Below are 109,568 nucleotides of genomic sequence, written 5' to 3'. Positions count from 1 at the left end.
GAGTTTTTTGTTGTTGTTTTTTTGATTGGTGAGAATAAAATCTTATAGTTAAATGATGTTGAGTCATTCATTTGCTTGAGAAAGATCAGAGACTCATTTTGTATCAGCTGCATCAGAATGGCCTCATTTGAAATGAGTGGTGCAGCACCTTTGTGTGCTTGGAATATAAAGCAGAATATCTGTAACAAAACATAGTTCAAGTCAATGGAATCAGATACGTTTTTTCACACCTTTATTTAAATGTACACATTTATTGAAAGCAGCAATGAACAACGGAGGTCCATTGTCAACACAAGTTTCAGTCATCGTCTTCTCTGGAGTGTTCATTTCAGAACTTCTAGATTTAATGGTGTGAAACTACAATGATTTTGAGACAGTCATTCTGAAGAACAGGTGAGCAAGGTTAGATAGTAATTGTGAAGCCATTAAAAAGGTTTTAAAAAACGTTTTGTTTGTTGTCATGGGCTGATATTGAAATCTGTAGATATTTTATGTGAACTGTTTTATGTCCATGTTGGCCAACACATTTGCTTAGAATATCAAAACTAATCTTAAAAAGGTTAAAAGAATTCTCAAAAGCATAAAATGAGCTGCATGGTAACTTGCTCACGGTCTTATAAAGGTTTCAATCTTTAAAATATCTATTTTCACTACAACACTTCAGCCACAATCCTAGGCATGTTCTGCAACCAACAGCTGTTGCTTCTTGAGACTCTGCATGTAACATGTTTGCTCAAGTGCTGCAGAAGGACTTACATAAAACCACATATTAGTGTGAGAAACAAACTGCATATGAAAACCGCTCTCTTCACACATCTGAGGACGAACTCAACATTCGGTCTCACTTTGTGTCTTTAAGACAAATACTCTACGATGCACAGATACCACTTTTTCCAGAACAAACCCGATACCGATACTTTCATTTTTTTGTGATACTGAGTACCGATACCTTTTTAAAATCCTGGGCAGAGAAAGCAAAATATGAATCAAATTAGTTGGCTTAGCAAATATATATTTCCTTCAGTTATTTTCATGCAATTATGCCTGTTAAAATGTATATAAGAGCTATATTACTTTCACTGTTCATATTATTGCTCTCATATTTTATCTTTAATTTAAAGGTGCAGTGTGTGATTTTTTTGTGAATTGCATCCCCCACCCTTTCGGAGCACATGGAGAAGCTACGGGGGCTGACACAGGACAAAAATGTTTTCGTCGGAGAGAGCAAAGAGTGACTAGAGCTTTGTAGAAAAGTTTTTTTAAGTCATTCAGTGAAGAGCAGAGAGGGATTTTCTCTTTGTCTTTATGTTGTTAGATTCACATTGAGAAAAACAGCTGGTTTATTAGGCTGCTCTCACTTTAAGAGCTGCACATCCAACATTCTGTAACACACGCATTTTCTTTCTCAACTGATAAGTTCACTTCTGGCACAGAAATTGTTGAGAAAAAAAATATTTTTGTTTGTTTTTGCACACAAAAAGAATTCTCGTCGCTTCATTAAATTAAGGTTTAACCACTGGAGTCACATGGACTATTTTAACAACCTAGTGTTACTTAAATTGCTCTCTATTGAGTGGTCAGAGAGCTCTCGGATTTCATCAAAAAATATCTTAACTTGTATTCCGAAGATGAAAAAAGGTCTTACGGGTTTGGAATGCCATGAGGTTGAGTAATTAATGACAGAATTTTCAGTTTTGGGTGAACTATCCCTTTAAGACATAACCCACTATATGTTTCAAAAGTATACTTGCCTATACAGGCATTTTTACATAATTTAGTGTGAATTTGTCCGTTCAAGTGCAAAAAGACACGAAAGAGAACTCTATTTAATGGGCTATTTGTGCACTGTCTGAGAGGCAGCATTCTGGGCGCACACTTCGGATGTTTGCGCACAGAAAACTTATTGAAAACGTTGTGTGATTACTGTACCGCCTTTCTGTAATAATGTAGGGAACCACTTGTTGTACATAAATCATGTAACAGTTCATGTTTTTACTTGCACATTACATTTAGTTTTAATCCAAATGATGCACGTGTGCAGCGATGTCTGTGATATCTGTATCCGCTCCACTTTTTTAGTGTAGAATATAGCGTGAATATTTAATATGTGTTTCACATTTACAATCACATTTAACAATATAATTTTCTTTGATCAAGATCTGGCAGCAACAGCACATTTATCCGCTTGGGTGAGCGATTTGCGGACAGCTGTCCCTGCGCGTGAAATCACCCATGCCAGCAAACCAATGAGAACGCGGGACAATGATGACGATACATAACAAACAGAGCGTAGGCGCCAAAGCTGCTGTGGATCCACTTACCAGAATTCCATTTCATATTGTGTAGGTCTCTGGCTAACCGGCTAACTTACGTTATTACTGTCTTACTGAAATACTACTGTAAATCAGTTGTGGGCTGCAGTATTACCTAAAACTGTGTCTATTAATGCTTGTCTGTAATTCTTACTACTTTGAGTAAAGATAAAGGATGGAGCAAGATTGGCAAACTTTAATGTTACATCAGTCATTCACGTTAGTGCTGGACTAACGTATTCGCTGTTATTGATACAGTTCCCGCATGTGCACCGCAATAAATTAGAAAAACACACACACACACACACACACACACACACACACACACACACACACACACACACACACACACACACACACACACACACACACACACACACACACACACACACACACACACACACACACACACACACACACACACACACACACACACACACACACACACACACACACACACACACACACACACACACACACACAGGTTTGTTGATGGACGCACACTTAATGCTGATGGTGAGGAATTACAGTTGAAACATCTGATAATGTACCTCAAAAACTGAGTAGCTTTGAGAAACGTCCTGCTCAATGGTTGAATAACTAGTTTTTCCAATATTTCATCATCTGACTCACGCTGGGATTGATGTAAAATCGACATCATCATTACTGTCTCTACAGTGTGTACAATCATTAGTTATGGTAATGGGCGTTTAGCTTCCGAAATACGCGTTGTACGCGGTAGACCAATCACAACAGACTGGGCCATCTGACCAATCAGCAGATAGGCTCACAGAGAGAAGGGATTTAGAGAGACTGAATCATCAGACGAGTCGTTTGAGAATTAGTGAACATTGTGGTGATGTGCAATGTATATTATGAGAAAATTAAAGTGTTTTTTGACCTTTGATGCATGTAAACCTGTTGTTGGAGACCTCCAAAACGAAATTAGGAAACTTTAAAATAGCATAATAGGGGCACATTAAAAGTCCATATATGATGCCATCATAACACAAGATATTTTTGAGAAGCGGATGCAACCAGACCTGTTTTCCTGTTCATGTGATGTTATTAAACAGAGCAGTCCATGCACATCACACAAACCTCGAAACTCTTTACTTGTGGTATCCATGGCAACTTTTTCACAAGGAAAATCATTAAACCTCTTTGAATAATCGGCAGCATCATTGATTTTCAAGGTTGACCAATGAGAACTATTTACTAACACAGTCAAGACATTGATTGGCCGTCAAGGGAGCAGATGCTGACCTCTATATTGAAGAGGTCTCAGAGTGTCATTACATTCTCTCTCAATCAATACACAGCTCAGATATAAACACCCATCCTGTCTAAAGGCCAAAAGAGGTGAATAATGTGGAGGATGAGTGATGACAGTTCACTATTAAATATGCTTTCTTTAAATCAAATATATATTTGGTGTTTACTTTTATATGAGTTGGCAAGCTGTGCCAATTGAAATAATATTTCAGTCTGATAATAGTCACTTAGAGAGAGAAGAATAAAATAAAAAGGGTGTATGTGAGCTGCTTAATCTATAACAATTTGGATAGTAGATATATAATGAATTTGCTCATTGATTAATATTAAGATGAACAAGTTATACTAAATGGACGGATATGAAAATCATTTAGCACTTGCTTTAAGATAAAGAAACCAACAATGAAAATGTCAAGGACAAATGATGATTTATATAATAGTAGCTAAATATATTAAATATGGAGGATAAAAACTGCAAAACAATAAATAAGTAAATAAAAGTATGTTTAATGGTACAAGCTAACAGATAAAAGTATACATATTTTAAGATGGAAGCAAAAAGAAAAAGACAATTAATTAATAAACATTTTACATTTCAAATACAAATACATAAACATTTTGCGCTACAAGCATAAATAAATCAATCAATCAATCAATCAATCAATATTTTGCGCTATAAGCAAACAGATAATAAATAAATCCATATTTTGAGCAACAAGCAAACTGAAAAACAAACAAATAAATTATATTTTATGGTACAAGCAAACTAAGATAAAATTATACATATTTTAAGATAGATGCAAACAGAAAAAAAAATCATTAAAAAATAAACCGTTTACACTACAAATAGCTAAATAAATAAACATAAATAATTTGTTTTGGTCTACAATCAAATATAAATTATTTAATTATTTTAAAAGTACATAAATAAATATTTTACACTACAAGCAAACAGATAAAAGTAAATAAATCCATAAGTTGAGCTACAAGCAAACAGTACAATAAAATATAGGCTACAGCAAGTAAACATAAAAAAATGATGAATTAATTAACTTTTTACACTACAATAAATAAATAAATATGAAAATAAATATTATGCTCTACAAACAAACATACAAATAAATATGTACATGTAAATGCCAACAGGGAAATAAAAATAAATTAGTAAATAAATATACATATTTTGAGCTAAGCAATAATCAATAATAATTAATCATTCATTCATAGATTAGATAGATAGATAGATGAGATAAATAAATAAAAATAAATGCTGTGCTCTACAACTAGAGGGCGCTGGAGAGCAGTCATCAGCAGGGCAAGTCAGAGCATTTGCTGAGAGCAGAGCACACCGATCATTATCAAAAACTACTGCGGGAGTCTAACAAGAGTCACATCACACTCGCTGAACTCCGATCAAGCACGTCCAGAAACGGGAACGCCAGTGTCCGCATATCCCTGGATATTTGCCCTGCACGACCGCTCCGGTCCGGCGTGTCATCTAAAGCAGGACTTTGGATATTATTAAGGATCGTAAGAGCAGATTTGTTTTCTCCGCAGTGGGAAGGCTCGATCCACCCCCGAGTCTGATGATTTGAGAGGGAAGCAATGCAGCGCTGTGACTGTACACCATATTCCCGCTTCAATCCACACTTCATCTGAATCTGCAGACGCACTCCAGTGATCGAGCGCTCTTCACGTATGCTTGTCTTTTTCGAAAAAAATAAATAAATCTCACCCGAGATTGCGACTGACGCCATTTTAAAGCGATAAAAAGCCGTTTGCTTGAGTTTGAGGGATTGTAAAGTGCTTGTCATAATCTAGTGTATGGATTTACTCTCGTAGACTTCAGCAGCAGCAGCAGCAGCAGCAGCTTCAGAAATGGGTGAGTTTGCCTCTTCGCTCATTTAACCACATTTCAACGTGCAGTTTTTATTATAATGCCATTTATGCGTGTTCCTGAGGAATTACAGCTGCAATTGAACTGAAATGAGTAAAACCATTGGATTGTTTTGCGTTAGGTAAAGCACTTAAAAACTGCAGAGCTCCATTTTAACCAGAAGAAAAAAAGTGGACTATCGCCTGTCTGCCTTTACATGGCATACTCTAGTATAATTGTTTAATTTGACCTCGGGAAGCAACATATCCATCAGTACTTATGGAAATAATAACAGTTAGACTACAGAAGGTGAATGTTTTTCTAACTCACCCTAAAGGACAGCAGCGTTTGCGACAGCGGGAGAATAGCCTAACGTTACCCACTGCTGTAAAAGACCGAACCTCTCTATAGTGGTAACGTTATATATTCAGACGAAGAGGAGACATTATTCAGCGTAATTTACTGTAATCGTGGCCATGCATCAGTTTCCCGCTGATAGAGAGTAGGCGTGTGTTTGCACTGTCAAGCGCCTATAGTAATTTCCACTATAAGCCACCGTGTAGGCTTGCTTTCCATGTCACTTGTGTTCTTACTCATTAAAGACCGCATGTGTTTCAAAACCTAGCGAGCCTCCTACCTAGACAGCATTTGGACGTCCCGTGCTGCCTCAAAATGCTGTCAAGCAGGGGTCCCACTAGGTTTTGATACACAATCAGCGGTTTGTGTGTAATGGGTAGCAATGATGAAACTGTTGACCTAAGTGTTTGGTTTCCTATCTGATCTGTCATGAGGTTGCATGGTCGAATTAACCTTTGCTGACATTTACCAGGATCAGGTATTATTCAGAACCTGAGTTTAAGAGGATTGCCCTATTTATGGATGTTCTTCATACTTAGCCTATCTGATCTTTGATTAGTGTCATGCCCCTCATTTGATTGGCTGAAATCTTTGCCTAATTGCAGAAAGGGGAGGAGCTATGACAAGGAGATCTGGCTGGGTTATGACTTGAAACAGAGGCTGAATCTGAAATCTAGGGCTGTAATCTCCCAGTCGATTAGTCGATTATTGGTCGATACGTTCTGGCTCGACCAAAATTCTGATTGGTCGATTTTTTGCCGCGTTCATTTCGTCAGTTTTGCCGCGCCGCGTTCATTTCGTCAGGTGGAAAGCACTAATTGCTAATGGGGGTGTTTTGAGAGCACCCCTGTTTCACAGGTAACAGTCTGTCTTCTAGAATCTGAAATCGCCCCCTATACCATTAAATAGGGCATTATTTGAGGGGACAGCCATTTGTAGCGGTGTTCGAAACCATAGTGGACGTTATTGAGTGCACTAATTCTATCCCACATTGCACCGCAATAACGAGAGTACAGCCAATGTACACACAACGGCTGTCCGAATTCACTCACTCGTTTTCATTCACTCCTTCAAGTGAAGTGTATAAGTGGACTAACATAGGGAATAGTGTTTGAGGGTTTAGGGGGTGATTTCGGATTCAGCCAGAATTTTCTGTAGGGGAACTTAAAGTCACCATGATATCAAAATGGATTTATTTTTTATTTTTAATGGAATATCGCAGTGTTTATTATAAATGATTTATTTGTGCATATTATTTTATGGGACAAAAATCCATCCCCTCCATAATCCTGTCACTCACACGAGATCGCAGCTATAGAGTGGTGCAGGTATGACTTCACTTTATGGGCCAATTAGCATCACACTGGTTCCCTTGACAAAAACCCAATAGAATTTTTCCATTGGCTTTTGGAGTTTGCAAAAAAAAAAAAAAAAAATGCTCTTTGATCATTATAAAAAGATACTTTTTGACATGTTTTGTCCATCAAGCTAATTTTTACAGATGAACACAACTTTTTCGTAGTAAAAAGCTATAGCTAAATGAACTACACCACGGTCCCACGACTTCAACGTCACCACTACTAATCTTCCGTTTATATCTAAAAATACATTTCCCCAGAAAGTTTGAGTTAGACTAGTTTAATAAGAGCACAATTATAAGCATAACAAGGCTGTAAAAACGGGCTGAGTTTACCTGTTTGGCGCGATTATGTTTAATTTCCTTGACTGCCTCTGTAGTCCCATTTAGCCACTTCCACCTTTTTCAAGACACGTAACCGCTTCAAAAACACACGTGTGGGGTAATACTGATGTATTTAATGTCGTAGAATAAAACGTGAAAGTGTCTTGAGCTTGAGTTCAGTACAGACCTTATTTCAGCCATTTAATCAAAATTCCATTCAAAAAACCCATTGACTTCGGAATGGTGGAACTGCAAGTGCTAAAATGCTCATATCTGCACCACTCTATTAGCAATCAACAACGATGCAATCAATTCCCTATTCACAGTTTTTTCTTTTTTTTTTTATCGTTCAAACAGCGGTTTCACTCAGATATATTTCACAATAGGGAAGATTACATTTTCCGTTTCATGCTAACTTCTGGAGACTTTGAGGATGCAAGACAAATGAAATGTTTTGAATATCATACCTTAAAGGGATAGTCTACCCCACAATTAAAATTCTGTCATCATTTACAAAAGATAAACACAACTGCTTGGTTACCAGCATGCTTCAGAATGTCTCATTTTATTTTCCACAGCAGAAAGTCATACCGTTTTAGAACAAGTTAATGCATTTTCAATTGCAAAGGGACATGCTTTCAATACTTATGCTTGAATATTGAACTTCTAAAGAGGAAAATGCATGTGATTCTGGCATTTAGCCTAATTCAAGGGCTAAATCAATGCTTTGGTTGCATCAGAGTTTGGTCAGAAGCACTGGTTAAACCTTTATCCTCGCTGAGGTCTTATGAAATGGTTGAACTGAATTGAAAGTCTGTGGTCAGAAATGGAGGTTGTAGAGTTGTTGTGGATTTTTTGGACAATACAAAATCTTGATTTGAGTGCAGTAGTTTTGGCTATGAGTACATCACTTTATAGATGCATCAAAATGGAAGAGAAACTGTTCTACGTCTTCATCGTTTCATAGAAAGCCAATGGAAAAACCCAGGTCAAATGAGGAGACCGATCGCGTTTATCAAAACACAAACATATCTACTTATGGAGCTCTTGCCTACAAAAAGATTCCAGAAACCCTATTGTATATGATTACACAAAAGAACCACAGTATTTGAGCAAAGAATAAATCCAAAGTGATGTTTATGTGTGTGAATGGAGCTCCCTCTGTTCCTGGCTATGGCTAGTTGCATTGGAGGACAGCCAAGTCCTGACAGGAGACAAAGGAAAGAGGGAGATATCCAAGGACATATCTAATTTTTGGCAGGCGTTCCAACCCAAATATCAGAACAAGAACACCTTTTGGCAGTGAGATACAGGAGGAGGAGGCCGTTTCTTTTTTTTATTTTTTTTTCTACAGCCACTTTGTTTTCACTGCGGTCGAAATTCCGATCTCTCCTCAGTTTAAAATTGACATTTTGGCAGAAATCCATTTGCTTTTGTCATCGTAGAAAACAAGACAAGGGCGACTGGTTTTCTACGAATTCAAGTGGGATTGGCCGCACATTTGGAAACTTTTCTGAAGTAGGATGGTGTTCAGATGTGTTTCATTTACACTGTATGGCCGGCACCAGGGATTGTGATGACAGAGAATTTGCCTATATTCTCTGCAGTTTAATTCAGGGTATGTTTACTCGACAACAATGTACTATAAACAGATGACAACGCTGTCAAAACAATCTCCGTTCACATGGATTTGCGAAAATGACTAAAAAGGCTGTATTATGCATGACATGCCAGTAGGTGACGATGACGTTTTCAAAACCATGCGCTTTGAAACCCGTTTTCAAAAGATTGCATTTTCAGGCCCCCAAAACGGTGTTGTCTCGTAAATGAATGGGCAAAATGCATGCATTTTTCTGTTTTCAGTTGAAAACATTGTTGTGTAAACTTCAGTGTCATATAAACATACCCTCAGAGTGCTAATCTGTCAGTTTTGATCTGTGCTCAATCCTTAAAGGGTACATAAAACACAGTTTCTGCCAGTCTCATGTTAATCTTCATATTTCCGAAGAGTCTTTAGTTTGATCATATTTATAAAAGACAGATACGATTCTTTCAGAAAACAGCCAAACTTGTGGAGGCATGCAGTGGGCGGAGCTAAAGAGTCACGAGCACACACACACACACACACACACACACAATACATCATCGCATTATACCTGGATAACTTTCGATTCACTATATGTTCGTGTTGTTTACATTATATCCACTATTGCCAACAAAACACAGACATTTGATTTCACTCACCACCTGCGTTTTCGACTCGTGACCCAGAACAAACAAACACACTTGCAGAACTCCGTTGCTACTCCGGAAAAACAAACTGCATCCAAACAACTGCAACTGTTTACCAGTGATATGAAGCACACTGAGGTAAGCCTTTAGTTTGCTGCTGCTAAAGGCTGGCCAACACTAAAAGATTTTCATTTTTATGTAACCTTTATTTTACCAGGAAAAGAAGCACATTGAGATTAAGAATCTCTTTTACAAGAGCGTCCTGGCCATGACTGACAGCAACACAGCTCACGCGGGTTTAACAGATAACATCTATACATACATAAATACATACATACTAGTGATGCGCGGGTCGGCTTTTTTTCCAACCCGCGGGTCCTGCTTTTATGAAATTATTTGGCCCGCCCCAGCCCGCACCGCACCAGTGTATCAATTTTAAAACCCGCCCCGCCCCGCATCCGCGACCATTAATCATAAATCAGGTCATATTAATAACAAGATAATGATAAAGATTTTCAACCTTTAATTTTCACCAAAGTAGCGTTTGGATCTTGAAGGCTTAACCATTTTTTATTTCAGATTTGTATAGGCAGTTTATAGCCTACGCTACATAACCACTAAACTTTTGTTTTATTTAGCACACAGAAATGTTCATAGCGTGTTTACATTCGCTGTGCAAAAAAAGAATGGCGTCCACTGTACCAGGGTTTAATCTATTTCGGCTAGACTCCAGCACCTCGTCTTCCATCTTCACTTTTATCTCTCCGTTTTTGTTGTCGTGGCTGCCGGTGGTGGGAGCTGCTCGGCGCGCAGCTGTCATGACGTGCCGCGTGATGCCAAAGGCTTGGGGACATCATGCAAGTTACGTTGCTACAGCTTTCATATTGTAACCTTATCAAAAAAACCTAATAAAATATGAAAATAGATACTCCCAAATATTTTATATAGGCTATAGGGAATTGCAGGCAACATACATAGATTTTTTTATTTTGTTTTTAATGACCCGCCCCAACCCGCCCCGCAAATAAATGAAGATTTCTTAACCCGCCCCAACCCGACCCGCAGGTTACCCGCGGGGCCCGCGGGTTATGAGACGACCCGCGCATCACTAATACATACATCCATGAATGTGTACATATTCACAAAAAATGTCCAATGAAACCAGCTGCCTAAGTTTCAATGTAAATTGCAAATTATTCCAAGCAGAGGGAGCAGCAAATTGAAATGCTTTTTTCCCCTTATTCACTACGTACCACCTGAACAGAGAGTAGGAAAAATTCCGGGGACCAAAGGCTATAGCTACCTACCAACATGTTTTTTACAGATGTAGGTATGAAGATATGAAGGAAGTAGACCTAGGATATATTTATAAATAAAAACATGCCAGTGTTTTAGTCTACGGATGGACAAAGCAGACCTTCCAACCCGCGCTTACAACACACAATGATGAGTGAGGGATTTAAGATTTGTTATGAACCTCAGTGCACCATGATAAACAGTGTCTAAAGTATGTAAACACTGAGAAGATGTGAGAGACCACAAACATGACGATAAAAATCATTTGACAGATTTATTCCTATAATGTGTGGAGTGCGCGATGTGACCAAGACAGCAACATCACAAACTAACAGATTCCATTCACAAACAACCAGAGGAAATCTCACAAAATCTCTCGCGATCAAATGGGACAAGAAGAGAAAACAAACATGGCGGACAACGGGCATGAAGAAATGACGATACTAGTCTTTGGACTGCTATTTACAGGAAAAAAAGTTTGGATGAAGTTGTGTTATGCTTCCGTCTTCCGTAAGCTCGCTTTCTGATTGGGTATCGTTTTGTTCCACATGACAATCTACAGAGTGCGTGCGTTTGTCTTCAAGATTCCCCCCACACAGCAGGATTTCTGATAAATATTCAATATGGAGGATATTTGAGATCGTTGTGGCCCTGATGTTCTTCCGAGCAAATGTATCACTTTTAACACACCTCTCACCACAGGAAAATCTGATAAGATAATCTGTAGAACCATCAAGATAATTGGGACTTTACCTAGGATTGTTGGAAGGGGGGAATTGGGCTCAAAATTGGCCCGATTATCCTGTACTGTTGGGTGCCTTTTTAGTAGGTAAAATCACAAAAGGGCATAAGATCACATTTTAATAGCAGCCCTCATCTGTTGTAGGGTATCAAACACTGCAAACTAACAGCAACCAATAGAGCCCTGGAGTGATGAAGTATTTTTGTAGGCCAAAACCCAGAAATGATTTTGTTAAATGCCTCAAATAAGGTCTGTGTTTAACACAAGTACAATATATTTTCACTTTTTATCCTATGGTATAAAGTACATCAGTAATATACCCCCTTGTGATTTATTTTTTAAAAGCTTTTACTTGTCTTGAAAAAGGTAAACAGTGGCTAAATGGGACAACAAAGGTTGTCTGGGATATTAAACGCCATCACGCTAAACAGGTCAACTCTTTTAGTCACTAATCGGCTTGCCACTAATAGCACTCTTGCAAACTCTTATATCTCAAACTTTCTGGGAAAATATTTTTTCTAAATATAGACTAAAGGAGTTGTGGAAATGGTCTGAAGCGTAATGGTGGTGACGCTGAAGTCTTGGGTGATGCTAATTTCTGGGTTAGACTACAAATATACGTCATCACTGCAGCGCTCCATAACAAATACCTCCAAATTGACATTAAGCTCTGCCCACCTTCATTACTGTTGACACTCAGGCAAGCCATACACAGCATTCCATGGGAATAAACAGGACATTTCTGTGTGATTTTCAGTAAAATATGCTCATTAAGTAATTTGATATTATTCTTACACTGTAAAAAAAAAAAGAAATCAGGTCTCCAATTGAACATTTTCTAGTGACTGATCTAGGGCTGAAATGATTCATTGAGTTACTCGATTAACTCGATTACAAAAATTCCTTGAGGCAAAAATTCTGCCTCGAAGCCTCGTTAAATTCCTGTGACACGCTCACACGGACCGCTGTTCAATGTTCAGGAAGCACAACATAGCGCGTGATACATTTTGAATTTAGTTTAGATTCTAGATGCCCAGAATCACTATAGTAACTGCATGTTTTACACAGTTTATACAGGTAAGTTGATTACCTTTCTTATAGCTGCCACACACACGGCGCGCGCAAGCCCCGAAGCCAGACCGCTTTCACTTTCGTCCTCATAAAGTTTGTCAAGTAAATGCGTTTAATGCCTTGCCTGTTTGAACATTGAAGCGATTGTGCACTATTCAAAAACAAAAATACGGAAAACTTATCCGTTCAGTGCTCAGCTTTTCCCTGTGACACAGAGAGCCGAGCCGAGCCGTGTCGCGTCTCTGACAACGCGCGTGCGCCCTGAAGGCAGATCTCTTTTCACGTGAAGATCGTGGCAGAGAGCAGTGCAGAAACGCAGTGTCAACGCTGTCCTGTGACTAAAGTAAAGTCACAAAAGTAGCTTAGAAACTCAACTCAACCGTTATAGTCATATATTTGAATACCTTTGAAGTAAGTACAAACCACAGCTTCATAATGAATAGAGACGGTATGAGTAATTCTCACACACAATCTCTCTCTCATTAATGCATTCAAATAAATGTAATGTAGGCCTACTGTGTTAATTTATCTGTAGCCTATCTGATGTAAAACAAACATAAATCTGCCCCATAGACAATAACTAGTTTCCTTCAAGTATTTTAAAATCACAAAGAAATGCACTTTTTGCATTTGTTGGAAAAATTCTAACTTTAATAGTAGAAAATATTTACAGAAACACACACACACACACACACACGCATGCACCCTCCTCTCTCTCACGCCAGTCAGACCAATCGTGGCAATCACATATGCTCAAACTTTTATGTAGCCACGCAACAATAATTTCAGCATGCGCCATGCGTTCACTGTATACACCGGGACGTGATGTTGTGACGCGAACTTTCGAACGGATGCTTCACCTAAAATGCACCGCAATGCAAGTGATGCAAGCCATTCTATTGAAAATGAATGTATTTCTGCCGTACCAAACTGCAATGAAGCCTCATGCACGTGCAAGCACACACACACACACACACACACACACACACACACACACACACACACACACACACACACACACACACACACACACACACACACACACACACACACACACACACACACACACACACACACACACACACACACACACAGGTTGCTAGGTTACCATAGCAAATAGGCTCACCCCAGAAATTATATATTATTTGTTAGTAGCCTAATGGTAAATGCTGCAGGTGTAGAAATCTACATAAAATATATTTACTTTGATGTCAGGGCAAGATTACAGCATGAAACCTGTTGTGCATATTAATAAATTAAATTGCTTTCCCTCTTCATTTTCGTTATGCATTTTGTTTTGGTTGTTTAAAAACACGATCGATTAAGTGCTAGATTAATCGATTACAAAAAGAATCGATAGCTTCAGCTGGAATGACGTTAAGGTAGATAAATTGACAGTATTTTCAGTTTTGGGTGGACTTTAACTTTAAAACAAGTCTTGAGACCTCTGTTTCTGTCATGTTGTGTTTTTTTCTATAAATTGTTAAATTACGCAGACACTGCGAATCAGAATTTAGGCAGACACTTCTCACAGTCAACTGACTGTATTTTAAAGTCAACAGTTCTGTTTCTTACATTTACACATGAAATCATATGTAAAATCTATACTGTGAACTCTTTACCGCCTGTAAAAACCAGTAATATTTAGGGCTGCACAATATATTGTTTTAACATCAATCGATATCGTGATGAGTGCATATGTGATAGTCACATCAGAGCATGTGCGATGTCAAGTAGGGATCATAATTTATCTGTGATCTGTATGTACCAGGCCCCACGGTTTGAAACGCACATGATTAGTGAATTCATCTTAAAGTTGAACCATCATAGAGTGAAAGTTTATCATTTTCACGTTTTAGGTCCTGTCAGTTTAAACATTCAAGCACACAAGAGTCAAGACAGCACATGAACACCAAAGTCTGTTCTCTTTCACGTCTATTTGTACTTTAACGGACACATATACATGCAAAATTATGTTAAAATGCCAGTCTCTGTGAGTATCCTCCTTGTAAAGTATGTCTTAAGTGAACGTAATTACTATGTGTAAGTATATTGGATCTGTGCATTCGGTCTTAAAGAGTAACAATTACAGAAGAATAAAATCTAAGCATATTTTGTTCCTTTTGGAGCTTGGTAGGGTTCAGTTTGAGCAGATGTTTTATACCATCATTACTGTCCTCGTCAGAGCTCATTTCCAGTACATTCAGCATCTGGCTCATATTTGCCATCTCAAGCATATTCTCAAAAATATCATTTTCTACATCTTTAGACTCAATATTTTGATCGCTGACAGCTTCACCAGATCCACCATCAAGTGACAGTGACACTAATATTTGATTGCGTTCAGTACTTGCTCTGCAGGAAATCACTGAGCCATTTCAAGTTTTGCTGATGACTCGTTTATTTAATAACAAGCCATTTTTGATACTGACACTGAATGCGGTTGTGACTTCAGGGTTAGGGTTAATCAACGAAAACATTTTAAAACTCACATCTTGCTGTCAATCCCAAACAGTGACTATGAATGCAGTGATCATGGACATTTGTATTAACTGATTGATGCCTTTTAATTCTTGGCACTTTTTTTATGTTGGTATTTTTTTATTTGTATTCTATGAAAACATGTTTGAACGTTGAAAGATTAAAGGGGTCATGAACTGCGTTGTTTTATTGTTTTATGATGTTTCCTGGGGTGCACTTACAATGTTAGAATGCTTTTTACATTATTTATAAATAAAAGGCATTTTTCCTTCTCTGATTTTAGCCCCCTGGTTTGAATGCTCTGTTTTAAGGGGTGTGTCTGATGTGAGACTTCAATGTAAATGCCCACTGCTGTGATTTGCTAACATCTTTCCATTTGAAATGGCTAAGTATTACTCTCTCTTTTAGCGCGTTTTTACTATAACAGCTCTCATGTTTAACTAATCGTGAAAAGTGTTGCATTATATTTAGATCTATGGCATTATATTAAGATTGTGGCATGAAAGGTTGCAGTGATGATCATTGTAGCCGATCACACAGATGCTGAGCGCATGAAAGCAGCGATCTTGTCATTGCAACTCAGTTTCTGTAGCCTGACAAGCCAGACCCACATCAAGATGTTGGGTCTGGAAACTCACCATTGACAGTAGGGGTGTGCCATATCATACCGTTCACGATAATACCGGTATACATTTTTACATGATAAAAAAGTGTCATATCGCGATATCAATGATATAGTGACGCGATGACGTATAGCGCATTTACGTTCCCTAGCATGCACAACAACACCTGTCAGAGTATACAAGAGCAGCATGTCAGCATCTGATAAGGACTTGGTACCTAAAAAGGGAGCTACTTGGTTACTAGAGGTCAGCCCTCTTGACAACTGACTAAACATTGACAACTTAAAGGGTTAGTTCACCCAAAAATGAAAATTCTGTCATTAATTACTCACCCTCATGTCGTTGGACACCCGTAAGACCTCCGTTCATATTCGGAACACAAATGAAGATATTTTAGTTGAAAGCTGATGGCTGAGAAAGGCTTCACACAGGCCTCCATTGGCATTCAGTACATTGACACTTCCAAGATCCATGAAAGGCACTTAAAACGTCGTTACAAAGTCTATCTCACCACAGTGGCTCTACAATAATCATACAATGCGACGACAATAGTTTTTGTGCGCAAAAAAAAATCAAAATAACACCTTTATCCAACTTGTTCTCGACTTCCGTGTGTGCCTCCACGACGCATGCGCGAGAATATGACGCAGATCCGGCGTTCGGACATATGACCCAGAAGCGATTTGTTTACGAGCAGAGGAAGACGCGCGTGTCTAAGCTGTTGGATTCTACATTGATCGTGCTTTAGGTCTCGGCGTAGTGCTCAAAATGGGGCTTAAGTGTGTATTTCATCGATTCCCGAACACCGGCGCTACGTCATATTCTCGCGCATGCGTCGTGGAGGCACACACGGAAGTTGAGAACAAGTTGGATAAAGGTGTTATTTTGATTTTTTTTTTGCGCACAAAAACTATTGTCGTCGCATTGTATGATTATTGTAGAGCCACTGTGGTGAGATAGACTTTGTAACGACGTTTTAAGTGCCTTTCATGGATCTTGGAAGTGTCAATGTACTGAATGCCAATGGAGGCCTGTGTGAAGCCTTTCTCAGCCATCAGCTTTCAACTAAAATATCTTCATTTGTGTTCCGAATATGAACGGAGGTCTTACGGGTGTCCAACGACATGAGGGTGAGTAATTAATGACAGAATTTTCATTTTTGGGTGAACTAACCCTTTAAAGCTGTTATTGATGTTTGCAGCGCAATATTTTACCGGAAGGGTAACATTGACGGTTATTTTCGTCAGTTACGGCTCGTGAGATCTAACATTCTGCCTCCTTTGAATCTGACACAGAGATAAAGTAGTGCGTAAGATTACATTTATTTGAATGGATGGATTATAGCATTTATTTGGATTAATTATCGATCGAGAGAGAGAGATTCGTACCAGTGTGACTGCGTCTGTTCAGCGTCTCTCTTAACGAAGATGTGCGTTTATTACTGAAAAATAGCGATGTAACCCCATCGTCGCTGAGAAATGTAATGTAGTGATCCAGTAACTTAGCTATTTTATTGCTAAAAGTCGCGGGGCGGCGTTAATAACAAGTTTCTGTGCTCATGAATGCAATAGGATCCGCGTGTACATGCAGACTTTTATGTCATTCCGACTAAAATCATTCCGATTGAACGATTCTGTGGACAGTTTACACGAGACATTATCTAAACCGACCTGGTGTTGCTGTAAGAAAAACCTCAGAAAAATAAATTCTTCTGTCAGGCGCATTTGAAGTAGAAAGTGCTATGTCTGTTATTATTCCAACATTATCTTCATAACTTGTTACGAAATACAAAGTTTACCACTTCATAAAAATGTACTTTCCTCTTGTCAACATTATGACTTTTATTGGACTAACAAGGAAGTTTTCAGTTCTGAAACTTACAGAATATTCTTATAGTATGATGACCTCTTATGTCAAAAGCTCAAGGAAAATTTGATTTCTCAGTTCATGACCCCTTTAATGTCAGAAGTTATGGTTATTTATTGGTAGGTTAACTAAAGGATTAAACGACTGACCAGAAAATATATTAATCTTAAAAATCTGCAGATCAATCGGCTAATTGCAAAAATAATTGACAGATTAATCAATCATCAAAAATAATCATTAGTTTTGAGCTAAAGAACCTTTTGGACAAGGGTGTCAAACTCAGTTACTGTCCTGCAGAGTTCAGCTCCAACCGTAATTAAACACACCTAAACCAGATAATCAAGGTCTTTAGAGCTATATGTTCGAATTCGCCCTTATATCCTCATTCACTATTCCCTACATTACTCCACTAATATAGTTCACTTGAAGGGGTGAATGAAAACGAGTGAGTGAATTCAGACACTGAGTGCGCCGGAAGGGCTGCCGCTTTTGCATAGTTTCTGCTCGCTGTTTAATAATCAATTGAAATGTAGCAAACTGGCAGCTCCAGTAGTAATGAAAAGATGTATCTTTAACTCTGCCATGGAAATTAGCATGTATAAACCATAATTAAACTATTTAATAATAAATTACAAAGGAATTTATACCTGCATGATAAAACGCTGGACCAGCGCGGTTTGGAAAATGGATAGATGATTGATTCAGCTGCTGGCTCCATCTTCTGGTGAGATGCGGGAATTCATTCAGCATGCAAATCTCACAGTGCATTATGGGTTTTCTCTAGCCGTTGAGCGTGCATCAGTTGGACACTCGTTATTGTGGTGCATTGTGGGATTGAATGAGTGCACTCAATAACGTCCACTGTGGTGTCGGACACCACTACAAATGGCAGTCCCCTCAAATAGTGCCCTATTTAAGGGTATAGGCGGCGATTTTCGGACACAGCCTAGGATTACTAGAAACTTTCAGGCAGTTGTTCAAGAAAGCAGCTGGGAGTTAGTCCAAAGCACATGTCAAACTCCGCTCCTGGAGGACCACTGTTCTGCAGAGGGAAGCTCCAACCAGCTCCAAAGGTGACAACTTCAGTAATGAAACGTAGATTCTACTGTATACCTCGTTTAATGTTCTAGCAATTAAAGTAACAGAATAGTGGGAATTTGCACAGAGCATGTTTGTGGTGGGAGTCCGCAAGAGAGATGGTGTGTATGTGAGAGGATGTTGAGTGTGTGTGAGAGAGGCTACGTCTAAACTAATCTGGATGGATGCATTTGAAAACACATCTTTTTTCTTTTTGGCCTTCCTTCTTCCACACTGAGATGTGATTTTGTCCTGAGAAAATGTAGCTTTTTGAAAATGCTCTTACAAGTGAATAAATTTGAAACAGCATTTTTACATTGTAGTGTGGCCTGAAAATGGAGGTATTTGAGAACGGTGAGGCATAGGCCTTTTGTACCAGTAGATATCTATGTTTATACCAGTATGTGCTATTCACTTTCACAGTGTTGCTAAAGATGCATGTTACTTGGCACGATCTTCATATCCTCTAAAGATGACAGAAAATGTACTCGCAATTGATGTCCTGGTGCAAAATATGAGGGCGATTGTGTTTTAAGACCATACAATGAATGGTGATTGAGTTTCTTCTGAACGTGTCAGTAAGTTGTGAGAAGTGTTGCTAATAAAATGATCATGCAAGAGAAATAACATGACTCATTTATTATGTCTGGTTTCTTTCTTTTATTAGATTTTATGCATGCGTAGTAAGATGATTTGAGCATCTTCCGACATTTCAGTGTGGACGAGAAACTTCTGAAGACTTTTGAAAACGCTATGTGTAGACGGAAAGCATTTTGAAACGAAGATTAGTGTAGCTAATCTTTAGCCTGAGAGAGTGTTTCATAACCGATTTGATGTATGTAATGAATTACTGCTTTGCAAGCACTCCAGCATTGCCCATTGGCCTGCTGGGTATGAGATGTTCAGGCAGTTGTAGGAGGCAAACATCAACCTAACAGCATTACTGAGGATGGTGATGTGGCTATGATTTTGTCCATAGATAATAAAGTACTCTTGCTGCCAAAGAAGAACTTCCTGTTAAACATATACACAAGAGAAGCGATCTGTAACTTTTTGTGGCAAGCTGAACCTAAAGAACATAACTTCCACCATATTGTCTGTATATTTATTTAATAAAACTCACAGCAACTTGTTTCGTTGTGTGCGCTTTAATGAAGGCAGAGCATTAATTTAGAATGGTGAGTAAACTGACTAGAACTATCAGTGCATTCAACTGTTAGAACGCACACTTTCCTGCCAAGACAGAATATGATAAATGATAAAGCTAAAATTTAGAACGTAAATATATTAAAACATACTGTATAAGGATACATAAAAATAGTGAATGACACACCAACATGGTATGAATGTATTGGATATATTTTAATTTAATGAATATAATTGAATGTAAATGAGTCATGTCATTCCAATGGTTAATTATTATAAATCCACGATACTATGCTAGGTGGAAAAATGGCACTTATTTGGCATTAAAAAGCCAGGGAAAGCCTAAAACCAACAAAATTAGGGAGTAGGACTTGGCTTATGTCGATCAAAAAACAAAAACTACATTAACGTCAACTGACACCTCAATTTTAAACATCATAAACATTTTGAATTCTTAATGGTCCACACCAAAAGTTTAACACACGCACACACACACACACACACAAACACACTCAACATTACTTTAATGGCTTATTTTCGCTCCACATCCACAGAAGACTGCAATGTTGATGGTCAAATGATTCCTGAATCCTGACGCACTGACTTGCGCGGCTGCTCCAATGTGTGCTTAGAAGAGACTGTATCCTTGCGGCGGGGCGGGAATTCTGTCAGTTCGAATATTTAATATCTTCATAGTTGTCAATTAAATGCCTGCGTATTTCAACATTGAACACAGCAGAACTACTGTGACAAGTGGAGCAAGGGGTGGTCAGCCAGTGTAGTGATGGGAAATCTTTCGGATAGCTCATGAAAAACCATAAAGAAATTTGCAATTTGCTCCCAATTCAAGTCAAATCCCCGGTTCACATAGAGTAACTGGAGAGCTGCTTAGAATGATTTGGCCAAAAACAGCTTTATAGAATAATATACTCCAGATTATTGGCTACACAACAGTTTTTTTTAATGTGATAAAACAAAAAATTTCTTTAAAAAAAGTTGTTTTTATTCACAGTTATGATTTTGTTATTTTACACTGGGCATGCGTATACTTATTTGTAATTTTACAAAAATATACTGTGATATCTTTTATACTTAAAATTTCTTAATTTTACAGAATTTTTTTTTTTTTTACAGTGTTCTATGACCTCAGTAAATTCTCATAGACTTGCATTAGAAAAGTGTAATGGGATGTAAATGGGAATGGCAGCAGTTACTGATGTAGGATTGTTTAGTAGCATGCTTAAGGCTGTGGCAAGTTGAGTCGTGGTTTGCCCACAGTCTGCCGCCAATAAAAACAGTAATCTGTGTAGTAACTAACAACAAAGTGTGCAAGTAAACAGTACATTTTAAAGTATATTTGTTTAATTAAGAGTTTAATTTTGTTGATTATAATTATGGCTGTTAATCGATTACATTTTTTAAATCGCGATTAATCACACTCTTGGTGTGTGATTAATCGTGAGTGATTAATCGCACACTTATCGTAAAATTAAGCATATGCAAAGTAAACAATCAGAAAACTGTATTTTCTGCAAGCTTCAAGGATCATTGGAGACTCCAAAAGGACACCAAATAACCAAATATAAGGAGTCCATATAATTATATCTCATAATACATTTATGCAAAAAAAACATTACAGAAAAAACGTTACAGAATTCACACTTTATAGTATGTGTAGAGAGCAACAACAACGAGATTGTTTTCATTTTAGACGAGTCAAGCTGCACTACCGAAAAGGACGCACGGAGTTTCCAAAAAAACTTCTAAATCAACTGCTTTGACTGCATAAAATTACGGTTACTAAACACAACAGCGTACACATGACAAATCAAACATTATCCTTCCTGAGTGTGTGTGGAAACAATGAAAATGTACACTGTGTCTGTACATAAATGCAGCATGTGATCAGTGATCTAGAGCACGCACATACATGGTTTGTCACCAACATTGCGCTCTTTAGAAACAATCGCAGAATCCGACAGAGCTCGTGTTTTAAAGCAAAGCACAAACTGGAATGAATAATTTACCAAAAACGCGATGTGAGTCTCTATTCTCTCTGATGTCTCTTATTTAATCAGCCTGGCCGTCTTTACATTTGCGCTGTTTTGGATCATTTGCATTAATTCACTGAAAACTTTCCCAGAGTTTAACGGCTTAAAATGGCCTGATCACAAACAGAGAAGCAGAATCGGGTTAAAGAGTTAGAATGGAAATTTCCTCCTACCAGGGTTACAGGTGCTTGTAGATGCTCAGTGTGATTGTGATAAACTCCCGACATGAAAATGACGTTAATGACGCTTTACGTACTTCTGTAATATATTTGCGTTAATTGCTTTAAATGATTTTAACGCTTTAAGGAATTTTAATTAATCCTCTGCGTTAACGGTGACAGCCCTAATTATAATACAAGACAATTGTTGCCGGCCTACTTGTATCGGTTGCTTTTGAGGTTATTGGATTGTAAAATCATTTCAGCCATTCCCCCCATGTCTTTTGCACCTTGTCCCATTAGTGTTGTCTGTTGTGGCAGCTCAGTCATTCAGGAAACTAGATTTCCTAACTGGCCTTGAAATTAACATCATGGTCAGCCTCTCCTTTCACTGTGTGACTGTGTCTGGTCAAGGTGCTGGAAAAGAAAGCGTGATTTTTAGACAGCAGACACATTTGGTTTAATTCTGTTCCAATCCTGGCAGCCTCACGCTAGCAGTGAGTGTTTATTTACGTCCCACCATTGATGTACAGTGTACTTTGTGTAGCCGCCCGAAGCTTCGGCACATAGAGTGTGTAATTCAGCCGTGTCATGACAATTGATGTCTGCCTTGAACAAATATGGCCGGGATTGTGAAGTTTTCCTTCGTTTGTAGATCTGTGCCACTTCTGAGGGGTCTATTGATGTTAGCCAGAGTAGACGCCTTATTTAATTTAACACAAACGAAAATCAGCTTGTGAGGGAGGAGTGCAGTCCGTTCAATATGGTGTGCTGCTGTGTGCATGGGTGTTCGCTCGTTCAAGCTGACAAAACACAAAAAAAAGTTGATAGAAACTCCATTGAACAGACTGTACTTCGGGCCCTCTCTCTTCTTGGCAATAACAATTAGGCTGGGATTGGATTATATCCAGTATTTACCATATTTAATTTCAATAATTTTGCTTTGCATATAAAATTATGCAACATTGTAAATATTGCAATGATTTTAATGTGCTTTTTATTGGTTTGCAATGAAACAAATGTAGTGGTAGATCTGTGATGCATCAGAGTGTAATGGATTGTGGACTAAAAGTAGGGTGGGGACTTTATCTATCGGTTGTTGATTGGATTTTGAGATGTGGGCGTTGTATAAAAAAAACGAATGCAAGCTTGCAGTCGATTATGGAGGTGTTAGTCTCAGCCTCAGACATCCCGCCCACGGACCGTTGGCTGAACGTCTGATGCATATGGCACACTTATCTGGGAACACTTCAGGAGTTTCGAAGTCATCATCTGATTGGTTGAATTCTACAGGATGTCTGCGAGACGTGCATGTTGCGTTCTTCAACGGTCCACCTAGAAACAAATGCTGTGACGCCAAACTCTGTAGAGGAAGAAGAACTTACAACTGCGACAATGAGCGCTTACCAGGATTAACAAAATGCTGGATTTTAAAAAGTATGAGGTTCGTGGCTCCATTGTTGCAGTAAACTTACACAACATTTTTGAATTAATAATTTATTGGTGAACGCCGGTCTGTTATTGCAGGGATATCGACTTTATATTTTCATGCCCCTATACATGACATGGAATAAAACAAACTATGATTGGTTGCTTTACAAGTCAGTAAAATGTCCTTGGGCGGTCCACAACCAATGAAAGCTGCACAGAGTCCAGACCTTCTGCCCCATCAGTCTGAAGGTCTGGCTACGCGAGATTGTGGAGGGGTGGGAATTAAAATCCTAAATTATTGAGAAGTTTTCTCCACAAGATCCAGTTATGACATTTTGATTAAAAATTACAATGTCAAAAAAAAGAAAGACGTGCATGAAGGAATTGTTCATTATCCTTCCTTGCCTTGGTTAGTAACAACAACAAAAAAACTCAGAAAAACTCTTTAAATCAGTTATTTTGCAAACTGTTTATTTCTGTAAATAGATTCAAAACTCTGATTCAACAAATAATATGGGGCATCACCCAGAAATGTTGTCAGAAGTCTTAGCATGGCATGTTTCATATTAAAATGTTTTAATGACATTTTTGTTTAAATTTTGTCGCACATCCCTAATACTGACACCCCAATGAATAGAGCATATTAAGACACACACTGACTGAACTGATACTGATGCTCAGGAAATAGGAAACTTATTGAACAATTATTGTAAACGGAGAATTAAAGTATATTTATTATTTCAAAGGAGTTTTAATAGTAACTGGATCCCTTTGGTATCTTATCAAAAAGATGATGATAAATCTACTTAGAGTTTCCTCTGTGTTTTCCCCTGGACCTCAACAAAGTGTGAGCACATGGTTGTTTGGCAAGGCTATTTGTGAGTCTACCTCAAGCCTGCTCTCTGTTCATGGCCTTAAAAGGGATGGGGACAGAGAGGAATCCTCTCACCACCGCACGCAGTCTTGACACCCGACTACAGATTGTGTCAGTTAAAAAAAAAGTCCTTAGAGCACAGGCTTTGAAAGAAGCCCAGAACATACTGTACAATATAAACTGTCATATTAAAATCAGGGACCAATTGTAAGGTTTTTTTAGGAGTTCCGATTTTGCATGCCTTGCCAACATCTTCAGATACATTTTTTTTTTCTCCAAAAAATATGGTAAATATATATACTCAAAAATAAAAATGAGCTAGTGAAATTGTTGGCAGAACAAGTTAAATTTATAAATGAACAAAATATGTACAAAATATGTAAGTGTATATTAGGCATGTGCCGGTATCACATTTTCATGTTGCGATTAATTGCTGAAGCTTTTATCACGGTATACGGTATTATCACGATATTGAAATAAGGTGCAAAAAATATGTTGTCATACTATAACAGGTTTAATAACTTTCTTATAACAAAAAGAACAGAACATTTTAAATACAATAAAGCAATGCACATTTAAATATTAAAACAGATTAAAGTGCAAAAGAATTATAAAGAACAATCGGTAACACTTTACAATACACCAACAAAGAGTGAATAGCTACATTTTTACAGAAGTGATTCTTCTTTGATAACGTTAGTTAAAAAAAGCAACTGTTAGTGTTAGCTCAGGTCCATTAAATACAGTTACAACTTTTGATTTTAATAATGTGTTATTAAATGCTGAAATGTACATTTAACTAATTTTAAATGGTTGATGGGCAAAGTATTCTTAAAATGCATTCTAAAAATCGGAATAATTCGTAATAAATAATTATTCACGGTATTTTGAAGTGCCCATGATAACAATATTGTGCATGTTCATTATTGCGGTATATTTTATTATCGTATACCGGCACATGTCTAGTGTATATGTATATATATATATTAATTGAACTTGTATATATATTATACAGCTTAAAAATAAATTATATATACAACTCCATAAAGGTAGTTGTAGATGTCCTTTTGTTGAAAAACAATAACATTTTTCAGTTCAATCAAAATTTGCCAAACATTTTTTTACTGTTTACCAAGGCTATCAACTTTACTTTTCAACAGACATGCTCAGTGCATCACACACAACCAGATTTCAAGGCATAAAAATGTATGTATAGGATTTAGTAACACCACTGCACTGGCCTGACAGGGCAAGTGGGAGTTCTTTCAGCCAGCCCCAGGTCAGCTAGTTGGTTAAGCTCTGATTACAGTTTATTTGTGTACTTTTCAGCAACTGTTGTAACACATTTGATTGATTTATAGTCATAACCCAGTTGAGCTGAAGTAGATGAATTTGTTCAGATAATTGCCCCCCGATGCTCTGATCATCTTAATTGAGATGCATCAGAAAGGAGGGCAGATCAGTATGTAAAGCCCCTTGAGTATGAGCGTCTGAATATAACCCCCCTATTGAGTCTGCCACAGGCAGTGCTGCTGACACAGAACTGCTTTATGTGTTGTAGTTACCCACGGTCTGCCCGGGGCATATTTGTGATAATAATAAACCTGTTTATGAGCCGACTGTTTTCTTACACAATTAGAGTGCAGTTAGCGTGCCCACTAGACAGGGCTTTCTGTTACATAAACTGGGTGTTGAGGTTTAGTATTGTGTAAGGGGCATTATGTTGTGTGTATGGATTAGACTTGCACAACCAGGAATCACACTGAATCAAGAAATTTCCAGCCTTGATTATTGACTGGCTATGTGTGAACAACTCTATATACTTGTGGAAGTGAATGCCAACAGTTGAATCCATATTGTGTAGATATTTTTGGAAAAAAAATTGTGCTAGTGACTTGAGACAAACATGTTTTGAGTGGTTGTAGGTTCCTAGGTGGTTGCTAGGGTGTTCTGATTGGACACTTATAGTAAAGAATGGGAATGTGCAAGATGTGTCAATGCAAGTTGCATTGAGTTCAGACAACTCAACAAGTTTTTTGGAGAAATATAAACATTTTAATGACAATAAACTGTAATAACTTGTTTTCGTGACAGATTTATTCAAACATACATGAAATAATGAAGATATCAGTAACAGGTTAACTACCAAAATAATGAATATGAAAAACAGTGCATATATTTCAGGGCTCCAGACTAACTTTTTTCACTAGGAGCACAGTGGCCCCAAACTGAAAATTTTAGGGGCACAACCAGAAATTTTAGGGGCGCACACCGTAAATCAACATGCTAACCAAATCTACTAATTTCCACTGTATTACTAATAGGGATCTGTATCGTTAAGGTTTTAATGTAATTACTACTCTTACCGATACTGCTTATCGATCCGGTACTTTAACAGTATTCTTACCGGTTCTTTTTATTATACTTTATTATTTTTTTTTTATTAAAAAAAAAACATAATTAAGAACATAATTAACAAGGCTTTATAATCTGAAAAGTAAAATATCTATAGCAAAAGAAACTGCAAAGTTTGAACAAAAATATAAAACATCTATTTGTAAATGGACCAGTGTGCAGGCATTCGGAGGGTCTGCTAACATTAATATTACAGTAAAGAACAAACCTGCAAAGAAATCTAATAAAGTAATGAAATGTAAAATAACACTGCATAGTTTTCACTGTATAAATTGATAGATTAATGCTTATAAAAGCTAAAGTTATTAATTCAAGAGAAGTGAATATTTTCTATTTGCCTTTTGTTCGAGTCGAATGAATGGCTCAATCGTCAGCAGGTTTATTAGACGCTGCGCCTTTAAGACCAATCGAATGTAGAACTAATAATCTCATATTCTCCTATTTCTCCAAACTATTTACGCCCATTTAAGATATAAACTGTTAAAATAACTACTCTCCAATCCGGTCATTTTGACACCGGCTATTTGTTGTTTATTTGATGGTTTAAACGCGCACACGAAGCCTAAAATATTAAGTGCAAGTCGGTCCATTTCGCAGCACACACACATAAGCCGCCTTGAAGTTGGAAACAGCGTCTCTTGCGCGGATTATTGTGCATTTAATCTTTATTATCAAACACATCCCGCAGTTTAGCAACAGTAGAGACAGCAGTTTACAACAATCACTGAATCTGACGTTTAGTTTAGGTTTAAGGAGAAATGACAGCGCAAGGCTGTGAAGGGAAGGATGAGCTCGACGAACACGGCTATAGGAATAGTTTTCCCTCATTCCATCTTTTTATAATTCTCGAAAATAAAATTAGATTAATATCACAGCACATCCCTAAAGTTTAAGCAGACAAAACTTTTGTTTAGTTCTTGGCCATCGTCACTCACCCTTTAAAGCTGACTGTGGTGTTGTGTTCGCTGTAGCTCCACGTGAGAGAGCGCTCGCTTTCTCTCTCTTCTGGATTGCGAATGGCAAAAAATGCATCACGGACAAATGGTTTAATATTCTCTCATATAGAAACGGCTGGCAAAGATAGAATTTGCCAGACATAACGTCTATCAATTATAATTAGTAAGTGTATTTTCTTAATTTCTCCAGTACCGACAGCAGGCAAATTTACTGGTCGCACATGTGCGACTGGATGTAAAATTCAGTCGCACACACTCAAATTTTAGTCGCAAAATGCGACCATTTGGTCGCACTCTGGAGCCCTGTATTTAGAAAAATGCTCTTTTTCTGGCTAACTAATGAGTTCATGGACATTGAATAGCTTTCTGAAGGTAAATGTAACGTTAAGTGACATTGTATGGCCTACAAGCTGTTTTATTGACGTCTAAACTGATGCAATCTGTCACAAGTATTAAAGAGCGCCAAAACTTGTTCAACCGTTTTGTTTGAATTTCATAATACAATCAACAGAATTTTAAAGTTAAGATGTTGCTTCATATTAAAAGTAAAAAAAAACAAAGCTTGCGATTTATTGAATGTCAGGTGCACTTCAAATGTTTAGTTTTGTTCATGCTGTGCAGTGCGCATTAACAGAAAACAGACAGCGCAGACTAAACGATTATAGATTTACGAAACCATATTATGACTGATTAAAATCGAGAAATTAATATTGTCTGTCCAGAGCTAGTGTCCACACAGCTGACATGTTTAACAGTTGTAGCTTATCCAAGTTGTGTGTACGAAATAGATGTTGAACACAGTCAAAACATGTCATCGGTGAAGCGCTAATTAAAAGTCTGATTTTGGATGTTTAGATAGCCGAAATTTTGTGCGAGACTAGTCGATTATATGTTACTGCTACTGCTAGTCGAGTTGGAAATAGTCGTTTACATTTTTTTGCACATTTAATGTTTTGTTTTATATTTATAAATTACCGTCATGTTAAAGGCACAGTATGTAAGTTCTGCCGCTAGAGGTCGATTATTCCAAACAAAGGTGTAGTTGATGACGCTGTGAATGAGTGTGGAATCATGGGAGTTGTAGTCTTGACTCTTCACCTCCACAGCCGATGGAAAGGAAATGCAAATGCTAACAAGTGAGACCTGCGCCAAGAGCTTTTATTATGCATATGCTTCAGTCGTCCGCTTCCGCTCTTTTCGTTGTGTATGTGGGGTAACGCAGCGCTGTTTTACATGGTTAAAACAATCTTCTTAAATACATTTGAGTGTGTTGAAAGTTATGTTATAACGTTACTCTGTGTGCGTTCGCTTGGTGGCTGGTATGAGAGACTTGTACTTTGCAGAAGATATCTAGATCGATATTAGAATATCATTTTAAAACGGGATGACTGAATGACTGTTGCTAAATGACAAGCAATTCATTTTGAAATATATTGTATGATGGAGAAAGCTCTCTCTGATTATGCTATGTTAGCCACTTGACAAAATAGTGTTGTCTCTAAGGCACGGTAAAAACATTACTTGCGGTGAATCAAGAAAACAAGCAATTCAAACAATAAGACTGCGCTGTATAACAATTCGTTATCTGTTGGTAAATGTATCCAAGCATTTGCTCGCCTGTCTATTAAAATATATACTATATTAAAGCGTCTTTGGTGTTTCCATGGTTTCTACGAAAATCAAGGGTAGCGCGGATATGACATAATTGACAGGCGACGCAAGGACACGGTCCGTAACACTGGTTTAAATGGCTGATTTCTCTGGATTTAAACATTGTTGGAAACATTTAGGGTAATGTATGTACACAGGTCAACAAAATATATAACATTGTTTTAGTGGTCTTTGGATATTTTAATCTAAAAATCTTACATATTGTGCCTTTTTAATGTTACATTTTAAATGTAATTTATTATTTTGAAAAGGTAGTAAGTCGACTTCACCGTAAGTCGACTTGCTACCGCTGACCACTGGAAGCTAGTTATTTTAGTCTGTAAGAAAAAGATCCATATTTAAAACTTTAGTGCGCCACTTCGCTTCAGAAGGACTTCAAAAACGACACAACCATTCACTGCCATTATAAAGCTTTAAAGAGCCAGGACATTTTTAATATAACTCCGAAATACTCCGAAAAAAAGAATGTCATATACACCTAGTATGACTTGAGGGTGAGTAAATCATGGTCTAATTTTCATTTTTGGTTGAACTTAAAGAGGAGTGACAACCATTTTTAGCTGCACTGTGTACGTGGCCATTGTGAATTTACGTCACAATTTTAGTTTGTTGCCCAAATAGCTAGAACACCCAAGATGCATCGGGACACTACTCAGAGCTATAGACTAGTAAGATAAACAATTTGGTTTCATTGAGGATTTGTGAATGGCTGTGTTTGAGTCGGCACAGGCTGGAATGAGAAACATGCCATTTTGACTGTCATGATATGATGGATAGATAGAGCTGTTTAGTCTAGCGTGGATCCAGGCTGTCTTGCGATAGCTGCAGTTGTTTTCAGTAGCCTCTCATCTGTCACCTGTCTGGCAGTTGAAAGAGTAAATGACACTGAGCTCTGTCTGACAACAAGCCAAGAGCAGATGAGAGACTGAGTTCGATGCTCCGAACCCTCAGTTCGATATACATCAATACTGACATCATGCGACTGATGCTTGGGGATCGGAAAGTTTGTGTTGATCTCCTCTCCAAAATAAAAACTGCTTATTTCAAGGATTAATGTTAAATTTACCACTGTCCACCATTCTGGCTAATGTCAACTTTGTTTTGTCAGGCTTCACTGTGTGTGTGTCTTTGGGCCTTGACATGGGAGTGACATAACATCCACATGTCATCAGTCTGAGCCAATCAGAATGCTTTTTAGAATTATTTTTAGACCTAATTGTGCAGTCAGCGGATTGTCTCATTTAATTTGAAATAATTGATATGTTGAAATGATGCATTCGATGGCCAATTTGATGTGTGCTGTGGAGGTGTTATATTCAACCCTAATTGGGCTTTTCCAGGTCTGTGGTCGCTCAGGTTGTGGTTTGTTTGATGTCTGGAAAGTGTTTATCACTGGGCCAGAGGCCTCATTTGTTGACTTTCACACCGTGACTAGGCTTACTCAACTGACCACTAAAGCAAATGAGCTGGTCAGCAATGTAATTATGGTGTCAGGGAGTTTGCCTGGAGCCAGCAGTACAACTGTTTCAGGTTGAAGACTGTGTGCTTAAACCCCAATCCTGATTAATTGGTGGTTTAACAAAGACACATTTGTCTTGTTCAGTAATTTGCCTTGCCCACTTAAATAGGAATTACGGTACTGAGGAAGTATTTCATCACTACTTGCAGGTTCTGATATACGTGTGTTTAAAAATCATATTTAGATTTGATCAATAAACTCAGTTATTTTCATGTAATGGCTGATTTTAAAATTCTATACTATTGTCTCTAAATTAGTGTTGTACCGACCGCGATAGCAAGTCGGTACTGAAATTTTAAAAACGTTAAACTTTGAGCGCTGTTGAGTGGAATCGTAAACACCTCTGATTGACCATTGTGTTCACACGCTCATCAAATATGTCTGTGATTGGCTACAATGATCAGCGCTTCAAAAACATGTTATAAATATACATCAATGACCCTTTTCATTGAACGCTTACATAGATACAGGTGCGTTTGAAAGCAGGCATCTATCAGCTGAGCCTACTGGTCCGCTGGTCGACACCTGCTTGTGCTTTCAAAACACTTTTAAACACTTCCGCGTGCTTTCAAACGCTCCTGTGCGTTGATCATTGTAGCCAATCACAGACACATCCAATGAGTGCGTGAGCACAACGGCCAATCAGAGGTGTTTACGATTCCAGCTCTACAGCGCTCAAAGCATCACATTTTTTTAATTTCTGTACCGACTTGGTATCGCGGTTGGTACATTTGAAATTATTATAAAAATTATACATTTTAGTAAAAAATTAAAAGCAGTGGTTCAAATCTCAGCATTCTAATGTGCTGTATTAAAAATGGATATTCTTTTTGAGATTTGCTACAAATTAAAAAAAAGATTTTTGAATTAAATTATGGCCTGGTTTCACAAACAGGGTTTAGATTAAGCCAGGATTAGGCCTTCGTTCAATTAGGATATTTAAATTGCTTTTATAAATGTTCTTTAGAAAACAAAATATTGGTGTGCATCTTGAGGCAAAACAATGGCATTGGCATGTTTTAAGATATCTCAGTGCAAGTTGGTTTCAGTTAAAACAGCTCAAACATGCATTTTAGTCTGGGACTACGTTTAAGCCTTGCCTGTGAAACCGGGGGTGTATTTTATTCAATGATTAAGTGAAAGTTAGATGATGGCAAAAGTTATGTAAAAACATGGTTAAAATGAAAGAGGACCAATAAAACAAAATGTTTAATATCATCCAATATCTTAATATTGATATAGAGATCAATCATGCATCTCTACCAAAAGTCCATTAAATTATTTTTAATTATTTAATACACATCTATGTTTAACTCACTGGACTCATGAGATTTGTCTGGAGTGGGGCTACCCAACACTATGCAACAGAAACAGAAATCAAGTACTAACAATACGTTTTGTCACTTGGAACAGAGACAGAAACTCGGATTGACCCTGAAAAAAATGGGATTTAGCCGTGTTTGGTTGGGACACGTATAAGTGACAATGTGATGTGAAAATGACTTGATACTGACTTTTTTTTTACTTGCACTATAGGATTTGGTATGTCTCATATTTGAATGTGTTTTAATCAGCTAATAATTTGCTCTTTTTTGACTCTACTTTCAGTTTCACCTGGGAAAAACTCCACCATAGCGAGCTTTATAAAATTCCGGAAGCTTTAGAGCCAAAAGCCATCCCTCTCTGATTTAACTCAATCACCCGGACCGGTGCCCAACTGTCCTTTTGGGTCACTGTTCCCTGATTCTTGGACCAAGCTTTGAGATTGTCAATGGAGCAAAGAGACCTTAATCGGACGGCCCGGCCCAAAGGAAACGAGGAGTTCTTCTCCACTGTTACCACCATCAACAGAGCAGACCTCAGTGAGGTGGGTCTCCTCGCCACTCCGATGAAGAGCCTCCCTTTACCCGGAGAGCAACAGGACCATGAAGAGGACGAAGATCTCGGGCTGGGGAAGGACATGGATGTCACTTCCAATACGGACAGTGAGAGGTGGGGGCAGGGAGATGTGCTGGAGGAGCAGGAGTTCTCCATCAAAGAGGCCAGTTTCTCAGAAGGCAGCCTGAAGTTGAAGATCCAAACGACCAAGCGGGCCAAGAAGCCTCCAAAGAACCTGGAGAACTACATCTGTCCTCCTGAGATCCGCATTACCATCAAGCAGCCAGGAGAGCAGAAGGCCGCCAAGCAAGCCAAGAGCGGCAAGGGAGGGAAGGAGGAAGATAAAGGACCGCCCAGAAAAAGGGTTAGTGTCATCATCACTGTTTTTAAATGCTGTTGTTTTCTTGTGTCATGTGATCACTCTGCTGTGTGGATGTGATATGGTATTACAGCAATAGCCAGTATGGACCATAGTCAGATTATATGCCATATTGAATTTGACTGCAGCGTAATCGAACCATGGTCAGCTGATAAAATATAGAAAATATGTCTTTCTTATGGAAGCCTGTTTATATTTTTTTAATAGCTTTTTTCATTAAAAAAATATTTATTTTGTGAATTTATAATGTGATTTTGTGCATTTATGAATCTGAAATAATTCATATGAATACCCTCTCACAATTTTAAGAAAAAAGTGTGAATTGCTAAATATTTTTGTAATATTTTTTTCTCGGAATTGTGAGATAAAAAAAACAGGCTTCCATTCTTTCCACACATTTCTGGTGGACAAAAAAAAATCATAAAGAATGGGTTATGAAAAATAGTACGACATATTGGCCTCATTCATGACGCATTAGAAAAGTTAATTTCTGTATAAATCATTCGTTAGTTGTAATTCTTGTGTAAATTTGCAAATGTTTTGAGTTACATATCTGTATGAGTTTTAGTTCTGTTTCTGTCCCTCCCATCCTTGTTTGTCAAATTAAATATGGCATCTGACTAAGGTTCTTAAGCCAGCTACTATAATAACTAACCACTTAGATAGGTATTTCTCTACATTCTATCATGCCAATTACAGCTTTCAAGCTCGTATTCTCAATTTTGTGAACATAGTGTTTGACATGGCCTTTTTGTTGAATAATCCACACAGTATTTGAATTCTCTGCTCCTTCTCTTTAATGAAGAAAAATCACATTTGTGCTGGGCATAGATGATAGTTTCATTTCCTGGGCTTTCAGCTTTTTGGCTTCTTGTCAAATTAAGTGTGTCCAGCGTGTGCCATAGAGTAACGTAACAGCTAGTCATTAACCTTTTGTGGCATTTAGACTCAGCGAGTTCATTGACTTACATATAATCCAGATATCTTGAGTGTAAAGGGCCTTTTTTGAATATTTCAGACTGTTTTTTTTTTTTTTTTTGGGATAACTGAACCAGCAGTACATAACTATTCTTTGAAGTCTCTTGGAGTACCATGTAAATACTAGGGATGTGCTAAACTACTGTTTTCAAGGTCACAAGATATACCTGTATAATTAGGCTGGTTTTGAGTTCATCTGATCCTGATCAGGTGCATTTAAGTTTATGGGTTGGGCAAAAATTAGATTTCTCTCATGTTGCCTCAAACCCATAAGACTTTCGTTCATTCTTGAGCCACAAATGTAAATATTAAAATTAAACCTGAGAGATTTATGTCCCTCCATCGAAAGTCCATGACTGACAGAATTTTCATTTTTGGATGATCTAACCTTTTAAAGCCCCCCTGTAGTGAAAATCAAGTTTGTCTATGTGTTTTTTTTAATATGCTTTATAAGACAAACCATGTGCAAATTCATCAGTCAACACCATTGAGTATTTTCTCCTTAAAACTGCAGTTAGCCAAAGACGGTTTCAAAAATGTAGTTTGAAAACGGCCTTGTTCTCTACGTCACAAATATGTTAATCAATCAGGTCAACGTGCGGGCGGGATTTAGCATATCATTAACTAGGGGTGCTCCGATTGATCGGCATCCGATCTCTATCTGCCGATAATCGCTTTGGGAGGATTGATCGGTGGTCTCTAAAAAGGCCGATCTCATGAACCGATCTCATGCTGACAACACAAAAACCCGTGCCTGCCGTGAGAGCTAGGGCATGATATGCGGCGACACGGCCTCATTCTCTTTCCGGCGCCGGTAAAATAATTATAATGCTGAAGGTGAGGTACAATTCATATTTCTATATTAAATAACTTACGCAGTCATTTGAAAACCTTCTGTGAGACGCAAGTTAAACAGCGCGAGTGAATCACCGCGTGTGCGCGCTCTCTCTTTCCCTCAAAATGCTCAAATGGCTTCACATCATCGCATCTGCACTAAAATCGAGATGCACAGTTGACACAGGATTTGCCACTTTGCACAATCGAGGCAGTGTCGCATCGTCACTAAAGTTTTTTTTAAGTCTTGCCAGTGTTCAAACCGCTCAGCACTCGCGCGCTCTCCAGACCGTGAGTGCACGCACGCGCGCACACACACACACACGCACACACAGGCCATCTCACAAAAAACTTGCGAGAACAAATTGTGCTGAAATGGTCAGATACACACAAACGTATGTACTAAATGACCGTCTTGACGAGTGTGCACTTAAACCCCGTCGTGACTCGCGAGTGAATGTTTGTGCAACTGCATGTAACTGTAACCGTGTTCGCTCTTAAAGTGACAGCAGTCGAATAAACTGCTGCTGTCTCTGAGTTTCTCTTCTCTAACTTTTGCAACCTTAAGTGTAAGGATTAATCTAATTTAATTTATTCAGGGAAGACCAATATTAATTTACATTTGATTTCTTATTAAATGTCTTTAGTATTTCTTACCTCAATACTAATGTTAGACCTACCTGAAAATTTGTCTTTAAAAACAAAAATGCACTGCATGATCAAATATTTAGGTGAGATAATTATATACATTTATTTGGGAAAGATGGCCTACAGTAGCCTTAAGTTTAATCTCATTTTCTAAAATAAGCACTTGGTGGTTCTTCAAGATCTTGACTCTAGCCTATTTCTAAAGTTTTTTTCTCAATACAGTTAATTTAGAGTTATTTTCATTTCTACAAATGGTGCAAACTCTGCAAGATTATAGATAAAAGATTCCCATTCCCCTGCCATTCTGTGATCGGCAGTGATCGGCAATCGGCAGATCATGATCTTGATGATCGGTAATCGGTGATTGCCCCCAAAAATGCTGATCGGAGCATCTCTATCATTAACTATGCTGCAAGTGCAAGTGCATGTGTCTCAAGAAAATCCAGGCTAACCCGGTATATTTTTCTGTTGATATGAAAAATCGAGTACATTTATCAATATAGCGGTTGAATTGTATATTACGATGTTTTTTTTAACTATGTCTTCCTCCACTGACGTTCTATGATGTTCAAAGCATTTCTAAGGATATTGATTTTTAGAAAGCTGACTGAGATGGAGAATGGGAACACAGTTTGTGTAACATTAGCAACACATTATTAGCTGTTTGATAAGGTAGTCAAGCAAAAGGCTATTCATATTAATTACGGTTATGTGTTTGACGTTGTAGAGAGCGATACATAAAACGCATTCTGATACATTGAATTGGATACGAGCCTGTATAATTCACTCTTCCCCTCTTTTGAATCAGTTTCTGGTTCAAACATACACTCTAAAAAAAAAAGGTTCTATATGGCACCAAAAATGGTTCTTGGCTTGTAATCATAGGGGAACCTTTTTAAGTGCCATATAGCACCAATTTTGGTGCTTCAGTGGTTCTTCAGTGGTTCTTCAGCGGTTCTTCAGAGGCTCTTCACCGGTTCTTTGACTAAGGTGCTATATATTTCACCTCTGTAGAACCGCTGAAGAACCACTGAAGCACCAAAGTTGGTGCTCACTTAAAAAGGTTCCCCTATGATTACGAGCCAAGAACCATTTTTGGTGCCATATAGAACCTTTGAGTGTATATGAGTATATATGGAAGAAAATCTATTCAGAAAACAGCGCAAAACTTAGCATGTTGTCAATGTGACAAATCCTTAGTTGAGACCACAGTACATGAAAATGGTAATAATTCAGTACCATGGTATTTATCAGACATTAGATAACATTGTACCATGATCCTGTTACAATCGGCTACTTTTTTGCAAGGAGAGCTGCAGAGGTTTCTGCCAAATTGTGTGAGTTCATGAGAATGTGAGACTCTAAAATGGCTCCTTTTAGTAAACACTTCAGCTCACCACAGCGTGCTCCATCAAGTTTTTAAAACAGATTTGTCGCATTTTCCCTGTCTTAGCAGAAGAATGAAGGATTGTGGGAGAGAATGGGAGGAGAGGCTGGTGATCCCACAGCCAGAGTCTGTAATTTGACCATAATTAGGGAGAAAAATCTGTGCTTACTGAATCAGAGAAGGAACTGCCAGCATCAGCATCTTTCAGCAAACGCACCGCAGGCTCAAATTGATCGCGTTTCGTGTGGAATCTCTGGCGTTGAAACGCACTCATATCTTTTAATCTTTACAGTAATCTCTCAGGGTATGAATTATTTGTACTGTAATGGAAGACCAGCTCCTGCTGTTTCGTGTGATGTGCATTTAAAAGCCCATCCACGTCTGCCAAATGCATTTGACTTGATCCCAACAATTGATGGTTTGATTATTGGCCTTGAATTTTGTATGTGGCTGCATGTTATCTGATTTCCCAAGGGATTTCTCTTCGCCTGGAGAGGAAGGACATTGTTGCCACACAGCCAAAGCCAAGGGTCTCGAATTTCTCTTATTTTGGGGCTGGGAAACTTAGCCTTCGTCCACCCCACAGAGATGAAATTTTCTAAAGGGGCAGATACACATAGCGGAGAGGGTGATGGAGAAATCAATGGAAAACCGAGAAAGGCTCAAAGAGCAACAGGGAACTGAGGCGGGAAGCCTGGAGTGCAGCTGTCTCTTTCTGGCAATCTCCACATTGACCACAGACAGAGGGTCAAAAGGGGCAGAAGGAAGAACAGAAGAGGTGGCCTCACTCCACCGTCTAAAGTGTAGCTGTGTCTATAGAAAACCGCTCCAAAAAGGCAAAGAAAAGCGACCGCCCATCCCCCAAACACACACTACAGATGGAATCCCATTCAATTCGAGAAGGGACAGTGCCACAAACTCCCTCATTTAGAGCCACCAAATCCCATTCTGTCCTTGCCGTTTGGAGCTTAGGCGTCAAGCCCAGCACCTCTTCTCATCTCTCGGTTACAAGCAGCGTGGGGTCAGGGGTTAGTGCGTAATTGAAACCGGCACGGACTCGCTGAGAATAGGGCCTTACATCAGCCCTCTCGGACCGCGACAGCTGCTCGCTGCGTCTTCCATTCGTGGCAACAGCCTTTCCCCCCCCTGCTAATGTAATCAGAACGGCAGGGCAATGGCAGTTTAGACAAACCGGCACTCTGATGAATTAACTCGAGCTCCTCGCATGGATTAGACGTCCTCTCACTCCACTTGATGACCTGTTTTGCACTTTAAGTGTTGTCGTGGGCTGCAGTGCTGGAAAATTAGTTTAATGCAGCAGAATTTTCTGCACCCACACAATAGTGCGACCACACAGCCAGAAATAGATCGCAGCCTTTTCGCTGGCATTGTAAAAGCACAGAGTCTGGATGTGCAATTAGGCGGTCTGAATATGCAGAGGTCAGGACACGTTGTGTTTGGCGTCTCCATTAAGACTTAACCCATAGGTTGCAACGCAAATGGCATCTTTTTTGCTTTTCTTTCCGTTTGAACAAACTCTGAAGAAAAACATTCAGTTTGAATTCACATTTTGTTAAAATGCTCTGAACAGATCTAAAAGTCCAGTACAAATGTTTCTGGATGATAATAGTGATCGCCCACTCTTTTTGAATTTTGTATCTTTCCTGTTCATTTTCTCCCCTGGGATTTCAAAAAGTCCTCAATAAAGAGTTCAAAGCCATGAATTGATCATTATTAAAGGGTTAGTTCACCCAAAAATGAAAATTCTGTCATTAATTACTCACCCTCATGTCGTTGGACACCCGTAAGACCTCCGTTCATATTCGGAACACAAATGAAGATATTTTAGTTGAAAGCTGATGGCTGAGAAAGGCTTCAGACAGGCCTCCATTGGCATTCAGTACATTGACACTTCCAAGATCCATGAAAGGCACTTAAAACGTCGTTACAAAGTCTATCTCACCACAGTGGCTCTACAATAATTTTACGATGCGACGACAATAGTTTTTGTGCGCAAAAAAAAATCAAAATAACACCTTTAACCAACTTGTTCTCGACTTCCGTGTATGCCTCCACGACGCATGCGCGAGAATATGACGCAGATCCGGCGCTCGGACAGATGACCCAGAAGCGACTTGTTTACGAGCAGAGGAAGACGCGCGTGTCTAAGCTGTTGGATTCTACATTGATCGTGCTTTAGGTCTCGGCGTAGTTCTCAAAATGGGGTTAAAGTGTGTATTTCATGGATTCCCGAACGCCGGCGCTACGTCATATTCTCGCGCGTCGTGGAGGCACACACGGAAGACAAGAACAAGTTGGTTAAAGGTGTTATTTTGATTTTTTTTTGCGCACAAAAACTATTGTCGTCGCATCGTAAAATCAGTCCCTCCAGAAAAACGCGATTATGCGATCGCGTGATTTAACGCATAATCAGACAAAGTCCGCATATTCATGCGGGGGCCGCATTTTTTCAAATACGCCGCACTTTCGCCGCATAAATTGCCTATTTCCGCGTGCAAAATATGCGGGGCTATCATGATTTCATAATCCCCGCATTTTCGTTGCAAAAAAAGTCATATATATTAGCAGAAAGTTGAAAAATGTTCGTTTACTTCACACAAGAGCCGCCATTTCCGCCTATTGCCATGGGAACGTTTTGAAGTGACGTGATTACCCGACGCGAACGTCATCGAAAAGCTTCAAACCCCGTGGAGAAACCATAGATACCGGTGAAACCATGATGAAGCACAAACTCCCATTGGCCAACAAAAATAACAGCAAAAGAGCAAAGCAGTTTCCCTGTGTGCTGACTGATTTCAAAACACAGCATATGAAGCTTTGAAGCGTTATGAATCAATGAGTCGATTCAGCGGTTTGAAGCGTTATGAATCAATGAGTTGATTCAGCGGTTTGAAGCGTTATGAATCAATGAGTCGATTCAGCGGGTTGGATCGCCAAAGTCACGTATTTCAGCAGTTTGACACGCGATCCGAGTCATGAATCGACTCGATGATTCATAGCATCATGATGCTGTGTTTTGAAATCAGTCATCACTATATAAGTCGTTATTTAGTTTTTTTTGCACACACACACTAACCCTTTAAGAGATTGCACTTTGTGCATTGGAAGCACTCAAATGTCTGTTTTGTATAGCGACATCTGTAAAACAGGAAGTTATTTATTAATTTTTTCAGAAGTTGTAGCATATTCCTTTTGTAAAGCTACAGAACTTGATTGACTAAATGTTTTGTAAATTTGAGCCATTATTAAGGTCTTCAATAAAACAAGATGAGAACTTAAATATTCCAGCACTTTCTGTGATGTAGTGCTTTTTTTCTCTTTCTCATCAAACCGCAGTTTTTGCAAGTTCCCGCAATTTTATCGCATAAAATTGCATAAATATCCCGCATTTTTCATTGCATTTTTTAAGAAAACGTGCCGCATAATCAAGGATTTTTGCCCGCAACAATCACAAAAAAAAGCCGCATTTTTCTGGAAGGACTGGTAAAATTATTGTAGAGCCACTGTGGTGAGATAGACTTTGTAACGACGTTTTAAGTGCCTTTCATGGATCTTGGAAGTGTCAATGTACTGAATGCCAATGGAGGCCTGTCTGAAGCCTTTCTCAGCCATCAGCTTTCAACTAAAATATCTTCATTTGTGTTCCGAATATGAACGGAGGTCTTACGGGTGTCCAACGACATGAGGGTGAGTAATTAATGACAGAATTTTCATTTTTGGGTGAACTAACCCTTTAATAATTATACTTACATTAAAGTGTGTAATGAAATGTAATTTATACTGTACTTGTTTATTTAAAAATATAGCAGTATACTTTAATATATAATATAAATAACATAAACATACCGATCTATAGACATTTATTAAGCAATGCCGTTTAAAAAAAATATGATTGTAGGGAGTCTGATTTGATTACATAATTGGTAATGAATAAATACTTTATGAGAGTGGCAAGTTTGGTGTGGTTTTCGTTTCTATGGTAACAGTGACTTCTCTGATTGGTGGATTTGAGGCGCTGCCCATTTTAGGATTGAGGATAATGTAGTTCTTCACAGGGAATTTGGCAGTTACACTGAATATTTTTAAAGATGTGGCTAAAAATCACACTGACCTTTGGCTTCTACAGAAGCAAATATTATCACCTGCTAACCTCAGTGCCCATGATAGGTTTTTTTGTTCAAATCTATTCTTTGCTAGTAGATGTTGGGTTGTCCACTGAAGCGCAGTTGACTTTAAGTCTATAATGTATTTGTATCCAGTATCACCCCTGTGGTTTAACACAGTAGTGAGTTCATTGTGATGACAAGCCCGATAGAAGGTGGATCAATGCGTGAGCGTGCGCTCTCTGAGGGCCAGACGGCAGCGATCTTTGCCCCGTCACCGCTCCATGTTTGACGACAACACTTTGATTGTCAGCCATTTCAGCCGGAGCGGGCATGCTCATTGGTGCGTGTTCGTCAGGGGAGAGAGCGAGCGGCTCGAGCCCTGACTTGACAAGGGGGCCGAGAGGATCGTTTTTCCCTGTCAAGATGAACTTGGGAGGCCGAACACAGCCGCGCTTCCTTTCGCATCTTTACCTTGTATTGTCCCCCTGATTGTTCGTATTTGGTTCACATTTGCTCGAAGAAAACGCATCCATAATCAGGTTGAGGGATGACTTCCTCTCCGAGCAACGATAGCGGAGGGGATAAGAGGTTTAAAAATGGTGGATTGTGTAGCAGGGTAAATGCAGCTTTTGTGTAGTAATGATTGGGGAGTCTGGCAGGGAGCAGATGGGCTAGCTCTCGGTCTCATTGTGTCTGGCTCTTTCTTTTTTTCATTTTGGCTGAACTAATATGCCAGATGGTGGCAAAGAGGAAAGGCCAACAAGTGAGCCGGGGCATATGGGGAGCCTGGTTAAAATGGGACCCTACTGTGGCGGGGGATGGGCGGGAGACGTGTGATACAATAGCAGGTAATTAAGGGAAGGACTTGACTTCGCCACTAAGCCTTTGTGCGCGGCAAAATATTTTTCAGAGAACCTGCCGTCAGCATCAGACAAATTATTCCACTGATTTCACTCAATCAGCCGTGATTATTTTTTCGACATCCACATCTGTGTTTGGGCCTTCATTAGGTGCTACAGTCTTTTGGATAATAGTCCATTCACACGGGCACAATATTCTCATTATTTTTTTCAGGACGACCCATCCGCGATTACATACACTACTGGTCAGAAGTTTTGAATAATTAAGATTTTTTTAATGTTTTTAAAAGTAGTCTTGTGTCTTCAACAAAATTTAATTAACAGTAGAAGTGAAATCTAATTAGTTTTGAAATCTGGGTACCGTCTTAAGTTTTAAAATCACGTTTGGTCCCGTCAGCGAAGCACGCAAACATGAATGGCTGTTAGATGGTAAGCTTTTCTTTTTGCGCTCGCAATCTCCTAACATTACACTCTGACACACTGTATATTTTTTGGCACACTTGTTTTTCGCATATTTTTGTGCCACCTATAGAGTGGTGCAGGTATGACGTCACTTTGTGGGCCAACCGGCAGTTAGCATCACACTGGTTCCCTCGAGAAAAAACCCAATAGGATTTTTCTGTAAGCTCTGTGATCAACAAAAGTTTATGATACTTACATCAAGATAATTATCACAGGTGAACACAACTTTTATTAATTTTGAAGCCTAAATGCAGTCGCCAGAAGTAAAAAGCTAAAGGTAGGCTATAAACGGACTACACCACGGTCCCGCAATTTCAACGTCACCACTACTTAGCTTCCGACAACTCTGTTTTTATCTAAAAACATTTTCCCCAGAACGTTTGAGTTAGACTAGTTTATAAGAGCACAATTATAAGCATAACAAGGCTGTAAAAGTGGCCTTAGCTTACTTTTTCGGCGTGATGACGTTTAATCTCCTTAACAGCCTATGTAGTCCCATTTAACAACTTGTTAGCAACCACCTTTTTCAAGACATGTAACAGCTTCAAAAAAATCACAAGTGGGGTAACACTGATGTATTTTATGTCGTAGAATAAAACGTGACACTGTCTTGAGCTTGTGTACACCACAAACTTTATTTCAGCCAATTAACCAAAACCCCATTCAAAAAAAACATTGACTTTGGGACGATGGAAATGCTAAAATGCTAACTCGCTTCTTCGTTTTGGCCGTTATACCTGCACCACTCTATTGTTGCAGGTGTATTATTGATGTAAAAGACATCACACTGTCTAGACACTGAATATGAGACAAACCCGTTTTTTCAGATGTATTTCTAAGAAAAAAAACATGGTCTTATATTCGGAACAATACAGTGTTTCATCAAAATAGAAATATTATCACAATTTAAAAAAAACTGTTTTCTATTTAAATATTTTTCAATAATTTTTTTAATTAGTCTTCTAATGGCAAAGCTGAATTTTCCACACGATCCTTCAGAAATCATTCTAATATGCTAATTTGGTGCTCAATTTTTTTTATCCATTTATTATTGGTGCTCAATTATTAAAGGTCCCGTTTTTCGTGTTTTTTTTAAGCTTTGATTGTGTTTACAGTGTGCGATATAACATGTGTTCATGTTTCATGTGTAAAAAAACACAGTATTTTTCACACAATTTACTTATCTGTATACTGCTGTTTTCACTGTCCTCAAAACGGCCTGAGAATTTCCTCGTTCTATGAAGTCCCTCCTTCAGAAATACGTAACGAGTTCTGATCGTGCCAGTGGTTCCCGTGTTGTGATTCGACAGCAGCTTAGGGCACGTTGCCCGGGAAGGTCACGCCTCTTACCATAACGGGGAGATGAACGCGCTCAAACTACAGCCCCTGAAGGCCAAACAAAGGTGATTTGACTCCGGGATGAAAATAACAGCGTCTGAACGACATGGCGACAAACGCAACCGAACCGAACCGAACGCAACACTTCCTCTTCTCCACGAGGGAGCAACAAGACCACGCCCCTTTTTTGCGTATTCTTGTGGGCGGAGGTTAGTCAACAAACTGTTCTACTGACGTCATTAAAGCAGGATGTACAGGGATGTAGTCCAAACCGGCCGTTCGCTGTAGGCTTTGAAAGGGAACTTCTGTTAAATAAAATATCTCGCTTGGCATTGAACTTTGAGCTTTATAATTTTACAGGTATTATTTATGCTCTAACAGCAACATTACACACTAACTAAAGTTTGAAAAATGGGATCACGAAGAACAGGACCTTTAATAATGTTTTTTATTATTATTAATGTTGAAAACATTTATGCTGCTTGATACTTTTGTGGAAAACTTGACCGAATCAACATATTAGAAAAATTTCTAATGGCTCATGTAAATGACAACTGGAGTAATGATGTTGGAAAAAGTTACTTTAAATAATTGTATTAATATCCCACAATATTTAATGTTTTTTCCTGTATTTTTGCTCAAATAAATGCAGCCTTGGAATAAGTAATTATTCCAAACATTTGACCAGTAGTATGTGTACGTTCGTTTATCAGTTTGTCTGTTGTGTGGTCAATTATAGTGTCTGGACGTCCCGTAATAGCCTAATAAGGCTCAAAGGATGTGTGTGTTAGGCCTATACTAAACTCTGGGTTAAACCCTCTGTTTGAGTTCCTCTCACTGTTCAATATGCATCACTTCAACACCTCAACGTCCACACAAACATGCACACGGGCTCATCACTCAGGGTTACAGCCCATCAACTCTGTGTCTGTGTACACAAGCTAGCTCTCATCCACCCGCCAAAAGTCCGGCCTTTATTCCCAAATGCATAGCTCACCCAAGTGATCTACTGCCACGGACTGGTCCAACTGACATATGTATCATATTTTCTTTTGGCCCGTGTGTCCTAACCATAGTTTCCAGTGAAGTAGAGTCAGCAGTAATCACATCAAAAGAAATATAGACTCCCATAAACTGGCGTGTTGTTTGGTTTTTCTTGGTTTGCTGCCAGCATCACCTTTCAGATAAGTTTGTCTATCTCGCCATCTGCGGGAGCTGAATTCAGGTTTAAATCCATTTAAGTATCTGTGAGGTGTGATAAGGAAGCCCCTTTTAAGAATGTCCAAACCCTGGCCCTCCTGTTGGCTGCCGGTTTTTATGTACTAATGACATTGGCCACTCTCTTATCTGTCTGTCACACAAGCCCTGCTCCGAAAGCTTCATTACCCAGCGCCCGTGGAGTCATCCTTTAAAATGGGACTGTAATCATTAGGAGCTGGTCCAGTGTATTCACCGGAAAATTAATTCGGCATCTCTCGCTGAAGTCGATAGGTGACTCCCTCAGCCTCTTGATGTGAGGTATTTATAACAAGCGGTTTGTCATTAAGGGAGTGTCGATGGTGACCGGGGAGGAAATTGTGGGCAGTTGAGCAGTCAAATAAAAGTGACCTTTGTGTGTAGGAGACTGTCAGAACAAGAAAAAAGTCCCTGAATGTGGTTTTGCTTCCTTTATTTAGTACTCTAGCTACTGTTGTTCATTTCAGGGACTATCTAATCGGTGTGTGAGTATGAGTGGGATGCAGTTGTGTTGAGATGTTTATAATTTTGTAGATATAAGGAATTTTTACTGGTACTTGCTAAAGCAAAAATGACTGCTGCTATTGCAAGTACTTTTCAAAAACCATAATCCTAGGTATTACGGCTTTCAATTGATTTATTAAAAATATAATGAGATTAATTATGTGATTTTGTCTATTATTAAATCAAATGAATCACAATTAATTGCATATTTCAAGATCTGCTAAGAAAAGCCTCCTAATAATAATAATTCAAAGACTTACTCTGCTTTTAGAAGTCAAAATATTGCTTGTTTTATTTCCATGTCATTGAACATAAGCTGGTTGCTGGCCTACAGTTTACACAGCAATACATTTTGCGGTGGAGTTTGTCAATCTGTTTTCACACTGAATGTATTCTTGCACTATTTTTCAGTATTTTTGTTGCTTTTTGTACACACATGGATGGATATTTTTGGCCATTACTTCATGCCTTGCCGTTTTATTGGTGCCTCACACCTTGAATAATGCATTTCCACAGATCTACAGATCTGTTCTGTTGTGCTTCATCCAGCTGTTGAATGCAAAAACGGGTCCTGTGTGACCAGAATTTGCAAAAATATGGTTTGTATGTAGGTTGAATGTTAAGCATAAATTACTTCGTTTGTAAGAAAATTGTTAGTTTTACATTAATGTTTTTATTGCTTTAAATTAAAACAACCAAAAAACAAACAAGCTTAACAAATGAACATGAACAACATAAACGTAAATTTCACAGCCTTACAATAAAACGGACCAAAAAATCCTGTAGATTTATACTGGAGGAAGGACTTTAGTCATATCTAGAGACCAGAATATCATAGAGATTTAGGCCCATCCCCACGGAGACGCGTTAAGCTGTATACATAAAAATTGTGTACCGTATCAGCGTTTCGTCCACACAGATCCGGCATTTTGGGAGCATGAAACCGCTATTTTTTTTAAACCGGGTCCCTTGCATTTTCGTGTGTACAGCCAATTCACATATTTTGTGGAACCGTGATGTCATCATCACACCACGTCCCGCACGGGAAAGACTAGAAGGGAAACAACTATGGGTACTGGGCATGCGCACATCAATATTGCGTTATTTAATTACTGTATTTGCATTATTGTAGGGTTGCATTATTGTAGGGTTTAGGGTTGGGGTAGGTGTAGGCGTCAATAAAATGCATCTGGTAAGTAGCACATTTATTTATTGTTATTTTATTGTGAGATTTTGCCTCACTTCCGACCGTTGCTGTACCCCTTCTAGCCACAACTCTTCTTCTCCGTTTTTAGTGTATTTCTGTAGCAGAATTACAGCGCCACATACTGGTCTGGCATGTATACTACATCGTTTTGAGTCGGTTTCAGTGCTCTCGTGTGTACGCAGATATTTATTGAAACGAGGGGAAAAAAAGATCAGACAGGGAAAGCTCTGGCTTCGTGTGGACGGGGCCTTAGAGGTCAGATATTTTTACCTGGGTCAGTAAGTAACCACCCACAACACCCTAGCAATCACCTAGCAATGCCCTAGCAACCACACAAACACCCCAGCAACCACTCAGAACACCACATTTTCTACAAAGATTTAAGATCCAGTTTTAACTACAGCTCTGTTCAAACTTTACGAGAAATGACCCAGTCACTTGATAACAAAATTGATGTGTTAAGGATGTGGTTTTTGTGGGTAAAATCCAGTCATTTCAATAGATATCTACTTGTTCAGGAATTCTGCGTGAAGGCGAAAGAATGTCACACACAAATTTTGCATCAGGTACAGTTGACCAACAGAAAGCTGCTTGGTTTGAAAATGACTTCTGTCTTAGTTGTGCTTAATACATCACTATACTATTAACAGTAATCATTTGACCCTTTTTCATGTCATTTTGCTGAAATTTTGCATTTGACAGCAGCTTTAGTATTTTGCTAAGCTTATGATTTCTCACTGTGGCGGTTTGATCCCAGGTGAAACTGTGTGAGATTACTCTTCTTACCAGCTGCTTGCTAGTGGTCCCTGTCTTTGTTTTTTGGACCACTGGGATGGAAGGGCTGTTTTTTTTTCCTCTCTTTGGAGAGGTGTGGGGGTTGGGTTTGGGCTGAGTCTATATGATTTACTGCAGCTGAAAGACCAGCTGCCCCTCTGTGTCTGTTCAAGCTAACCCTCCTCCTCCTCCTCCTCCTCCTCAGCCAGCTCAGGCACTCTGCCATTGCATGTGTTCGCCCCAGACCTGAGGGCAGTGGACATCACTACCGGTCTTTAATAAAGCTATCAGCATCAGGACTGCTGCTCAGACAAATGACATTCATGTATTAGGAGTGCAGTTTTGGTAATGAAATCTGTGTCTTTAACAAGACATACATTTGAGCAGATAACGCTATTTTAACCTGGGGTGAACTGTTGGGTCGGTAGGCCACTCCTGGGGGATGGGTTGAGTGTGTGTGAGGGGGAGAGAAAAAGACTAATTTCAGCCTGGTGCAAATGATTTGACAGCATGAATCAGCCAGTACGGAAATGAAATTAGAGGCCCATTTAGCTAACTAAGCTACACCAATTTGGACAAGCACCAAAACTGAACTTTTACTTGATCCATATATTTCAGTTCACTTGGAGCGCAAACCAGTTCAGTTGATGAATGAATGAAACTTTGTTACTTTAGATATGAAACAAAAGGCGCTTTTCCACTGTTGGACCAAACAGTTCTCGTTGCCTAACCATTGCATTCTGTGCCGATCCGGCCCAGCTGTTACAGATGGTTTATCAGCCTCTGTGGGGCTGATAACAGGGATCTTGGGAATGTAATGCAATGCGTCAGTTGTTGCCTTTGTAACGCAAGAGTTTACAGACTTTATGAGATGTAAATAGCGACTGCATTATAGAGGTTCATCGGATATTTCTATTATTAACTTTTTTTTTTTACTTTGCTCAGATTATACACGCAAACCAGTAGCCAGGCAACAGACCAGTGACCAGTTATGATTGGCGACGTCGTCACTACACAAATTCTACCACCATGGTTCAGCACGGTTAGCCAACCGTGACCGATCACAGTAGCGCCTCAGTTTAAGTGGCACCTGAACTGATAATCTCTTCCACTTTTCTTCTTTTTACAGCACGAAATAAACATAAATGAACATCTGAAGGTATGTTGAAAGATACAGTACAACCTACAGAAATCTGTATCATCTGTATCATGTAACCGCTCAATCAGTGTTTCAACTGTGGAAAGACATCAATAAAACAGCTTGTAAACAATTTCACGCAATGTTGAAAATATATCAGACAAATCCTTCTTGTTTTTATGACGACCACCATTTAAATGTTTATATTTAAAAAAACAAGTAGAAACAGAATTGTCATAAAGTTATTAAATGTTATAAAAACTTCCATATGTGTAATTTAAATACAAGTTGCCTATACAAAATTACAAATCAGTTAATTTTAACCTTTAACATTATAGTAACGCAACCTGTACCTATAGTTTACAGCAGTAATTGAGAGAGATTTTTTTTCTACCCCCTAACCTAGAGTTAAAACATTCGGATTGGATAACATAACCGTTTGTTGTGATCGAATCCATCCATGATTAATATGAAACCCTTAACTGAATCCATGAAGTCTGAACTTTTCAGGATAGGTGATTGCGTTATTGAATTGACCAATGAGATCGACTGTGGGGTGCGGTTTACACTTAAATGGTTAGGGGGGAAAATCACAAGATTCTTTTGGCTCACTTTTTTTTGTTGCACTCTTTTCAATGTCTGATCAGAAGTATATAGGCTAATCCTACAAAATGATATGATTATTATGACCATTAATGTTATTTAAATTGTTACATAGCCCACAGTTACCCATGCTGTTAGGCTATTTTGATTGGCGTAAACAAGATACATCTTTGAATCTGACATTACAAACAATTTTCAAAACAACTGGTAGGAGAATCTTTTTTTAATTGACACATCAGACCTGGGAATAATTGCATCAAATGTACACCGTAATACTGACACACATTGTTACGATGTAAACATCTCTGTAAAACATCTTCATCTCTGCAAGCGCTGTGATTAACATGCTTTTGGGGAATGCAATGTGCGCTAGGATCACGTTATTTAAATTCACCTTCTGATCATTTCCAACAATTATGTGGACAGAAGTTAATAGAATTACTTCAAGGAAATGTTTTACGTCTAAGGGGTTCGGCTGATTTAAAAAAAAGTTTGTGAACCCCTGATGTAAGTAGTTGAATGCTTTAGAAATACTGAAACCATTTGCAGTCATACTAGTAAAGCTGTGTTGACTCTGACAGACAGACACAGGTCAGGGTTTAGACAACTGGAATCTCCCCCCTGGTGAGACCTTTACATTTTGGTTGGTGGTTTCTATAAACAGACTGTTGCCAGCCACATCTAATCCACGAATATTTCTGTTACGAGCGCTATGCCTAGCGTACATACAAAGAATATCATTTACCCATGTCTGTATGTGGTACTCTGTTTCAAGGCATCTCATGGCACACTCACAATCTCTCTGTTGTGCGTATGCCAGTGCTGTGGGTGGACTGTATACATATGTTGTCCTTAAAACGTAAGCAAGCGTCACCTTTACACTGCAGTATCATCCGTGTGTCTGTTGCTCAACTTTGATGTTGGTAATGTGGTCATTTAGGTTGCTTCACATTCTGAAAGGTTTAACTTCTTTATGCTAGATTATTAAATGCAACTTACCAAAATGGACAGGTTGTGACATGAATGCCCTTAAAAAATATTATTGTTAACTAGGGGTGTGACGAGTCACTTATTTCACGAGATGAGACACGAGATTGGGTTCACGAGAACGAGACGAGATGAAACAAGATTTTTACATAGTGTTTTTAAGAAATCCTCAATGATGAAATACATGACTAGAAAAATTTTTGCAGGTGCATTTGAAATGTTTTAACTGAAAGACAAACAAGCACTGTAAAGGTTTTGCCAAAAACTCAACTGACTGGCTTCTTTCCTGTATGCTTGTCTCTTCAGACCTTAGAACTGCACATGAGCTTCTTTTGACCTCCTAACTGAACTCCTTCCTGCAAATTGATCATAGATATTAAGTGCAAAATATAAACATAATACCATAATCAAAGTACTCTATATTCAAAGTGCAAATAGAGACCACAATTTTCTTCAAGCATGATACAGAGCTAAGAGATGGTTACAACGAGATAGCTTTTATATTGGGAGATATTCACGTGCCTCAGGGAACCACTGAAAGCGGTAACATATTGAAATCGCGTTTGAATGCGCGCTCCCGTTTACTTTCAGTTTTTCAGAATTTTCAAATATTAGTCTGACGCTTCTGCTGCGCAACGAATCCTCCGCCATGGTCCAGTCCACTAACATGTAACACACACTCGTAACACGCTCAATGCGAGCGCTTCACTAACACGAAACACACACTCATAACACACGCTCAATGTCTTCTCGTCAAGTGATCAGTGCTGTGCACTATGTACGTAAGACTCGAACAGCTCGTGTTGGATGAACTGATGGAATTTAAGCTACTGTTATCCACCTGAATGAAATAGTTTTTATTTCTATAAAAAAACTAAACTAGAGTGGAGGCGTATTGTAGACGTAGCGTTGGCATATTCTATCATAACTTTACCCTCACACTCCATCATGACAATATGACACGAGACCGCTTTTCACCTCGACGAGAAATCGTAGCACGAGATCTCGTCACACCCCTATTATTAACAAAACTATGTGAGTTCAAAGAAAATATGACCTAGACTCCCTTAAATACGGGTTATTTTGTATTGAGGATAAATATGGTTTGTGCAGACCATGATGTTTTGTGTATTGAATTTGTTGCTGAGAACATGAACCCATCAAAATTTTATTTTGTGCTATAAATTATTTTGATACTGTGTTAAATCACCACTTGATGTCAAATGTAAAATTTGGGTCCTTAAGCAAAACCAGTTGAGGACCACTGCTACAATCACACCCTGTGTCATTTGTACTTTCACTAGCCTTAAATTAGGTGAAATCTCTCTTTTTTTTGGCCTCTAGACTTGATTGCATATTGAAGTCTGTTTATCCCGATTGGAGGGGGACAGACAGGACCTCAGAGCTCTAGTATGCATGTCAGTAGTTTACCTTAAATAAATGTTTTAGGATGAGCAGATCTGTACTTTGTTAGTTAATTGATTTGCATAATTTGCAAATGATTGGAGGCCAGTAGCTGAGGGCAAAGTTTCTTGCTTGATTGTAGATTTGGACAGTGATTTTAGTTGCTTTCCATTTACTTTTCTCTAGTGGTCACAAATACATATAATTGTTTAATAGTTAGATTTGTTGGCAAATGACTCAAATTAAAGGTGCAATAGGTGATCTGGGAAATCGCTAGCACTGAAAGCATATGATCCCACCCTCCCTGCAAAATGTCGTCCAAAGCGATGCTTCCTCCAAAACACATGAACGTGCACAGACTAGAAGTGAGACGATCAGAGACAACATTATTCGATTACATCATGTGTCATTCACTGTTGAGAAAACGTTACAGTATGGTGAGTAACAGTACTACAGCATAATTAGATGCTGCAATTTTTCGGTTGTGTAGCTAGTAAAATGTGTCAGTCTGTAATAATATTTCTTGCATGCCAGGGTTTCCACGATGAGAGTCTGCTTGGCTCCGATGAATATGTCTTTCTTTTTGTAGATCCTTTGCCTGTGCCACATGTTGTCGGTTCAGAAGGAAAGTTAGGTTGTTGCAATTTGTCCATTCTCACTCTGTCTGCACAGTTGGGGTGGGAATCTTAAGGCACTTAACGATTTGATCCGATCCGATTCAGATTCTGGGAGTAACAATCTGATTCCCAAAACAATTCTTAACATAAATTTTTGGTAACTAATTATCCTGCTGTGCAAATACATGAACTTTACATTTTAACCAAAATTGGAGCTAATATGTGTTTTGTTTTTAGTTAGAATATCTGTTTGACAGTATTGCCATATTAAAAAATATTATGAAGATTTATTTCAATACTTTCAAAAACTGTTATTTTATTAACAGTTATATTCAAGATTAACAAGCTCTGAATGAAACATGGTAAGCCATATATACAATTGCAAAGAACAATCATTAAGAATAGCCTAAACAGTTCTCAATTTACAACTAAGTGTGACAATTTTTCAGTTTCTTTAGAAACATTTGAACAAAAAATGTTTTTAAAAGCAAAAAAAAAGTTTACTTTGGTTAGAGCCACAAAAAAATCTTTAAAACATAGGCTAATGCAGAAGAAAAACAACTTTAGCGCTTGCTGAGAAGCCAAATTCAGTGTGCGCGCATAACATCTCAAAAGAGAAAACTTGAGAAAACTTGCCGAGCTTCAACAGTCATGTTAGAGACATTTAACGAATCACTCACCAAAACGAAGTCATTGTTCAGAATTTTCCATTTGTTAGAAACATTGTGCAGTAGTTCAGCAATATTCGATAAGTCATTCCAAAAATGATGCCACGGATGTTGGTAGGTTTATATCCCGGCCACCGCATCGGAGACATAGGAGTGTTATTAAGCACAATGGCTCAGAATTTCGTTTGTTGGAAATGTTAACTTAATTTAGAAGTGCTTTTGAAGTTAAAAACTTTGCATTTAATAGGCAAAATACATTTTTGAAATGGGGAGGCAACCGCAGCGAGCGCAGACAGAGCAACCAGAGAAACGGAGGAGCGACTGCTATAAGGCGTTTGAGCAAAACTGCAGAAAAACTGCATAAAACGTGCAGGTGTTGAACCCTCGCACCGGGAAAAGTATCCCCACGGGTGCGACGCCCCTGAGCAGGTCGTAGTTTGTCCATTTTATCTTAAACGAAGGCAATTCACCAGCATACGAACGTTCGCCTATCAATGGGTTGATCTGTTTGGCCGGTGACCACACGCGTGCGCGCACATTGGTGAAGTGGCCGTTTGAATTGAACACAGAATCGATTCAGAATTTTTGAGAATCGATTCTGAATCGTTGGATAACGAATCGCGATGCATCGATGCATCAACCTTTTCTCCCACCCCTACTGCACAGCGTATGTGAACGCGCTGATGACGCATGATGTCTGTGTAAACAGGCTGCGCAGTGGTATGCAAACACACATTAACTGACGGGGAACACATGCTATCTTTTCATTCCAATAGAATGCAATGATGAATGAACACTTTATGGTCCTACGCCTCCTACAGACACTATATATTTATAAAAATACATTGAAACCTCTTAACATAGTGATTGCTATCAGGATGAGACAACTTTCAACCAGCATAACAAAAACATTTTCTGTAGAGAATCAACTTTTGCACCTTTAGCTAGTTATGGTTATGCATTACTTTGACTTTTTCTTCTGTAGAATACAAAAGGAGATGTTAGACAATATCTCACAATATCTCAGTTAGACTCAACTCTTTTCCATGCTGAATCAAACTTCACTAACATTTAAAAAAAAATAAAGGTTCCAACAAGGGTTTTTGGAATCATAGATTCCAACAAACAAAACAAATAACGGAAGTGTGAATGAGATTTGAAAGCTAAAGACATTGGAGTTCAAGAACAGAATGTCTGTTCCTAACAGAAAGCTCCACTTTTTTGAGATTGAGCAGTGTCAAATGTATGCTTTTGTTTTCCACAGAAGAAAGTCAAATGAGTTTGGAAAAGCATTCTTTGTAGAATTTAGAGACCAAACTATCCCTTTAAAGGACTAGAAAGTAAAGTGAAGAACATCAAAGTGCTCACACTGTTGTGTCCCGTACTGAACTGTTCCTTTATTCATTTACTACTAGAGCATGCGGGTTAAAAGTAGCCTACTCTAGATCAGCAGTGTTTATTATCACTGCTCCGTGGAAGAAAAAAAACCTGTTTAGCCGCAGTTTCCGTTAATATTGCCCAGATGTCAAATTACAGTTTTGGGACCAGAGAAATGCCCAAGGAATGTGGGAGGGCACAGGGTTACGGACTGTAATGTTATTGGTGTTTTCAGGAGGAGTGGATTTATTTTACACGGATCACTGCTTTTCACGCTGTCTCAATGGGGATTGTGTTCAGTAGGTGAGGCAACAGTGGATATGGCCTCCAGGTTTTAAATTAACAAATGAAACTAGCTGTATATCCTGTCGTATAAAGGGAAATTAACTCGCATACCCACCAATCGAACCCTCCTGAGAGCTGTGGCGTGCACATGCGATTGTGAATCTAGACTATACAAAGATCCACGTTGACCGTATTGCCTGTTTATGTGGCGATTACTACCATTAGTAGTATGAGTACACCCTCCCTGCCCCTGAGTTTGAACCAGTGATAGAAAAGCACTGTGTAAAAGGGCACTCCATCCTCCTAAAGCCACCACACTTGAGTGCTCTGTGCACACTTTTGTGTTACTCGAGACTTAAGTCCCTTTTCATTGATCCTGATCCCGTCTTGAACCCTGTAATCTCCTGATGTCAGCCAGCTTATAAGGCTTCCCACATTGGACTTTGCTCTGAGGGAACTTTGCCTGAGTTCGTTATGAAGTAGCCCATTATCCCATATCAGCCCATTGGGGTCTCAAAATAACAGGAAGTGACCCACACCACCTGGATGAGAAAACATTAGCAGTCCGACCAGACTTCAAAATCCTCTGCACAAGGGGCATCCAGACTGACAACAATCTGATTGCAGGAGGTCGTCAAGTCACTCTTGGATGCTAGTTGTGGTTTCATCTTCGCTATGTTAAGATGAATTTAAGTCAGTTTAAATGTTAATAGTGTGATAGCAGTTTTCCTACAGGATCAATGGTACTGGGTACTGACTTTTTACACAACAGGCGGCTCAAAGTTGTATGTGTATGTTGTAAACATGGTCAGAAATCTCTTAAGTGGTTGTTAACAGATGTGACAGAAATAGATCTGTGCATTAGACCTGCAGCTGTCTGTTTTATTGTTAATATTAATCAAATATTACCTTTAGTAGTTTCAATAAGCTCTTAACAGTCAACCATGAACAGTGTGTTCTTAATTTAATTAATGATTGTTTACTTAAAACATATTTTTTGAGTAATTGAATCTTGAAGATCTGTTTACTTAGATGTTAATTGACTTAATCGAGAAATACTCTAGGCTACAAGCCATTGTTTTAATTAAATTTGTTAATATTTGCATTTGATATTTAACTTTTAAGAGTGTGTTCAGTAGCACATTCGTTTTGCTGTGATATTGAAGTCATGGTACCTGAAATCATATTGAGAATTCTAAAATTTTACTGGAATTGGTGCTAAAATTGACTACTAATTGATATTGTGAAATCAGCTGCACTGTCTTACTGCATTAGGTGTCAGATCACATGAGTTTCACTGACTTCATTGGTATTTACCTCCTTGAATCCTGTTCACATGTTGCTGAAACGTTATTTTACCACCAGTGGTGTCTGCTGCTCATGTTACCTCAAATCGTGCTCTCTCTCTCTCTCTCTCTCTCTCTCTCTCTCTCTCTCTCTCTCTCTCTCTCTCTCTCTCTCTCTCTCTCTCTCTCTCTCTCTCTCTCTCTCTCTCTCTCTCTCTCTCTCTCTCTCTCTCTCTCTCTCTCTCTCTCTCTCTCTCTCTCTCTCTCTCTCTCTCTCTCTCTCTCTCTCTCTCTCTCTCTCTCTCTCTCTCTCTCTCTCTCTCTCTCTCTCTCTCTCTCTCTCTCTCTCTCTCTCACTGAAAATTAATAACGTATGATTACTTTATGGCACATACTGTGTGTCTCCTGGTGTTTGGAGGGCCCTTTTTAACCCACTGCTGTGGATTTGTTTGCTCCTCAGAAGTCTGAGACCTTCTTGCTGCATCAGTTCTCTGTAAGTGGCAAGGACTGACCTCATAGCTCAGCACACCGGCTCTCAAGATAGATCTGAAAAACAAAACCGTGTCAGTATTCTGGGGCGTCTCATGAATGTGACCCTCAGTGCGCTAATAGCTGGCTGTCCTGCCAGTGCAGCAGTAATCATTCCCAGCTTTTGTTTATAAGCTTCAGTGTTAGTATAAAACCTATGTAAAGGTTTATTTATTTACATTTACACTTGCATTTATTCATTTGGCCCTAGCCAAGCAAGTGCTTTTCAAATAAGGTATTATATAGAACTTGTTCATGTACAGTACAGTTGCATGTACTTTCATTGTACTACATGTACGTTTGTGCTTTGTTTGCCAAACAAAAGCAAATGGTGCCATATTTGCTGACATTATGAACCATTAATGCCCTGAAGAAATGAACGAATATGATAGCAAACATTTGCAGAAGAGCGTGTGTGGGTGTCTCTACAGTGTAACAGTGGTTTGTTAATTGGGTCCCCTGTAAGAAGAAGCTGAGGCCTGTATGCTGTGAAAGTGTGTTTCCTGCCTGTGCTGATGCCTGCAGGGCAGCTGCCTTTGGTAACCACAGGTTCTCCTGTGAGAGCCTTTGATTTGGTCAATAAAGTGAGCCTGGTGATTTCAGAGAGCCTCTCGTGTGTATGTTGGTTAGGATTATGAAGGTTTGGGAAACCTCATGTCTGGTGAGCAAGAATGTAGCAGTTAACTTTCTATGCTCTTTTTTGTTCTGTGTGTTTGTACTTAATTAAAAAAATGCTAATGAAACGAAGATGGTCTTTCTGTGACAATTGAGGTTACATTTTAACTGTTTACTGTTAATACTTTAGTATTAGTATTAATTAAATTTACCTTTAATTTATTTCATATATTTTTGAGCACCCCAAAATGAAAATTTTCATCATTTACTCACCCTCATGATTCATTGATCAAAACAGAACCTAATTGGTTCTTCTGAAAGCTTAAATGTGCTTGTGATACACAAGACCAAAACTCATTGGTTCTCGTGTCAAACAACATGTTTGAGCTTCCTTTTACCATATTTGATGTGCTCTGTGTGCGTTGATCAATCTTTATATGTGAATAAAAGCCTAAATGAAATCTTTTCATTATATAAAGCAGTCATGTCTCTTCAGAAGGCTTGAATTAAACGGCCTAATTCATATGGATTGCGTTTACAATGTCTTTTTGAATCATCAAAGTTTTGGTGCAATACTTTGCAATGGATGGACAGAAACCTCTCAGGTTTCTTTAAAAATATATTCATTTGTTTTTCGAAGATGAACAAAAGTCGTATAAGTTTGGTACGACAGGAGGGTGAGGTAAAAGATCACAGATTTTTCATTTTATAGGGAGAACTTTCCCCTCAATTCTGCATTGTCAGTGACCAGGATTTTGTGTTTTCGTCAACTAGAACGTTTTCCGGTCATGCTAGCATGTGATTATAAGGTCCATTAAATGTTTTGTTAATTGTTTCAACTAGCACTTAATGAACACTGTAAAGCGCTGACACATCTTTCTTTGGGAGTTAGTTTTCACCTGGGAACCCAAGCCTCATGGAGGTACGGTTGGAAATATACTGAATAAATGAGTGATATTGGGTCTTGGCGCGTGGACCGTATAGCCACGGGGGCCATGTGGCATATTGACTTTCATTAGATCTCACTCGACGTGCAATTGAGTTTGTCAGTGAAATGCGATCAGACCCATCAGCTGTCTGCTGGAGATGCTCCCTGTCCCTGCCACTGACATGTTAGCAGACCCAGATACCTTTTCACAAAGCAACTCTTCATTTCGTTTCCTCTCTTACCCTGTCCCAGCTTGACAGACCCTTAAAATTGAGTCATTAATTGTGCGAGACAGAGTCATCTAAAGCTGGGAATTGTGGATGATTTTCGGAAAAGTAAAATTCTTTATTACATTTTATTGTTACCTGTATGAATATGTACTGAAATTGTAATATGGTACAGCTTTGGTGTCCGATGGTTGGACAGTGCTACTTTGATACCATGGTACTGAATGATTTATATGTTCCATGTTATTTACATGGTACTTATTGTACCATAATAATAATAAAAAATATATTATTATTATTGTTGTTATTACGTTTCTGGACTGTATTACACTTCTGTGCAATACTATAGACAATTATCCTGATTATTTCTTGAAAATCCCTTACATTGTTGGTTGTACGTTTGTTGGTTTACACATGGAGGACGACATTGTTGTCTGTTGCCCCTTTCTTCCGTAGTGCTTTTGAAATTGTATGAAACTATCTATTTAGGAATGTGTTGCGGGACCTGTTTCAGTACGTCAAACTGTGTCATGCGAATGCGTAATGTGTCTGATCTGACATGACCCTATTGACCAACTAGTCTTTAATCGTTCAGCCAACACACTTACTAGTTAAGACAATATGTACTTTTGCACATCCCTAATTGTTACTGACATGCTGTGCCCTCAGTGCAATATTATCAACTGTTGTTTTTACTTATTATGACAGACAAATATAATATACAGGTACAGCAATATGTCACCAACACATGAGACATTTTGAACTGGCCTACAAAAGCAGCCTCTGTCTCTCGGATGGTGTCCCCTCCTTTGGTCGGGGGGAAAATGAATACTCTCATTGAAGTACTTAATATGCAGGATTTGTCCTCAAAGATGAACAATTACTGTGGAGGCCTGAGAAGGGCCAAAAGCATGGTGGACAAATGAAGAGAATGGTGTTTGTGTTGGGTATTTTGTTAGTGTGACACCAGGAGTGACCCTTCAGAGTATTCAGTGTCAGTCTAATTGTTAAGATAAAACAGGGAGAGCAAACCAATGCAGTGGCCCTCTCAAACAGCCCAGAGCCATGAAAGAGCCTCTTTATTCCACAGGCCGCTCTCCGCTCATGAGAAAATACAGCCATGCCTGTGAACCTGGACTCATGGTGATCAAAGTATCTCATGCTGATGAGCCTTGCTGTGGTTTCCAAATCAAATCATGTCGTTTTACATGCCCATGGACTTATGACCAGTGAAGATGATATTATCCCAGTGGATGGTACTGTTTGACCACACACACTGTGGGAGCTGTGGGCGAGCTGTTAACCGTAGCTTTTCACCAGGAATGGTTTGGGTGTCCTTGCAAATCCTCCAGTCTCTTGTGGGATTAGGGACACTAAACCCCTTTCCCCCCTCTCCTCTTTTCACAGGGCTGTGTCTCACTCTCTGTGGAATGCTACTTTACCGTGACCTTTCACCCACACACTCAATGCATTGGGGTGGTGGGGGAGGCGTGTGTGTGGGTGCAAACTGGGAAGAAGGTGGTTTGTAAATTGTAATGGGTGTGTGTTCAGGTGAAAGTACAGTAAACCGACGGCATGTTCTACTGATCTTTTGAGGATCTGGGAAGGAAATGGATGTTATTATAGTACTGAAATTTTAATGTATGGTGCATGCTAAATATTGGTCATCTTTGTGCAAATGAACAAAGTTTAATATTTAAGACACTTCATTTCATAATTCGAATAGTTACTTTAAAATCTAAAGTGTACTTGCTTGAATTTGATAGGGTTTTATCTAATATGTTTTTCAGTTTTAAATAATTGAGTTCACACATTTCTAGGTTGAAAAGAGAGATTGAGTTTCTCGGATCCAAGTGACAGCAAACAAGTGAAGATCCTGCTCATTAAACAAATGTTCAGCCTAAAATAGTCACAGCCTCAGACGGCACACCCACAGACCGCCTACTGTCTGTTCACTGACTGTCTGATGCTTGTTGCATTCAAAACTGGCAAGAGTTTGCTAAAAGTGCCAGTTCCTATCTGATTGGCTGGCATTGCGCAACTTCCGGGTTTTTAATCAGTTCGCCTGGGAACAAAGTTGTTTAAGGTAAACAAAATACCAGGATGACATTGAGAGCTACTAAGGGAGAACTAATCTCTGGATATGCTTAGATTACTTTTTTTTCCCAGGTTAGTGGCATCAAATCTTTGAAAGATATTCTTTTTGAGTTTTGTTTCAGGCACTTTGTTGCAAGTAAATGAGAGATCCTTGAGCAGTTCTATGTTATATTTTGAAACAATTGTTACTTTTATGAAATTCTAATTAAAGGAATAATTCACAGCTGGCAAGATGGGCTTTATACTGCATAGACAACCAGGTTTTATTTAAAGATGAGACAATCATCAAACGGTCAAATATTACTAGAGAAAATGGAGAAAGAGCTGTGGTGTTCCCTTTTGCCTAAAATTTGAACACCCATTTGGTTCTGCCCCTCTGTAGATCTGTGGACCGATTTCTAGTTTTCACAAAAAGAGCTGTGAAAAGTCTGCTGGATACCTGACAAATAAATGGGAATATCTGGGTACAGGTAACACATTGTTCATTTACATATACTACATATGTTTTAACAATACAAAGCTGGTTGAAAATAGGCAAACTTATCCTTTAAAAGTCTACACCTATTTCCACTAGTTTTTCTGTATTTTCTGTACAGATAGTTGTGGACTAGTCTTAGACATCATGCACACTTACCATTGGCTGAATATCTGGGGTATATAGCACTAAAAATTGGAAACACTTGCAGTTTCAAAGTTGTCCTGGTTGAATTCTAAAGGATTTTTGGGAGATCTGTCATGTTTACAACTGTGACAATAAGCACTTATCAGCATTGTTTTTAAACTCAGGAATTAAAAACGAATTGGTTTGTTCTGCATGAGCAAAAACGGTAAGGTAAGGCTCTCTGCTCGCTTTGGATGTGTGCGCAGCACAGAAAAAGTGCACGTGTTCTATTTTGCATCATCTTGCGCTTAAAGAATGGTTTGAAAATCACATTAAAATGCGCACACAGCCATCGATAAGCAACATTTTTTTATTTTGTAAAAAGTATTTGATTCCTGACCTTAAGTATTTTTTTCTCTTCCCAACCCTACTAACTACTAGTTAGAAATTATTTAATTCATGCTATTATGTGAATAAATAAGTGTATGGTAACTATGGGGCTTTGTGAAATATATTTGTCATTTTTCCTGATATTGTCGATGATTGTCTGGTAACTGACTGTTATAATCGACACTGCGATATTTGCGAGACATCGACGATATATGATAATATTTTCATATCGCCCAGCCCTATTGTAGGCTAGGCACATTACATTTTCACACCCCTAAACATGACACTGAACAAAACTAACTGTGATTGGTTGCTTTACACATCCTCAGACGGCCTCTGGGCGGTCCTTGGCCAATGAAAGCTGTTATGGTATCCAGACCTTCTTCCGTCAGGCTGATGGTCTGGCTACACGAGACTAGTTGTGGTCTGATGTTGTGCAGTCAATTGAGTGTTTTCTATTATTGTCTATAGTTGTGGTATCGACTATTTCATATAACCCTACCCCTAATCAGCATGTAAAAACTAAACAAAAACTGTGATCGGTTGCTCTACAAGTCAGACAAACAGATTGCAGTGAATTGCTCGAAAGCTGTGCACTCAATGAACTGAAGCACTTCTGAAAAATATCTTTATCGAGCAGTTCTGTAATTTGGCAACTAAAAAGTATTTTGACTTAATATATCATTTTATTAGTCAATGTTTCCTTAGTAATTTTTTAGTGTAGAGCTCTAATAGTGGATCAGACTTTGCTGTTGAGTCAAATGTTTAGCTACGTGAGACGAAAGTGCATTATCTTGTCAAGTCTAGTGTAAGGTCATCTGTCATTACTGCTTTTTCAAGGTTATTTCCTCTATTTGTCAGCTAACATTCATTCACTCTTTGGAAACATGATTATGAAATGTGATGAGCAGTTGGCCTGTGGGTCATCATTTGAAGGCACTTAAACTATGACTGTGCAGCTTCAGCATCGATCTGCTCTTACATTATGCGCTTTTGAGAAGTTGAGGTCATTGATTTTATCACTATGTGATACTTTCCCCTCAGATCATTTGTACCTGCATAGATGCATTTTGTGGAGGCAGATTTAAGCTCCGATTTGCTTAGCATTTTCTCCTCTTGTCCTGTATTCCAATGCACAGGTGCTTTTTTTTTTCGGTTTTCTTTTTTTGGGTTAGATCGATATCGAGTGGAAAAACAGCGGCCTGGGAGCCAAGTGCTCACTGTCACAAAGCAACCATTGTTCAGTAACTCAAGGATAGAAACTAAGCAATCCTTTTTATTGGTTTAAGCTATTATGGCCCAGTTTTCTCCATTCTTCCTGTTTGGGCTGAAGGAGTACTGCCAAGTGTAACTAAATTTTTTTTTAAAGCATTACCCTGAGGAATGTGTCTGCCTGGATTTGTCATAGATGCCCAATGAAATGTGTGACTAGTCATTCTGTCTTTATCAATGTTACATGCCAAATTTAAACCCAGTAAGGAGCAGTTGTGCATTGCATAAACATTTATAGGACATTTTATTTTTAGAAAAGGTGTTGAACATTTAATCAATCTAAGCAGAAGTCATTTGATCTCATAAACCAAGACTGTTTATGAGAATGTGGGGTCTGTCAAGTGTATTCATTTTGTAGCACTTGAGTACAATGCAAAAATTCAGGGGAGGGGGGGGGGGGGGGTACGGTCATTCAGACTATTTTAAAACATTGGCACGGAAGTAACTATCTACCTGCTATAGGTGATCAGACGCAACCCTCTAGAACACAAGTGTAGAAATGGATTTCTTCAGACTAGAGTCAGTAAAGTACCATTTTTGATTGAAAAGAATCTTACCTCCAGAAACTGATGTTCTTATTATTCTCACACTGGAGTAAAGTGATCCCACAGGGGCAGTACATGAAAAAAATATGGTAGCTTTAAATTGCTCCCTATGATACTTCTGCAATCACGTTGTGTTAATTACACAGTGCTTGGCTTGTGGTGAAGAACACATTCCATCAAGTCTGTGCGTTTGTTTGTTTTTTTTTTCATCCTGACATTTTGGTGCCTGAAGCACTTCCACAAACTGAAATAACCCAGAATCTCAGAGACCTTGGATCATTTCCTTTTCTTAAAATGGCTGCCTGGCCCTTTCACGTTCTGCCTGTGGGGCTTTGTGGGTTTTGGTTAAATGACTTTTAAGAACTGTATATCCTTCAGTGCTTGTTTGTGTGAAACTTTTTAAGTTGACCTCCATTCTTCATATTTGAAGCATTTCAATTGCATTTCAGGATATTTCATGACCAGATAATTCCTTGATCCATTTTATGAATGTTCCCTTCCAAATCAATTATTTTGTTGGTACCATGGCAGTGTATTTTTATATATTTATATATATGTATGTATGAATATAACAGTGCACTGAATACTTTACTTATTTGTTAGCATTAGTAGCTTGCTTGAGCTCAAGGCACAGATTCAACTATTAATACAAGCCATCCTTTTATTTTTCTACAAAAATTATTGATTTTATCGGGCCTATTTGTCTGTCATGGTCTTGGCAGTGATGACTTGTCTCAGAACATCTGCTTGAGTCATTTAAATGCAAAACCATTGAAGACCCAGGTGAAATGAGCCAGCAGCGGCCAAACGTATTATTACCCACATTATTGCTAGAAAATTGAGGTAATTTCACACACAAAAGAAATGTAACGTTTCATTATATGCATTTCTTCCACCAATCATGTGGGTGTTTTTGAAATGGGTTTTGATGTGTAGTGCAAATGTGTCTTGTTCCATGAAGTGTTTGTATTTTAGGCAACTACAGTGGCTCACGTTGTACATTCTGACAGACGACCAACCATTTTCACTGTAGTTCTGCCTTTCTTGCAATATTTCAAGATGATCGTGCTTGAGGAGCAACAGAAGTTGTCAAGATGAGCTTCAAAATAAACTTATCACACAGCTGAAGTTCTGAGCCGTGTAATATCTTACTCTTGTTCCCAGCACTTGAATGAGAGAGCGCCACTCGAGAGGTCATGAATGGAGGGGCTGTGAATGTGCGGAGGGAACAAACTTTCAGGCTTACTGGCCCCTTATTGGCCCACCACTGTCCAGCCTGTGACACACATCAGGCCAGACGCACCTTGAGACGCCGTGCCCCACGGGCCGGCTAAATGGAGCTCTTTATTCTCGCAGTGGCATGGGGGTATTTTTGTCTGTGGTATCAGGGTCCAGAGTTTCTTATCCCCCCCCTGCCTTTGTCATCTCTCCTGAGGCTGCACTTACCACCACCACCCCCCATCCTTAAGTGCCGCTCGTTGGGAAGCGAACACAAAGGGGTGTTAGTATTCATTTTGTTTGTTTGCTCTGGACCTGTCAGCCTGTCACACAAAGCAGGCCAGATCAGAGAGGACTGCTCCGCTCTCAATGGAACCCGAGGGGGTCCGCTGAGGAGAATGGGAGGGGGACATCTCTTCCCCAGCGTTGTTCCCACAGGGTAGGGTGGTCCACTGCAGAAAAGGGGTGGATAGTGGAGGGGGTACGAGGGCAGGGCAGGGGTTTACTGGGGCAGAAAGGAGGGTGTAGGGTTGTTTCAAAGCCAAGGGAGCCATGTGAGGATCATATCAATCACTCACAGTTTTTGGAGGGAATAGTTATGAAAGAAAAGGGGAGTTTGGGGGGCTTCGTCTCCCCTGTTCCTGTCTGTTCTGTCCTTTCTCCTTAGTATGTCTCCCTCTCCTCTCTCCCTCTCTCGGCCTCTTTGTGCCGAGGCCTTTCTGGACATCTGCCCAGACCTATACACAGGAAAAATGAAACACTCAAGCCACCAGGCGTTTTGCCAAATAAAGGGCTGCAAAGAAACTAGTCTGTGTGTGTGTGTGTGTGTGTGTGTGTGTGTGTGTGTGTGTGTGTGTGTGTGTGTGTGTGTGTGTGTGTGTGTGTGTTGTGTGTGTGTGTGTGTGTGTGGTGTGTGTGTGTGTGTGTGTGTGTGTGTGTGTGTGTGTGTGTGTGTGTGTGTGTGTGTGTGTGTGTGTGTGGTGTGTGTGTGTGTGTGTGTGTGTGTGTGTGTGTGCATGCATGAGTGTGGAAGAGAGAGAGAGAGAGGCAAGAGATGTCAAGGGTGCTTTTATTCTCTAGAGTTGGTAGTTTATTATTATTATTATTTTTTTGGAGGCATCTTGTTCTTTAGTGGAGTTTAGTCTGTAACCCAAAGTTCAGTTTCTAAAATAACAAAATACATCAGATGTAAATGCGACTTGTATAATGTTCTTTTATAAAGGTTTTATCTATTAGTAAGATTTCATTCAAGTGGTGGTATCGACAAACATGTAGGCCTATTACTGTGAATGGGAGAACTGCAACTTGCAATATGAGCCTCGGCCTCTAGAGACAATTGCTAATTAAAAGTTTTCACGTGACATCACATCCTTATAAAGCACTCAACACTAAGGATTTTTTCTTTTTGTTCAAAATTTTACTTGCCCTGTAAAATTTTCACTAGCCCCACCACATGAAAGTAATAAATAAATGATATAAAATAGCCCTTGTTATTGTTCGTTGTTTTTGACTGATTTTCTGAAATTTAAACTCGCGACTGACACCTGTGGCCAAAAAACGGAACTGCTCTTATTTTTCTGCTCGCTCTCGCAGCGGTGGTGACGTCACATCCGCAGACAGCGCGGGAAAAAAACGACCTGCCAGAAAATAGGAAAAATAGGATACAGGCTTATAGGTGCACCCACTGTGAGCGGACAAGGTGTCAGTATGCTCATCAGGAGATGTTTGAGTCATAAATGGTAAAATAAAAAGGCTATTGTTACGTTTATTTTGGGGAAAAAGTTGCATATAGCCCCTTTAATAAATAAGGTTATGACACTATTTGCTATAAATTTAAAATATTGTTAAAGAGACAAGTAAACTGTCAGTTATATCAGGCTGCTGTCACTTTCAGACCAAATGCAAGGATCCAATACACTGTTACACATGCATTTTCAACAGTTTACATTCACTTAAGACATAACTGACTATGTGTACTAGGATACTCGCCAAGATAGGCATTTTTACATAATTTTGTGTGAATTTGTCAGTTCAAACACAAGATGGCGTAATTCGTGTGCTGTCTGAGACACGGCTTTCTGGTTGCACGTTCCTGATGTGTGCGCACACAAAACTTCTCAGGTCGGTTTCACACTGCACACGTTAGCAGACCGTAAGCAGCAGGTATTTTTTCCCGCGTCGCGGGAGCAGAGCTCGTTTCGCCCCTGAGTTTATTTTTACTGTGCTGAATTAAATCCACAGTGTATTGTTCTTGATCAAAATTGACCTGATTAACATGAAAAATAAAAAATTTCACCATGAAATCATGTATTGAAGTGTTCTGTGCGTTTCATAGGGTTGGGTACCGAAATATTGGCACTGGTACCTATATAACCGGTATGTAACCGGACCGATTCAGAACGTAGATTTCGGTGCCACTTAAATTCAAACATGCTTTCGCGCTTTGGCTAGCGCCGAGCCAGAGACAGACAAGCTCAGCGCTCGTCACATATCACAACTATGTTTATTTTAGGTTTCAGACATTTAAATACTCATAAGTACTAGCAAAAAATACACACTGATGTCTATGGTGTTACATGTCTAGTCTGTTTTGCTTGTCTTTTCATTTGTTCCATTGTTCAATTTTCCCGCCATCTCCTCATCACTGTCATTATGAGGTCATTCTGTTCAGCTGTGTCTTGTTAATTATCTTGTTTGCTTCTGTGTATTTAGTTTCCCCCTCAGTGTTTGTCCGTCGACGTTACCGTTTACTGGTGTGTTTGAGTGTTCCTGAGTTAATTATATATTAAAGTTCCTGTTCCAAGTTCTCCTTCGCCTTTGTGAGTTTTATCTACACACTAGTTTGTAACATATGGAAGCGGCAATAACAATCCTTTCAGACAGTTATAATTTGAGTACGTGTTTTATTCATGTCAGATACACATTATATAGTAACTATATAGTTTACTCTATTCTTCTCCCAGTTCAGCGGTCACTTACGTACTTGTATTTCGTGAGACGAGGATGAATTCATGTGCTGGAAATCCGACAGATCGCCCATCACGCATTATAGATCAACTAACACACGTTCACTTTCACATATTTGAAAATCAGAATATCAGATAGCTTGTGACATAGCTAAAAAGTTTATAAATATTTTGAATAAAAAAGAAAAAAAAGAAATAAACCCGATACAGCTGTCATACAGCACTATTGCGGCTGCTATGTGTCATGTGAGAAGCATGACGCTGTGGCCATGGAAACAATGAGGCGATGCGTTCTAAAATATTTAGCCAGAGAATATGGTCCAATTTCTGCAAAATAATGCTGAACCTTAAAGCTGGTTTGTAGCATACCAAAAATATTGACTACTTTCCTGTAATTAGTACTGTAGTGTAAATGTTATTTAATGTTAAATTAGGCCTATTGTAGTTAGGTTAGGTGGCTTAGGTTTTACTGTGAATTTGTTAAGTAAATTGTGTTTTGTATTTATTTATATTCATATATTTAAGTATACTTTAAACTTTTAATAAATTGTTCAATTAAAATACTCCCCCCCCCCCCCCCCAATTAAAAGCCATTCTTTAATGTCATGTTTTGTTTTGTTTTTTAAGTATCGGTTCAGGCACCGTTTAGGCAGCGGTACCGTTTTAAAAGTATCGGTTTGGCACCGGTATCGTAAAAAACCCAAACAATACCCAACCCTAGTGTTTCACAATCACCCTATGACATCCAGCACTTTGGGAAGAAAAAAAAATGCACGAAAACACATCACTGCCAGAAGTTTTTGGCCAAATTTCAAAGGCCCGTTTAAATTATTAAAACTAGAGGCATATCTTAACTTTAAGCTTCCTTTTATCATGTAAACTATATATATATCCAGCATGTTATATGCATATGTGTTTTTGACAGAGGGGAACACGGTCGCATTTGCAGCAGCTATATGATGCCCATCATAAATCAAAGCATGAGACAGACGGGTCAGAAGAGAACACTGGAAAATGTGACAAAATGGACGATATTTGTCTGTATTTGCAATACACAAGTCGCGGTTCAGCTGCTCCCTCTCCATATGCACATCTTCTGCGCTGCCACCGCACTGCTTGCGCGTGCAGTGCGAAACCGGCATTAAACAGCATGCGAGTACTGAATTTAGTTTTCTTTCACGTCGTCTTGCGCTTAAATATTTAAATTGGCAAGGCTTAAAAAAACATGTGCAAATGAAAAACTTTTGTGACTATGTAGCACTGGCCTTCCACCACTGCCCATTAGTTATTTCTACCTATTTTGAACAAAATACTAATGTATTAAGAAAGTGATGTTCAGAATACACCTTATGATGCACACTATATACAGGCAAGCAGCTAAGTTCAAGATATGAACGCAGTGTGATAAATTATACATTAAGCATTTTCCCATATACGGTCATTCCAAGGAAAATGCTTAATGCTTAAATGCTTTAAATTAATTCACATGCTTAATGCATTAAGACAGTGATATTGGAGGACAAAATTCAGTATAAACCTTATTAATAAAACATACTATGGTACACTTGAAAATTAATGCATAGTGCAAAGGTTTCATGTTAAGCATTTCCCATGAAGAAACCTCCTAATGTGCTAATTTTGTGGGTTGCGTTCCTATTCTGGACTTGCCTGTCTCCTTGCCTGTATACATAGTATGCATCATGAATAAGTTTTATACTGAATTTGCTCCTTTAATATCACTGTCTTTGTATAGAGCCCAGAACCTGCATTTTTTCACGTATATTTTGTTTTTCTTTTTCTGAGAGATGATTGAAATATGTGGCTTGAAACAGATAGAACATTGACAGGCCTCTGCTGCAGTTCTGTGGATGTTTTGCCCTCCAGGTCTCTGCACCAGTCACGTGACATAAAAATATGAATTGGTGAAGTCGTCGCATCACTGAAACTGCTGTTAGAAGCTTTGGTTGCCATAGAAACGGTCAGTGTCCTAAGATGCGCTCTTGGGACTGCACATGCCCATTGGCTTTACCAGCTTGAAATATACCGTTTGTTGAGGATGTGAAAACAACATTTATGGGGGAGTTCATGTCAGATTGTATTGCTGATTTGAAATGTTAAATGTGAATTTGGCAAGCACTTTTTGATTTTTTAATATTTCTCCATTCAAGTAGATAGAGTTGGGTCTTGATGTCCAAAATAGCTTCCCGGAAGCATTGCATATATGGCCACAGAGTGAACTGAGTTTCCTTGAAAGGGACTTGACTGGTATTGACCAGTATGCACAATATATCATTACCATATTGGTTATCAACTGATATTAGAGAATTGTTTTCCATTTATTGATATCTGTCGATATTGGATATCTAATTGTGCTGCTCATTTCCCGTATTTTTACATTTAGATTGGCTTTGCCATCATCTAATACTCATTTAGTTACTCTTTAAAAATACTAACAATTCCACTATTAAATGTAATTTTAAGTGAATCTTAAAATGAATATCCAATTTCATGTACATTTATAATGTTGAAATTCACTTTTAGCATTTAAAATGATTGATTTAATTTGTAGTTTTACTTTTAATGTATTTATTATTATATACAATAATAGTAAAATATTATACGATTTTAAAATTAACCATAACGTGAAACTTGGCTTATCAGTATTGGCTGGAATATCGGTAGATACTAGGGATACCTTCTGATACAGTTATGTAATATTCAATATATTGCAATGCATATCATGTATAATGATATGCACACATGAACAGAAAAATATTGATTTAACAACACTGTGTTGATGGATATATTGATGCAACACTGTGAGAAAAAGATAATACAGTGTGTAAAGTTTTCACATTTTTCTTGCGTCATGATACATGACTTTCTGCATGGCTGAAGTTTGTGATTTACTATCTGTCTCACTAATGGTGTTTAGTCTGGCTGTATCTGATCAGGCAGGTGAACAGAGGCCGTCCATCTATATACCGATCAAGAACCTTTCACCTATCCAGATTAAAAGCTAACTCCAACCAGCAGAAAACGTTCAGCTCAAATCAGCATAAAACGGCCACTTGCAGAAAAAAGTCTTGGCTTTTCTCTGTAGATAATGGAAGTGACCGAGGTATGGTTTTCATCAGGCCTTTGCCCCTCAGTCTCCCCCCAGACCTCTACCGCCGCACCACTCTCTCATTCCTGCGGTGCATTCCACAAACACTAGAAATGCCAAATGGAGGAATTCTTCATCTGGATAAGGGGATTTAGTGAAGTGATCTATTGTAAACAGTCTGAGACTGATTGATTTTCTGAAAGCACTGGGTGACGACATAATGACCCCTGGCTATATGCCACAAAGTGTGTCAACTACATGACGCTGAAATACATCAAAATGTAAGGTCACAGTGCAGTTACTACAGCTCATACTTTGGTTTAGGAGGTTTTCAAAACCATTCACCCTAAGTATTAAACTCACAGAGCATAATTTGTCTTGCACTGTTGTGCTACGAATGCGAATGATGCCTCAAATCATGTACTTGGTTGAGATGTGTAGTATTTCAAAAGATTAGGGCCAGTAAGATGTAAGATTTTTTTTGTTCATAATTTTATTCTGCAAGGATGGATTAAATAGAAAAGTGACAGTAAAGACATTTTTATAATTTCTATTTCAAATTGAAACAGTGTATCACAGTTTCCACAAAAACTGTTTTCAGCATTGATAATGTTTCTTGGGCATCAAATCAGCATATGAGAATGATTTCTGAGTGATGTATAACGACCTGAAAATTCAGCTTTGATTTTAAAATATATATTAAAATAGAAAACCGTTATTTTAAATTGTTATATTTCATGATATTACTTATTTTTGATCACATAAATGCAACATTGGTGATCATAAGAGACGTATTTCATAAAAATGACAAAATCTTCCCGATCTTAAACTTTTGAATGGTAGTTGTATTTTTGTAAGTTATAACGCGATTTTCATTAATCAGACAATAAAACGAGTGAAAGAAGTATTTTTTTTAATCAGCTACCTAAAACAACCTGGCAACTGCCTGGCATAATGCTAACAACCACTCATTATCACTTAGCAACATAGCTGTAACACTTGGTTTGTTTTTTAGTTTCTGTTTCCAAGGACTTTTAGTTTGTATTTCTTTGTTTTCCTGGGTTTAGTTTTTTTCCCCTTTGTTCTTATATGCCTGTTTGTTTCCATAGTTACTGATTATGTTGTTCACCTGTGTCTTGAGTTCCTCGTTATTACGAGGTGTATTACTGTCTTCGTTTTCCATGGCACTCGTCCACTTTTCGTCTTTGCATTACCTGCATGATGATACTAGTATCATGATAGTGTTTTGTACAGACAGGCATCACTCACATTTCTACTGAAAAGATACAAATCTCAAGATTTGCAGTAAATACATCACGCTAAAGCAAGTCTAATAAGTTAGAATACTTATATATAAAATGTATATTATAAACCGCAGAGCGTTAAAGCTTGGGTGTAATTAATTTGCCTTGGTATTGTGAAGTATTTCTTTAACTTTAGTAGTAAACAAACAGCATTTATGCCACATATGGAGGTTAGTCATAAACCCTGAAGAGTCCAGTTGCAGACTGAACGCAGCTGTGGAAAGGCATTAGTCACGGAGCTGTATGATTCCTGCTAATGACCCCTGCTGACTGTTCTCATTAGTGCAGGTGGAGGATACTTCATTTTACTGATGTCCTGCTCGCCATGTTGCCTCATTTTTTTTTTTAAGAATGGACTAAAAACCCCTTTCTCTCTGTAAATATTTTGATTTCAATTAGCAGTTTCTTTAAAGCATTCATGTAGGATCAGTGATTCTGCACATTTCTTGCAGGCGATGGAAGATGTTGAGCAATAGAGCAACCAGACCTTTAGAGCCTTAATAAACTTAATAAATCCACTGGTAAATGTCTGTTTTGTGAGTCTGTCTGTCATTGTGACTCTGCCCCTCTCCACACAATGGCCATAAACCAGTAAAGCGGCACTCAATGGATTTCTTATTATCACTTGAGCTGCTGTTCGTAGTGGATTGGCTTGGAAAGCAACCATTAAATGACACAGATGTTTCTAGAGTCTGAGCTTCTTCAGTTGTTGGCGTCTGGCACATGGCATGATGGCATCAGAATGCTGCTATGTCCTTTATCATCCTCTATTCAGCCTCTGAACCGCCACAAATGTTTCATTATCCATTCACAGATTCATGCAGCATCTCTGCTACAAACTGGGCGCTCTATTTAGTTTGTGCCAGATACATTGTTAACGCCGCGACTTGACGTATCCTTTAACGTTTTATAATGGGCCTCGGAATGAGCCCATCTTTTCCTCTCATTCTTCGTCTGTGAACAACTATCATCCAGATGGGTCTTCTGTGAAGAAAGAGGAACTTTTGTTATATTGTGACGAGTAAAAAAACAATCGTTGATATCGTGGCAACCGATAGAAACGCTTGGGGAGGAGGGTGATTGGGATACTTTCTTTTATCATCATCTCTCCGACGATGCTGGCAGCTTTATCTCTTATATGTTAGCGGCAGACTGAGCACTCTGCCGTTGCTGCCTACGGTCTGTTAATCAGTCAGGGCAGATGAGTTCAGAGGGCCTGGTGGGACTGCTCATAATTAATTATTCCTCACACCAACAAACACACAGCGTGACTGGAACTTTAAAGCCAATTGCCATGATTACGGAGGCTAATAGTATTAAAAGCCAAATTAAGAGATGAGAGAGTGCAGCATTGTAGCCAATGAGAGAGAAGGGCTCGTTTGTGTTTGACCCTCTCCTCCAATCAATCTAATTCATCATTAAAAGCATTAGACTTGAGAGAGTGCGAAATTGAAATGGCTGCTAATTGTTTCTTTTGTCAAATAGCTCATTTTCATGCTAATTCTGATGTATTCGCAAAGACTCATGGTGGCGTACACCAAAAGTTAAACGTAAACCATTCTCTAACGAGACATGCGTTGAGCGTTTTTTTTGGGGGAGGAGAAGTAGATCAGCAGTAGATCCTTATGTTTGCTAGTTTTTAAATATTATGTACATTTTAATTCCTGTATTATAGACTTGACAGTATCTTAACTATACAGTATGACATTAAAGTCAACATGAAATTTACACTATTTGTTTTCTTAATGCCTGTTCTTGGATTTTTTTTTTTGAATGATTCATGAAAAATTTTAGTTTTTGTAATTTGTTTTCAAAATATAATAGCTTCTCAAAATACTTTTTTTTCAAAAAAAGTATTTTGATAAGCTATTGTCTCATGGATTATGCCGATAGCCAAATAGCTGTTTGGCCATTGTTTTAGCCAACTCCAGTATGATTTTTTCCTCATTGAATAACCCTGGGGTGTCCAATCCTGCTCCGGGATGTTCTTAATATTTGGAGATACTAGGATCCGTGGGTTTACCATTGGAGAAAGCGTAACTGCTAACTTGGATCACGTGTGCCTTGATAACCAATCACATTACAGCCTTGACAATCATTGAGTTTCGTTCAGAGTTGTGTGACACAGTCAATCACTGTTCGCGAATACCATAGAAATGAATGAGAAGTGCCGTAAACGGAATAAAACCTGCTGCACAATTGTCCGTGACTTCTCTTATAAAACAGCATTGTTTCCAGTGTAAACTAATAGATCAATCCAAAATGAATGTTTAAGAGCAAACATGTTGAAGATTAGTGGACAGGCTGTCGATTCATTTAAAGGATAAGCCATTTCCTCATAAAAGTGGTTTATTCAGCATAGTGAAGCCTCTCCTCCATTGACATTCATTAAAAATGATAGTTTTTAGCTAACGTTACTATTTTTTTCCGACTAAGTTTGCAGGCTTGCAATTTTTTTTTGTATTTTTTTTTTTTATTGCTAATGCAACCTTTTATACCACAGACTGAACAAAATGAAGCATTGCTTGGTAAAAGGTTGACCTAAATTGGTATTATCTAATTGTGTACTTAAATCTAACAGCTGTTTGGTTGATTGTAATCCATTAAATACCTTTCTATCAAAGTTATCTGTCATTATCAAGATTAATTTGTTCTGACACAGTTTAACTCTTGAGTTCTTGTCATATTTTCTTACCATTTTCTAAACTATTGCAAATAAACTGTGATAATGTGGGAAAATGTTGAAGGTGTCTGAATAAATTTTGGCTTGACTGTACGTGCAACATTTCAACCATAAATAAATGACATATATTATGAAAGTAGAAAGGGTTGCATGTTATTAAAATTAATTTTACATTGATAATAATTTGACACTTCGCCTAAGCACTAAAATGTCATGTTACTTATATATCTTTAACATATTTAAGCCTAAAAAACAGCAAATTATATTTCAATTGGCAGCATTATGTGCCCATATGGAGACAATGAGGGAAAAACCACTGTAAACGAATACAGGCTGCTTGTATACAGTGCATTATGTCAAAATGATATTTGATCTGTTGATATAACATGACTTAATTAAAATTGCTATTACAATTACAAAGCTTTTATGAGGCACTTAAACACTCTTGATAACATAATTCAAGCTTTTAGATTTGTGACAAGCATGTACTTCAGTCAAATGCATCATACATGCATCATCAGATGTTTCCACACAGATTACATTTTGTAATCCACTGTGTCAAACTAGTGGGCATTTTGACTGTCCGAGGATGGATTTAAAGATGCCTCCAGTCCTGTAACTAGAGCTAGATTTTCCAGATCAGGTGATTGACACTCTATCCAGGTGTGTGTTGTCCTCAATCAGGTGTCACATTACCCATGGCCACCATGGCATGAGGGCTGTCTAACAAGTCAGCACTGGCTTTCACTAACCAATTCAGAAAGTGTTACTGAGACTGTGTTACAAAGGCTGTAATTTGACCAATTAGCCCCATGGCTAGCACACTGCAGTTTGGTCAGAAAACAAAGCTGACCTGCTATGTTAAACTTGTTGGTTTTCAGGGATGACATTAAAGAAAGAAATGACCCCTCAGAATATTGCATTTGTGGTGTGCTGGTTGCAATTTGTGTAGCAGCTCTGCTTCTACAAGCTGTTTGAGTGTTATTGCATCGTTTGTCAAAGTTTGGATGTGTCCAAACTTCCAGAGTCACGCCAAGCTGTGTTGATCCAGCATCAGACTCGTGGACTGCTCATCTGTCAGTCTGAAAGGCAAACAGTGAGCTCTTGCACCAGGACAGGCAGGATTTAGTGGAGGGTAGAGCAAGTTTGGCCGGGTATCAGTCGGGCAAAGTTGCATGTTTGGCTCGCTGCATTTCTGTCTATTTTCGGTGGCTCTGACTCACAGTATCCCATGGTTACCAAACACATAAGAGGCCAATGAGGTTTTTGCTGGCCAATTACCATGGCGGTGATGGAGGGGGGGGAATTAAGAGAACAACAAGAGCTAGCAAGAAATGGAAGGGGGAAAAAAGGGGGTATCGAGGGCTCCATGAGGATGCCAAACCTATCTTATTATTATGCAAGGGACTCTGTAATCTCGGCTGCCTTCTCCCTGTCTGTTTATCTGGTCTGAGACTGACTCGTCTCCTGCAGTTCTGGGCTTTGAGTGCAATGGTGTCCGCCAGGATTTGGTGCCTACTGCGCCAGACTGCCCAGTGGCCCTGCCAGAACTGCTGCTCTGTTTACAACAGATAGGAAGTGCTCATTAGAGGGCTCATAAGTCATTTATGACTGCAGAGATTTTTATTATCTGGTGAGGGACTCACTGTCAACACATTGACACAATATTCTGTGGTGTATTTACACCGAGCAATGGCATATTTGTAACGTACAACTTCTGAACACCATCTCCAGTTTCATAATTTTCTTTTTCTGATTTTAATTCACTTGAATTGTAGGTTTGACACTTGTTATTTGAAAGGTAACTCTATTTACGTGCCATATTCATGTCAGATTACAAACTGGAAGTGTTTTATTCTGATGAAAGAAATGGAATATGACATGCAAACGATAAAGATGACGGATATTGAGTTTCCCAGTGAGTTTGTAGAATAGCTTTGACATCCTCAATGTCGAGGTTACACCATATCCCTCAGATATTGTTTTTTTTGTGGGGGGGGTGTATAATGCCATTTAGGCAAATTAAAGGGCGGCCAGGAGACTTGGCATTCAACAGCGGAGACTGTATCCTGTGGGCCGGGGGAGACCGCAAATTCCTCATAGGATTACAGGATTAGGAATCTGAAAGGTGATGCAGTTTCTCACAGATGGGGGAAATAAAAAGGACAAGGCTGGCAGAGGAGTGATCCCTCATTAATGTCTGCTTCCCTTTAATTAAAAACTACTGATTGAATGATATTGGAGAGGATTAGGTTGAGGGATGACTCCTGAAACACACACGGACACATGCAAGTTTTCCCAAAGCATGCTGAGATATTTTAGGTGAGGGCTGTGCACGGCAGACAAAAGTCTTGCCTGCCTGAGCTCTTTCAGGAGCTGGTTAAGAGTTAAGTGATGCATTGCTCTTGGCTGATTACAGGAGGAACATAAAGCTCTTCCAAATAGTGTGAGAGGTTGGCAGGTCAACATAAGGTTTGCCAGTGGACTCCATAATTGTCTCTGGTCATTTAACCTGTCAAAGGTAGCTCCTGTTGTTCTCAAATTAGGTTAAACGGAAATACATTTAAAAGGCAAACAAACTGCAGTTAAATTAATCTGTACTTTAAAGATTTGGGTTTTATTTTTGGTCATTGTTGGAACAACTATTCATAAAAAATGAGGGGTAAACAGAGAGAAACTGAATTGGGAAATTGTGCAAGTGTGATTTGAGCTCACATCGCCAGGCTCAATGGATTGTCGCTAACTAACCTGGATTAGTACATCGGAACACCTTAGAAATGGTCCGGATTAGAAAATGACCTACAAAACCTTGCACCAAGTTATTAGTTAGTCATACCTAAAGTGTATAAGATTTTACATCAAGTAAGAGATGTAGTTGTGAGCTTCTATAATGCGCTTTTTCTCTGTGGTTTCTTCATAGTTCAGATCACTTTCAATGTTGTTTAAAGACAGGCCTTTCATCACTCCAGGATGTCATCTTTCAAGGGGACTTACTTAAACTCTTCTAAACTCTTTTCCCACATTTGTCTTTCCATGCATTTCTTTGGTTTATGTCAGAAATTCTTTCATTTGCTGTGCTGTGACCCAAACAAACCAGACTCCAGGAGACTAAATTATCTTCATCTGATGTTATCAGATATGTCAGTGCCAAAGTAACGTAACTTATTTCTACAACTTTTTTTAAAGCTCTTTAAGCATTTAAAAACTCTATGTAAAATGATTCATAATAAAAAAAAATTGTCTTTTATTTTTCTTCTATTTTATGCAGTAATATAAGTAGGTACAATTTGTATTTTCTAAAGGTACATTTTGCATTTAGTCTTTTTGTCTCTTTCCTGTTGTGAGCCTGTTGAAAACACTGGGACCCCAGATGTAAACTAATCTGAAACCGCAGCATATACTGTCTTAGCCTCAGCTGCAGAGCTCTGAAATGGAAGTTGACCTGCTGAAAAACAAAACTGTGGTTAAACTTCATTACCGCCTGTAGCTGTTGGCTTTGAAAACAGGATGGCTTTACAGAACATATCCTAGTATCAAGTGCTGATCTTGCAATACGTTATTTCTAACAGACCAAACCACAAGTCTCAAAGGCTTGCACAATGGTGCACAGTATTATATGCTTTCAGTAGGTGTGGCCCACAAGCTGAGGACTTGGCAGCAAAACAGTAGTTGTTATCAGTAACAACATGTAGGTTCCTAGCTAGGTTTTTTTTTTTTTTTAGTTTTTTTTTTTATAGGTGTGAATGTTTCTCTGTCAATATACTTTGTGTAAGAGAATGAAGAGCATATGTAGGTTTACTCTTCAAATATTTCGTAATATTATCTTGACATAACGTTTGTCTATTTTCTAAATTTTATTTTTGTTTTTCAATTTCAGACCTACGAGAGGCCTTATAAACTTGTGAATAAAACTGACAACGTGATGATGGAGAGCACAAAACCAAAGCATGAGTCTAAAAGCAACGACATTCACCACCTTGACTGGACAAAGCCGTTGGATACTGTTGGAAATGTAGTGTACCAAGATCAACACAGGAGAGAACAAGAATCAAAAAGAGAATCAGCGTGCACCAATAAGAAACCTTTGTCAGAGCCCAACACATCAATCTCGAAAACTCAAGTTAAAAAGTTCACAGACGGTTCATCTGGAAGTCTCTTTGCATCTGCCATGTCTTCCCCAAGCACTGACACACTAGCATCATCTCCAGTTGATACAGTAATGAGTCCCCCAGCTGACTCAAGTCTGTTCTCTTTTAGCAAAGACAGAGGCTTGCAGGAAGTCACTGAACAAGTTTTTGGGAACGTCAAACGTAAATATGGTAGGAAAGAGCCAATGAAGGTCCCGGCCACACATAATTTAGGCCTTCAGTGGGCCAAAAAGATGGACAGAGATACTGAAAACCAAGATAGTACTAAGGAAAGACAACCACACAAAACTGATAAAAATGAATTTGAGACCGAGGAGCCTGAGAAGTCGAGCAGTAGGACAGATGTTGAGAGTAAGACAACATCAAGCTGTGGCACCCATCACGCAGATGAATCTTTGAGTAAAAAGCGAAGAAATAGAAAAGTAGTTGAAGATAACTTATCTGATTCACAAACCACACAGCAAGCTGAGAAGACTGATAAAACAGACCAAGGGAGCACAAAACCTAAAGTGACAAAGAAAATAGATTTCATTGCACCAAAACAATTTGGTGTGAACTTACGAGAGAGCGAGGAAGACAGTGCTGGGACAATGACTGATGATGTTGAGATGTTTCAGAATAGACAGAGGAAAACACCAGCTGGGAGACCAAGATCAATGATTGATGCCGACAAGCAAACAGAGGGTAGGCTATCAAAGGTGAAGGACAGGTGGTCTTATTTAAAGTCCCAGAGCTCCACTCCTCATAAAGACTTGAATCAATCTTTGTCCATTGAAGAGCCACCCTCTGCCTTCCCTATTACCCCGTCGAGCCCACTCTACACAAACACAAACAGTTTGACAGTTATTACTCCAGTGAAAAAGAAACGTGGACGGCCCAAAAAACAGCCGTTACTTACTGTGGAAACAATTCATGAAGGAACCGCAACAAGCCCAGTTAGCCCTATCACCCAAGATTCATCCAGCACTTCAAAAAGAAGGAAGAAGCATAATATGTCAAAATTAGTGCAGTTGGCCTTCAACAAATCCCCTCCTGCACAGCAGTTAAAACTGAAGAAATCAAGTCAAGAAGGTGTCCTTAAAAAGAGGGCAACTAAGAAAATGAAACTGGTCAAGATGCAGAGCATTTTGAATGAACTTTTGTCCACTTCTAATCCTGGCAATCTTGCCTTGAAGTCCAATGTTCCGGTTTCAAATGCCATGACGACCGTGGCATCGACAATCGAGGCCCGTTTTGGCAAGCAAATCAATGTCAGCAAGCGTGGGACTATTTACATAGGCAAAAAACGGGGAAGGAAGCCCAGAATTGATCTTCAAGCCCAGCAAAATGAGCACAAAGCCAGTGATAAGCACTTGTTGCCTATTTCAAGTCCCTTCGAGAACCCTCTAGTGCCTTCAAATACATCATCCACAACCGGAATGCCTTCTCCCAGGGTCATGCAGTCCCTCTCTTCTCACTCTGCAGCAGGTGGGATAGCTCACCTTGCCACCACAGATACCAGCCAGCATGACCTGAAGACAATGCCAAATCTACAGCCTATCAGTGCATTGCCCACGAAAACGCAAAAAGGCTTGCTCAGTAGTAACTGGAAGCTGTCTCCCCCAAGACTAATGGCCAACTCACCATCCCACCTTTCTGAAGTGGCGTCCATCAAAGAAGTCACACTGTCTCCAGTTAGCGAGTCCCACAGTGAAGAGACAATTCCTAGTGATAGTGGAATTGGCACCGACAACAACAGCACATCTGACCAGACCGAGAAAGGCCCGGCATCCCGTCGGAGATACTCGTTTGATCTTTGCAGTTTTGATGCCACCGAGGCAGCTGTTATGGAGGCAAAAAGCAAAGCAGTGAGGGGGCACTACCAGAAGCGTGTCACTGCGGTCGCTGTGGAAAATTTCTTTGCTCAAGAGAGCCTGAAGAAGCAGAAGCATCGGAGGAAACGCAAGGCCCTCCAGAGCCAGGACGATCTGCAGTTTATGGCTGACCTCGAGGAGCTGGTTAGCAAATTCCAGGTCTTCCGAATCTCTCACCGCAGCTACAAATTCTACCATGAGAATTCCTATCCCAGCATCTTCCGTCTCAACTTTGATCACTATTATCCTATGCCATACTATCCCTACGACCCTGTGCACTATCTTCGCAGGAGCTCTGATAAGTCAAAGAGGAGGCGTGGTCGGCCAGCCAAGTCAAACGAGCCAATATCAAAGATGCCTTTTATTCAAGGGTTTGGCTGCCCAGTGCCTGGTGGCAATTACTATGCACCCTACGCGATGCCTTACACATCCATGCCTCTTGCCACAAGTATGATAAACATGGGCTATTATGGTCAGTACCCTTCTCCCTTGTACTTATCTCATGCACTTGGACCTTCAGCCTCTCCTCTCATGAGGCCACCAGTCCCTCCACCAAAGTTCCATCCTGGTGCGTCCTCCAGTCTTACTGCTCCTAGCAGACTTCGAGCGAAGAATATGCCACATGAGATGCCTTCATCTAGAATGAGCGACTCCCATCACCCTTCGAGCAGCTGTTTGGGAAGTGTCTGTCTCCACAAACGCAAGCACAAGCACAAGTACAAACATAAAGAGGATCAGTACATCCCACAGAGGGAGGACCTCGGCGGGCTCTTCAGTGGAACACAGAGTCCTGCCTTTCTCAGCCTCTTGAATGAGAGACTCGAGAAGAACTCTCTGTCCAAACTGAAGGACAAGCAAAGAGGCAAGCAAAGCACAGATGCTTCGCCAAAAGCTTCCAGGAACTACTTTGAAGTAGACACGCTCTCATCATTATCCTTATCTGACTCTCAGCATTGTAAACGCACTCGAGGAGAGACACTGAACAACTTCCTTAACATCTGCACTAGACAACCACACGAGCGCCTGCGAGCCAGCCAGGACCAGGCGCTGGACTCCTTAAAGGGGCAGCACTTAGGGGATGATGATTCTAGCGTTCACATCAGAAGGCATAGCTTGGAGGATTTTGCAGCATACAGAGAAGGAAGCATGGCGTCTTTCCAAGGAGGTCGAGAAGAGAGGGCCGAGCAGATGTACCAGTCTAACACAGCTGTAGCAGGTACAAATATATCTGTCTCCATTAAATGCATTGACAAATCCATACAAGATATTGATTCACTTTCTTTTTTTTTTGTTATAAATTAACAATATTTTTCTTTACCAAACAGTGATTAGTTGGATACAAGTGAAATCATGTTCTGCTATTAAGTACAAAATCAAGAGAAACAAATGTGCTTTCTGAGCACTTTGTATTCTGTTCTCAGTGCATCTGGCAAGCAAAGTGTAATGCATGGATGGAGACAACTATAATTCACAAATTTCTCTTTCCTCCCTATCGCCCCTGCCTGCCAATGGTTTTTTCTTAGAGATATATTATTCACACGTTTTGATTTATATTCTACAGACATGCAATAAAAAACCTTGCCTCTTGTTAAAAGAGCTGGAGAGAAGCCAGAGGTTTAATGAATCCAGTCTACTCCACTGAAGGGGAATTGCAAGCCCAAGGCACAGTTAGATTACATTTTCACTCCCCTAGAGGGAACTATGAGGATGACTCACATTCTGCCTGCTACCACCCACCTCCATGAATTAACTCGATGCTTCAAAGAGCTAGTTTGTTATACTTAAACAGAGAAATATGACATACATCCCACCTAAGTGTACATCTGTGTTGATTTTAAAGCACAGATTTAGATAAGCATGTTTTGACAGAATTGCTTTTTTATGGCAGTCACATTTCTTGCCAGTGGCATTATGGCTATCATGCAATAAATTGCAGCAAAATTAGGCTTTTATATGCTCAAATTTGCATTTAAGGTCACATCTCATTTACGATTAATTAGTTCTATTTGCTATGAAATCATGGCATGACGACAGCACCTTTTTATAATAAGTCCATTAATCATTGCGATGGGAGTGTCTAGTTTGGAGCAGATGTTTTTCCATATTTTAAACCTAAAAGCATTATATTGCCTAACTTCACTGTGTCACAATTAAAGATACAAATCTAGTCTATCTACATTTAATAATATTATAACATTTTATTCTGTGTGGGCTTTCATAGGTACATTCCACAAAGAATAAGGTAATATAATAAATAAATATCACCCTTTGACAGGCTCTTGACAGTAATTCATCATACATCAGTGAACACATATGGTATGGATTGAAATTCTGATGGAGCTCTCAATGTACAGATCTTTCAGCTCTCTAAACCGTCTTTAACATAAAACCTAATGCCACTTATTTGCTAGCACAGGAATTGCACAAAGGATTTTTCTTTGATCGTACTGGTATAGCGTTTCATCTTTCTTTACACTGCAAGCAATGATGAGTTTTCAAGTAGGTCTGCACCCACATTTGCTTGACAAGGATTTTGTGTATTAAATGAGTAGCTTGCCTTGACAATCGACTAGAGAATTTGCAGGGGCAAGAATGTGATCTTACACCACTGTATTTTTTTAAATCGTTTACCTTTGAACTGTGGAATTCGGTTGCCATGGCAACAGGAAGTAGGCCTCCACTACCGTGTAGAGCGGAGCTGTGGGGACAGCGGTGAGGCAAGTCCATAAATTGCTGCCTCTAATGAAAACATTGTGCACAGGATGCAGGTAGAGATTTCAGGGAATAAATGAGTTGTGACACTCCCTTTGAAAATGAATGTCTCTGTCCAATGATTTGTTGGCACTTGGGAAGACTGCGAGTTTCCCAGTGATAAACTGAGGCCAGAGAAGGAAGGGCTCATGTTTAGTCAGGCACACATTTTACTTTATTGAAACCAAATGGGCTGAAGGAGCCCATGCACAGCTGGTTAGTGACCCATGCACTTTTTTTTCCTTTCGGTTTTGTTTTGTTTTGTTCTTACTCGCATTCAAAATATAGTCCTGGTGAATGTTTAGAAAGTGTGGTTTTTATTTGATTTAACATTGCATTTTAATGCTATAATGAGAAGATTCGAAGCTGGATTAAGAATTAAGATGGAGTATATCCTGTTTTTGTGTTTGCACAGGTGCGCTCTTAAGCGAGTCTTAAGAGAAACCTGGAAATGCATTGGCATAGAGCGCTTCTGATCTCAAACATCTTCCACAATTACAGCTCTTGTTTGTTTTCATGGAAACCTACCAGATGGAGTGGCAATCAACAAGAAAAGAGAAAAAGAGACCTCTCCAGAGATATGAAAAGAGTGCAGGAGAGATCTTAGATGTGGAACACACATTTTAGGCAGCTTTAGGCTGTCTGAACTCATTTCAAACAAGGCTGCCAGAAACCCAGCATTTCCTCTGGTCTGGGCTTCCTTCCAAAGCTCCAACGTGAAGTGTAGAGGCAGTAAATTAATCACAAATGTATCTGAGGCCTCGTCGTTTATTACTCACATTTATCCATGCATCTATTCATTGTGAATGAGAACACTGACTATATTCACAGATTGACTGATAAGTGGGAGGTTCCTGATGTTTCCTTATTATGTGCATGGATGCAGTTATCCACATGTCAAGTGTTAAGTGAGCTGTTGCCTCACAGTCCTCTCTTCTCATGGGGCAATTTTCATGTGTTCGCTTATTAACGCTTCACTCTGTTAGACTGACAGCAGATAATGATAAACTGCATGACTCAACAAGCTTGGCTGTATCAATTGCTATCAGATCTGTATATACAGGAATATTTATACACCAGCTAATACAAATTAGACTGTTGACACATTGGATTGTCACATCATTAAGCACAGAAGAAAGTTTATCTCTCTCAGTCTGGCTGCATACGTCATGACTCACTCAGGGGTCTTGAGTTTACTTTAGAAATATCACTGCTTCAGTTAGTGAGATGATGTGCAATTCCATTATATTATAACAAACGACTGGCCACATGCTTAGCAGACTGGCCTAGCACATTTTTCACAATCAGTGTCTCATAGCTAGGGATGGGAACCGTAAAGAATTTAATGATTCCAGTTCTGATTCCTCTTATTGATTCCAGTTCCTTAATAGTTCCAATAATGATTCTTTTAGTACTTTTAGGGACTAAATATTTCGATAAAATAAATGCAATTCTATTGCCAAATGACGAGATAATTTCATAATTATTTTAGAACCGTTCTTGCAAAAGGTCTTTCAATTACTTTTTTAATGTCTTTTTTTTAAAAGACAGGTGGTGTAAATGCAAATTTATAATTGGCCTTAACTATAAATAAAATGCATACAAAAAAATGTGGTAGCCTATTTTATTAATTAATTTTCTTTCTTTTTTTTTAAAACAGCAAAAAAATTAGTCAAATGAAAAACCAAATCGGTACTACTATAATTAAAATCACACTTGTGTTTACTGTAGAGGTCTTCACAGGTCCAAAAATTTGTACCCGAACCCGAAGAGACCTGTAAATGTGCTACACGGTACCAACACTGACCCGTCTATTATTTGAAAGTTGGACCCGGACCTGTGTAAAACCGAGAAATGCCATAAATGTACTACACGGAACTGAAGCCAGACCGTTCTATTATTTGAAAGCTTGACCCGGACCCGCCACAAAGACACAGACCCGACTGGACTCGATCGGCACGTATTCCACAGCAAATTGCTATTAACAAGTCAATAAACAAGTTGTGAAAACAAAACTTGTCTTACCTCTAGTTAGCAGCCAGACTGTCAGCCTACACATGTGCGTTAGCTGGGAGCAACCTGAAATATAAGCTTCTTAACACAATTTGAGTGTCATAGTTAACATTCATGTGACCGTTTATCTCAGTTGCTGATTTGAAATATGTTATTTAAATGTGAGTGTGCGAGGCTGCAAACCGTTTTTGAGATTTGAAGCTTGTTTGCATTTACTGTTGCACACAATAGGATCAGGAAAACTCATGGTCACTGTGCGCTTGCATTAACTCCGCCCGTTCTGGTTCTGAAGGTTTGGGTCCCTTTTCACCTTATTTCCCGGCTCACACTTTTCTCATCCTAATTTTACAAGTTGCAAGTTACAAAACGCATGCCCGCACAGCGCAGACTCTGATCACGGCCGGGTGTCCGATCGACTCTGGTATTACACACAATATTAAACAGACCCAGGACCCAAAGTAATAGATTGGGACCCTTTCCTCTGTGAAGACTTCTAGTTTACTGTTTGAATCACTAAAAAGTCATTCATTAGAGTCATTAGTTTGGGAGTCAAACTGATTGTGCTGTATATTTTGTGGAGTTGATTCAGTAGCGGTGTTTCTGTGCAACTAAGTAAGTAGTGTAGGAAACATGTAATAGTAGTTTAGCACTCGTTCCAGAAGCGAGAAACGTCATTCAATTCTGATATTTTTGGAACTGGTTGTGAATGAGCTGTTGCTTGTCATTTTCATTGATTTGTTTTGTTTTCTGTCCTTTCATCTCCAGACCACAGTTCCTACAAGAGAAGGTACAAGGGCAAAGAAGTGGAGGAGATCCAGTGCGACATGCGGAAAATGTGTGCCTTCTCCAAGATCCTCACCACCAAGAAAAACCTGGACCACGTCAACAAGATTCTGAAAGTCAAGAGACTTCAGAGGCAGGCCAAGACAGGGAACAACATGGTGAAGAGACGTCGAGGGAGGCCAAGGAAGCAGCCGCTTTCTCTCGAGGAGGGATTGCTGGGTCAGATGCCAGTTCTAGAAAAGTGTGTGGACCTTCCTGGGAAGAGGAACCTTCACACCGGTCTGGTCCCTGCTCAGCTTGAGTTCTCCAATCACGACTCCATCACAGACGCCATCGAGTCAGTGGTACACATGGCCAGGTCCCAAACCAACCCGCAATTTATGCAGGGTGGCAAGCACTGGCACAAAGTTCAGCCGGAGCGTCCAAACCGCAGAGGGAGAGGGTACAGGAGAGAAGAAGCTACTCTCACCTCTCATTAGCGAGGTCATGACAGTGCACTGTGAGTTAGCCTTGTGCTTGGGTCTTTGGTTTGTTTTGATCTGAATTCTACTGACACATTTTAATGGGCATTCGCTGAGAATTTGGATCATGTTTGTGGTCTAAAAAGCTCCGCTTTCCGTTTGTACAATTCTACCACATACTTTCTTATTGGTCTCAAGGAGACAAACTGAACTTTTACTCTCCCAAAGCCCATCACCATGAGGATGTTGAAACTATGGCTTTAGCCATAATCTACCAGCACATATAAATGAACTTAAATGACAGTACTGTGCACTTTTTTCTTTTTTTTTTTCCTTCCTTGTTTTTGTTTTGCTCAAGCACAAAGCACAGATCTTCTGGCAGAGGTTGATTTCACCGGTAACACACGCTTACATACGCTTGCCTGCGCTCAGGTGTGTTTCAGGCATGAACTAATGGCAATACTTTTGGATGAAACCCTTTTCAGTGATGTTTTGATGGCTATCATTTCACTGTACATAGCAACATATTCTACTAGCATTTCAAATTCAAAGTATTTTAGATCTACCTATACTGTCAGCATATCAAATCAAAAACCATATAAAGTTTGAAATGTTTTTGTTCCGTTTTTAACCAAATAGAAGTAGAAAGCTTGTTCAAACGGAGAAACATATTTAGTCGTGTAATCTTAACGAAGTGGAATCACTGCAGATCGAAGGCTTGTTGACGACACAGGACATCAAAACAAAACAACATCCCAGTAGTTCACAACAGGCTCGATGGAAAAATGCTACGGTTGCATTTAAAATCAACAAAGCACTTATTTCTTTTCTTTCTGTTTTGTAGAACAACTTTGAGTGGGCTGAAGTTTTACACAGTGTCAGTGTTGGTTTTTTCGCTTTAAATAATAGTGAGCAGCATCTGGGTGATATTTTCATGATCTGACTGGAAAACAAGTTCTTATTAGAATGGCCTCCTCCAGAGACTCTTTGAGAATGTGCCTGCTTCTTGTTAACTAAACAATATTATGTCTATATACCTGTCAGTATTAGATATCCACATGACCAAAGTTTCAGTGTAGTTGTGCACCATAGGATAGATTGGTTTCAGTTTAGCTGCTTGTGTATATTACTCTGAATGGTGTGGTGGTGTGTTTGGTTTGGAAAAATACAAAACAGAATGTACACTGAAGACTATGTAGATGATCGTCTTGAACAAAGGACATCACAAATTAATCAAATATATGTCCTACGCGGTTTTAGAAACAAGTTACACCGATATAAGCGACATTTGGAATTTGAATGTGGTCCTAATTTGAATAGCTTTCCATTTGTTATTGATTTCTTAGTTTTTCCATATATGTGCCTTATGTTTGTCTATAAATCCATAACATGTTACTGGGAACAATTAATGGCAAGATATCAGTCTAGAATGTACATAATAGAGTTTGCTGCCTTGGTTGTAATGCGTGCATCATTTCGATACATTTTCACAGGTCTCGCTACAGGCTTCATTCTGACTATATACATTTATATACCGTTCAGTGACCAGGCAGCACATCTAGTACACCGAAAGACACTCGAAATATCTCTATGACCAACCCCACGCAGGGTTTTTGAAATGAATACATGCTTATTTACTATGCATCAGGTTATTGCTGTGAATCCACTGACACATAACTTTTAGCATGGACTCTTGTAAGCTTTCTGTTAAATGAAGTGGTCTTACTGAAATCTGAACCGTTCAAAAGAATAGTGCTAAAACTGACTATCATTTCTTTTGCAATTCTAGTCATTGTCTAGAGGAGGGAAATCAGCCTCTAAGCAGTGCAGCCTTAATCAAATATCCAATTCAACAAATTGTCCCCTGTAAATAGTCTATCATCTGTAGGTTGCTGTGAATCATGCCTAAGAATCATGTCAATCATGTTGCACTCACGGATGTCCGAAGCAGGACACATGTAGTGGCTTAACATGCCATGTGGTGTTATGAACCATTCTGTCCTCGTGATAACTTGCAGTGCATTAAAGCTCAAAGAAATAATATATGCCGGCAGCTATTTGCCTCAGCCAGTTGTACTGGACCTTTTGTAGGATGTGTCCATTCGCGCTGGTTCCGCTAAACACCTGCGAACTTTGCCAAAAATGTTGACCTTTTATTAGTGCTTTAAGCACCGAAAGCTATGTTTTAAAACAAAATGTACACCGTAGCAGTTTTCTGAAACATTATAGATGATTATAATAGGTTAATCAAACGTGGCTTTGGTAACAAGGCCTGGCAGCTCAAATATGCTCGGCTTTGGTTTTAAAATGCCAGATATATTTTCTCCACCAGCTGATAATTGGTGCCTTGTGAAGTTAAGTGTATTTTTTTATGTTCCTGCTCCTAAATATCAATAGCGACTTAAATGTTTCCGAGGTCACCGAGAGAATGTCATCCGCTCAGATGTAGTGTTGTATTTTTCATTTGAATTGCTATTAATGAAGTTATAATACAAGTGAAGTGTTAATCGAAAGTAATATTCCTAAAGAGGACACAACAGAAGCTCTTATCGCTCTCTAAATTGGAATTCATACATATGGTGTTATGAGCATTTTGATCATTTGATTTCTGTATCTGCATGCTCTATTTCATTGTATGCATATAAATTTTGAAGAAGTCAAGAATTTCGATTTGATTTGAATAAGATCTTATACATTGTTTTTTTTTTGTAATGGATTTTAAATTCATAAAGCATTTTGTACATTGTATGGATATTAAAAACAGCAAATAATGGACGTATATAGAAAAGAATAAATACTGATATACACGAACATATGCATTGTACATAGAATGTATGTATACACATTCATGTTTTGTGTAACTGTGTATACAGACATGTTTATAAATACAAGTACTACCCTGTACATATGTACATACATATAAGCTTGCATGTGATTGGTCATGTTTGCCGTTCATGATCTTGTAGTTTTATTTTTTTATTTCTTCTTTTTCTTACTGTAAAGCTCATTTTGTGCAGCCATCTCCGGTGAGCAGTATTGAGCACTTAAAATACAGTTGATCTTGTTCATGTCATTCATTGTGCAAAAAAAATAAAATAAATGAATTTATCAAGAGCTCACTTCAGTTTCTTTGCCTTTTTCCCCCCCATAGTTCTTGACATTTAGCTATACTGAGCAAACTGTTTATATTTATTTAGGAATATTTTACACCTTCAACAGAATGTACACTAACGTAAAAAGTTCAAATTCAAAACCATTCCAAAGTTTAGCTCAGTATTTTATTTAAGAAATTATACTTTTATTCAGCAAAGATGCAATAAATTAAAAGTGACAGTTAACACTTTTACATTGTAAAATGTTTGTTTTTTTTCTTCAAATAAATGCTTTCTTTTGAACTTTCTATCCATCAAAGAATCCTGACAAAAAATATTAATCAGCACAACTTTTCAACATTGATAATAATAGGAAATGTTTTTTGAGCACCAAATCAGCATATTAGAATGATTTCTGAAGAATCATGTGACACTAAAGATAATTTAGCTTTGCCATCACAGAATAAATTACATTTTAAAATACATATATAAATAACAGGTATTTCACAATATATATTTTTTACATTTTGAATATTACATTTTCATTGGATTTCCTAACAGCATAGCGTACTCAATACAAACAGATTAACACAACAGGCACAATAAAAGGATAATGCACAACAAGATGAGTTAATTGGAAGACAATACAAACATGGCTCTTATAATTTTCCCTCTGAAAAAAATTATACATTCAGTCCTGCTAACATGTTTCCTATGAGACACTCTCAATCATTGATTCAAACCACATTCTAATTGTAGGATATTGTATATCTTTCCAGAATCTTGTGTGTTGCTGCTGAGACTTACAGGAGACCTACAGGAACCAGGAAGAAGTCATTGTTATTAACCTGAATAATATTTTACTTCCTAAAACGAGACACACACCCTTGGTGAAAGTGGGAGGTCTCCCAAAGCTATTTCAACACCATTTCCCAAAAGGAATACATCTTTGTTCATTCCCTAAGAGCATGGATATATGTCAGATTCTTGTTTACACTTCCAGCATTTATTTGTGTAAAAAACAATAAAAAAAGATCAAGCTTTACTGGTGTGTAGTAATACTGATGTGATCAGTTTACCTCTTGCTTCCTTCATATACCTCCCATTGTTAGACATAACTCTTTTCCATGTGTCCTTATGTCACTAGATCTCTTTAGCAAATCAGTCTCAGATTCCCACAGTCCTTGTACTCAACCCTTGAACACCTTCATAAAAATGAGATGCCTTCTAAGGAGCCCTTGGTAATTTGTAAAACTCTACTTAAACAGTTTATTTAATTCCTAATCTAGGCCAATAAATATTTCTGAAAAACCATCAGAGCCAAGTGATTTTCCTGATTTCGGAAACATTATATTAGCCCTGACTTCTTGAGTTATCAGTGCATCGGTGCAATTAATTTCTTTCATCAGAGGATAAAATGGGTTATATAATACTTCTGAATATAACTGGAATCTGATGTATATCATTTGAAATAAAACTGATTAAATACCCTTTTAAATTTTTTATCAGAGGTAAGTAGGCTACCTTATTTCCCTCCCTAATTGCAGACATGACATAAATGTATTCTGTTGCTTTATCTATATTCTAATGCCTTTTCCAAGTAACCAGTTTGCTTTTCTAGATGTCTGTCTTTTCCAGCATTTAATTTTGCTTCTGCTAAAATGAGCAATACATTTTCCCCTGACGTATGTTAGAAGCTTACCAAATAGCCTGAGTTGACATATAGTCTTGAGTTTCCTGTAATGAATCTGCAAAAACGTTAATTTCCAAAATGTATTTAGTTTTCACATTTCCCTATGGTCTACCTTAATTTTACTGTTTTTTTTTAATCAAATATATTATTTATATTATATTTATATTATTTATAGGGTTTTTTACACTACGCTTAACACCGGGTAAAGGAACGTTTTGCACTTTTAGAAGTGGGGTTTTTACCCTGGGTTATGAAACACTGCTCCGGAGCACAGTTAGCACCACTTTTGTTAAAGTGCCCCTATTATACTATTTTAAAGCCTCCTAATTTTGTTTTGGAGGTCTCCTACAACATGCATCAAAAAAAAAAAAAAAAAACTTTCATTTTCTCATAATATACATTGCACATTAACACATTTTTCAATGATTCTCAAACCACTCGTCTGATGATTCAGTCTCTCAAAATCCCTCCTTTCCACAAGCTACTCTGCTCTGATTGGCCAGACGGCCCAGTCTGTTGTGATTGGTTTACCGCTTACAGTGCTTGTCGGAAGATAAATGCCCATGACTGAACTTCAACTCTGGAGGCTTCCTCAGTCCTCAGCGATTGTACACACTGTAAAGACAGTAACAATGATATCGATTTTACCATATCAATCCGAGCGCGAGTCCAATGGTGAAACATTGGAAGAACTAGTAATTCAACCTGAACCTCTATCGCAAGGACAACTTGAGCAGGACGTTTCTCAGTGATACACTACTCATTTTGAGTTTTTTTGCAACTGTAATTCCTCACCTTCAGCATTAACAAGAGTATGTCCATCAACAAATCAATGTTTATATTTCTGATTTATTGTGGTGCACATTTGGGAACTGTATCAATAAAGGGCCATTCGTAAGTCCAGCACTAACGTGAATGACTGATGTAACATAAACATTTGTAAAACAAATCTTGCTCCATCCTTTATCTTTACTCAAAGTAGTAAGAACGACAGACATTCTGCATAAATAGACACAGTTTTAACAGCTGATTTACAGAAGTATTTCAGTAAGACAGTTATAACGTTAGCTGGTTAGCATACAATATAAAATACAAAACAACGTATTTTGAACACCTGGTAGAAAATATATAGACATCAATAATTAGTCATACTTACAAGTTGTGATTCTGAGGAGCAAGTTGGCCCAAATAAACTGGGTACTGACCCATCTTTCAAGAGCAAGCGTTTTGCGAATCCCACATTGAATTGAGATTTGAGAAGCAGTCGTCAGTAAAATCCAGCGTTGAAGGGCGGGTCAAGTTGTTCGTGGGCGGACAACGTACAACATAGGTGGGCATTATGCAAATGTATTATCTAGTGACGTAGAACTGTAACGCAGTGGGATTTCAGTTCAGTAAACAACACTTAATATTGTTTTATTGTGATATTTTAGAAATTGTTGTAACTGTCTCTGTTTTTGCTTTAATTCCCACAGCAAAAGAGTTCCCATTCAGTCGGTTAACTTGGTACAACACATGATTATTGGATATCGTGCTCTCGTGCCATTCACTTAAGACACTTTTATTCACGCCTGAAAGGCCAATGGCGCATGCTGACGTGGGCAGGGTTACCCTTTGTTCTTCAGCTCTACACCGCGATGCTAGAACACCATCATGCCACATTTTCGCAAGAAAGAATGTGGTGGTGATTCTTGCTGAAACTAAGGCAGAAAGTTTAACATCGCTAACAAAGGTCTAATAAGCTTTTCTCAAACAAAATGTCCAAACACAACAACACTGTAAAAAAAAAAACAGGTCTCCAATGGAACATTTTCTAAGGACTGATCACATCTACATTTTTCAGATGTGATCAGTCACTAGAAAATTTTCAATTGGAGACCTGATTTTTTTTTACAGTGAAGGGTTCTTGCCCTTGTCCTATGACGTGGGTATTTACTATCTGAAAAAGATACTCACGAGCACTGCCCGATTGTGTTTGGGGATTATACACACCAATCTGGCTCTATCCAACGGGACGTGTGTGAACTGCCGGCAGCTTTGTTGTTCGACACTCGAGTAGCGTGTAGCATTAGTTGAGCGTGTGATCGGTGTATGGCCCAAAACCCTACTGTATGCGTTTCCACTGGTGTAACTGATACAGACCACCCTAGACAGATTGCTTCTGGAGGGTCTGTCACTGATTTTACTGGCCACTTGCTGGCCAGTGAAGACATGGTAAGCGAGTATCATGGCGTTGTTGTCAGGGACACCATGGTGTCTTCCCCTAAGCAGAGACCTGCTGTCGCTGGCAGGGGGGCAGATTCTACACTCTCGTCCAGAACTGTAGTCTCTATGGACCTACCCGCTGAGAGGCAGCGGGGCTCCCAATCAATGTCGTGGCCACAATACAGAGCACTAGGGCACCGTCGACAAGGGGACTTTATGCGTTGAAGTGGCACATTTTTGAAGAGTGGTGTAGGCAAAGATATCTATTGCCATATCAATGCCCAATTGTGGGAATATTGAGTTTTCTGCAAGAATTGGGTCGCTCCCATTCCACGCCGAAAGTTTACATGGCAGCCATTTCTACCTGCCATGAGGGCATTAATGGTGCTGCACCAAGTGCGCACCCGCTTGTCATTCAGTTCCTTAAAGTGGCACGGAGTATGAGGCCTGTTACAAAATCAGTGGTGCCATCATGGGACCTGATTGTTGTTTTGGAGGCTATGTGTGAACCTCCATTGCCTTTAGAATCCTTGGATAAGGATACTGTCTTATTAAACAGCCCTGCGGCTGGCACTGATGTTAGCAAAGCGTGCTGGTGATCTCACTGCATCCCACAGTGCATACCTCATGCATGGGTCGAGAGTGGTGTTGCATCTGAACGCGGTGTATACATCTAAAGTCATATCAGGGGTGTATAGTGCGCTCTCATTCGAGCTGCCCGCCTGTCAAGCCCCTCATTTGACTGGGAGGAAGACAGGAGACTCCATGCGTTGTGGCCTGTGCAAATTTTATGCAGGTACATTGATCAGATGTGCGTTCTTCTGAACAACGTTTTGCGAACCCGGTTTGTGGGAAACCGCTATATAAACAGCGTCTTTCACATTAAATCTGGGAGGCGATTTCTATTGCATACAAGAGTAAAGGGTTGGCTCTGCCATTGCGTCATTGGCCTTTCAGTTGTGAATGAAGGTGTCTTTAGCATAGTCCAAAGTCATGTGTTGTACCTCATTTCCCTCCTTCTGGAAACAATGGTACCGTGACTTGCTTGCTTTGTGTGCACTATGACTTGAGACCTACTTGACGCTTGAGACTTACTCGTGACTTAAAAAGTATGCGCAATGCTAGAGCTTTTATGTAAACAGGCCACGTGCTGCGTTCATCCAATCAATGACACAGACACCGCAAATAATAAGGTTAACCCAGGCTTTTAGAAATGTACAGTGTGAAATGTCAGCTTATGTCCCAGGATTAATTGTTAACCACAGGTAAATTATGAGCCATGTGAAACGTAAAGCCAGATAACCAAGGATTCCATTTATCCTCGGTTTAGAATGACCCAGGGTTAAAGGAACACACCGACTTTAGATTATTCACCATATCCCCGAGAGTTAGAAAAGTCCATACATACTATTCTCATCTCCATGCGTGCCATAACTCTCTGACGCACCCACCGCTAGCCAAGCTTAGCACAAAGACTGGAGGTAACCGGCTCCAGCTAGTCTACTGCTCAATAAGTGACAAAATAACGCCAACATTTTCCTATTTACATGTTGTGATGTGTATAGTTACATCGTGTACTAAGACCGACGGAAAATGAAAAGTTGCGATATGGCTAGGAACTATTCTCTCATTCCTGCATAATGATCAAGGAACTTTGCTGCCGTAACATGGGTGCAGCGGCACAATGATATTACACAGGTTATGTTGACATCTTCCGTCAACATAACCAACGTGACAACCTGCTTGCACAAGGAGCGTGCTGGGGACTATTTTCAGGCGCTGCGTAATATCGCACCCATGGTACGGCAGCAAGGTTCCTTGATCTTTACGCAGGAATGAGAGAATAGTTCCTAGCCATATCGCAACTTTTCATTTTCCGTCGGTCTTAGTACACGATGCAACTATACACATCACAACATGTAAATAGGAAAATGTTGGTGTTATTTTGTCACTTATACATGGATTTCTCGGCGACGTCATCACTGCTTGCGCACGCACACGAGAGGCAGAAAGAAGAAACCTCTCGTGTTGTAGGTTAGTAGCGGCGTGTCTGTAGGTCAAAATGCCAAGGAGTTGCTGCGTGGTTAATTGTACCAACAGAGCCAGTGCTGGGTGCCTGATGTTTAACATACCTAGGGGGAAGCATGCGTTTGCCAAAAAATTATTTTTGTTATTGCAGGTACATTTTGATAGGTAGACGTACCCTGCCATGCATTTGCAGTTAGCTGTGAGGATGTACCCAAGGGCCTTGTGGACATACACCCAGGCATCATAAGGCTTGGCTTTAATCCCTTGCCTTTGACTAGGGAGCACACCTGACCTAAACACGCAAAAATCCGGTGCAGCATCAAAGTATTTAACAAGTATTACAAAGTATTACACACTTGGTGTCTGAATTAGATAATTGTATATATCAGGCCATTCAATTGCTGGCCATTTTTTGTCATCCACAATCCACAGATCGTCATAAATAGCGTAAGGATCTGGCAAGATCTCACCATTGCTGAGAGTAAGTTTTTTTTTTATATAATCGGCACGGTCGGAGGTACTAAGGCTTCCCACGTAATCCATTGTCAAATATTTTATTTACAGTTTAGTATTTTGTGTATATATGTGCAGTCATGAAATGTGGCAGGTCGTAAAGTAACGTAAACAAGCTTAACGTAAATAAAAACAAATTTGCGCTGTCCAGTAGATGCGGCTAAGTTAGTACATTACTAGCCTAACATGATCATTCATACATGTATCACAGCAACACTGCAAAATTAAAGACAGACAAACAGATCCAACTAAAATCACGTTTTATTGAGTCAGCAGTTAACGTTATATACAAACAATAAGGAAAGCTTCAATACTTAAGGTTGTTGCAGTAGCGGACCAGCTCAGCGATCTGTCTTTCTGCCTCCAGGATGCGCACGCACCCTGTAATGTTTGTAAACAGGAACCCCGTGTATTGAGCAGTAGGCTAGCTGAAGCCGTTTACCTCCAGTCTTTGTGCTAAGCTAGGCTAGCGGTAGAATGGTATGTATGGACTTATCTAACTCTGGGGGATACGGTGGATAAGCTAAAGTCCCAAAAAGTCGGCGTTAACTATTTCAAGTGTGAAAAGCCCTTATGTTTGAAAACACAAAAAATCTTAATAACCCCAAACTTTTGAACTGTATTGCAACTGCATTGATTTCTAAATTTATTTATTTATTTTTGGTTGTTTCACAGATTCTAGTTTTCCTCAATGTTTGTGCTTTTACCTTTACAATCTAGCAAAGTTGTCTTCTATACCATAATTGGTGTCAGTGTGCAGTTTAGGAGAGGGAACCCCTGCTCATCAAGCTCGACACCTCATACAGTCCCCTCACTGCATTATTACAACTCTGCATAGTAGAGATAAACGGATTGGCTCAAATCCCAGCCGTTGGTTGGTGAAGGCAAAGTGAAAAGCATCTAACCATAGGCCTGTGCCTCTGTAAAAATTCCTGTTGCCATGGCAGCTGGGTGAACTGCCCAAATATTCCAGTGCTCTACTTGGCTTGAATAAAATGTCTCAAGTCAGGCTGGTGGATGTGTACGTCTGCAACGCCGACACATTTAGTCAATATTATGTGTAGTGTGGAAATTTTGAGACTGTAATTTCTGTTGAAAAGTCATAATTGTGCTTTGAAATAGAAAACACATCACAGGGGTCTGGCTATTAGAGGTAATGGGGTGCAGATGATAACGAGGGTTGTTTGTGTGAATCATGTTGGCGTGACTCATCTGTGGCACTACTGCTATGCGTCGCTCACAGCGTAGCCATGTTACCCCTAATTATGTGAGTTAAGGCTTGACATACCTATAAAAAGAGAAAAATAAACAAGCCAATGTCATCTGCTTTCCCCTAACTGTTCTTCACTGGATCTGCTTGCTGTCAACATCTTGACATTGACATGCTGCAAAATGTCAGCTAGCCTAAAATGTATGCTATTAGGAACCATCTAGACTTCAGGATTTGCCCCAACTGATCTTTTTGCATAATAAAAACGTGTGTGTATTTATATTATTACATTTATATATATATATATATATATGTATATATATATATATATATATATATATATATATATATATATATATAATATCTGTGTGTGTTAGTGCGTGTTAATAAAAACGTGTGTGTATTTATATTATTACATTTATATATATATATATATATATATATATATATATATATATATATATATATATATATATATATATATATATATATATATATATATATATATATATATATATATATATATATATATATATATATTGTGTATATGTTTGTACACACAGAGGCACAGACATGTAATGGATAATGTACATCCGGCCGGTTGTTATCGCAGAATAAACCCCGACAGAGTGCATCTATAACTTTGATATTAGATGCGATTAATCGTGATTAATCGATATGAAGGCACTAATATTTTCACATGTGTATTTAAAATGTATTCTAAAATATCAAATGTCCAAAATATATTGCTATCAGATGTTAATATATGTTCTATAACTTTTAGTTATTTGGATTCCCTCATTTATTTTTTAAATATATTTACTTGGACAGTATGCCAATATTTACATTTTGCATTTACCTGAAATGTGTTTTAAGTTTGAAAATGTATTTTGAAGTGCCTCTTGAAGTACATTTTATAATGTTATAATATTTTGGCATTTCAAGGTTTAAACAAAATTTCAATTTGCAAAATATACTGTATTTCCTTAAGATGCGCTGTTTACAAGATATATTGTTTAAAATATATTGTTGCATTTTTTACAGTATGAAATAAATAGTCAAGAAGTATCTGTAAATAATGGAATAATTCAAGTAAATTGTGGTTCGGTATAATCCTTTTTAGCTGCGGATGGTTAAAAACTGGTTTACTGTTAAATGTGACCCATAGCCTCTCGTTATTTAATTTTTTTCTAGTTTGAAATGCACGCATTTCTTTATATTTGAGAGTTTGGACAGAAATGGTCTTCCTGCATTCACATATTGCATCAAACTGACTGAAAATCCCTGAAGAAAGAAGAAATATTCTATAGCAAATCACTTCCTCTCCATCTGCCTGTAATTACCTCAGCTTGAATGTAGCCTCCCCCCCCCACCCCCCTCCCTCTTGACTCCCTCCCATCTACTATTATTCCTCAAAGCACCACTTACTATTTGGGTTACGCTTCACAATGTGCATATATGTCGCAGGACGCAAAGGATGCTATTCTTTATGATTGGCAACTGGCAGGGTAGCAGCTGCAGTTGCTACGGTGACAGCCTGACTTGCAGCAATTTGGATAGCGAATGAAGCTGTTAGTGTTTTGAGGACTACGTGACGAGGGTTTTAAAACACGCTCACTACAGACCCCGTCAGCAGCCTCACTCAGGATTTTTGATTTACATGTCAGAACAGAGTCAGAATATGATACTGTCTCTATCCCCTGCATGGATATATAATATTTTATACTTAAATCTAATAATTGTTTTAATAAAAATAATTTAATAATAAAAATGTTCAGGTACACTATCTGAACCACATTTAATATTAGTCCTATTTGGTAACTAGTATATTATAGTGTTAATTAATAACATACAAATATAAAATATTAGTATGTAATAATATATCATTTGGAATATTAAGTCCTTTATTATTAGGTTTTAAGATTAAATTTTTTATTTGTTTGTTTGTTTCATTCCCAGAGGTGTAAAGAGAACCTAACATACTTAGAGGACAATCATCGGTTTATTTTCTAAAATCAAAATAAAACGGAACAACTCAAAATTGCTCAAAAAGTGCATAAGCAAACCAATATCCGTCAATGTAACGAATAAATAAAGTAAAACTAAATAGTCTAAGCCTACTTGCACTGGACGTGGTGCTCGTCACCAGCTGCATGTTCTCATCTCATATATGAAACCCCTGCGATTCACAACTTACGTTATCTGCTAATGTGCTCACATTCACTTAAAGTAGCCTTGTTGACAAGTTTGGGTAATAAGGGCAAAACACACAAGATTACCGGTATTACAAGATACCGTCAATTACCTGTAGATGGCGATTTCACTTCGTTTGTGGCAGAAATAAACTGCTTCAGAAAAAGGTGGTGCCATGCAAAATGCAACCAGTAAACTGCATTAGGCTACTCATTACCAATGTATCGAAGTAGAGTTCATATACTTATTCAAAAATGTAGTCAAGTAGAGAGTAAAAGTTAATATCTTTGATATTCAGTAAATTACAAAGTAGCCAAAAAAGATACTCAAGTAGGCCTACTACTCAACTACTCAACTAATACATTCACTCAAATACTTTACACCACTGTTCATTCCTTATTATTTTCTTTTCAATCTGCAATTTCATGCCCAGCATTTTTAAAGGAATATCCTGGGTTCAATACAAGTAAAGCTCAAATGACAGCATTTCTGGTTCCCCCGACTCATCATTTGCTTTCTTTAATGATGATGATAATAATAATGATAATAATAATAATAAAACAATTGAGGTGAATGGGGCCAATTTTTTGAGTAAAAGCTAAAATTTCAAGCATGTCATTCTATAAATATTTATTTTGTGCATAAATTAATAAATTCCCCCAATGATGGAATATTAAATAATTAATTATTATTATTATTATTATTATTATTATTATTATTATTATTATTATTATTATTATTATTCCATTAATATATATTTATCCGCTTAATTATCCAAACATAATAATACTAATACATAATCATATGATTTTTTTTATATATATATATATATATTTTTTTTGAGTGCATTATGTATAACTGTGCTGATAACTGAATATTGTTAAAAAATCACTTGTAAAACCATCTGTATGTGTTATAAATGTTCATGGCTCCTGATGGAAAAAAGTGTCCCCCAGGTTATTTGAGTTACAAATATAAAAATTTTTCTCAACTTTTTTTAATTTACAAAACTGTTCAGAAATCTCTCATCCCTTTCTTACTCCACTTATGTAAGGAACCATCAATCATACTTTCACTCTTTTCCTTGTACTATTTTTTTATGCAAGACAGAGTGACTTGAACTTGAGATTTACTTTCTTGTAACTTTTTTTCCCTTGTTTCTCCAAGTCTTTGATTGCTCTTCCTGAGAGCTACTTACAGGAAAACTCTCCCAGCAGAGCACTCAGGTTACTGTTTAGTAAAAAGGCGCTTTTATTCGCAGTAATTAGTGAGGCTAACTCAAGGCTTGGAGCAAGCACGCAAGTCTCCTTCTCCGGCTCTCTTTCCAAACATACAGAGAGGATCTGAAAGGTTAGGTCCTCAGACGGCGAGGTGGGACATTTTTCCTACGGCACAGCTCTTAAAACATTATAACTACACTGTTATGTTAGTGTCACATGTCTGTTTTGTTTTGGAAACACTTCACTCTCCCAGCTTTTTTTTTTTACCTTTGTATGGGTCTCACTTGTTTTTAGGATGACTATGCAGTGGGCACTCCATATGAGCTCACATATCAAATGATAATAACAATGTGTAAATATAGCTGCAAGCAGCAATACCGGGGCCAAGCGCAAAGAAGAAGACAAGACATGCCAAAATGGCTGGCAGTGTCAGATCAACTGGAGCAATGAGCAATCAATCACGTTTTAAGATGATTTTAGGCAAAAGGCTGAAAAATGCATTGTAGTCTGAGAGTGTCAGACCAACTGCAACAATTAACAATTATACAGTTTAAGAAGATTAGGCAAAATGGCTGAAATATCATATATTGAGTCACTGATAATGTAAGTTAATGGTTTATCACTTTTGACCAATAGGTGGCACAGTTACGAAATTGATGTGCTGTGGTCAGAATAAGGGAACAATGACACATGCAAAGTTTGATGCCAATATGTCAAAGCATTGCAGAGATACAGCCTCAAGAGTCATTTTGGCATCATGGCTCAATTTCGTCGCTGCGGTTTACAAAAACGGTTTCATCTATTGATGCAAAATCCCTAACTTTTATGTTGACACAGTCTGAAGATGATACGATTCGATTTTGGTGGAAATTGGATAAACGGTCTAGGATGAGTTTGAAAAAGTAGGTTTTGATCAAATAAGAACATTGAGGACAGGATGTTTGACCAAATATGGCAAAATTAGTATCCATGTTCTCGGCATGAGCCAATAAATGTATTATGACCAGTTTCATTAAACTAGGCTAATTTAATCAAAAGTTATTAGCATGTTTATTAATTTTGTTATAACCTCTGACCACAAGGTGGCACTGCCCCAAAACTTTTTGAGTACCTTCAAAGCATGGTGCGGAAGACCCATACCAAGTTTCGTAACGATAGACTAATGCGTTTGTAAAATATAGTATTTTAGCACATAATTCAAAATGGCCGAGAGCCAAAATGGCCGATATGGTAAAATTGAATATCAGACAACTCTGAATACCGTCCTGAATCTAACGAGACAACTTTTATGATTTTTGGACAAACAGTTCAAAAGTTATAAGCAAAAACAGCCATTTTTTGTATCTCCGGACCAGTAGGTGGCGCTGCGCCGAAACACTGCATGTTGCCTCAAGTCATGCTTGTGATGACATGTACCAAGTTTGGATTGAACACGATAAAGCATTGTGGAGATATAGCCTTATGAGTGTTTTTGCAACCGCTACGTAAAATTTGTATGCACTTTTATCAAAAACGATTTGACGAATCAACTTGATTTGCAAGATTTTTTGTCAGCATGGTCTGAAGATGATCTGGTTCAATTTTCGTGCAAATCGGACAAACCGTCTAGGACGAGTTCGCAAAAGTAGGTTTTTTGGAAAATTAAATATGGCGGGGAAATTATCATAACCGAAAATGACGTCATAGGATGCAATTGAATCGGCATGAGCCAATGAATGTATTATGACCAGTTTCATTATACTAAGCTAATTAAATCAAAAGTTATTAGCATTTTTGTCAAGTTTGTTATAACTTTTGACCACAAGGTGGCACTGCCCCAAAACTTTTTGAGTAATAATTCAAAATGGCCGACAGCCAAAATGGCCGATATGGTAAAATTGAATATCAGACGACTCGGCATGCCGTCCTGAATCTAACGAGACCACTTTTATGATTTTTGGACAAACGGTTCAAAAGTTATAAGCAAAAACAGCCATTTTTTGTATCTCCGGACCAGTAGGTGGCGCTGCGCCGAAACACTGCATGTTGCCTCAAGTCATGCTTGTGATGACATGTACCAAGTTTGGTTTGAATACGATAAAGCGTTGCGGAGATATTGCCTTAAGAGTGCTTTTGCAACCGCTACGTAAAATTTGTTTGCGCGTTTATCGCAAATGATTTGACGAATCAACTTGATTTGCAAGATTTTTTGTCAGCATGGTCTGAAGATGATCTGGTTCAATTTTCGTGCAAATCGGACAAACCGTCTAGGACGAGTTCGCAAAAGTAGGTTTTTTGGAAAATTAAATATGGCGGGGAAATTATCATAACCGAAAATGACGTCATAGGATGCAATTGAATCGGCATGAGCCAATGAATGTATTATGACCAGTTTCATTATACTAAGCTAATTAAATCAAAAGTTATTAGCATTTTTGTCAAGTTTGTTATAACTTTTGACCACAAGGTGGCACTGCCCCAAAACTTTTTGAGTACCTTCAGGGCATAGCAAGGAAGTCACATACCGAGTTTAGTAACAATATACTAATGCATTTGTAAAATATAGCATTTTAGCACATAATTCAAAATGGCCGACAGCCAAAATGGCCGATATGGTAAAATTGAATATCAGACGACTCGGCATGCCGTCCTGAATCTAACGAGACCACTTTTATGATTTTTGGACAAACGGTTCAAAAGTTATAAGCAAAAACAGCCATTTTTTGTATCTCCGGACCAGTAGGTGGCGCTGCGCCGAAACACTGCATGTTGCCTCAAGTCATGCTTGTGATGACATATACCAAGTTTGGTTTGAATACGATAAAGCGTTGCGGAGATATTGCCTTAAGAGTGCTTTTGCAACCGCTACGTAAAATTTGTTTGCGCGTTTATCGCAAATGATTTGACGAATCAACTTGATTTGCAAGATTTTTTGTCAGCATGGTCTGAAGATGATCTGGTTCAATTTTCGTGCAAATCGGATGAATCGTCTAGGACGAGTTCGCAAAAGTAGGTTTTTCGGTTAATTAAAAATGGCGGGAAAATTATTATGACGGAAAATGACGTCATAGGGTGCAATCGAATTGTCTTGAGCCAAGGAATCAGAGGAAAAAAGAATTTCGTTTCTAGCCCTTATGGATCAAAAGTTATTAGCATAAACATGAGTCTAATTTTGGACTGATGGTGGCGCTAGAGGGATTGAGTTAGAGACTCAAAATTTGCTATGGTGACATTTCAGACTGTCCTCTATTAGTGTGCCAAATTTCATAACTTTTTACCATACGGTTCTATGGGCTGCCATAGACTTCGTGGCGGAAGAAGAAGAAGAAGAAGATGAAATATAGCTGCAAGCAGCAATACCGGGGCCAAGCGCAAAGAAGAAGACAAGACATGCCAAAATGGCTGGCAGTGTCAGATCAACTGGAGCAATGAGCAATTAATCACGTTTTAAGATGATTTTAGGCAAAAGGCTGAAAAATGCATTGTAGTCTGACAGTGTCAGACCAACTGCAACAATGAACAATTATACAGTTTAAGAAGATTAGGCAAAATGGCAGAAATATCATATATAGAGTCACTGATAATATAAGTTAATGGTTTATCACTTTTGACCAATAGGTGGCGCAGTTACAAAATTGATATGGTGTGGTCAGAATAACGGAACAATGACACATGCAAAGTTTGATGCCAATATGTCAAAGCATTGCAGAGATACAGCCTCAAGAGTCATTTTGGCATCATGCCTCAAATTCGTCGCTGCGGTTTACAAAAACGGTTTCATCTATTGATGCAAAATCCCTAACTTTTTGTTGACATAGTCTGAAGATGATACGATTCGATTTTGGTGGAAATTGGACAAACGGTCTAGGATGAGTTTGAAAAAGTAGGTTTTGATCAAATAAGAACATTGAGGATAAGATGTTTGACCAAACATGGCAAAATTAGTATCTATATTCTCGGCATGAGCCAATAAATGTATTATGACCCGTTTCATTAAACTAGGCTAATTTAATCAAAAGTTATTAGCATTTTTGTAAATTTTGTTATAACCTTTGACCACAAGGTGGCACTACCCCAAAACTTTTTGAGTACCTTCAAAGCATGGTGCGGAAGACCCATACCAAGTTTCGTAACGATAGACTAATGCGTTTGTAAAATATAGTATTTTAGCACATAATTCAAATTGGCCGAGAGCCAAAATGGCCGATATGGTAAAATTGAAAATCAGACAACTCTGAATACCGTCCTGAATCTAACGAGACAACTTTTATGATTTTTGGACAAACGGTTCAAAAATTATAAGCAAAAATAGCCATTTTTTTGTATCTCCGGACCAGTAGGTGGCGCTGCGCCGAAAGGCTGTATGTTGCCTCAAGTCATGCTTGTGATAACATGTACCAAGTTTGGTTTGAATACGATAAAGCATTGCGGAGATATTGCCTTAAGAGTGCTTTTGCAACCGCTACGTAAAATTTGTTTGCGCGTTTATCGCAAATGATTTGACAAATCAACTTGATTTGCAAGATTTTTTGTCAGCATGGTCTGAAGATGATCTGGTTCAATTTTCGTGCAAATCGGACAAACCGTCTAGGACGAGTTTGTAAAAGTAGGTTTTTTCGAAAATTAAAAATGGCGGGGAAATTATCATGACCGAAAATGACTTCATAGGGTGCAATTAAATCGGCATGAGCCAATGAATGTATTATGACCAGTTTCATTTAACTAAGCTAATTTAATCAAAAGTTATTAGCATTTTTGTAAATTTTGTTATAACCTTTGACCACAAGGTGGCACTGCCCCAAAACTTTTTGAGTACCTTCAAAGCATGGTGCGGAACACACATACCAAGTTTCGTAACGATAGACTAATGAGTTTGTAAAATATAGTATTTTAGCACATAATTCAAAATGGCCGACAGCCAAAATGGCCGATTTGGTAGAATTTAATATCAGACGACTCTGCATGCCTTCCTGAATCTAACGAGACCACTTTTATGATTTTTGGACAAACGGTTCAAAAGTTATAAGCAAAAATAGCCATTTTTTATATCTCCGGACCAGTAGGTGGCGCTGCGCCGAAACACTGCATGTTGCCTCATGTCATGCTTGTCATGACATGTACCAAGTTTGGTTTGAATACGATAAAGCGCTGCGGGGATATTGCCTTAAGAGTGTTTTTGCAACCGCTACGCAAAATTTGTGTGCGCGTTTATCAAAAACGATTTGATAAATCAACTTGATTTGCAAGATTTTTTGTCAGCATGGTCTGAAGATGATCTGGTTCAATTTTCGTGCAAATCGGACAAACCGTCTAGGACGAGTTTGTAAAAGTAGGTTTTTTGGAAAATTAAAAATGGCGGGGAAATTATCATGACCGAAAATGACTTCATAGGGTGCAATTAAATCGGCATGAGCCAATGAATGTATTATGACCAGTTTCATTTAACTAAGCTAATTTAATCAAAAGTTATTAGCATTTTTGTAAATTGTTATAACCTCTGACCACAAGGTGGCACTGCCCCAAAACGTTTTGAGTACCTTCAAAGCATGGTGCGGAAGACATGATTTTTGGACAAACAGTTCAAAAGTTATAAGCAAAAATAGCCATTTTTTGTATCTCCGGACCAGTAGGTGGCGCTGCCCCGAAACGCTGCATGTTGCTTCAGGTCATGCTTGTGATGACATATACCAAGATTGGTTTGAATACGATAAAGCGTTGTGGAGATAGAGGCTTATGAGTGTTTTTGCAACCGCTACGCAAAATTTGTGTGCGCGTTTATCGAAAACGATTTGACAAATCAACTTGATTTGCAAGATTTTTTGTCAGCATGGTCTGAAGATGATCTGGTTCAATTTTCGTGCGAATCGGACAAACCGTCTAGGACGAGTTCGTAAAAGTAGGTTTTTTGGAAAATTAAAAATGGCGGGGAAATTATCATGACCGAAAATGACATCATAGGTTGCAATTGAATCGGCATGAGCCAATGACTCTATTATGACCAGTTTCAATATACTAGGCTAATTTAATCAAAAGTTATTAGCATTTTTGTCAAGTTTGTTATATCTTTTGACCACAAGGTGGCACTGCCCTAAAACTTTTTGAGTACCTCCAGGGCATAGCAAGGAAGTCACATACCGAGTTTAGTAACAATATACTAATGCATTTGTAAAATATAGCATTTTTTGACAAAATTCAAAATGGCCGACAGCCAAAATGGCCGATATGGTAAAATTGAATATCAGAAGACTCGGCATGCCGTCCTGAATGTAACGAGACCACTTTTATGATTTTTGGACAAACAGTTCAGAAGTTATAAGCAAAAATTGCAATTTTTCGTATCTCCGGACCAGTAGGTGGCGCTGCGCCGAAACGCTGTATGTTGCCTCAAGTCATGCTTGTGATGACATGTACCAAGTTTGGTTTGAATACGATAAAGCGTTGCGGAGATATTGCCTTAAGAGTGTTTTTGCAACCGCTACGTAAAATTTGTTTGCGCGTTTATCGCAAATGATTTGACGAATCAACTTGATTTGCAAGATTTTTTGTCAGCATGGTCTGAAGATGATCTGGTTCAATTTTCGTGCAAATCGGATGAACCGTCTAGGACGAGTTCGTAAAAGTAGGTTTTTCGGAAAATTCAAAATGGCGGGAAAATTTTTATGACGGAAAATGACGTCATAGGGTGCAATGGAATAGTCTTGAGCCAAGGAATCAGAGGAAAAAAGAATTTTGTTTCTAGCCCTTATGGTTCAAAAGTTATTAGCATAAACATGAGTCAAATTTTGGACTGATGGTGGCGCTAGAGGGATTGAGTTTGAGACTCCAAATTTGCTACGGTGACATTTCAGACTGTCCTCTATTAGTGTGCCAAATTTCACAACTTTTTACCATACGGTTCTATGGGCTGCCATAGACTTCGTGGCGGAAGAAGAAGAAGAAGAAGAAGAAGAAGAAGATGAATAATAATAATAAGAACGGGAACGGTTTCAATAGGTGCCTTCGCACCTTCGGTGCTTGGCCCCTAAATATACAGGATCGATGCTAGGAAGAAGTGGCTGATGCCACGGCAGAGCTGGTGAGAGTTCACTAGAACTGAGCAAGGCACTTCACACCCGACTGCTTGAGGCAAACTGACCCTTAGTCGTTCTGGAGAATTAATTGAATCTGAAACGGTGGATGACTGTGACATTATGTAATGCCACTGAAGTCAGAAATGGAAGAAAGTAATACGTTACTGTTTATGTTGCTTAGGTTCCATCACAGTGATGAGTGTTGATTTTATTTGATTCTCTTCTCTTCAGGGCCGTGTTTTCCTCTTCTCTTTATTGTTTTGGATTCAAGAGCTATTTGAGCAAATATATTATATAACCCTCTAGTTTTTTTTTTTCCCATGTACTTTATTTTTTCTCTTCTTTTACTTGGTACCAGAACCACTATTAAAGGAATGTCCTGGGATCATTACAAGTTAAACTCAATCGACAGAATTTGTGAAATAATGTTAAAAATGTAATGTAACTTTTCCATCATTTTATTTATCCCTCTGGACCTCTTCGGTCAAAAATGACAGAAACATTTTATGTTTTGAAAATTATTATTATTTTATTTGCTTTATCAGAATGGGATTACACTTAGTGACTATGTTAAAGGGTCTGAAAAAAAGTCACACTTGGCTCCTTCGCAGTCAAAAGTGACTGACATAGGAAAAAACACGAAAACTCTGAGAATATCTTTTAGTGGTACAAACCACAAATCAGCCACTGTGCAGAAAAAGGTGCACAGCAATGAAGGGGTGACATTCTAAAATATCATGAGAGCAAACTAGACACATATCCCCACTTCCCACATACATAACTTTATGACTGCTGAAGTGAATAACACTGATTGTCTCTTCATCACGGCACCTGTTAGTGGGTGGGATATATTAGGCTGCAAGTGAACATTTTGTCCTGAAAGTTGATGTGTTAGAAGCAGGATAAATGGGCAAGCATAAGGATTTGAGCGAGTTTGAAAAGGGCCAAATTGTGATGCCTAGACTACTGGGTCAGAGCATCTCCAAAACTGCAGCTGTTGTGGGGTGTTAGCAAAAGGGGGACCAACATTATATTAGGTCATAATGTTATGCCTGATCTGTGTATATATGGCAACTAGCGCGACTATAACACAAAGCAAGTTTTTGCAAATGTGTGAAATAAAATAATAATTCAGAATTTTGATGTTATGTGTAACAAAATGTCCTCCTCTGTGTTCGGGGTTGGCCGTAGTAAAATGAATGCAAAAACTGACACTTCAAATCAACATTTCAAATAAAAAAAATCTAAACCTTGTCTTTAAGAACGTCTAAGTATAAATCCAAATCCTCGACTTAATAAAAATAAGTATTTATGTCTAAAAACCACTAGAGAATTTACAAGCCAGGTTTATTAAAGGGTTAGTTCACCCAAAAATGAAAATTCTGTCATTAATTACTATAATAATTACTAAATAATTCTGTCATTAAAAACACCGGCGCTACGTCATATTCTCGCGCATGCGTCGTGGAGGCATACACGGAAGTCGAGAACAAGTTGGATAAAGGTGTTATTTTGATTTTTTTTTGCGCACAAAAACTATTGTCATCGCATTGTATGATTATTGTAGAGCCACTGTGGTGAGATAGACTTTGTAACGACGTTTTAAGTGCCTTTCATGGATCTTGGAAGTGTCAATGTACTGAATGCCAATGGAGGCCTGTGTGAAGCCTTTCTCAGCCATCAGCTTTCAACTAAAATATCTTCATTTGTGTTCCGAATATGAACGGAGGTCTTACGGGTGTCGAACGACATGAGGGTGAGTAATTAATGACAGAATTTTCATTTTTGG

At 38.6% G+C, this 109,568-nt stretch overlaps 1 protein-coding gene across 2 annotated transcripts; it reads left to right on the top strand.

Annotated features, from left to right (window-relative positions):
* The first annotated feature begins 4,899 nt into the window (after positions 1-4,899).
* setbp1 (SET binding protein 1) lies at positions 4,900-89,689 on the top strand. Of its 2 annotated transcripts, none has more exons than XM_079814327.1 (4): positions 4,900-5,469; positions 32,719-33,352; positions 78,445-81,784; positions 86,098-89,689. In XM_079814327.1, exons 2-4 carry the CDS (start codon positions 32,882-32,884, stop codon positions 86,592-86,594), a joined length of 4,308 nt encoding a protein of 1,435 aa, XP_079670453.1. In that variant the 5' UTR covers positions 4,900-5,469; positions 32,719-32,881; the 3' UTR covers positions 86,595-89,689. The 2 variants fall into 2 exon arrangements, with proteins under 2 accessions (XP_079670453.1, XP_079670454.1); XM_079814328.1 differs by having other exon boundaries at positions 83,735-86,148.
* The last annotated feature ends 19,879 nt before the right edge of the window (positions 89,690-109,568 follow it).

This window comes from Gobio gobio, assembly GCF_949357685.1.
Source record: "Gobio gobio genome assembly, chromosome: 4".
NCBI classification, from domain to species: domain Eukaryota; kingdom Metazoa; phylum Chordata; class Actinopteri; order Cypriniformes; family Gobionidae; genus Gobio; species Gobio gobio.
Note: the sequence above shows the minus strand (reverse complement) of the source record. Positions and strands in the feature narration are given on the sequence as shown.

What these genes read in the sequence shown, in the direction of transcription:
- setbp1 (XM_079814327.1), top strand. Translation starts at nt 32,882, where the DNA reads ATGGAGCAAAGAGACCTTAATCGGACGGCCCGGCCCAAAGGAAACGAG. An exon ending in AAGGACCGCCCAGAAAAAGG is followed by an intron (nt 33,353 to 78,444) that starts GTTAGTGTCATC and finishes TTTCAATTTCAG; the next exon opens with ACCTACGAGAGGCCTTATAA. An exon ending in GTCTAACACAGCTGTAGCAG is followed by an intron (nt 81,785 to 86,097) that starts GTACAAATATAT and finishes TTTCATCTCCAG; the next exon opens with ACCACAGTTCCTACAAGAGA.